This window comes from Gorilla gorilla, chromosome 2, assembly GCF_029281585.2.
Source record: "Gorilla gorilla gorilla isolate KB3781 chromosome 2, NHGRI_mGorGor1-v2.1_pri, whole genome shotgun sequence".
In the NCBI taxonomy this organism is placed as follows: Eukaryota; Metazoa; Chordata; class Mammalia; order Primates; family Hominidae; genus Gorilla; species Gorilla gorilla.
This window is the reverse complement of record NC_086017.1, coordinates 180,836,397-180,979,847: the sequence shown is the minus strand read 5'-3', so window position 1 is coordinate 180,979,847 and position 143,451 is coordinate 180,836,397. Positions and strand designations below refer to the sequence as shown.

At 40.8% G+C, this 143,451-nt stretch overlaps 5 protein-coding genes and 1 non-coding gene across 16 annotated transcripts; 3 read left to right on the top strand and 3 right to left on the bottom strand.

Moving 5' to 3' along the window:
- The first annotated feature begins 23,285 nt into the window (after positions 1-23,285).
- Positions 23,286-54,119, top strand: LRRC31 (leucine rich repeat containing 31). Of its 3 annotated transcripts, none has more exons than XM_004037988.3 (9): positions 23,286-23,586; positions 31,404-31,547; positions 32,477-32,644; positions 36,311-36,478; positions 36,684-36,851; positions 38,200-38,367; positions 41,393-41,560; positions 45,010-45,177; positions 52,977-54,119. In XM_004037988.3, exons 1-9 carry the CDS (start codon positions 23,412-23,414, stop codon positions 53,306-53,308), a joined length of 1,659 nt encoding a protein of 552 aa, XP_004038036.1. In that variant the 5' UTR covers positions 23,286-23,411; the 3' UTR covers positions 53,309-54,119. The 3 variants fall into 3 exon arrangements, with proteins under 3 accessions (XP_004038036.1, XP_063560421.1, XP_063560420.1); XM_063704351.1 differs by having other exon boundaries at positions 52,959-54,041; XM_063704350.1 differs by lacking the exon at positions 32,477-32,644.
- A 1,438-nt stretch (positions 54,120-55,557) lies between these two features.
- Positions 55,558-79,864, bottom strand: LRRIQ4 (leucine rich repeats and IQ motif containing 4). Of its 2 annotated transcripts, none has more exons than XM_004037987.4 (6): positions 79,747-79,864; positions 69,845-70,895; positions 64,358-64,531; positions 62,665-62,803; positions 60,138-60,334; positions 55,558-55,813 (listed from the first exon to the last, which is right to left on the bottom strand). In XM_004037987.4, the coding sequence occupies exons 2-6, from the start codon at positions 70,862-70,864 to the stop codon at positions 55,661-55,663; spliced, it is 1,683 nt and encodes a 560-aa protein (XP_004038035.1). In that variant the 5' UTR covers positions 70,865-70,895; positions 79,747-79,864; the 3' UTR covers positions 55,558-55,660. The 2 variants fall into 2 exon arrangements, with proteins under 2 accessions (XP_004038035.1, XP_063560419.1); XM_063704349.1 differs by lacking the exon at positions 79,747-79,864 and adding an exon at positions 79,370-79,508.
- A 227-nt stretch (positions 79,865-80,091) lies between these two features.
- LRRC34 (leucine rich repeat containing 34) lies at positions 80,092-99,318 on the top strand. Of its 5 annotated transcripts, none has more exons than XM_055383890.1 (11): positions 80,092-80,223; positions 84,038-84,155; positions 85,073-85,194; positions 85,292-85,356; positions 85,852-85,935; positions 88,601-88,729; positions 92,031-92,126; positions 95,886-96,040; positions 96,416-96,571; positions 97,175-97,301; positions 98,953-99,318. In XM_055383890.1, the coding sequence occupies exons 2-11, from the start codon at positions 84,082-84,084 to the stop codon at positions 99,154-99,156; spliced, it is 1,212 nt and encodes a 403-aa protein (XP_055239865.1). In that variant the 5' UTR covers positions 80,092-80,223; positions 84,038-84,081; the 3' UTR covers positions 99,157-99,318. The 5 variants fall into 5 exon arrangements, with proteins under 5 accessions (XP_055239865.1, XP_018878410.2, XP_018878409.2 ...); XM_019022865.4 differs by having other exon boundaries at positions 80,092-80,383; positions 85,073-85,140; XM_019022864.4 differs by having other exon boundaries at positions 80,092-80,383; positions 88,604-88,729.
- Positions 99,319-104,381: 5,063 nt separating this feature from the next.
- Positions 104,382-119,777, bottom strand: MYNN (myoneurin). 3 transcript variants are annotated; one of them, XM_004037983.4, is made up of 8 exons: positions 119,311-119,777; positions 118,209-118,505; positions 113,212-114,002; positions 112,018-112,177; positions 110,138-110,316; positions 109,224-109,307; positions 108,076-108,162; positions 104,382-106,365 (listed from the first exon to the last, which is right to left on the bottom strand). In XM_004037983.4, the coding sequence occupies exons 2-8, from the start codon at positions 118,472-118,474 to the stop codon at positions 106,103-106,105; spliced, it is 1,830 nt and encodes a 609-aa protein (XP_004038031.1). In that variant the 5' UTR covers positions 118,475-118,505; positions 119,311-119,777; the 3' UTR covers positions 104,382-106,102. The 3 variants fall into 3 exon arrangements, with proteins under 3 accessions (XP_004038031.1, XP_018880272.1, XP_063560418.1); XM_019024727.3 differs by lacking the exon at positions 109,224-109,307 and having other exon boundaries at positions 119,311-119,413; XM_063704348.1 differs by lacking the exon at positions 119,311-119,777 and having other exon boundaries at positions 118,339-118,465.
- A 692-nt stretch (positions 119,778-120,469) lies between these two features.
- On the bottom strand, positions 120,470-120,542 carry TRNAV-AAC (transfer RNA valine (anticodon AAC)). The gene has a single exon. It is a non-coding gene; the product is annotated as a tRNA-Val (tRNA).
- A 1,331-nt stretch (positions 120,543-121,873) lies between these two features.
- Positions 121,874-131,980, top strand: ACTRT3 (actin related protein T3). Of its 2 annotated transcripts, XR_010132995.1 has the most exons (3): positions 121,874-122,712; positions 123,950-125,240; positions 131,117-131,980. XR_010132995.1 is itself a non-coding variant. In XM_031009564.3 (2 exons), exons 1-2 carry the CDS (start codon positions 122,513-122,515, stop codon positions 124,866-124,868), a joined length of 1,119 nt encoding a protein of 372 aa, XP_030865424.1. In that variant the 5' UTR covers positions 121,874-122,512; the 3' UTR covers positions 124,869-126,755. The 2 variants fall into 2 exon arrangements, 1 of the variants encoding a protein (XP_030865424.1); XM_031009564.3 differs by lacking the exon at positions 131,117-131,980 and having other exon boundaries at positions 123,950-126,755.
- Positions 131,981-143,451: the final 11,471 nt, after the last annotated feature.

Sequence of the window (143,451 nt, the reverse complement as noted above, 5' to 3'; positions counted from 1 at the left end):
AGTGAAATGGCACCATGAGTGACGAGATGGTTGCTGAAATGGTGACTGCAAAGTGCAATAAAAATATTGGGCAAAGAAAGAGAGAGCTTGCCTTACCTCTGGCTTACAATGTAATTTTAAAGATACTCATAAGGATGTTATCTGGAAAGGGTAATAATAACAAAAGAAATAATGCCTTTGGCGTGGGTTCAGTCCTAGGAACTAGAGTTCAGGCTAAACTTTCGTGCTTCCTGTCCTTTCCACGCGTGTCAGAATTATATTCAGAATGGAGGTTTTAAAACTCAACTCCTGAAGGGAGATTCTACTACTTTGTGGGTTTCGGTTAAGGTTTAGGACACAATGAGAGATGAAATGCTTGAAAATATATCTGGGAAGTGTTGAGGGAAGCAGCCTGGCACTTACATTCAGCAAGCACACCACCAGTCCCATCCCCACCCCAGCACACACAGACACACACAGGAGTCACCATTTTGCACAAAAACTGTGTTTTCATTTCTTTGTAGTGTCCCCTTCTTAGGTCTCTGATCAAACATGCAAAAGAGGTTCACAAAAACAAATAATAATATGTCCTCAACTTTTAACAGAACAAAATCTCCCTCGATGTAACAGAAATAAACCCTGATCAAAGTTATGTGCTTCATGCTACACACTATGGCTAGAAACTCAGGCTCTCTTGATTGGAGAAAGAAACATGCTTCAGAGAGAAAGACAGATTCCAGCTGGTTCAACATGCTTCAGAGAGAAAGACAAGAAGTGTGATTTCCTTCAGTTTGCCTATGTAGGGAGAGCCCTGGGGAGACGGGCAACCAGGCACCAGCCACATGAGCCAAAACCAGTCTGTCAAGAAGGTAAATCAGGTCAGGCATGGTGGCTCATGCCTGTAAGCCCAGCACTTTGGGAGGCCGAGGCAGGCGGATCACCTGAGGTCAGGAGTTCCAGACCAGTCTGGGCAACATGGTGAAACTGGTCTCTAGTAAAAATACAAAAATTAGCTGGGCGTGGTGGCATGTGCCTGTAATCCCAGCTACTCAGGAGGCAGAGGCAGGAGAATCGCTTGAACCCGGGAGGCAGAGGTTGCAGTGAGCCGAGATTGCACCACTGCACTCCATCCTGGGTGACACAGTGAGACTCAGTCTCAAAAAAAGAAAAAAAAGAAAAACAAGATAAGTCAATAAAAAATACAACATGTCAATTGATTTTTGGGGTGAATTATGAATTGTTATAGGTATAACAGAAAAAGAAGTAACTTTTCTCTTCTGATCCTGGGGTTAATTGAGTAATTCTTTTATTTATTTATTTATTTATTTATTTAGGGACAGAGTCTTGCTCTGTCACCCAGGCTGGAGTGCAGTGGTGCGGTCTCAGCTTACTGCAACCTCCACCTCCCGGGTTCAAGCTATTCTCTTACCTCAGCCTCCTGAGTAGCTAGGATTACTGGCGCCCGCCACCACACTCAACTAATTTTTGTATTTTCTTTTTACTAGAGATGGGGTTTCACTTTGTTGGCCAGGCTGGTCTCAAACTCCTGATCTCAGGCAATCCGCCTGCCTCCGCCTCCCAAAGTGCTGAGATTACAGGCGTGAGCCACTGCGCCTGGCCAATTCAGTAACCCTTATCACTAGCTTTTCCTACTTTCTATTCTCCTGCTGTTGCCTTTCTAAAGATATGCTAAGAAAAACAAAAGTGAGGTCTTATCTTTTCCATATATAAATGCAAAAAAATGGTATTTCTGACTCCACGCCTGCTTCAGAAACCATGGTAACAGCCCTTCTACCAGGAAGCTGTAGCTAGAGTTTCACCCTTTCTAGCCACGAGGAAAAGACTGCCCGTCTCAAGGCCCTCAATCAGAGAAACTCCTCTGACTGGATTCCTTCTCGCCATATCGTCTGAGACACCATTCTCATTTTGTGGATGATGTTTTGTTTTATTTTTGTGAAATTGATAAGCTAACCATACTATATTGGATGTGAAGAGAGGGTGATTATGAAATGTGATATAGTGACCATTGGAACAACACAGGTTTGAACTGTGTGGGTACACTTATATGCCACCCATGAGACAGCAAGACCAATCCCTCCTCCTTAGCCTATTCTCAATGTGAAGATGAGGAGGATGAAAACCTTCATGATGATCCATTTTCCTGTAATGAATAGTAAATATATTTTCTCTTCCTTATGATTTTCTTAATAACATTTTCTCTTCTCTAGCTTACTTTATTGTGAGATGCAGTATACAGGCCGGGCACGGTGGCTCATGCCTATAATCCCAGCACTTTGGGAGGCCAAGGAGGGTGGATCACCTGAGGTCAGGTGTTCAAGACCAGCCTCTGGCCAACATGGCAAAACCCCGTCTCTACTAAAAATACACAAATTAGGTGGGCGTGGAGGCGCATGCCTGTAATCCCAGCTACTCGGGAGGCTGAGGCGGGAGAATTGCTTGAACCCGGGAGGCGGAGGTTGCAGTGAGCCGAGATCGCACCACTGCACTCCAGCGTGGGCGACAAAAGCAAGACTCCATCTCACACACACACAAAAAAGATACAGTATACAATACATATAACGTACACAATATGTGTTAATCAACTGTTTATGTTTCTGGTAAGGCTTTCAGTCAACATTAGGCTATTAGTAGTTAAGTTTTTGGGGGAGTACAAAGTTATACATGGATTTTTGACTGTGCTGGGAGTTGGCACCCCTGACCCCCATGTTGTTCAAGGTCAACTGTAATTGGAAAATGCACCTCCATTTTAGAGTGCCAAAACACATCTGCATGTGCTACTTTGAGTTTGAAAAGAGAAAATTATTTGTCCATAAATGCCCATGGCTACAGCCAAATGAATTATCTTTGTTCCTTCAGCAGAATAGAGCCATAGGAGGCAAGCACCTTGGGCTCCTTACTAACAATAGTAATAACAATAGCTAATTGGGTGCCGCCTCTGTATTAAGCCCTATGCCTTGTCCTTACACATTACCTCATGTGTCCATCACAACAGACCTATGAGGCAGGTACTGTTATTACTTTCATTTTTCTGATAGATGAGGACGCTGAGGAAAAGATACATGCAGGCTTGCAGAGCTAGTGAGAGACAGAACTGGGATTTGAACCCAAGTCTGTCTGGCTTCACAAGCTTCTCACCACTCACACACTGCCTTAGCTTGGCGTTTAGTGGATAGGAGCATCAATCCCTCCCTCCCACCCTCACTTCTACCCCCCATACCCCTGGTCTGTGCCACTGGAATTTCTAGGCTTTGCTTGGTTCTCCTACCCCTGGTCCTGTCTCCTTTCTTCCAATTGAGATCTCAGCACGCAATTGTTACTGTTGTCTGCTGACTGGAATATAGCTGCCTACCCTTAGCAAGCACAAGATGAGCTTAAGTCTCTTCAAGTTTCATGTTAACGATGCCTGATACTATTTTTTTTTTAGACGGAGTCTCACTCTGTCACCCAGGCTGGAATGCAGTGGTATGATCTGGGCTCACTGCAAGCCCCGCCTTCTGGGTTCACACCATTCTCCTGCCTCAGCCTCCTGAGTAGCTGGGACTACAGGCGCCCACCACCACGCCCGGCTAATTTTTTGTATTTTTAGTAGAGACGGGGTTTCACCGTGTTAGCCAGGATGCTCTCGATCTCCTGACCTCGTGATCTGCCCGCCTCGGCCTCCCAAAGTGCTGGGATTACAGGCATGAGCCACTGCACCCAGCTGACACTACTGTTTTTTTTAGACGGAGTCTCACTCTGTCACCCAGGCTGGAATGCTGTGGCGTGATCTCGGCTCACTGCAACCTCTGCCTCCTGGGTTCAAGCGATTCTGTTGTCTCAGCCTCCCAAGTAGCTGGGATTACAGAGGGACACCATCACGCCCGGCTAATTTCTGTATGTTTAGTAGTGATGGGGATTCACCATGTTGGCCAGGCTGGAATGCTTGACACTCTTTAGCTAAGGAATTGTCATCCTGCCACAGTCATCATTCTAGCTCTAATACTGGAAGCACTGTGATTAAGGACGCAGCCGTTGTGGCTGGAAGTCTACTTTACATATCTGAAAGGGTAAGGCTTTTTCTTTATATGCTTCTCTGGGCCAGACTCCAAACAGCAGGGATGATGGTTATGTGAAGATGTTTTTCATATAGTTGGGGCTCATGGACACCTGGTTTGCACATCAGTGAGCCCCTCAGATTCTTGGAAAAATGGGGTAGTAAATTTTGGGAAATTACAAACTCTTGGAGCAACAAGATGAAGAATTTTGGCTGGGCAAGGTCGCTCACACCTGTAATCCCAGCACTTTGGGAGGCCAAGGCAGGTGGATTGCCTGAGGTCAGGAGTTCGAGACCATCCTGGCTAACACAGTGAAACCCCATCTCTACTAAAAATACAAAAAATTAGCCAGTGTGGCGGCAGGCGCCTGTAATCCCAGCTACTCGGGAGGCTGAGGCAGGAGAATGGTGTGAACCCAGAAGGCAGAGCTTGCAGTAAGCTGAGATTGAACCACTGTACTCCAGCCTGGCCAAAATGGTGAAACCCCTTCTCTACTAAAAATACAAAAATTAGCCAGGTGTGGTGGTGCATGCCTGTAATCCCAGCTATTTGGGAGGCTGAGGTAGGAGAGTCTCTTGAACCCAGGAGGCGGAGGTTGCAGTGAGCTGAGATCGTGCCAGGCTGGGCGACAAGAGCAAGATGCCATCTCAAAAAAAAAAAAAAAAAAAAAAGAAGAAGAAGAATTTCAGACAAAAATGTGATGAAGGCTACCCCCAATTTAGGGAGACTGGGGTACCTTGAAGCAGAGACATAACATGTCTTGAAAACCAAAAGGAAAATTAATCTCAACCTGGGGGAAGAGCTCCAGGGCAAGAGGGAAGAAATACTCTATTCCCTGCCCATATTTTTCTAGATCCCATATCCCAACTTCCTCAAAAGAGCAGCCTATCTTTTGAAAGGGGCCCAAGGAATATAATAGCCAGTATAAGGCTAGGCCACTGATGTTCGCTGGCAAGGGAAAACCTCTTCTTTGGGTTTAAGGACTATTGCAGTGAAAAGAAGAGAGAGCTGAGAACACTACTATAATGACAGGAAAGTAACAGCCACAAACCAGGCCACCAAGAGCCAAAAAGCCAACATTAACCACAGCAGTGTTGAGAAAGCTTCAGGAGCAAGAGTGGGAGGGTGATCTTGGTGCCAACAGGCAGAGAAAGGGAGCTTGGGGCCTTGTAGCCCAGTGCCTTCCTGGGAAGACAGGGGTTTCAAACGAATGCAATTGTCCACGAGGATAGAGAGGCCTCGGGAAGGAAGGGCCACCCAGTGTTAGGGGTTGAGTTGTACCTCCTTTCCTCATTCATATGGGGAAGTCCTAAGACCCAACACCTCAGAATATGGCTTTATTTGGAGATGGAGTACGTGGAACATGAAAGATGGCCAGCAACCACGACATTTCCCCAACAGCCCTCAGAAGGAACCAAGCCCAACACAACCTCGATCTCACACTTCTAGCCCCAGAATGTGAGACAACAGACTTCTGTTGTTTAAGCCATTCTATTTGTGGTTATGGCAGCCCCAGAAAATGAATACACCTGGAAAAGCCCTCAGAGCTCGAGGTATTAGAATGTTTTAGTTGCAATGTCAGAGGACAAAAGCGATGGTGGCCATCATGATCACAATGAGATTATGCCCCTTAAATTGTGGGCCAGGCGCAGTGGCTCACTCCTGTAATCCTAGCATTTTGGGAGGCCGAGGCAGGCGGATCATGAAGTCAGGAGATCAAGACCATCTTGGTCAAAATGGTGAAACCCCGTCTCTACTAAAAATACAAAAAATTAGCTGGGCGTGGTGGTGCGAGCCTGTAATCCCAGCTACTCAGGAGGCTGAGGCAGGAGAATCGCTTGAACCAGGGAGGCGGAGGTTGCAGTGAGCTGAGATCACGCCATTGGACTCCAGCCTGGCAACAAAACAAGACTCCGTCTCAAAAATAAATAAATAAATAAATAAATAAATAAATAAATAAATAAATAAATTGTGTTCACTCTCCAGGCTGTGTTCTGATGAACAGCTGGGGTGTCCTCCCCACCCAACCCTATGAAATACTATATGCACAAATATTCATTCAGTGGACACTTAAAGACAACTACTATGTGCCCAGCAACTTTTAAGATTAAAAAAACAGGACAAGGGCCGGGCGCAGTGGCTCACGCATGTAATCCCAGCACTTTGGGAGGCCAAGGCAGGTGGATCACCTGAGGTCAGGAGTTCAAGACCAGCCTGGCCAATATAGTGAAATCCCGTCTCTACTAAAAATACAAAAAAAATTTAGCTAGGCGTGGTGGGCACCTGTAATCCCAGCTACTCGGGAGGCTGAGGTGGGAGAATCACTTGGACCTGGGAGGCAGAGGTTGCAGTGAGCCAAGATCGTGCCACTGCACTCCAGCCTGAGCAACAAGAGCGAAACTCTGTCTCAAAAAATAAATAAATAAATAAAATAAAAATAAAGAAGGATAAAATTTTGTTTAAAAACTCAGTCACGGCTGGGCACGGTGGCTCACGCCTGTGCACGGTGGCTCACGCCTGTAATCCCAGCACTTTGGGAGGCCGAGGTGGGTGGATCACTTGAGGTCAGGAGTTCGAGACCAGCCGGGCCAACATGGTGAAACCCTGTCTCTACTAAAAATAAAAATAATTAGCTGGGCATGGTGGCACATGCCTGTAATCTCAGCTACCCGGGAGGCTGAGGCAGGAGAATTGCTTGAACCTGGGAGGTGGAGGTTGCAGTGAGCCGAGGTCACGCCACGGCACTCTAGCCTGGGCGACAGAGTGAGACTCTGTCTCAAAAAAATGAACAAACAAAACCCCTAAAAACAACAACAACAACAAAAACTCAGTCACCTCCTTTTGTATATATATTTCACTGAAAAGATTCATTGAACCTGATCCCCAGCATTGCTGCCCTGGCCCGTCCTCCAGATGTAAGGTGGGGTCCAGAGGAGGATGTGCCTTAGCAGATGTTAGGAAACAGGGCACACAACAAGGTTTCATTTCTTTCAACAACACCTTATGGCTCCTGTATGAAATATTTAATTGAGAGCACTAAATGCTATAGGATTTCCCTTTCAGCAGTGGAAATCCTGCATAAGTCAATCATGAAGGTCATTACGGCCGCCTTTCCCTTTTTCTTGGCTTTTTCTCAGAGGCGAGATTGCAGCAGCAATTCATGGGTCCCTTCAAACTAATTTTGTTACTGGATTCCACTACAGCATTTGGAATTCTTGATTCTGAGAAACATTTTCTCTAGTGTGTGCTTTAGGAATACAAAGGAGGATGGCTGTTGGGCATAATAAGCCTTTAGAAAAATCTCTTATTATGAATAATTCCAGATGTATACTAAAGGAGACAGAATGGAACAATAACCCTGAATGTACAAATTATGTAGCTACAACAATCAGAAAATTGTGCCCACTCTTGTTTCACCTATACCTTCTAAGACTACAAAAGGTACACCTTTCACCTTCCCCACACTGGAGTATATAGAAGCCAGTGACAGCTATGGTATTCTTTCATCCATAAATATTTTAGTAAGTGTTTCTAAAAGAGAAAGACGTCAAAAAATTACGATAAAATTATGACCTAAAACTTTAACAATGTTTAATATTATCTGTTATCTGTAATCCCAGCACTTTGGGAGGCGAGGTAGGTGGATCACCTGAGGTCAGGAGTTTGAGACCCAGCCTGGCCTACGTGGTGAAACCCCATACTCTACTAAAAATACAAAAATTAGCCGGGCGTGGTGGCATACGCCTGTAATCCCAGCCACTCGGGAGGCTGAGGCATGAGAATTGCTTGAACCCGGGAGGCGGAGGTTGCAGTGAGCCGAGACTGCACCACTGCACTTCAGCCTGGGGGACAGAGTGAGACTTGGTCTCAAATAATAATAGTAATAATAATTACCTGTTATCCAGTGTTCAGATTTCCCTGACTGTCTTATAATTTTTTAAAAATTTGGTTTGTTTGAATGAGAATCCAAAAAAGGTCCACAAGTTGCATTTGGCTTACATGTCTTGAGTTTCTTTTAAGCTATAGGTTTTTTTCCTGCTTCTTTTGTCTTGAAATACATTTGCTTAATAAACAGATTATCTTTCCAGTTGAGCCTGCCACAGTCTGGTTTGGCTTAGTGTACTCCATGGTGTTCCACAGGCCTCTGTATTTCCTAAAACTTGGTTATGAGATTTAGATGCTTGGTCTGATTCAGGTTTGAGTTTTTGGCAGAACAGTCTCATAGGTGGTGTTGGATCTTCCATCAGGAGGCACGTCATCTTCAGTTATTTCTCTTCTTGTGATGTTAGTGGCTACTGAAAGTCATAGCCTGTATCTTATTTAATTTGAGATTTGCCAGATGATGATATTCTATTATTCTTTGAGTATGTACGTGTGTGGAGAGGGAGTGAGGGAAAGGGAGTGAAATTTCCCTCATTAAGTATTTGGTATCCTAGGGTACAGCTCACATAAGAAAGTCAGGTTCCATGCTTGATTCTTTTCAGAATAATTAATTGGTTTATTAACATCCTTTAAAGATGACCAATGTGTTTATTTTAAAAATATTATTATGAATGTATCAATTTTAAATTTATTTAATATATTTCAATCCATTGTATTAATGCTCAAATTATGCTGTCTTTGGCCACTTGGAGCTGTTTCAAGTTGGTTCTTGTGTCTCAGAAATAAGCTTTTTAATTGCTTCTGGGAAAAGGACATAGAAACCTTTTCCAGAACTTTTGCTCATAGAACAGTGGTATCCAAACTTTTTTGATTGGGAACTCTCATCAGAAAATATTTTATACATGAATATCCTTTATATATTTTTAAACTTTATATATTTATGCACATGAACTGTGATTAAATATGCTATGTATGTGATAAAACGCCCCCAAATAGAAATCTTAAATGAGGAAATAAACAATGTTTTAGAAATGGTAGCCACGTAGGCGGTCACTGGATACAGCTCTCTCAACCAACACAAGAGAGTGGGGGCAGAATCTCAGCAATGGAAGAGACCCCCATCCCCCAGCCCCCGCAGCTTTGCCTGGTGAGGAGCCAGGCATCATAGAAGAGACCGGTCTTTTGGCCTCTAGCACTGGGTCCTGGAGCGCTCAGCCTGGGTTCCTGCCAAGAGTTTGGCATGAGCACAGCAGAGATTCCTAAAGTGTCCTGGCCCCAGACCAGGTCCTTTCAACATCCAACAATCTGGTGAGCAGGCCCAAGTCGGGTAATGATTGTTCAGGAGACGAGGCACACAGGCTGGCCTCATAGGTGGGGAAATAGAATCATATACATCTTCTCTCTGAGAAGGAAACACCTGAAGTTAGAAAAGTGCAGCTTCTTAAAGAAGGGAGTCAGCTTTAATTTAGAAGAATTAATAAGGCAAATTTCTGAAAGTGCTTTTTCATCTATGCTAACAAACTAAGCTAAAGGATAAGCATGTTTATAACTTAGGGACTAAAGGACCTAAGTGATCTGGTTGAGACAAACTCTCAAAGACTCAAGTAAAGATTTTGCTCCATTACAAGTGGCAGATTTCCTCTGTTGTGTTTCTATGACTTTCACTTTAAAACATGAGGAAAATTGTCAAGTTGTTCTGACATCCATCTAAATTGCTAAGTTTTGTGCTTGCCAATAACTCTGAAATATGTTTAGAAAATTTTGAAACATCAGAGAGGCTGGTATGAGACGTAATGGTGGTTTTTGCAAGAAACCTGTCATTATCTCTCTAATGTATGCAAACATAAAAATCAACTCTGATGTTTCCAACAAAAAAGTCTTTCGTTCTTGAAAACAATAAAAAATCAGAAGGCATTTGGCTTTTGAACTGGTGATGACAATTCCCTGCTTCTCTTTTGTAAATGTTTAAAAAGCAAATTTGAATAAAACAAAAATTTCTCTTCTGACAATTTCTAAGTTTAAACATGCAAACTTTCATCATTTGAATTTGTAATTGTATTGCAGAAAGTTAAGAGCTGGAGGAAACTTAGACAGTGGATAATCTTTAAGAGAAAGTAGAAAATTCTAAATGGTTCATCATCTGAAATTTTACCCTCAGGTAGTCATTTATTTGAATCAAGCATCGTTGACCCTATAAGAATGCAAATAGGCCTGGGAAGCAGAGCATCTTGTTGACGACATTCTGTGTGAATTAGTAGTGTTTCCCCCCTGATTGGAAGGACCCAGGCAGGGACACTTTGCAACTTTTGGGTGACAGCCTCTTGAAATGATGGGAAATCATCTCAACTACCAATGTTATTTCTATGCTAGCATCTAAGCCCTGTTTTTGTGATGCCAAATACTTCTTACTAAGTACAAAATTTGAGCCAGGGGCTGTGGCATGTGCCAGTCAGTAGTCACAGCTCCTCAGGAGGCTGAGGTTGGAGGATCCCTTGAGCCCAGGAGTTCAAGTCCAGCCTAGAGACAGAGTGAGATACCACTCCGCCTCAACATACCAAGACTCTGCCTGTCTCTAAAAAAATAATAATAATAAATAAATAAAAATGGACACATTTTAGGATCTATATTAGAGATCTATTCCAAAAGTTTAGTTCTCAAAAAGCTGAAACCTAAAGCCCTTTTATGTTATCACAGTCATCCTCACCTAAAAGGAAGGCTGAACAGACCTTCAGTCACGTAACGCTGACCCATTACTGCTACTGCTTCAGGTATACAACACCTTGGAATTCTAAATGATTGTTCTACAAACACTCAGCATCACCAATGTATCCAAGAAAGGAGACAAAGAAATTACATTATTATGATTTCCCAACTGGATGAGGTTCTTAGAGGCCCCGGTGTTGGAAAGATCACCATGCTCCCTCTATTATGTAAACAAGTAAAAATGGTTCCAAACTATAAAACACTTGTAGGGAGTCCAGCAAAGAATTTACCTTTCCTGTGATGACTGCTTCTGTTATTTTTTTCAAATATAAAGTATCAAACATTTTAAAAAGAGGTTTTTGTGTGTGTACTTCTCCTTTGCTGATCAGAATGTGCCAGGTTTTCCCCTTGGCTGATCTAGTCCCATGTATTTTCATCACAAAAAGCAACTTGCTATGGAAAGTTGGTGAGTGCTAGGATTTCAGTCCCTTGGGAGCAAGCTTACCAGTTAATAAACACATTTTTATTGAGCATCTGCTTTATGCCCAGTACTGTGTTAAGTAAAACAGGGAACTCTTAAGACTTACAAGTATGCAGGTGGTCATTTCATTCAAAGAACTTCTAATGTGGTAGAGAAAGATGAGTTCCACGAAAAAGGATACAATGATGAAACGTCAGTTGGGCTATGGGGATCTGGATGAGTATCTGGGGATACTTTGGAAAGAAGGCCTTTTAATAAAACATATTAAAAGCCAGAGCAAAATCTCTCCTTTCCCACACTCCAGGAGTTATTTTGAATTCCTTCTGTTTCCACTCAATCATAGTTAATTTCATCCCATTAGTTTAATGCAGAAGACGTGTGACTAATAGGTATAGAAATAGAATTAGACTTTTTTCTGTCAATAATTAACCCTGAAACAAAGGAGTAAGTGCTTTAATGAAGAAAGTAAAAGAAAAGGAAGAGAAAAGCAGTTTTCTTTGGGGAGATATGTCTTAATTTGGGCTTGAAGACTTGTGGTTTATTTGGGGACAGGGAAGAATGAAACAGAAAGAGGAAAAGCTGGCCCAGGATATGTGTTAGAAGGTGGTTACTCCTAATGGGCGGTGGTGGTTCACTTACTCTGGGGGCCCCATGAGGAAATGCGTAAAAAGCTCTCACAGGTTGGGTGTGGTGGCTCACGCCTGCAATCCCAGCACTTGGGGAGGCCGAGGCAGGCAGATCACGAGGTCAAGAGATGGAGACCATCCTGGCCAACATGGTGAAACCCTGTCTCTACTAAAAATACAAAAATTAGCTGGGCGTTGTGTGCACACAGAGGAAAGGCCATGTGAAGATACAGCGAGAAGGCAGTCGCTGCAAGCTGAGGAGAGACGTCTTACCTGAAACAAACCCCACCTTGGTCAACAGATAGGCCTTCGATTTTCAGGATTGTATGAGTCCTGATCACACAAATCGCAAGTCGTTGCTTGAGGAAATCCATGCTCAAATTCACCCTTATAACACTTACTACTTAACTAACAATTAATTAACTCCACAATTGTGGAGAATGTGAGTCCAAGATCTTACGTTCTCCACAACTGTGATGAATAAATTTGTTGCTCAAGTCACCCAGTCTGCAGTATTTTGTTACGGCAGCCTGAGCCAGCTAATATACTATCTAAATGAGTTCTGAAAAATGCTCAGGCCTTATCCACATTGATTCTATTCCCCTGTCAGAGAAACATCTCCTCTTCTACAGGTGTCCAAGGAATTCCAAATCCTCCACTTTAGGGAGACTGGAATAAAGGTTTTTTTCATATCCAGATGCCGCTTCAAAGCACGATTCTGCCTTTTAAAATTATTCTCCATGGGGCAGAAACAACTGGCAGAAATGATACCCTTTCTTGACTCCATAATCTACCCTGGGACCAACTCAGTGACCTGGTAGCTCCTTCTCAGGTCTTTACTAACACTATTAAGGAGAAGGCTACAGTGGAATATTTCTCACAGGAGTTTCACAATCATTTAATTTGTTGTAATATACTAATTTATCTTTCTGGGAAAGGTATACATAGCTTCTCATGTAATTTTCATAGACAAGAGTTATAATTTTCAAATCTCATATGTTTTCCACAAAAGAGGAAAAATTGATAAGTAGTAAGTGTTATGGGGTGAATTTGAGCGTGGATTTCCTCAAGCAACAACTTGCTATTTGTGTGATCCTCAATATCTATGGGCTGTATGCCTCAATATCTTCTTATATAACATGGAATAATAATAATAATATAATGCGATGATTAAATGAGATGGTGTATGTCAGATGCTCATTATAGTGTCTGGCATATACAAAGAACTCAATGCATGTTGGATTCTGATATCATCATGATCATAATCATCATCACCACCCCAAGAACTATTAGGCAGCTGGCATTTGCTCTAATATTCCCAACCATTAGGGCTATTTTTTTTTTTTTTTGGAGACAGAATCTTGCTCTGTCACCCAGGTTGGAATGCAGTGGCGCGATCTTGGCTCACTGCAATCTCTGCTTCCCGGTTTCAAGCAACTCCCCTGCCTCAGCCTCCGGAGTAACTGGGATTACAGGCACGTGCCACCACACTGGGCTAATTTTTGTTTTGTATTTTTAGTAGAGACAGGGGTCTCCCCATGTTGGCCAGGCTGGTCTCAAACTCCTGACCTCAAGTGATCTGCCTGCCTTGCCCTCTCAAAGTGCTGGGATTACAGGTGTGAGCCACCACACTCCACCAGGGCTATATGAATGCTCATGAGAAGTTCTAGAAATAACCGCTAGCAGGGCAGGAATAATGGTTTCTCTTTGCTATGGGGTCCTCTCCCCTTTGTACTTCAAGGCCTCTCTGAGGTCCCAAGGTAATAAAGAAGGCAAAGATTTGCCAGATGATGATATTCTATTATTCTTTGAGTATGTATGTGTGTGGAGAGGGAGTGAGGGAGAGGGAGTGAAATTTCCCTCATTAAGTATTTGGTATCCTAGGGTACAGCTCACACAAGAAAGTGACCATTCATTGTTTGTTTCAAGAATACCCAAGTCAGTTTTGGAATAAGAGATTGAACTCTTTAACAGAGCCCACAGGCCCCACACAATCTGGCTTCTACATGTTTCACAAGTCTCATGAACTGTTGCCCCACTTTCTCTTGTCCAGCCACACTGGCCTCTTATTTTTCAGATTCACTGTACCCCTCCCTGACACAGAACCTCAGCCTGGAATATTCTTTAACTGGCCCCTCCTATTTGTTCTTAAATCAACCCTCCCATTGAATCTCAGACCTCAGGATGCCTGTATTATACGCTCTCTGGACAAGTTCTACTTTCTTCATAACATGAGTCACGGCCAGAATTAAATAATGACTTATATCTAAGTTAAAAATAAGTTAAAAATAGATGTCTGCCCTGCCAGACAGGAACGTCCATGAGGGCAGAGACTTTGCCTTGCGCACTAGTAGATTCCCAGTGCCTAACAATGCTTCGTACGTGGTTGGTGCTCAGTAAGTACATAGTTGGTGCTCAGTAAGTATACTTGGAGTGAATGCACTCCGTCTCCCTGCTCCAACTTTGCTGCATCTCTAACTGAACATTGGCTCCCATGATTGCTGCAGCAAGGGAAGACGGATGGAAAAATTGGGCACTGGCTGTTAAATGCTTCTGCCTGGGAGCGTCACATCTCAATTACATGAACATTTTGATGGCCAAAGCAAGTCACAAGGCCACCTAAATTCAAAAAGGTAATCCAGGGAGAGGAGGAGAATGGCAGGTACTGGTGTGTAATAGTAATGTCTATCGCAGCCTCCTACCCAAGAAACTGACCTAAACATTAAGGTTGGGATAGGACGAAGGGTTGATTGTTCTGTAACTGGTGACTTGAGTTTTACCTCCTAAAATAAGTGCATTGCATTCTTTGCTCTAAGGAATATTTTTCCCATTTCACTCTTATTGTCATATTGTCATGTTCTTTACTGGCTAATGTGCTTTCTTTTTTTTTTTTTGAGACAGAGTTTTGCTCTTGTTGCCAGGCTGGAGTGCAATGGTGTGATCTCGGCTCACCGCAACCTCCGCCTCCCAGGTTCAAGCGATTCTCCTGCCTCAGCCTCCCGAGTAGCTGGGATTATAGGCATGTGCCACCACACCCAGCTAATTTTGTATTTTTAGTAAAGATGGGGTTTCACCATATTGGTCAGGCTGGTTTCGAACTCCCGCCCACCTGGGCCTCCCAAAGTGCTGGGATTACAGGCATGCGCCACCACACCTGGCTAAATGTGCATTCTTATCTTGGCAGCCCTAAGCTCAGGGCTTTACCAGAAATGCCCCTGTGACAATGAACTTTAGGTCAATAACAGAATCTGCTTACCCGGGCAGGCTCTTTGAGTATTCATTGCCTTCACAGGACAAGCAGATTTAGTCCCTTTGTTACATGTGAACCATGGATGGTTTGCTGTTGCTCTCCCTCATTTGCCTTGAAATACAGTTGCTCTTGGAGCTTTGCAGAATGGGCCTGCCTCAGCATCAGTCACACATTTATGAACATCTGTGACCTATAATGCCGTTACCGGGTGTTAATAGGTGCAAAGAAATACAACTCATGGCTGTTGTCCTTAAGGAACTAACTGCCCAGCTGAGGAAGCAAGATGTTAATGCCTTAAATTACTTATTACTTAAATTCATGGCTATGTATTTTTAAATACAGGTCAGGCAATACAAGAATTTCAGAGGTGAGAAAGCTCCACACAGCCAGTTACATAGTCAAAATCTATGGGGATGTGGGAGGTGAGCTGGCTTGGGGGTGGTAGGACTCGGGTTTTGGAGGCTGGATGGCCCTCTTGAGCCTGGGCTTCTCCAGGGAGAGCCTGGGAGAAGATCAGGGAGGAAAAAGAGCACAACACAGATAGTGGAGCGAGAGCACCTACCATCAACAGCTGGGTGGAGGATGCCATAGAGCAGCAGGGGAGAAATGCTGAGAGCACAGCACTTCACCCAACAGTGGCCTTCCCTTTGTCTTTCTCAGGTCATGTCAGTTCTGACCTCAGGCTTTCCCCAGGTCATAATGTAACCAGGCAGCTTAAATTCAAAATGCATTTTAAAACCTTTTTTTTTTTTTTTTTTTGAGACAGAGTCTTGCTCTGTCGCCAGGGTGGAGTGCAGTGGTGCAATCTTGGCTTACTGTAACCTCTGCCTCGCGGGTTCAGGCCTCCCCGGCTTAAGCAATTCTCCTGCCTCAGCCTCTTGAGTAGCTGGAATTACAGGTGGGTACCACCATGCCCAGCTAATTGTTGTATTTTTAGTAGAGACAGGGTTTTGCCATGTTGGCCAGGCTGGTTTCGAACTCCTGACCTCAAGTGATCCACTCGCCTCGGCCTCCCAAAGTGCTGGGATTACAGGTGTGAGCCACTGCACCCAGACTGTATTTTGTTTTTAATTCCACAGGTATTTCAAAGAATCTCTGGGGAGGCTTAGAAGCTGCACTTATGGCACCAGGAAGCAGGAATCATGCAGAATCCATTCTGAAGACATGGCCTTGGCTGTGGCAATTATATTAGGCTTCGAAGGCAGTAGGGGCCAAGGTTCTAAGCAGAGGGCCCAGCCTGCCGCATCAATGGGGTCAATGGTGCAGAATGTGGTGTCTGCACTCAGCGGTAACAAGGAGAAAATAGAGATTAAAATTATTTGTCTCCTTTTGCCCAGCTTTGATTAAAAAGAAATAACTAAGACAAAACATCCATAAAGATGATGTGCTATGAAAGGCCTGAGTTGAAGCGACTTTCTGGGAGTGCTAGGTAACTGTTTGCTTGCTCTAGTTCATATTAAGAGAAAACTTTCAGCTTGCCTAAATGCTTTTAATGTATTTAAGCAACTTCAATGTAATTTATAATTTCTAGACTTGAAATAATTTGCTTGAATTTAGGATTTTTTTTTGAGGAAATTGTTAGTTCACAAAATGCCTGTTATCCTTTACTTAAGTTGTAAATGACATCACTAGTATATATTTTCTGTATTTTCATTTTTCTCCAGAAGGTCGTAAAAAGCCAGAACAGCTTTTAGTTCTTTGAGATTGTCACTGTGATTTCTCATCTCTCTTTCCCAAAAGACTTAATAAGAAAAAAAAATTAATTTAAATTGTTTCTGTCAGATTCAGAAAACTCTAAATATAATAAGTAAGAGTTTTGTTCAGGAAATGCATCCCTTTTACCTTTTGTCTGCTGTGTACCTCTGCATTTCCAAATAACATGCTTATACTGTTATTTCATTTTTAGGTATTACCTATTGTCCTCTTTGTAGGACAAATGAGGATTTATTTCTGTTACATGTTTGCAAATTTCCCCTTTCCTCGGCATTCCAGTATGGTCATTCCTGAGTTTTAACATACAGTGTTTATATTATTATGGCAATGTAAAAGTTGTTCACAGCTTAACCACAAAATATACCAAAAATGTGTAAGTTCACTCATTTAATGTGTACAATTCAATGACTTTAAATATATTCACAGTTGTGCAACCATCACCACAATCAATTTTAGGACAATTCCACATTTCTGTAGAAATGTGGAAATGAAACCCTATATCCTTTAGTTATAATATCCGTATCTCCTCACCCAATGTACAACTATTAATCTACTTTGTTTTATTCTGGCTATTTAATATAAATGGAATAATATATGTGGCCTTTTATGTTTGACTTCTTTCACTTAGCATATTTTCAAGATTTATTCATATTCAGTTGTGTATCAATACTTCATTATATTTTTGTGCCTGAATAATATTGTTACTGGATCTTTGGGGTGTCTATTTTCTTCCTGGAAACCCTGTGGCTGGTAGCACCTTTGCCTGAGTTCTTGTCCTGTGTCCAGGAAGAATGAGGTATACAGACAAGTGAAGGGTGAAGAAGATGAAGAGGAGCTTTATTTAGTGTTAGAACAGCTCAGAGGAGACCCACAGTGGGTAGCTCCCCTCTGTAGGCAGGCAGGTCATACCCTCAGTGTTCAGTGCTCAGCAGAGAGGAGGCCCTTGGAGAGAGTAGTTCCTCTCTGCAGGCAGGTCATTTGGTCATTTGGTGGTCTCTGCAGATCTCTGAAGTTCTCAGCAGAGAAGGTGGCTCCTCTCTGCAGCTGGTTGTTCCCTCATCTGCTCAACTCTGGCTGAGCCCAGGGCTTTCATGGGCCTCAGAGGGGTTATTGTTGGAGGACTGGGTAGATTCCAAACTGCAACAACAGCTGGGCGTGGTGGCTCATGCCTGTAATTCCAGTACTTTGGGAGGCCAAGGTGGGCGGATCACTTGAGGTCAGGAGAACTCCTGGCCAACGTGGTGAAACCCCATCTCTACTAAAAATACAAAAATTAGCTGGGTGTGGTGGTGAGAACCTGTAATCCCAGCTACTTGGGAGGCTGAGGCAGGAGAATTGCTTGAACCCAGGAGGTGGAGGTTGCAGTGAGCCAGGATCACACCACTGCACTCCAGCCTGGGCGACAGAGCTAGACTCCATCTCAATAAATACATAAAAACAAACAAACAAACAAAAAACCCCACTTCACCATCAACATTTTCATCTTGCCCAGAAACTGCTATCTAGAAGTTCTTCTGTTCTCTGGATTTTCTCTTGACTTATGAACCGTACATCGTCTCATCTCTTAACACTCTAAGTATAATAGTGATTTGTAAAAGTCCCTTCTTCTCCCCACGTTGTCTTTATTTTCCAAGTTTCGTTTTTCTTACTGTTTCTGCACCTCGGTGTTATGTCAGAATCTTTCCTCAAATATCTTGACATCCTTGGTGCTCCATGCATATGTAGATTATGCATTATACTGGAATGTCTGTGTATAAAAGTAGGGCCCGTCAATCAGTGGATTTCTTTGTAATGTGCTTGGGCAGGGACAGATTCATTTAGCTGGAGGTCTTTCAACAGTCAATATCTAGGTTTTTTCTCTTAGGCTGGCCAGTTTCTTCAGATAGTTGTCATCCACTCCACCTCTGTTATGTGGCGAAGTGGGTAGTTACATTTGGTTGTCAGGGTGTTCTTGGAGGAACAGAAGAGGGAATAGGGACGGGTTTCATGGCTCAGTTATAGACTTTACTTAAGCTCCTTTCAGATAAGGTATTGAAAACCTGACCAGTGTCTGAGTCTGGATCTTCTATGTTTCGACATGTCGTGAAAATAAACATTCTTCTGCCAAGATGGGGAAGGGGTAGCCTCCTGGCTGCCCGAAGTGAGAAATAGAACTTAACAATTTAACCTCTTACAAATGTTTCACGAATCATCTTGTGTGCAGCTCTACCCACACATCTCTTTCCTTCAGAGTTACCTTGTGCTGTCAATTACTGAGACTTTTGGGATTCTGACCTTTGAAAAATTTGTTCTCCCAATCCAAGCAGACACTTAACTTTAAAGTCAGTTAAACTCATCCTCTTGCTCTCTAGTTTTCGAAGTTGTGTTAACATCTATCCAGTTCTCCTTATCCTTACAGATTTATGATTTTTTAAAAATCTGTTGATTAAATAGGGTTTCAAGAGAAGTGGAGGTAAACACATATTTACCTCTGCCATCGTTTTAGTAGAACTTCCATATCATTCTTTTAATAAATTCCTTTTCTGCTTAAATTAACTAAAAATAGTAGAGTTAACTAAAGTACTACAAATATATCTACAATAATGCCTCTTTAAGACAAGAGTTCTGAATAAGGCTGAACTAAGCTCATCAGACATAGAACTCAAGATACTGCATGTCACCAGAATGCCTTAGAACTGAGTGACTGAAGTTTTTTTTTTCCGATTACCTAGGATTTTTATTTTATGCTTATTAAAAATCTATTTAGTAGTTAGGCATGGATTTTCTAAAATCATGTCACATTTGTGGATACATAAGAAGGAAAATAAAAGTAGAAATTGATTACTGTATTCTTAAAACTTTACATTTGGAGTTCAGTCCTCTGAATCACTTTCTTTTTTTTTTTTGAGATGGAGTCTCACTCTGTAGCCCAAGCTGGAGTGCAGTGGTGCGATCTTGGCTCACTGCAACCTCTGCCTCCCGGGCTCAAGCGATTCTCGTGCCTCAGTCTCACGAGTAGCTGGGACTACAGGTGCACACTGCCACACCCGGCTAATTTTTTGTATTTTAGTAGAGATGGGGTTTCATCATGTTGCCCAGGGTGGTCTTGAACTCCTGAGCTCAGGAAATCTGCCTGCCTCGGCCTCCCCAAAGTGCTGGAATTACAGGCGTGAGACACTGCACCCAGCCTGAATCACTTTTTAAAAATACACTTAAAAATGTTTTAATTGTGGTAAAAACTACAGAACACAAAATTAACCATCTTAACCATTTTTAAGTATACAATTCAGTAGTGTTAAATATATTCACGTTGTTGTACAACAGATTCACAAAGTTGTACAAAGACGAACTTTTTCATCTTGCAAAACTGGAACTTTATACCCATCAGACGACTCCCTACTTCCCCTCCCCCTAGCCCCTGGCAAACACAATTTTTACTGTTTCCATGAATTTGACTACTTCAGATACTGCATAGAAGAGGTGTCATACAGTATTTATCTTATTGTGACTGGCTTATTTCACTTGGCCTAATGTCCTCAAGATTCATTCATGTTGTAACAGGCAACAGAATTTCCTTTCTTTTTTTAATGAAGTAAGTCTGTGGAGAAAGAAAAATGCATCTCCCTTTGACAAACAACATTGAAAATATCATTCACTCTGAAACATTACATCAAAAAATGAAAGACTGGCTAGGTGCGGTGGCTCAAGCCTGTAATCTCAGCACTATGGGAGGCCGAGGCGGGTGGACCACCTGAGGTCAGGAGTTTGAGACCAGCCTAGTCAACATGGTGAAACCCCGTCTCTACTGAACATACAAAAATTAGCCACGTGTGGTGGCGGATGCCTGTAATCCCAGCTATTTGGGAGGTTGAGGCAGGAGAATCGCTTGAACCCAGGAGGCAGAGGTTGCAGTGAGCCAAGATTGCGGCACTGAACTTCAGCCTGGGCAACAGTGAGACTCCATCTCAAAAAAAAAAAAAAAAAAAAAAAAAAGAATAAAAAAAGAAAGACCTTTAAAGACATTTCTCAAAAATTTTAAATTATATTAAACCCAAACCTAAGGATTGAAAAGAAAGGAAAGGTATTCCTTACTTTTGCAAAAGTAATAAATAAAAAGAGCTTACATGCAAGAGAAATGACGTGTCAGATATGTATTATTACTCTCGAGGCTTCATGGCAAACAACCTTAACTATTAAGAATATAGTAAATATGGAAAGTATCTGCTCAATTAATATTGATGAGTTGAATTGAAATATCAGTCATTTCTTATTCCTAAGGGCTCTTAAGTGAATGCTTTTGACCCTGGTAGAAGGGACAAGCCCCCAGTTTTTAGCTGCTGTATTGTGGTTGTGCTGTGATCTGCAAATTTTCCCAAATTCCTTTTCCAGGGATTTCCTTTATAAAGTCCAGTTCAGGGATAAGGAGGAAGCGGAAGGTTTATTGAAGCTAAGATTTTAAAGATTGACTTGGTTTGGGAAGCCTGAGGGCTTATTAAAGTTTTTATATAAAGAGGAATTTCCCAGACATATTTTGAAGAAAAAATTATTATTTTTTTTAAATATGAGCATGGTAACCTAGCACTTAACTACTATATATGAAGAAATGTGCAAATGCTTCCCCCTTTTCATTCAAAAGTCTTCCTTCCTCTGGCATGGTCCTTTCTTGTTGCCTTATTAGCCTCCTGGTTGCTTTCTACTCTCCTGTTCCTTTCCTCTCCTTCACATCCTCTTCTGTTCCTTGGTTCTTGTGTTTCTTGGCTTCCTGGCTCCCCTGTTCCTTAGTGTACTGATCTTCACAGAGAACTGGCTGGGCCTCAGAAGCTGGGTGGGGTTTCACCTGGGTAAATTACCACATCCTGGAGCACCCTCCAGCACTGTTTTCTTAGGACTTGGGGAGTTGGAGTCAGTGCATTTGGGGGGAGGATAAAAAAGTGAAACCATTTACTGAGCTAGCTCCCCAGAGAACAGCCCTGTCTAAATCTCCAAATGGTGAAATTGGCTGAAAATGACCATGGAGGTGTCCTGGGTGGGGGCCAGAAGAGTAGCAAATTGAGAAAGGCCTGGGGTGATGGTGGAATCAGGGTGAGGCAGCCAGGGCTGCAGGTCATGTTTAGATTTATGAGTTAGCACCCCTTTCCTTCTTCTTTTCCACCTAACCCCCTGAGACTCTAGTCAGCTGTGCTGCTCTGCATGGGGTAATTGTTTAGTTCCACTGCTGTCTGTTGCTGGGTAAACCAGGGCTGGGCCCTGCTCTAATATGAAAGGAAGATTTTAAAAGAAAAATGGAATGTCCAATTGTGACTTCCAAAGCAGTGCTCCAAGTGCATGGAACATTCCAGCCCTCACGAGTGGAGGCAGGCTCTGCAAGGTCCATTTTTAGGATTCCCTGTGTAAAATGTTTCTTGGACCATTCTGGAACATAATGTTACAGAAAGAGCTATTTTATTAGAGAGGAAACTATGAAAACTGTAATTTCAAGAATACTTCTGCTGGGCATGATGGTTCACACCTTTAAGCCCAGCACTTTGGGAGGTCGAGGTGGGCGGATCACTTGAGGCCAGAAATTCAAGACCAGCCTGGCCAACATGGTGAAAATCCATCTCCATGTCAAAACAAAACAAAACAAACCAAACCAAACAAAACAAAACAAAACAAAAACACTTCTGTGTATCCCTTTAGTTTAAGTCCGTAGCCCTCCCATAAAATATAAGCAAATTTCAGGAGAGATAATAGATTGACCTTTATGAATCCTTTTTAGCTTCAAATCATACCAGACCTCACCCCTAACCTCCACACCCCCTGACCCACATCCCCACCTCCAATGCTAGGCTCTTCCAGCCGTTCCTGCCTGGGAGCTCTTGAGCTTACCCTTTCTTCTGCCTGGGATACTCTTCCCTCTCTTAAAAAGCTAACTCACAGTCCTTCAAAACCCAGGCAATGTCACTCACTGTTCCAAGTCTGTTCTCCAAGGCATGCTTAGTTTACTGTGGGTTCCCTGACCACCTCCCATCTCTTGGCTCTTGTCCCACTCAATCAATGGCATACAGGTCCATCTTCCCACCAGGTTAAGATCCCATCAAAGACAAGAACTGTCTCTTGTTCGTCATTGAATCTTTTGCATTTAGAACATTAACTGGCCCACAGTAGATTCTTTAAAACTATTTATGGAATGAATGAATTCTTTACTGCCAACATGTTTCAGTGGGGTGGTGGTGCAGGGTTGGGGGTAGAGAAAATATGAATATGCAAAGAGAAAAAGGAGCTTGTGTGCAAAGGAAGGAGGTGGGGGTCACCAGAAGGCAGAGGTCGCTGAACGCAAACTCCTCTGGGGACAGCTTTGCAAATGGCCAGTCCCTTTTAAAGGCATATTAAGTCTTCAGGTAACTAATTGACAGCTGTAATTTAAGATGTGTTGACACACTTGATGTGCTTGCCAAAGTCATGCTTAATGACTTATATCTCACACAATGAAATAGGGCAAAGTTAAAAACTCAAATTGCTTTGAGTTTGTATTGGCTTCTGGATCCTGGGTTACATCATTCTTATTTTCATGTTAAACATTAACAGCAATAAAAAAACAGAAAAAGAAAGGTGGTGGGGCAGGGGGTGGGGGGCACTCACGTAGGGGAGGATATTTTGATTGAACACAGGCTTGACAGAATCTTATTTTCTTCTTAGAAATCCTAGAAAACAGAAAGCAACAGGAAGATGTCTTATTGGGAACTACCCCCATCAACTTCACCATGAGTCAAACAAGGAAGAAAACTTCCTCAGAAGGAGAAACTAAGCCCCAGACTTCAATTGTCAACAAATTTCTCAGGGGCTCCAATGCTGAAAGCAGAAAAGAGGACAATGACCTTAAAACAACTGATTCCCAACCCAGCGACTGGATACAGAAGACAGCCACCTCAGAGACTGGTAAGCTGCTGGCTGCTGGTGTTTTTGCTGTTGTATTTGTTTTGTTTTTACTTCCACATTTAAAATATTTTTATTTTTAATTTTTGTGGGTACATAGTAGGTGTATATATTTATGGGGTATATGAGATGTTTCAATACAGGCATGCAATGCCTAATAATCATATTGTGGAGAATGGGGTATCCATTCCCTCAAGCATTTATCCTTTGTGTTACAAACAATCCCATTATACTTTTAGTTTTATTTATTTATTTATTTATTTATTTTGAGACAGAGTTTCACTCTTGTCACCCAGGCTGGAGTGCAATGGCGTGATCTCAGCTCATAGTAACCTCTGCCTCCCGGGTTCAAGTGATTCTCCTGCCTCAGCCTCCCGAGTAGCTGGGATTACAGATGCGCACCACCATGCCCAGCTAATTTTTGTGTTTTCAGTAGAGACGGGGTTTCACTGCATTGGCCAGGGTGGTCTCGAATTCCTGATCTCAGGTGATTTTCCTGCCTTGGCCTCCCAAACTGCTGGGATTACAGGTGTAAGCCATCACACCAGGCCTCTTTTAGTTATTTTTAAATGTGCAATAAATTATTGCACATTTAAAAATAACTAAAAGAGCACAACGGGTTGTTTGTAAACAAAGGATAAATATAGTCACCCTGTTGTGCTATCAAACAGTAGATCTTATATATTCTAACTATTTTTTCTGTACCCATTAACCATCCACACCTCCCCCACCACCAACACACACACCCTTCCCAGCCTCTATTTTCTTTATTTTTTAGAGTTTTCTTCTAAAGTGATCTTATGGGTTAAACTAAAGACTTTAAGACTTTTGAGACTAAAGACTCAACTATGAGTCTCTGTGCTAATCATTTATTATGTTACTTACATGCTTTAAATGATTCATAATTTTACTTTTAAATTGTTAAAAGCAATATAACACTACAGAAAAATGTAGGGAAAATACTGAATTTCCTTTCATTATAACACAAACGATCATTTCTTTAAGATTCTTTTCAGTCTTTTCTTTTCATATGCATGCATTTATGTTCTGTCAGTCAGCAGTCAATAAATCTTTATTGAGTGCTTGCTATGGGGTAACCCCTGCTCTAAGTGTTAGAAATACATCCATGAAAAGGACCAAATGCAGATATAACTTCAGGTGGTGATAAGTGATATGAAGAAAAATAATGCAGGCTAAGGAGACAAAGAATGATGGGATGGGGTGCTATTTAGATGGGGGTGGAGGAAAGAAGTCTTCAATTTGGAGGCATTTGAGCAGCAATCTGAATAAAATCAGCTTTGCTGAATGAATGAATAAAGCGAGCCACTTAGGTATTTGTGGAAATAGCTTTCCAGGCAAAGGGACTGTACATGCAAAGGCTTTAGATACAACTGAGCCTAGAGTGCTTGAGAGAGAGTCAGGAAGTCAGGGATGCTAAAGCAGGATGAGAGACATGAAGAGGAAGGGGTAGTGGAAGACAAGTCAGAGAGGTCACTGGGGCCAGATTGGCATCTTTTCCACAGTTGTAATAGCTTACAGATTCCTCCTGAGTTTATGTGGCGCTGTGATCCTACTTCTAGAACATATTATTATATTGCTCAATTCCCACATTGCTACATGATGCTCATATGCATAATTTTCATGGTTGCATAATATTCCATCACATTCATATGTCTTAATTACTCAATGAGTTCCTTGTTTGTCCTTCGGTGAGTATTTTTGGCTTTCTTTCTGTCCCATTCCCTGTTTCACCATATTTCAGCTATTTTTAAAGTATAAATTTCCAGAACAGGGATTGCAAATTCAAGGGTTATGAAAATAAATATTGTCAAATCTCTCTCTAAAGTTATGTGTTATGTGCAATGTCATCAATATATTATCTATTAGATTAAAAGCATTTTAGAAACATTTTAAGCATATGCAAAAATAGAATAAAGAATCCCCATGGTCACCTACCTTTAGTAATTATCAGTTGGGCATGGTGGTTCATGCCTGTAATCCCAGCACTTTGGCAAGCTGAGGCAGGAGGATCGCTTAAGGCCAGTAGTTTAACACCAGCCTGGGCAATATAGCAAGACTCTGTCTTGGTCGTGTGTGGTGGCTCATGCCTGTAATCCCAACACTTTGGGAGGCCGAGGCAGGCATATCATGAGGTCAGGAGATCAAGACCATCCTGGCTAATACGGTAAAACCCAGTCTCTATTAAAAATATAAAAAAGTAGCCGGGTGTGGTAGCAGGTGCCTGTAATCCCAGCTACTCGGGAGGCTGAGGCAGGAGAATCGCTTGAATCCGGGAGATGGAGGTTTCAGTGAGCCAAGATTGCACCACTGCGCCACTGCACTCCAGTCTGGGCGACAGAGCAAGACTCCGTCTCAAAAAAAAAAAAAAAAAAAAAAAAAAAGACTCCATCTCTAGAAAATAGTTTAAAAATTAGCTGGGCATGGTGGTGCATGCCTGTGGTCCTAGCTACTCTGGAGGCTGAGGTGGGAGGATCGCTTGAATTTTAGAGGTTGAAGCTGTGGTGAGCCATGATTGCACCACTGGACTCCAGGCTGAGTGATAGAGAAAGACCCTCAAAAACAAACAAACAAACAAAAAAAAAACCCATGGCCAATTTGCTTTCTGAGACAGAAAAAAAAAATCAACCCATGGCCGATTTTGTTTCTTTCTTTCTTTTTGAGACAGAGTTTCGCACTGTCGCCCAGGCTGGAGTGCAGCAGTGTGATCTCAGCTCACTGCAACCTCTGCCTCCCAGGTTCAAGTGATTCTGTTGTCTCAGCCTCCCAAGTAGCTGGAACTACAGGTGTGCGCCACCATGCCCAGCTAATTTTTTTGTATTTTTAGTAGAGAAGGAATTTCACCTTGTGGGCCAGGCTGATCTCGAACTCCTGACCTTAGGTGATCTGCCTGCCTTGGCCTCCCAAAGTACTGGGATTACAGGCCTGGCCAGGAGCCACTGTGCCTAGCCAATTTTATATCATTTATACCTACCCTCCCTTCCATCAGATTGTTTGCCATCAAATGCCAAAAATAATACAGTTTTAGCAGCAAGTAGATTAAATGTATTTTAAGTATGTTTTTATAAATAGGAAATTAAAGTCTGTCTTTAAAAGAAAACCATCTCTATCAGAAAATTGTTCATTTTTGTTCTAGAGTGTGATTTAGAGCATCAGGAAAGAAGTTAATGAATAAATGTAATCGTGATTAAATTAACAGTGCAAAACCAAGCCGGGGTCATCCCTGCTGTGCAACACTGACCACCCAAGCTGCTTGGTTCTTCATTTCTATTTCTCCCAAAATTCTATGGCTCCTGGAGTCATGTTAATTCTGTCCTTAAATAGCTCTCCCACCTGATTCTTCCTCTCCATTGCTGCTGCCTAGCTCTCATTGTCTCCTGCCTGGACCACAGCAATAGCTTCCTAACTGGTTTCTCTGCTTCTAGTCTGGCTCTCTTGCCAATCTGTCCTCTACACTGCCATAATGCTCTTTCTAAACCACAGATATGGTGGTGTCTCTCGCCTGCTTAAAATCCTTCACTGAGTTTCTCTCACCTATATTCCCAAGCATGGCCCTCAAGGTATTAGTGATCAGTTGGATACTGGATATCTCTTCATGACCTTTGCCTTCTCCCACCTCCCACCACAGCGCCGCCCTCATCCTCTACGTGTGGCCCTCTGATTTACTTATAATTCCCTGGACTGGCCACATTCTTCTCCCATCCCCAGCAAGTGGTTCTTTGTGGCTAGAAAGATGTTCCCTCGTGTCACCATCCTCCCCTGCACCCCACCCTGACTTATCCCTCCCTCATGTCCACCCACCTGGATGACCCCCACTCTTCCTTTAAGGTGCAATCCAGGCACCAGTTTCTCTTGGAAACTTCCCAAGACCCTCCTCCCCAACCTGGAATCACCAGACTTGAGGTACTTATTGTCACTGAAGTGTGGAACCACACACCCCTGCGTGCCTCCGCTTCTCATCTATACGGTAACGGTGGCTTTCTTGCTGTCTCTTTCATTAAACAGGCAGCTCTTTGAAAACAGGAACTTGTTATCTTGGTTCCTGGTACAGTACCACCCATGTTACCAATGTGTAATAATGTTTTATGGGTGTCGAGAGTTTTGGTTGACAAACCTTGACAGATTTCAGTCGGAAAGGAACTTAGTGAGAGCACTAAGAACCAAGAGCTTTGTTCAGAGCTAACACAGCTAGGAAAAGGCCTCAATCTCCACAGAGCGGCTCCTGTGTGGTTACTAATGCGCCCCCCATGGGTGCCTCCCACCCCACTCCAGCCTAGCTGTAGCAGCCCTGACTCACTTGTTCTACACACTGAGCTGTGACATAAGGTATCCTGTGAAGAGAAGGCTTCATATAATTTTTCTTTTTTTTTTTTTTGAGATAGAGCCTTACTCTGTCGCCCAGGCTGGACTACAGTGGCACAATCTCGGCTCACTGCAACTCCATCTCCCGGGTTCAAGAGATTCTTGTGCCTCAGTCTCCCTACTAGCTGGGACTACAAGCACCCGCCACTACACTGGGCTAATTTGGTTTCATAGGTTTTTTTTTTTTTGAGATGGAGTCTTGCTCTGTTGCCCAGGCTGGAGTGCAGTGGGACAATCTCGGCTCACTGCAACCTCTGCCTTCTGGGTTCAAGCAATTCTCCTGCCTCAGCCTCCCAAGTAGCTGGGATTACAGGTGCATGCCAGTATGCCTGGCAAATTTTTGTATTTTTAATAGAGACGGTGTTTTGCCATGTTGGCCAGCCTGGTTTTGAACTCCTGACCTCAGGTGATCCACCTGTCTCGGCCTTCCTAAGTGCTGGGATCACAGGCGTGAGCCAGCGCACCTGGCCGGTTTCACAGATTTTTTAAAAATTGAAATACATGATCTGTGAGGAGATGTCCAGGGGTCTCATAAGTTAGTACTCACATTTATATTTAAGTGTTTTGATAAAGATTTATCATGATGATTAATTTTGGTAATTGAGGAACTGTAAAACCAATATTCATTCATTCAGTTGTTTGCTCATTTAACAAATATTTACCAAATACCTCTCAGGTAAAAGGCCCTGCAGATTACCATGTGCATAGGAGGTTCCAGTAAGTTTAAACCACGATGCTCTTGAGAAATGAACCAGGCATTTCATAGATGAGTAAACCAAGGCTCAGAGAGGTTGAGTGACTTGTTCCTTGGACAGACCTGTGATTTGGACCAGGTCTTTTGACTGTACTGCTTACTTGTCAGTCACATCAAACACGACAGAGCACCCAGTGGGATGTGGACTGAGAAGAGATTTCTGCGTCTGTCAGTTTGTAGGTTATTGTTGGTGACCTTTGAGAAACAATGTATTTGGATAGAGGAGTGTAGCAACCAGAAGGTAGAGGGTTAGCTTGTAAATGTGGGGAAGGAGTTGGGCCAGCAAGTGGAAACCACTCTTTCCAAACATTTGACAGTAAAGGAAATGCTTGACAGAGCAGTGTCTTGAGGAGAAAACAGAAGAGTGGGTTTGGTGGGGCTGGAACTTGAGGATGATTGTAGGTCGAGATAAAAAGCTTAAAAACAAAAGAGAGACAGCAATAAGATGCAATGCAGAGAAATTTTTTAAAATACAAAAATAAAACACACACACACACTAGGCTTTGGAACAAACTATTCTGGGTTCAAATTCAGGCTCTGCTTCTTCCTAATTAATCGTGTCTCTAAGTTTCCAAGTCTATGAAATGGTTTGTGACTCGTTTAGACAAAATGTCCTGTACTTGCTGGCACCTAAGAGGCAGTCCCTCCCTGTCTCCCATCCACAATTCTGCTCTGCCCCACCCAAAATCAGGGTTGCCAGAGAAAATACATGCAACAGTTGAGGCATACAATAAAACAATTCCTTGTCGATTTAAAATTTAAATTTAACTGGGCATCCTGTTGTTGTTTTTCCTAAATCTGGCAACTCTACCCAAAATTAAATGCCTTGTGTCCAATGTGCCATAAAAATGGAAGGCGAGAGTGAAAGGTTAAATGGTGGATGCTGCTGCCTCCTACTGGTGAAATGTGGTAACACCAAGCATCCCAACAAGGACGCGTATCCTACGTGTGGTTTTCTTAGACCAAACAGGAAGCCACAAGACTGCTGTGGATTACAGGTGTAGTTTTTATTATCCTGCTAATCATTTGGTCTAAATTTATTACTACTGCAAACCTACTATCTTTTAATTTTCACAGGTACCAATGTATTTCTTCTTAGCTATGTTGTCTTACACCTTTTCGTCAGGGTTAATAAAATATTACTGCTCATTCCAGAACTTATTATTTCCTATTGGATTTCAATATACATAATCTATATGTTTAAAATTGTATATTTCACTTACAAAATCACTTTAAAATCACTGTCAGTACATGTATATTCATTTTTCCTTAGAAAAGTATGATGTGTTTTATGTATGTCTTAAATGCTGGCACCTGGCCAGCCATGGTGACTCACGCCTGTAATCCTAGCACTTTGGGAGACCGGGTAGGTGGATCACCTGAGGTCAGGAGTTCGAGACCAGCCTGGCCAACATGGCGAACCCCTCATCTCTACTAAAAATACAAAAATTAGCCGGGCGTGGTGGCAGGCACTTGTAGTCCCAGCTACTCGGGAGGCTGAGGCAGGAGAATTGCTTGAACCTGGGAGGTGGAGGTTGCAGTGAGCTGAGACTGTGCCACTTCACTCTAACCTGGGTGACAGAGTGAGACTCCATTCCCCCCAACAAAAAAAAAAAAGAAAGAAAAAAGAAATGCTGGCACCTACAAGTAGGCAAAGAACGAGTACATAACACGTGCTCAATAAAATGATAGCTTTTATTATTATAGTGCTATCTTTTTTTTTTCTTTTTCTTTTTTTTTTAGATGCAGTCTCTCTCTGTTGCCAGGCTGGTGTGAAGTGGCACAATCTCAGCTCACTGCAATCTCTGCCTCCTGGGTTCAAGAGATTCCCCTGCCTCAGCCTCCTGAGTAGCTGGGACTACAGGTGTGCACCACCACGCCCGGCTAATTTTTTGTATTTTAGTAGAGACAGCATTTCACCATGTTGGCCAGGATGGTGTTGATCTCCTGACCTCGTGATCCACCCGCCTCAGCCTTCCAAAGTACTAGGATTACAGGTGTGAGGCACCGTGCCCAGCCACTAGCATGTTATTACAGTGTTATTACAGAGGAAGCTAGTGAGGGTGCCACAGTAGTCCCTAATAACAAGGAGGACAAACGAGGCTTTCCAAATTCACTTTCTGGCAGGAGTTGAGAAAAAGCAAAAGCTCTCCCAGGCCTAGTTTCTCTGGATTTGTGTTTGCCAATTGAATGGTCTAGGAACTGACCGGCAAGAATTCCACTCACTCCGTGTGGCCATTTGAAGCTCCTTGATGGTGATTTCAATGCTTTCCCTTCTTCACCTGTTTGGTTTGAGGAGGCAAGTATCTCTGCTTCCTCCCTAGCAGTTGCATCCACCAAAGATATGCGTGCCCTTCAAGTAAGCAAGCATCTCAAAAGCCGGGCTGACAGGTTTACTTCTCACCCAGGAATGCAGCTCTGTCTTCATGCCGAGAAGCCCAGGTCAGGTCATGATAGAAAAGCCACCGAGTTCCTCAGGCTCTTGAAGCAGTGTCTGGGCACCTGGTGGCAGGAACAGTGGTTAGTTAAGCTTTGTCCCTAGTAAATGGCTCTGACTCTGAGTTGAGGTTTTTATCAAAGAGCAATTCAGAGTTATGCAGTCTTTTCACTTGTCTGATTATGGTCATTATGCATCTTTAACACATCCATCATTAACAGCAAATTCTTTTTTATGCTTATCACACAGCTAAGCCTCTCAGTTCAGAAATGGAATGGAGATCCAGTATGGAGAAAAATGAGCATTTCCTGCAGAAGCTGGGCAAAAAGGCTGTCAACAAGTGTCTAGATTTGAATAACTGTGGATTAACAACAGCGGACATGAAAGAAATGGGTCTGTATGCAGTAGACTTTGCATAGAGGAAGATAGGGCCTTTCCATTGAGATAAGCAGATAAAACATACTCAGCTACCCACCTAGTAACCCCAAGTCTGCTGAGTGGTCCCAGACAATTGCAGAAACAGCATCGCTTTTTTTTTTTTTTGAGACGGAGTCTCGCTCTGTCACCCAGGCTGGAGTGCAGTGACGCATCTCAGCTCACTGCAAGCTCCGCCTCCTGGGTTCACGCCATTCTTCTGCCTCAGCCTCCCGAGTAGGTTTTTTTTTTTTTTTTTTTAAAGAAAAAGGCCAGGCGCAGTGGCTCACGCCTGTAATCCCAGCACTTTGGGAGGCCGAGGCGGGTGAATCACGGGGTTAGGAGTTCAAGACCAGCCCGGCCAAGATGGTGAAACCCCGTCTCTACTAAAAATACAAAAATTAGCCAGGCATGGTGGCAGGTGCCTGTAATCCCAGCCACTCGGGAGGCTGAGGCAGAGAATTACTTGAACCTGGGAGGCGGAGGTTGCAGTGAGCCAAGATCGTGCCACTGCACTCCAGCCTGGCGACAGATCGAGACTCCGTCTGAAAAAAAAAAAAAAAAAAAAGGAAAAGAAAAACAAGTTAATTGATCCTTCCTCAAGTTTTGAAGACTTCAGCTGAGTTTAGGAAAAGAGGCTGTATGAAATCTTACAGACACACTCCTGCATTTTCAGACTGCAGTTATTTGGCAGAAATAGAAAACATCCCAAGAAATAGAAAATGTAAACATCACAATTTCTCAAATTGTACAGTTAAGGGCTCCCTGCTTTGCCAAAAGTCAGCGTGCCCACCACTGTTTATTCTCTTACAGTATAAAACTATATCCTGTGTGTAAGCATTGCATTTTATTTACTACAAATCACAAGTCACATACACATATCTGTATTTTCTTCTGTTCACTTCTAGTTGCCTTGCTGCCTTTTCTCCCAGACTTGGAAGAACTGGATATCTCCTGGAATGGTTTTGTAGGTGGAACCCTCCATTCCATCACTCAGCAAATGCATCTGGTCAGCAAGTTAAAAATCTTGAGGCTGGGTAGCTGCAGACTTACCACTGACGATGTTCAAGCACTGGGTATGATGAATGCATTTCTTAAAAGATGGATTCGGCCGCGCGCTGTGGCTCACACCTGTAATCCTAACACTTTGGGAGGCTGAGGCCGGCGGATTGCCTGAGCTCAGGAGTTCGAGAACAGCCTGGGCAACACGGTGAAACCCTGTCTCTACTAAAATACAAAAAGTTAGCCGGGTGTGGTGGTGGGTGCCTGTAATCCCAGCTACTCAGGAAGCTGAGGCAGGAGGATCGCTTGAACCTGGGAGGCGGAAGTTGCAGTGAGCCGAGATCGTGCCATTGCACACCAGCTTAGGTGACAGAGTGAGACTCCATCTCCAAACAAAAAAAAAGAAAAGAAAAGAAAAAAAAAAAAAAAGAACAAGGCTGACCAGGTCCCTGCTTTCATGGAGTTTATTTATTTATTTATTTTTATTTTTATTTTTTTGAGATGGAGGCTCACTCTGTTGCCCAGGCTGGAGTGCAGTGGTGCAGTCTCGGCTCACTGCAACCTCTGCCTCCCAGGTTCAAGCAATTCTCCTGCCTCAGCCTTCCAAGTAGCTGGGATTACAGGTGTGAACCATCACACCTGGCTAATTTTTGTATTTTTAGTAGAGATGGGGGTTTCACCATGTTGGCCAGGCTGGTCTCGAACGCCTGACCTCAGGAAATCCACTCACCTCGGCCTCCCAAAGTGTTGAGATTATAGGCGTGAGCCACCGTGTCCAGCCTCATGTAGTTTAAATGGAGGTTACTGTAAAACATGCTCACACTGGGTCTGTTACTTCATGTGTAAAATAGAGGAGTTAGAGTAGACAAGAATTAAGTTCTTTTACAATTCCAAAAGAATACTTCTCTCTTCTATTTTCCCACCCACATTTTGAAACATTAAACAAAACAAGATTTTTAAGTTAATAGTTTAACTAGAACTAGAACCTCCATTAAGTTAGTTTCATAGGATTAAATTTGTACACAGTCATTCTACTTATCCAACTGCTGTACTAAAATGCTTGCTGGTTTATTAGATGTCTTTGATACTTTTTATTCTTCTTTTGATGTAAAGTTTCTTATTTTCATGACTTATTTTAATCCTTTACAGCTATTTAAAGATTTCTGTAAAAACAACACATTTTATGCCAAATATCTCTGCTTGTCAGTCTCTCCCTGGAAATGGGGGCAGCTGACGTCCCCCGGCCCATGCCTCCTGTGGCTGAGGAGAAACATTACACATCTCAGGTTAGCCAGATCCTACTTCAAATCCTAGTGCCCACCCGCCCCCCCGGACTTTTTTTTTTGAGATGGTGTTTCATTCTTGTCACCCAGGCTGGAGTGCAGTGGTGCAATCTTGGCTCACTGAAACCTCTGCCTCCCGGGTTCAAGTGATTCTCCTGCCTTAGCCTCCCAAGTAGCTGGGATTACAGGAGCACACCACCATGCCTGGCTAATTTTTTGTATTTTTTTGTATTTTAGGCATGCACCACCGCCTGGCTAATTTTTGTAATTATTTTGTATTTTTTTTATTTTTAGTAGATCCTACTTCAAATCCTAGTGCCCATCCCCCACCCCCTTTTTTTTTTGAGATGGCGTTTCATTCTTGTCACCCAGGCTGGAGTGCAGTGGTGCAATCTTGGCTCACTGAAACCTCCGCCTCCTGGGTTCAAGTGATTCTCCTGCCTCAGCCTCCCAAGTAGCTGGGATTACAGGCATGTACCACCATGCCCGGCTAATTTTTTTGTATTTTTAGTAGAGACAGGGTTTCACCTTGCTGGCCAGGCTGGTTTTGAACTCCTGACTTCAAGTGATCTGCCCGCCTTGGCCTCCCAAAGTGCTAGGATTACAGGCGTGAGCCACCATGCCCAGCCTCTAGTGCCACTTTTAACTAGCTTTGTGAACATGAACAAATAATTTAAATTTCTGAGCCTCGGTTTTCTTATATCTGAAATAGGGATAACCTCCCTCTCAAAAAATTGTTGCAAGGATTAAACAATTTCTGTAAAGTGCCTACTGCATGCCTGGTGCATAATAGGTGCTCAATAACTGATAGTCCTTCTTACTCCATTCTGTCATCTAAAACCACCTTTCTGTGGGTTTACATGATGAGTTTAGCCCCACATTAAGCAGCTGGTTATCATGTAGCAGATTCACAATTTTAACATACCATTACTCAGGTGTGAAAAGACAACTTTCTTATTTTCTGTGATTAACCTGATCTTTTTCCTGATCCTCCATCCTTAGAAAACAAGAAAATGAAATTTCTGCCCTGGGACCTGTTCCAAACTTACCTGGTTGAGGAGGGAGTCTGCACTGTTGTTGTTCTGATGTTTGCACCCTTTTCCCTCTCCCAGAGTTATTTCTTCTCTGGAAGGACTTCTGCATCCTCTCCCATCAGGAGGGGCTTACCTATCACCCATACTCTATCTTCTTCACTCAGCCTTAATGCAGATGGGGTATAGGGAAAATAAATTGTTTTTTGATAAGAGAACATAAATCAGAAGGCATTTCAAAATTGTTACACCCATTATAATAGTTTAGTACCGAGTGGCAAATGCATGGCACTTCAGTACCATGACCACTGCAGACATAACTAATCAATCATGAGCTTATTCTCCCTGATCCTGGGGAACACCTCAGGGCTATAGAAAGTCACCCCCAATTGACTGGTAATAGCACAAAAAATGATGCCTGTTCATTGCTGGCTTAAGATGCTATAACTCCTGGGGAATATGCATTTTTAGCATGGGGTTCCTGGACTTCTAAAACCTTAATCCATGGAATGAATAAACAATGGTAGAAGTGCAAACCCAGGGACAGGTAGTAAAGAGGGTTCTAGATACAGGGGACTTGCCAGAATGCTTAATTGTCTGCACATTGAGAAAGTACATTTTCCATGTATGTGTCTACCCGCAAGGCAGTGAAAATCATTCCTAAGGACAGATCTGTCTGGTCACTTCTCCTATTCTCTCCCAGCCTCCACTCTGCAGCCCTGGGAGCTTTCCTGTGTGTAATGGTTTCAGAAATGTTAGTTTTCATCCCTGTGTCGCTGCACCCTTCTTTACTCCTTAAGGCAGCACGGCTGTTATAAGCTTCTAGTGCCTGATAGTCTATTATTAGTTTCTCTCTGTAGTGGTCAGTTCAGGTTGCATGTGATATTCCTCATATATATATATATATGTATATGTATATGTGTGTGTATATATGTATATATATACATATGTGTGTGTGTGTATATATATATATATATATAGGCATGTGATATTCTTGACATTGGAGAGAGCTTTACCTTTGTGGTGGCCAGTTATCTGCTTTGCCTCACTTCTATCCCTGGTCAAACTTCTCAGAAATGCTGATCCCAGAGAGAGGGGCTAAGGGAAAGCAGATGAACCACCACAAAAGCAGCTTCCTAAAACCACCCTACCGATAGGTGGATTTTTCTACAACAACAATTGTTTAGCTCATACGCATGGCTTCAGAATTTTGGAGGGATTAGAATGACTGTGCCTGTAAATCTAGAGAAGTATGCCCTGCTATGAAGGAATTGGGTTCTTTCCTTCTCTCTGTTCCTCGGTGCCAAACAGGACAGTACCTGGCCCAGTTTCCACACTCCATTAATCATGGTTGTGCTGATTCTGAAATGAATTCCCTGCTTTTCTGACTAGTGACCAACAGAATTTTCGGGCCATTTGTTAACAGGAGAAGCACTTGAGATGATTCCTGAACTTGAAGAGCTAAATTTGTCTTGGAACAGTAAAGTGGGAGGAAATTTGCCTCTGATCCTTCAGAAGTTCCAAAAAGGGAGCAAGATACAAATGATTGAGCTTGTGGATTGCTCCCTCACGTCAGAAGATGGGACATTTCTGGGTAAGTGGAATTTGAAGAGAAAAAAAAAAGTGAAGATGCCCACTGGATAGCTTGGGAATCTAAGTTTGCTGTGTTTTGTCTTATTCTGAATTTAAAGAAGGGTATGTAGGAGGGGAGTGGAGTTTTACGTCACTATATCCCCAGGTGACATAAAACTCCACTCCCCTCCTACCTACCCTTCTTATTTGGATTTCTTTCCTTCTAGGTCAACTGCTACCTATGCTGCAAAGTCTCGAAGTACTTGATCTTTCCATTAACAGAGACATTGTTGGCAGTCTGAACAGTATTGCTCAGGGATTAAAAAGCACCTCAAATCTGAAAGTACTGAAGTTACATTCATGTGGATTATCACAAAAGAGTGTCAAAATATTGGGTGAGTTAACAATGGCTGGATTTAAGATTACATGTATAATTATATATGATATACATATATATATTGAAAAGTTACTAGGAAATATAGCAAAATGTAAACAGTGGTTGTGCTGGGGAATAAGATTATGGGTAATTGAAATCTCCTTTAGGCTGGGCACAGTGGCTTACATCTGCAATCCCAGCACTTTGGGAGGCTGAGGCAGGCGGATCACTTGAGATCAGGAGTTTGAGACCAGCCTGGCCAACATGGTGAAACCCCACCTCTACTAAAAATACAAAAATTAGTTGGGCGTGGTGGCACGTGCGCCTGTAATCCCAGCTACTTGGGAGGCTGAGGCAGGAGAAATTGCTTGAACTCAGGAGGTGAGGTTGCAGTGAGCCGATGTGGGTGACAGAAGAGACTCCATCTCAAAAATATATACATATTTTATATTTTATTTATTTTCTAAATATTTTATAGAGAACATACACTTTCATGATTATAAAAATAAGCCTTTAATGTGACTGACTCTGAAAAGGCCAGTATATTTTAGGTTAAGATAAACACTGGGAAAAATAAAGTTTCTTTGCTGCTAGAACTACTAGGTTTTCTCTTTTGAAAGTGTCAACATTATTTTATGCTCAGTAGTAGGAAGGAATAGGTACTGATAAGAAGAACGGCTTCGATGGCGTCCACAGTTAAAACTTACTCCTCTGTATATAGTATCCATATTAATGGAGAATAGGAAATGATATTGTGTTTCCCTTCAACTTACAGAACCTGTAATATTCACTGGCAGCTTAAATAAGTCTAAAAATCTATGTAAACTCCAATGCTCAAGTGTAATAGGAGAGGATGCTCAAGTGTAGTTGCAGGATTCATGTCAAAACCCTTGGCAATGTATGCAGATCTTAGGAAGCGTGTGTGTGAAATCATGGTTGGGTTCACAGAGGGCCAGATGGTAGGAAGTCTACACTTATTCCTCCTTTTGTCTTTTGTGAACACAGTGTGTTCCCTCAGCCTCCCTTACTGCACCATGGCCACACCCCTGTTCCACACCTTCTTACCACCTTGCAATATGTCAGAATGGTAGCAGAGATGGGGTTTCACCATCTTGGCCAGGCTGGTCTTGAACTCCTCACCCTGTGATCCACCCTCTCAGCCTCCCAAAGTCCTGGGATTACAGATGGGAGTCATCATGCCCAGCCCGGTTTTTCTTTTTTTAAGAGATGGATCTCACTATGCTGCCCAAGCTGGACTCAAACTCCGGGGCTCAAGCAATCCTCCTGCCTTGGTCTCCCTAGCAGCTGGGACTATAGGTACACCACTGTGTCCAGCTACCAGAATGGGATTCTGACTTTCTTTGTAGATGCTGCTTTTAGGTATTTGGGTGAGCTGAGGAAATTAGATCTTTCCTGCAATAAGGATCTCGGTGGAGGTTTTGAAGACTCGCCGGCTCAGTTGGTCATGCTAAAGCATCTGCAAGTCCTAGATCTTCACCAGTGCTCACTAACAGCAGATGACGTGATGTCACTGAGTAAGTATATATTGCAGAGTAAAGGAAAGACTTTTGGAATCTTGGCTTATATTTGGAAACTTGGAAATTTTAATATGTACACTTAAATTTATTTCTTTTGAAGTTATTGGAAAGATCAATTCGTAAAAGTTCTGTGAGTGCCCCAGCGTAGTACTTGGCATGTATTAAACACCCAGTAAATGTTAGTGAATCTCAGTTCCACCCATACATGTCTGCAAATGATAGATTTGGCACTTAGGGAAAATTTTGAATTTATGTTGCTGTTTAGAAATAAATCTCTTAGTGTCACAAAGTTGATTACAAACAGGTTACATACCTGTAACCAAACGTCAACACAAAGGGTATCGAGGCTTTCTGAATAGCAAGTGAAGTGAAGCCACTCAGATACAAATGAAGTTACAGAAAAAGAGTCAGCAGGGTGGCGCGTGATGGCTGTACGTTACTGCTTTGGGCAACTACACTTATTTTCCTACTGCAAACATAGTTCTGTAATTACAACATGTAATATATAAATGCAATTTCCCATAACAGAGCAAGCGTAGCCTTGAGATGAAGGGTTTTATCCCATCTGTGGCCACAATAAGCCTTCAATGTACATCCAGCATCTGACCATGACTCACCATCTAGACCTCCACTACCCTGGTCCAGGCCACGGTTATCTCATGCTTAGATTATTGCAAGAGCCCAAATGGTCTCCCTGTCCTCTAACACTCTGACTTCATTCACTCCCCCTCCTCCTCACAGACTCCACCCTGGCCACTGCCTTTGCTGATTCTCAGACACGCCAGGCATGCTCTGGCCTTGGGCCCTTTGCCCATGCTCTCTCTCCCCAGGTCATGGGCAATTCCAGGCTAGAGGTGTCTCGTTTGGCATCTCCCCACTGCTCAAGCACAGGCACCTGCACGTGGTTGGCACCAAGTAAATGCATGTTGAATATGTGAATGAATGAATGAATGAGTGTACAATGAGAATAAAAGTAAGTTTCTGGTTGTTTATAGTACAATTTGGGGAGGAAGACCATAAAATATGTTTCTAGGTCTAATACATCTATCTTTTTAAACCTGCTAAATTATCTTTCGGACTCTTATCTCTCAATTTGGGAAAATGGGAAGAATTCAAGACTTTCATGAAGATTTTAAAATGACAAAATAATCCCTTTTTGAGCTTTGCGTGGAGCATTATGTTCCTACCATCCCCTTTACTTATCATAGCCTGAGCGTCATACCTAGGAAGACATTCAGAGTTATTAGCCCACCAGATTCCCTTGGTACAACTAAATAACATGAATACCACATCTCATTTTGCTCCTCAGTGCTGGAGAACCTCAATTGTTCCCACTAGTATAACGGAGGACTAAGCTTTCCTTACCTAGGTTCACAGCCACTGACATGGGTGAATGGCCCTGGAAAACTAATAATTACTTGATAACTGTAATGAATTGCATTGCTTTCCTTCTGCTTAATTCTGAAAAGATGGAAATGAAAATACATCCTGCTTTATACTTTACGCTGTTAAATAATTGAACATTCTTTTATCCGATCATTGTAAATTGCTCCAAAGAAATGGAATTATAGATCCTTTAAGCAATAACTACTGATGAATCCTCTAATGGTGTGGGGCACCGTGCCAGGGGCTACAGAAAATCCCAACTCTCAGGGAGCTTCGGTATGGCAAGGGCAGGAGTAAACCGATGCATACCCAAACTACATGGCGAAATACAAAGTGCTGAGGGGGTTGGAAGAGGGAGAAATAGTTACACCTGTTGACTTTACAAGTGCCCATCTATCTGCCTTCCCTGCCTTTCCCCTTTCTTTCCCCTGACCTCTCTCCCTCCTCCCACAAACATTTGTACCTCTGATGTTTCAGGTACTGATTCCCATTCTGGGAGTGAGATAGTTCCTATAACACAGAGCTTGCCTTTAGTGAGGGAAGACAGAAAACAAGTATATCAACAAGAAAATATCACATAATGCTGGGTGCTGTGAAAATAAAATATGGTGATGTGATAATGACCAAGGGGTTACTTTGGTGTGGGTGACCCTGGAAGGCTTCAAGGAGGTAAGCCAGCTTTGTAGAGATCCAGCATACTGCATTTTCTGCCTTGGTAATAGTTGGGGCAAAGGCCAGAAAAGTAGCCAAAAGATAGCGAACGAGGGTAATTCCTAGCTGGGCCCCTCAGGACCCAGTGCCGTTACCAATAGGTGTCTGTTCTGATGGCTTGTTTTCATTGCCTTACTGGTACTTACATTCTGAGAAAAGAATTATAATTTCAAACATTAATTGAGCAGTTAGTATGTGCCAGGCACTATACCAAGCACTTTACCTTTACCAAGTCATTTTACCTTCCCAATGACCACATGAAATAGAGAAGGCTAAGAGTTTTTTTTTTTTTTTTTTTTTTTTTTTGAGACGGAGTCTCACTCTGTCGCCCGGGCTGGAGTGCAGTGGCGCAATCTCGGCTCACTACAAGCTCCGCCTCCCGGGTTCACGCCATTCTCCTGCCTCAGCCTCCCGAGTAGCTGGGACTACAGGCGCCTACCACCACGCCCGGCTAATTTTTTTTTTTTTTTTTTTTTTAGTAGAGACGGAGTTTCACCGTGTTAGCCAGGATGGTCTCGATCTCCTGACCTCGTGATCCACCCGCCTCAGCCTCCCAAAGTGCTGGGATTACAGGCAGTGAGCCACTGTGCCCTGCCGAGAGGGCTAAGAGTATTAGAGTTGAGAAGGCTAAGGTTCAGAGACGTTAATTAACTTGTCCAAAATCACACAGTTCTTTAGTAGCAGATCCAAGATCTAGTTCTCTGTCTCCACAGCCTTTGCTCTTCTAGCCTGAAAAGGGGCTTGGAAGTAAGAAAGCCCAAGCAGCATGCTGGGAAGAGGCTGGTTTGGGGTGTATAAGGGAGGGAGGTCCGGGGTGGGGAGAGCTGTATTGACTGACAGATTAAACAGATTGTGGGAACCAAACACCCAGAAGACTCCCTGTGAGATGGTGCCTAAAACATGTCACTGTTGATATTTTTAACAGCCCAGGTCATTCCTTTACTTTCAAATCTTCAAGAATTGGATTTATCAGCCAACAAAAAGATGGGCAGTTCTTCTGAAAACTTACTCAGCAGGCTCCGATTTTTACCAGCATTGAAGTCATTAGTTATCAACAACTGTGCTTTGGAGAGTGAGACTTTTACAGCTCTTGGTAAGAGATTTCCCAGATCCCTGCAGGAACCATGCAATAATGTGCGAGGGAGACTTCTTTTTCCCTGCATTTCATTCCAAGGCTCAGCCAGTTTGCGAAGTACTAATTTGTCTTCTTTTCAGGACATACGCCTTCTTAAAAGTGACGTTCTGAAAGTCCATAAAAATGATTCTAGTATGTGCAGGGTTTTTTGTTGTTGTTGTTTGTATTTTGAGACAGATTGTCACCCAGACTGGAGTGCAGTGGCGTGACCTTGGCTCACTGCAACCTCTGCTTCCCAGGTTTAAGTGATTCTCCTGCCTCCTGAGTAGCTGGGATCACAGGTGCACGTCATCACATCTGACTAATTTTTGTATTTTTAGTAGAGACAGGGTTTCACCATGTTGTCGAGCCTGGTCTCAAACTCCTGACTTCAAGTGATCCACCCTCCTGGGCCTCCCAAAGTGCTGGGGTTATAGGTGTGAGCCACCGTGCCTGGCCATGGTATGTGCAGATTTAACATTTAAAATTTAACGTGTGTATAACCAACCTGGGATGACCACATCCATGGTAACTTGTAATTTTGTGGAGGTGTCAATATGAGTTGGGATTGCTGTGGATCTGATGGGAAAGTGAGCCATTTACTAGAGTGTGAGCCTAGGTAACTGCCAAGCAATCACTCCCAACAGGATTTATGTGCTGTCTCAGGAATCTGGGTATGCCTTAAGGTCACAGATATACCCCAGCCTACATCAGGAACCTACTGAATCTGAAAGTTCTGCCCATTTGGTGACAAGTTTAGTGTCAGCAAGTAAAGGGAGGTGGTGTTGGGGACCCCAGCACTGTGTGCACAAACTACTGTTTCCCTGGGTGATCGATTTGGAAAAGTGCTACCAAGTCTCTTTGTTTCAAAATATCTCCTCTTACTTGCTGACACTGTACTTGTCACCAAGTGGGCAGAACTTAACAACTGACATTTATTGAGCATATCCTATGTGCCAGGCCCGTTTCCAAGAACTTTACATGCATTCACCAATTTAACTCTTATAACTGTATAAGGCATGTGCCATTGTTCCATTTTATATTTTGCAGACAAGGAAACTGAAGCACAGAGATGTTAAGTACATGAGGTAACCCAAGGTCATAAGAGCCAGAGGCAGGATTTGATTTCAGGAAGTCTAATTCCAGATGTTTTGGATACAGAAAATGTACCATACTCTTCCCCACAGAATAACTGTAATCAGTTTTAGGGAGCTCACAGGCACCCCTTCAAGCGTACCTAGACTTGTCTGGTGGGTCCATGGGCCCTAGAACAGCAGGGCTGAAGGCTACATATCCTGGGACTTTTCCCCATCCAGACATGTGGACAATGGGATGAATGATGCTGAGGGAGTGCTGGGAGCAGGACATGGTGAGGACCAAGTCTATGCGAGCTGAGCAAAATACTCGAGCTGAGCAAAATACTCAGGCTGAGCCAAATACTCAGGCCGAAAAGGAGGGCAAGAATGCCCTAAATATAGAGTTCTTCAAATTTGGGGGTAAATAATATGCATTTATTTTTATTAATGTATAATAATAATTACTCATTTTTATGAATTTAATGCATTTATTTCATTAATAATAGCCCTTGTCTGGTGGACAGTACAATTCATTTTTAAGGAAGTGCCAACTGATAAAAAACACTGGTGAGAGGGTTGGAGAGAAGGACTCTGTTTTTAGCATTATCCAGGAAGCACCCAAATCCAGCAACTCCAATCACATGTATGGGGGCAAAAAAGAGTTAACGTAGCAGGCCTGATGCTGCTATCCCTGTAAAGGCCTGCTATCAACCAGTAAGGCTGGCCCTTAGCTAATATCCCAGAACTTGGAATCTGGGGGTGTTCATACCATTTCCTAACTGAGAAGGGTGGTTTACTGTGCCTAACCTGTTTGCACAGACAACATGGTTTATGCTGAACATGAGCTTTTCTTTTGTGAGGATGGAATTTTGGTGTATGCTGAGCCGAGGGTAGCTAGATGACTAACCCCCAGTAGAGAACCGTGGACTTGGGTCAGGCACAGTGGCTCACACCTGTAATCCCAGTACTTTGGGAGGGTCTTGCTCTGCTGCCCGGGCTGGAGTGCAGTGGCACTATCATGGCTCACTGTAGCCTTGACCTCCTGGGATCAAGTGATCATGCCATCTCAGCCTCCTCAGTAGCTTCTGGGTCTATAGGAACATGCCACCACACCTGGCCAATTTTTGTATTTTTGGTAGAGATGGAGTTTTACCATGTTGCCCATTCTGGGAAAATATTTTTTTTTTAAAGGAATTGCAGCCATTAGAAGGCACAGCTGTTTCTAATTCTAGCTGCACAATCAATGAATCATGATCAACTAGGTATCACACTAAATTATATCATCTGACATAAATCTACCATTCAATTTGAATTAAGTAAATGAAGCAAATATATATTTCCCTACATCACTTTTAGAAGAAAAAGTTCCATTTCTCCTTAATGTAGATCTCTGTAAGGATTTTCTTACTAGATATTATAAAAGAATATATATTTTCCCCTTGAACACATTATTTTCTAGAAGGAAGGCAGAATAGATTAAAGTGCAATTAACTTGGGAATAAGATATTCTGGTTAATTTTAACATTGGGGGCAACTGAGAATTAAGCAGAAAATCTTTTACTTTTCTTTAAAAATCTTTCCAAAATACATTAGTTACTTTCCTTGCCTGCAGTAATTGCTTGAAGTAAATACAAATAAGTTTTGGTATTTCAGACTCTGAGGGAGGCTTGCCCCCATCTGAATCTCAGCAGTGACTGTGCAGTGAAATATGTACCAACCAGGACACATTCTGGAAATCTTGACTAGCTGTCCAAGCACTTTGCCTCTTTCTCCTTCCTACATGTGAAGTGAAGGAAAGAACCCCCAGTTGGACAGTGAATTCCAATTTATCAAGTTTTGCATTGCTAAAGTTTCCAATATTTCCCCAAATAAAAACAGACAACAGGCTGGGCGCGGTGGTTCACGCCTGTAATCCCAGTACTTCGGGAGGCCAAGGCTGGCGGATCCCGAGTCAGGAGATCGAGACCATCCTGGCCAACATGGTGAAACAGCGTCTCTACTAAAATACAAAAATAATTAGCTGGGTGTGGTGGCACGCACATGTAGCCCCAGCTGCTCGAGAGGCTGAGGCAGGGGAATCACTTGAACCCGGGAGGCGGAGGTTGCAGTGAGCCAAGATCGCGCCACTGCACTCCAGCCTGGTGACAGAGCAAGGCTCTGTCTCAAAACAAAAAACAAAAAACAGACAACATAAATTGAGGCCATAAATTTAAGGCAGAAGAAAATGGTCTCTACAACTTTCTCAACCCCAGTTATATTCATGTGTTGTCCTAGACCAGTTTCCTCAAATCCAAAGCCTATGATCTGTAAGAAATCCTAAATTACTGCTGTTCATATCGTTATCACTTTTAGCTGAAGCCTCTATTCACCTCTCTGCTCTGGAAGTATTCAACCTTTCTTGGAACAAGTGTGTTGGTGGCAACTTGAAGCTGCTTCTGGAAACACTAAAGCTTTCCATGTCTCTTCAAGTGCTGAGGCTGAGCAGCTGTTCCCTGGTGACAGAGGACGTGGCTCTCCTGGGTGTGTATCTACTTGTTCCCAAGCGGTCTTGGCAAACAGAGCAGTGGGTGCGGCCCCTGCAAAGCACCAGGTGGGGAGGTGGGGGAGGTACCAGACCTGGGGTGAAGCCCTCTGTGCAGATTCCCTTCTCCCCAACATCTGCCGAGAGGTCTAATTAAAATGAGGGAAGGCAATTCTAAAACCACATGACAGTGGAAGGCGTTTCCTAAAAGGATATGGATATAGATAGGTGGGGAGGTTCCTGAAAGGCAAACAGCTCTGTTCCACACCTCCGCGGTCCGTGAGTGTTCCCACTTCAGTCATCTACATCTCACCCATCCACATGGTTCCAGCACTATTGCTTAACTTTTCCTTTAAATTGCCTCTTTAATTTAAATGCTTTTATTTAAACAGGAAACTGATTATCACTGTAACTGAAATACAGGTGTCACTTCTCACAGATACTAGACTGCTGATGGCTTTGATTAGAGGCTCCTCTCTATTAGAAAAAGATGAGAGGGTTAAAGGCATACTGTAGTAACAATCTGACCCTTTTTCCATGTCAGTCTAGAAAGATGGAAAGATAATTGAATAAGGAATAACTTTTGCACTGTGGGATTGAGGCTACCCAAATATTCCCTAAAATCATTCTATGTGTCTGGGCACGGTGGCTCACGCCTGTAATCCCAACACTTTGGGAGGCCGAGGCTGGCGGATCACTTGAGGTCAGGAGTTCAAGACCAGCCTGACCAACATGGAGAAACCCCATCTCTACTAAAAATACAAAATTAGCAGGACATGGTGGCACATGCCTGTAATCCCAGCTACTCGGGAGGCTGAGGCAGGAGAATCGCTTGAACCTGGGCGGCCGAGGTTGCAGTGAGCTGAGATCCCGCCATTGCACTCCAGCCTGGGCAGCAGGAGCAAAACTCCTTCTCAAAAAACAAAACAAAACAAAATAAAAAACTCATTCTATGTTTCCACTTTCCCATTATAAAACAATGAATCAGAGAGTACTCTCTCTGGCTCCCATCTAGCCTTGTCCCCACACTCCAATCACTATTCAGCCGGAATTCCAAAGCAATGAGTGCGCCTCCCAATGAAGGGCCAGAACAGTCACTCCAGGTAGTTGTATCTGTGTTCTCAGTGTATATATTAGTCAGTTTTGCTATGACACGGCACCTGGGCCTAAAAATCATGTGTTATGCAAGAATTATTCAGTAATAACCACAGGACTTACGGTTGGAAGCACCGCACTCAAACACTTCATCAGTGGCATATTTTAAAAAACAGAAGCTATGAAAAATAGCAATACAGTTTTACATATTAAATAGTTAAGAAATGAGCAAATATTACATTTTCCCGAGAAAGACCTGAAGTTTGTAGAAGTGGCCTGTCCACACTTCCATTGGTGGAAAGAGGGTGTGTGGAGAGATGAGGGTTGTTGCCCTCATGAGGTGTGTGCATGTCTGCATTTTCTTTCTTTTTTTTTTTTAGACAGAGTTTCACTCTGTCACCCAGGCTGGAATGAAGTAGCATGATCTTGGCTCACTGCAACCTCTGCCTGCCATGTTCAACAGATTCTCCTGCCTCAGCCTCCTGAGTAGCTGGGATTAGAGGCATGCCACCACGCCTGGCTAATTTTTGTATTTTTGGTAGAGATGGGGTTTTGCCCTGTTGGCCAGGCTGGTCTCGAACACCTGACCTCAGGTGATCCACCCACCTAGGCTTCCCAAAGTGCTGGGATTACAGGCGTGAGCCACCGTGCCCAGGCTATTTATTTCTATATGCAGCTCAATTCAGCTGGGGACAGTTTTATATGTTCACCTGGTGTTTCCTGTGGACAAATTGTGTGCATAATGCAAACAAGAAATTTGCATTATGCTCAGATTGTTTCCTGACATTTCAATCTCACTGAAATAAACTTGTGTTTTCAAAACAAGTGTTATAGCAAAAATGATTGTAATTAGAAGATGGGGACAAAACATTGTGATTTTAATTCGCATTTCCCTAATGACCAATGATGTCAAACATCTTTTTATGTGTGTATTTTCATTTCTTAGCTCCTTTGGTGAAATGTCTGTTCTAAATCTTTTGCCTGATTTTAAAAATTGGATTGTTTGTTTTCTTATCGATGAGTTTGGAGAGTTTTTTAGATTTTTCTGAATACAAGTAAGTCCTTTGTCAGAAATATAATTTGCTATTATTTTCTCTGGGTCTGTCCCACTGGCTTTTTTGATAGTGTTTTTTTGCAGATCAAAGCTTTCAGTTTCGATAAAGATTTATCAATTTGTTAATTTGATGAATAGAGTTTTTTTGTATTGCATCTTAGAGCGTTTTGCAAATCTAAGTTCTCAAAGATTTTTTCCATATTTTTGTCTTAAAGCTTTGTATTTGCCTTTTATATTTTGACCTATTACCTATTTTGAGTTAATTTTTATACAAGGTATGAGGTATGGGTAGAGGTTAATGTTTTTGCATATTACTGTCCAATTATTTGAGTGCCATTAACTGAAAAGACTATCCATTCTCCATTGATTTGCCTTTATATTTTTGTGAAAAATCAATTGGCCATATTTGTGATGGCCTACTTCTGGTCTCTCAGTTCTGTTCTATTGATCTCTGTGTCTCTTATTTTACCTATATCACGCTGTCTTGATTGCTGAAACTTTATAGTAAGTCTTGAAATGAAGTAATATAAGTATTCTTTGTTCTTTTTCAAAATTGTTTTGGTTATTCTAGTTACTTAGCATTTCCATTTAAAGCTAGCATCAGATTGTCAATATCTATTTTAAAAATCCATCTGGAAATTTTATTGGGATTACATTGAATTTATAGATCAATTCAGGGAGAAATGACATCTTAACAATATTGAGTATTCCAATCCATGAACACAGTCTATCTCTATATTTAAGTACTCTTTGATTTCTTTCACTGGTGTTTTCTAGTTTTTATATTTTGTTAAATTTATATCTGAGTGTTTAATTTTTGTTCTCTTATAAAAGATACTGTTTAATTTTAGATTCCCAATGTTACGTGGATACATAATTGATTTTTGTATATTGACATTTTACTGCAAACTTGCTAAACTCATCTGTTAGCTGTAGGATTTTTTGGTAGATTCTGTAGGATTTTCTATATAGATAATCATATCATCTATGATTAGAGACAGGTTTTTTTTTTGTTTTTTTGTTTTTTTTTTTTTTGAGATGGAGTCTCGTTCTGTCACCAGGCTGGAGTGCAGTGGCATGATCTCGGCTCACCACAACTTCCGACTCCTGGGTTCAAGCGATTCTCCTGCCTCAGCCTGCTGAGTAGCCGGGACTACAGGCATGTGCCACCACTCCCAGCTAGTTTTTGTATTTTTAATACAGATGGGGTTTCACCATGTTGGTCAGGATAGTCTCGATCTCCTGACCTTGTGATCTGCCTGCCTCAGCCTCCCAAAGTGCTGAGATTACAGGCGTGAGCCACTGTGCCCAGCCTAGAGAGAGATTTATTTCTTTATCTCTGTGTATCTTTTCTTTCTTTTTCTTGGTTATTTAGCTGGCTAGATTTCCAATAGATGTTGAATGAGATGAGAGCATTCTTGCCTTGCTTCCAGTCTTAGTCCCCTAAGCTAAGGGGGAAAGCATTCCATTTTTCACCATTAAGTATGATGTTAGCTATAGGTTTTTTTGTAGCTACCCTTTATCAGGTTAAGGAATCCTAATTTGCTAAGAGTTCTTATAACGAATTTTGTCAAATTGTATTTTTCTGCATCTATTGAGATGAGCATTTAAAAAAACTTTATAGTTCATTAATATTCATAATAATAATGAATGATAATAATTAATAATATTAACTGATTTTTTAATGTTAAATCAGCCTGGTCATGGTCATTATGTATTATCTTGTTTATATACCGTTGGATGATATTTGCTAATATTCTGTTGAGGATATTTGTGCCTATGTTCACAAGGGGATAATAGTCTACTGGTTTTCTTATAATGTCTTTGTCTGGCTTTGTTATGAGGGTATAGGTAGCCTCATACAATGAGTTGGAAAGTGTTCCTTCCTCTTTTATTTTCCAGAAAGATTGTGTAAAATTGGTATTATTTGTTGCTCAACTGTTTCACAGAATTCACCACTGAAGCCATCTAAACTTGGAATTTTCTTTGTGGGATATTTTAACTTACGAATTCAATTTAAAAAATAGAGATAGAAAAAAAATAGAGCTAGGACTATTCCAGTTGTCTATTTCTTCTTAAGCAAGTTCTGATAGTGTCTTTTAAGAAATTGGCCCATTTCATCTAGGTTGTTGAATTTATGGAAATAAAGTTGTTTCCTTGTTATCCTTTTACTGCCCATAGTGATACCACCTGTCTCATTCCTGATATTGATAATTTGTGTTTCTATCTCTTTATTCTTGGCTAGTCTGACCAAAGGTATTAGTTTTCTGTTGCTGTGTAACATGTTAATTTGTGGATTAAAACAATATCCATGTATTTGTTCACAGTTCTTTTTAAAAGCTTATATAAATGTGAGGGGCACCAGTGCAGTTTTGTTCCATGGGTATATTGTAGTGGTGAAGTCTGGGGTGCTGATGTAACCATCACCCAAATGATTAATGCATCATTAAGTAATTTCTCATCCCTCACCCGGCTCACAGTTCTGTAGGTAAGAAGTCTGACACAGCTTGTGTCGGTTCTCTGTGTAGGGTATTACAACACTAAAATCAAGGTGTCAGCCTGGCTGAGTTCTCATCTGAAGGCTCTAGGAATAAATCCACTTTCAAGCTCATTCTTGTTGACAGAGTCGAGGACCTTGCAGCTTTAGGACTGAGGGTCCCGTTTTCTTGCTAGCTCTCAGCTGGGGGCTGCTGTCAGCTACTAGAGGCCAGCCACATTCCTTGATACATGGCCCCTCATTTTCAAGACAGGAGTGGATTGTCCGTGCCTCTCACACTTTAAATCTCTCTGACTTCTGTGACTTCCTTCCTCTTCTGCCAGCAGTAGGAGGAAATTCTCTCTGCTTTTAAAGGGCTCATGTGATTAGGTTGACTCCATACGGATAATCTCCCTTTCTTAAAGTCAGGTGTGCCATATAGCCTAAGCTAATTCTGGGGGCAAAATCTACCACATTCAGTCCTGGGGATACAATGGAAATCTTAAGGTGGCTATTTAGAATTCTGACTACTGCAAGGGGTTTATTGATGTTGTGAGTCTTCTAAAAAACAAGCTTTTGATTTTTATTTATTTATTTTTCTGAATTAGACACCATTAAATATATTTATTTAATGTTTATAATTAAAATTTGCTTCTTCAATTCGGTCTTTTTTATTTTTGTCTGCATCAAATTTTATTCACCATGTTTTCAGCCATTGTATATTTTTTCTTAATTTTTACTGACAGTTTTTTTCTCAGGTCAAATTTATACTTTTACATTTTATCAGGGTATATTTTCCTTCTTTGAATTCTTACTCAAAAACAAGTATTACAGGCCCTGGCCTGTGGTGGCTCATGCCTGTAATCCCAGCACTTTGAGAGGACAAGGCAGGTGGATCACCTGAGGTCAGGAGTTCGAGACCAGCCTGGCCAACATGGTGAAACCCTGTCTCTACTAAAAGTACAAAAATTAGCTGGGCATGGTGGCAGGTGCCTGTAATCCCAGCTACTCGAGAGGCTGAGGCAGGAGGATCACTTGAACCCGGGAGATGGAGGTTGCAGTGAGCTGAGATTGCACCATTGCACTCCAGCCTGGGCAAGAGAGCAGACTCCATCTCAAAAAAACAAAAACAACAACAGCAACAAAAAACAAGTATTACTATATGTGGTTTTAGCAATTGTCACTTTTATATTTTTTCTAATAGAAACATTAAAAATTTGTTAATCACTAGCTTATATACATTTTAAAAATAATTAATGGCATTTATTTTTTCATACAGTAAACTATAAAGAGTATACCCATGGCCTACATTTCCCCTACCTAGATTTTTAAAAATGTAATAAATCTAAAATAATAAAATATAATAAAATAGGGTGCTCACGTTATAAAATCCAAACAAAAAATAAATTTATTTATTTATGTATTTTATTTTATTTTTTTCTGAGAGGGAGTCTTGCTCTGTCACCCAGGCTAGAGTGCAGTGGCACGATCTTGGTTCACTGCAACCTCCACCTCCTGGGTTCAAGCGATTCTCCTACCTCAGCCTCCCGAGTAGCTGGGATTACAGGTGCCCGCCACCATGCCCAGCTCATTTTTGTATTTTTAGTAGAGACGGGGTTTCACTATCTTGGCCAGGCTGGTCTCGAACTCCTGACCTGGTGATCCACTCACCTCAGCCTCCCAAAGTGCTGGTATTACAGGTGTGAGCCACCACACCCAGCCTAAAATGTGTTTTTAAAAAACAAAAAAGTAGAAGAAAGGGGACTAGATGAGGCAAGATTGATGTAATGAAGATAATGTTGAAGTTGAATGATGGGTACATGGTGGTCCACTTTCTCCTATTCTCTCTACTTTTTGTGTTTGAAAATTTTCATAATACAACATTTTTTAAAAGAGAAAAAGCATGCACATTGTCTTTAACAGTTAGGTCTTGAGAATATTATGATTAATGTTGCGAGACAGGAAGGGAGACACACACTGACATGAACACCTAGAGACAGAGTGCAGCTGTTGTGTGCATGGGTGGCTGAGCTCTCAAATTCACTGTGGAATCAAACTGTTGGCAAGTGAAAGTGATGGAGTTGGAGCATCCTCCTTGATCTGAGAGCCATGCGTGTGAGGAAAGACTGAAAGACCAGGGCATGTTCAGTCCTAGAGGGATAAAGTTTAAGGGAGACCTGGCTGTTGTCCAACACTGCAGGGCTGCCAGGAGGAAGAAGGAGCTGAATGTTACAGCTGACTGATGGGGGCACTGGGTGAAAGACACCAGAAGATAGACTGGGGCCCTGTAGGAGGGCTTCTTCCCGCTAGGAGCTGCTCCATAATGCTGGGGCAAACTTGAAAGAACAGTTCAGCCAGAATTGTGGTGGTCATGAGTAGAGAGGCTGTGAAAAGGATTTCTCTCTGATTATTGATTAGGAGGTTGGATAAGGAGACTTCCAAGATCCCTTGCAACGCTGAGATTCTATACAACACACCTGATCTCTGCAATCCATTCCTGGGTTTGGTTGAAAAGGGAAGCATGTCCCATTTTCTGTGGTTATCTCTCCTGCCTCCTCTTACAGAAGTCTTTATTTCATCATTAACTTATTTATTTTCTGATCAAATAGCTCAGATTGTACATTAGTCATCATTTTTAAGTGCCATTGTAGGTAGTACTGATATGTTCTATTCAAAAGGAAAACTATCACGTGTATTGGGGTCTCTAAGGTGAATTGGAAATTATCCAGGTATGTTCTGCATATGGAAAGTGCTCATTTAAATAATTGCTGGATGAAGAAGTACTGAATGAATGAAAATGAACAATTAAAGCAGCAAGACGATTATTTACAAATGGTCCTTAGTTAAAGCCAATGAGCCATCACTCTTTACATTTAATTAAAGAAAATCTGTAGGAAGAGCTGGGACTTCAGTGGAACAGAGAGCAGGAACTTGACAAAAAAAATTATTTGGTTGGGATTTGGAAAAAGAAATTAAAAAAGCTGTAGATGGGATGTACAGAGAGGAAATCTGTTACTGATTTCAGATGTCCTGAATAAAGCTGCTAATAACAAATCATTACTAATTACTAATCTTGTCATTACTATTCCTGGAGATAGTGTTATGGGAAATGGGAATAGCCATGGCAGACAGTATTCTTGCATGTTAGCATTTAGAGTGATTTTGTTTTCCAGCATCGGTCATACAGACGGGTCATCTGGCCAAACTGCAAAAGCTGGACCTGAGCTACAATGACAGCATCTGTGATGCAGGGTGGACCATGTTCTGCCAAAACGTGCGGTTCCTCAAAGAGCTAATCGAGCTGGATATTAGCCTTCGACCATCAAATTTTCGAGATTGTGGACAATGGTTTAGACACTTGTTATATGCTGTGACCAAGCTTCCTCAGATCACTGAGATAGGAATGAAAAGATGGATTCTCCCAGCTTCACAGGAGGAAGAACTAGAATGCTTTGACCAAGATAAAAAAAGAAGCATTCACTTTGACCATGGTGGGTTTCAGTAAACTGACTTCCCATGTCCTACTAAGCTACAAACCATTCTCCAAAGGAAAAGAACATGAACGAATTCCAGAGTCATGAACTGAATTTCAACTTCTGGGCCGTTTAATGGGACTTATATTACAAGAGCTTTGTAAATATATATATATATTACATATATATGTAATATACATATATACACATATATATAATATACATATATATAATACACATATATATGTAAATATATATATAATATCTAATATGAGCATGCCATTATTCTCTGTCTTATGAAACAAAAATGGCATTTTTCAATGGATTTGTTTTGGATATATAATTAGTTCATTTGCTGTTTAGAAGCCTTGCCAAAAGTATTTAGATTTTGGTACTGCAACTGCTTTTCTCTTGCCCAGAAATGTTTTGCCTCTTCTTTTCCTACAAGTTAAATGTTCTAAATATAAAGGGGCATGTATGTGTGTGTGTAATTCTAATGTGAAAGGCACTAGCTGTCTAATAGTTTCATGTATCATTACTATTACTATATGTATCTTAATGTAGTCTATGTAGGTTTTTATCAGAAAGTGTACCTTTCTATGGTTTATTATTTTATATTCTGGTGCCTTTTATCTCAGATATAAACCATGAACAGTAATGGTAGTCACTGACATATAAATCTTAGTAAAAAGTGATTAAAAATCTAAAACTCAGTATGAAAAACACATCTTGTTAGAATAAATTAAAACCTTTTATTGTTTAAAAGATTGTTAACATATTGCCTCCAGGCAATTCTTTGAAATGGAATTTGCTTCATAAAACTAATTTAATTCGTTAATGACAGTTTTGTGTTGCTCTAAACTATTTTTGAAATTTTTGATTTTCTTTTGCTAGAGCATGAAAGTCATTGCATGGCAGAGATGTTTGTCTACACATTTCTATTCTGACAAGCTCTAGTCAAATTATGTTTTGCTTTCTTCTACTACACTAATAATTGTATTGCAATCACTGCCTGAAAGACATGCAAATGTAAAATCAACACTACTCCAAATTAAAAGGTTTTCAGGATGAGGAGGTTTTGAATGATGTAAAGGGGATATTTTGGGTTACATGATATAAAAGAATACCATGAATATCATGAGCATTCCCATGCATTCCATGAGTATATATGCATATGCAAAAACCTATGCATGAATGTTCATAGCAGCTTTGTTCACAATAGCAAAAAAACTGGAAACAATGAGTGAAAGGTTAAACAAACTGTAGGACTATGGAATATTCCTCAGCAACAGAAAGGAACAAACCACTGATACATGCCCCCAGTTCGATAGACTTCAGGTGGATTAGGCTGAATAAAAAAGCCAATTCCAGTTACAAACTGTGTGTTTCCATTTATGTGACATTCCTAAAATGACACAATTATGGATCTGGAGAACAAGTTAGGCATTGGGAGAGGAGTAGGCAGTAGGTATGGCTACAGAGGAATAGCACAAGGGAAACTTGTGGCAATGGAACAATTCTATGTCTTGACTGTGATGGTGGCTGCACAAAACTATATGTGACAAAATTGCATAGGATTACACAAACACACACACACAAATGAGTGCACTGTTGATTGTACCAATGTCAATCTTCTGGTTTTGTTATTGTGCTATAGTTATAAAAGAGGTCAGCAGTGAGGGAGGCTGAGTAGTGCATGGACCTACCTAAACATTTCTTTGGAACTTCCTGTGAATCTATAATTATTTCACAGTAAAAGTTTTAAAAGTAGGCTGGCTGGGTGCAGTGGCTCACGCATGTAATCCCAGCACTTTGGGAGGCCAAGGCGGGCAGATCACTTGAGATCAGGAGTTCGAGACCAGCCTGGCCAACATGGTGAAACCCCATCTCTACCAAAAAAATATAAAAGTTAGCCAGGCGTGGTGGCATGCACCTGTAGTCCTACCTACTCGGGAAGCTGAGGCATGAGAATTGTTGGAACCTGGGAAATGGAGGTTGCAGTGACCCAAGATTGCACCACTGCCTGCCAGCCTAGGCAACAGAATGAGATCCTGTCTTAAAATAAACAAATAAATAAAAGTAGGCAAATAGTATAAAGAACCCCTGCATACTCATCACCTTATTCTACAGTTATCAATGTATGGCCAATCTTGTTTCACTTGTATTCCTACCCACTTTCCCCTCCCCCTCCCATATTATTTAGAAGCAATTCCAAGGTGTTATATCATTTTATCCATAAATATTTCAGTAAAAGTAAGAATCATTTATTTTTACACATAAGTATAATTTTATGAATAATTTTAATGTAGTAGGCATCTAATTCCTAGATATTTTGTCTTCTTAATCTATCAAGGTCCATTACCCCAATTTATCAATTTACAGGATTATTTCTTTTTTCCCTTTCCTGGTTTTCCTTTTACACCCTTCTTTCCTTTCTTATCTTTTGGAGAGGTCTTTCCTTTCTTTTGTGGTTTTAGTAGTTCACCGAATTTCCCAAATCCTCTCTGTACCATTGTTCCACGCCACCATGCCTGAATCTGAAAACAAGATAAACCCAAATTCAGCATCGGCTGGTATCACAATGAACTGGAAATTGTTAAATCTCTTTATTCTGATACGTGGTCTTGAAGATGTGGAGAATGGGATGTGATTAGAACTCTAAATTTTATTTTCTATCTTTCTCAATTGGCTAGGCATTGAGACAAATTTTTAAAAAATGCATTTATTGTTTTTATGTGCCAGTGCCTGTTCTAGACTTTTGGGCAACAGCAGAGAAATAACTGTCTCAACTTTATGGAGCTCACATTCCAGTGAGGGAAGAGACAGTACAAAATAAACGCATGAATGTTCAATTTGTCAGACGGTGATGAGTGCTATGGAGAGTGACCGCGCATGGTGAGGGGATCCGAGTGCCTACGCCCTGCCTTCCCGCTCCTTACTGGGCTGTCTGTGCTCCTGCCTAAAGCCAGCCCTCACTTGTTCCCTGGATCCTATTCCCTCCTACCTACCCAGCAACACCCCTCCTCTAGCAGCAGACTTGTCCAGTGGTTCCCCATTTCTCTCTGAATAGAAGCCAAAGTCCTTATATGGCTTACAAGGCCCTCTCTGATCTGCCTCCCCAATCCTGACCCCTCTAACCTCTTAACTCCCTTTTCCCTGGCTCACTCTGCTCCAGCCATGCGGGCCTCCTCCCTGCTCAGACACACAGGCACAGTTGTGACTCAGGGCCTGTATATTCGCTGCTTTCTTTGCCTGGAACTCTTCTCTGTATTCAGATGGCTCACCCCTCCGCTGCTTCAAGGATTTGCTCGATTGTCATTGCTACAGACTGAACTGTGTTGCCCCAAATTCATATGCTGAAGTCCTAATCCCCAGTGTGAATGAATTTGGAGAAGGGGCTTTGGGGAGATGATTAGATTTATATGAGGTCATAACAGCAGGGTCCTCATGATGAGATTAGTGGCCTTATAAGGAGAGATATCAGAGAGTTAGCACTCTCTAGTGCAATCTCTCTCTCTGTCTCTTTCTGTTGTATGAAGACACAGGGAGAAGTCAGCTTCTACAGGCCAGGAAGAGGGCCTTCACCAGACTCCAATCATGCTGATACTCTGACCTTAGACTTCCAGCCTCCAGAACTGTGAGAAAATACATTTCCGTTATTTAAGCCGCCTGTTCTATGGTATTTTGTTGTGGCAGCCTAAGCTAAGACTGTCATTTTTTCAGTGAGGCCTACTCTGACAATCTTATTTAAATCAACCACTTCTCCACCTCCACACACTACTGGCAATTTCAGTTCCCCTTAGGCTAACTTTTTTTTTTTTTTTTTTAACAGTAGCACTCTCTAACATAGTATTTCATTTTATGTTTTCTATTTCATGCTTTTATTTCCCTCCTACTAGATTTTAAGTACTGTGAGGACATACATATTTGTTTTGTTCACTGATGTATCTCAATGCTTAGAACAGTGTCTGGTGCATAGTAGAAGCTCAATAAATGTTTGTTGAATGAATGAACAAATGAAAGAGGTGGCTGGGGGTATGCTGTTTTATATAAGGTGGATCAAGGAAGGGCTTTCTGATAAGAGAATGTTTAAGCAGAGATGGAATGAAGTGAGGGCCAGAATCTTGCTCATATCTGGGGAAAGCATCTCTGGGCACAGGAAGAGCCAGTGTTAAGGCCCTGAGCCAGGAACATGCTTGGTCCTTGGAAGAACACCAGAGATCTGCTTGTGACTGAAGTCCAGTGAGAGTAGGAAAGAGGAGATGGGGAGTGAAAACAGCAGACCTGTCGGGATCCAGGGAACAGCACTGCTCTCTGGAGGCATTTTGGAAATTTATGGGGCTTTTTGTTGACTTAGGGTTAAGCAGTCTTTAATTGTGTGGCCTATACCCTGGTCTACAAAGCCTTTCCAACAGTGTGCAGGCATGGATAGGTTGAAGACAGTCCATTTCCTGAGCTCCAGCTTCCATATGTACCCCTTCCTAAAATCATCCCGAGAACATAACTGCAGATCCCCCATCCCAGTTGCCCCTTTGGTGCTCCACAGAGGAAGGGCATAGCTTGCACCCACCTGAATCTTACTATGGTGCATTGCCCTGGACTCCAAAAATCATTAGGACACACACACACACATACACACACACACACACACACACACACACACACACACACACACAAAGAAAAAGACAATTCAAAGTACAAGTGTTGATGAGAAAATGAATGACTCTAGGGACTGGTTAACCAATCCTTTTGCAAGACAGGTGGTTTCTAATTCTACCTTCAAGAAAAATAAGGGAAGCCTAGTTGACATGTCAGCTAAGACCTGCTATCGATTTGGGGGATATAAATCTGGAAGAAGCTCAGAGATGCATGAAGCATTGTTTTTTTAAAATAAAACATTACAGGCGAAAAAAGCTTCTTCTGTTCTCTTTAACTCATCTACATGAACAAGGTTTCTCAAGGCTTTCATCTGTAAAATGAGAAACAGGAGTAGAATCTATAATCAACCCTGTGTTATTCTAATAATCATCAATATTTATGCATGAATATATAAACTATGCTAAAAAAAACCCTCTCATTTTGGTACATTGTTCTAAAAAATCCTATATGTCTAATAATTATTAAAATTTGTAAGAAATTTTATGTTGTTTTAGGTGATTTTTTACTACTAATAGTTGTAATGTATATACATTTTTAAATTTTTAAAATTTAATTTATATAAATATTTTTGTTGCCTAGAAGTACAAAAGAGCAATCTATGAAAGACTTATATGTGTATACATAAAACCTTAGGATCAATTTTGAGGGGAAAGAATGGAAGTACATGTTTAAGAAGAAAAGGAATATGATATAAAAATTCTGCCTATAAAATAATAACTTGTTTGAGTATTTGTAAATTGGTGTTGACAAATCATAATGATATTCAGTTTCCACTGGATACATTTAAAATACTGATCTAACAGCTCTATTTTAAAATGTCAACATTTAAAATTCACTGGAAATTACATCCTTTGCAATGATTTAAACTTGTGGCCAACAATGTTAAATATCATTTTAAGAATGTGCAAGAGGGTGCACAGTTTTTCAAAATGCTTTTAGGAAGTATTCAATTAAGAACCACAACTTTCATTCTTTCAAGTGTAATCCATCCTGAACATATACACATTGAAATAATTTATTCATTTATTTTTTGAGACAGCTGTTGCCCAGGCTGGAGTGCAGTGGCACGATCTAGGCTCACTGTAACCCCCGCCTCCTGGGTTCAAGCGATTCTCCTGCCTCAGCCTCCAGAGTAGCTGGGATTACAGGCAAGCACCACCATGCCCAGCTAATTTTTGTATTTTTAGTAGAGACAGGGTTTCACCATGTTGGTCAGGCTGATCTCGAACTCCTGACCTCAAGTGATCCACCCGCCTCAGCCTCCCAAAGTGCTGGGATTACAGGCGAGAGCCACCGCGCCAGGCCTGAAATATATATTTGTATATAAATTACTTTTCTTTCTCCTTTAAATTGTAACTCAGGCGTTATTTTGATTAAAATTATGTCCTTTTGTACGTTTTTATTATCTCTGAATTTATTTTGGAATAGTAAAAGAGGTATTACAAAAGATTTATCATAAAAGGGAGGACATTAGGTCTGATAGGGTTGAGGGCTATTGAGAGGGGGTTTTACGGACTGAAGACTTGACTCTTACTCTGAGTGTAATGGAGGATTGCCAATTTCAGTGGAGCATCAGTGCAACTGCTGAGCAGAAGGTATGTTGTAGGGGAGCTGGCATGGAAGCAGGGACACTAGTCAGAGGGCTTATGTAGTTATCCGGCTGTGAGATGATGGGGACTTGGGCCAGTTGGAGAATAAAGAACACTGGCTGAAGTGGACACATTCCAGACCTGTCCTACATCTCCATGGGCTCAAAGGGCTAGAGCAGAATTACAAGGATCTCAGCCTTTTGATCCTTATTAATGGCAGCTCAGAACCCTGGGCTCAGCCTCTCATCTATAAATGCTTTCATTTCTAATTTTTTAAACTTATTTTACTGCTTTTGTTAATACAAGCTTTTTTCATTCCAATGAAATAGTCCACGAATTTTAGATTGTTTGAAATGTTGAAGTTTTGGTTTCCTTTGCCTATTTGTTGGCTTCTTATTGGACAAAGAAATAAGGGACGTAAAAGACAAAAATGCTAGGGCTGACATTTTAAAATCTTCTTACTTAGCCCTGGGGACATAAAAGTTACCTAGTAACTTCTCTTTTCAGAAGCAGGACAAGGGTGTAAGGAGTTGCTCCGTAGGATAATCTGTACTGTGTTTACCATTAGACTCCCTCTAAAGCAACTGTTATCAAGAATCTGGGCTGATTTTACCTTTGTTGCCATTATATTCCTGTTTCTGTTTTCCTTGAGGTATTTCCATATGGCCTCATTGCCTTCAGCACACACTTCTTTTGGGGGTTCTTCCATGGGATTGTCCATCAGTGTCAGAACCTTAAGATTCACTAGGGAATCCAAATTCTCCGGAAGATGGGTGAGCAAGTTGTCCTCCAGCCGTAATTCTTTCAAAGCTGAAAAGATTTTTTTGTAATGGTGGATCAATCTTAGAAGAAACAATATTAACTTGTCACCTAATCCTGTCCACATAGGTGAGGGATCCAATTCTGCATTTGCAAAGGGAATGAGAGGAAGGATACACAAGACCCAACAAAACTTTTTCTACCGTCTAATAAAAGTTCTAGCTCTATGTTTGCTCCTTCTCAAAATGAAGAGAACAGAATTCAGTCTCCAGATATTCCAAATGTTTTGTTTGTTTACAGCAACAGTTTTTAGCTGAAACTGACAGCCCACTGGGAAAAATCACTCTCAGCCCCTGCTGTTCCTAAGGTCAGCAGACTATTGATTTTTTTTTTTTTTTTTGAGACAGAGTCTCACTTTGTTGCCCAGGCTGGAGTACAGTGGCATGATCTGAGCTCACTACAACCTCTGCCTCCCAGGTTGAAGCGATTCAAGTGCCTCAGCCTCCCAAGTAGCTGGGATTTCAGGTGCACGCCACCACACTTGGCTATTTTTTTTTTTTTTTTTTGAGACAGAGTCTAGCTCTGTCACCGAGGCTGGAGTGCAGTGGCGCAATCTCGGTTCAGTGCAACCTCCGCCTCCCGGGTTCAAGTGATTCTCCTGCCTCATTCTCCTGAGTAGCTGGGATTACAGGCACCCACCATCAAGCCTAGCTAATTTTTGTATTTTTAGTAGAGATGGGGTTTCACTGTATTGGCTAGGCTGGTTTCGAACTCCTGACCTCATGATCTGCCTGCCTCGGCCTCCCAAAGTGCTGGAATTACAGGCGTGAGCCACTGCGCCTGGCCTACAACTTCTTTATAACAATTCAAAGTTGTTGAAGCCAGTGTCCATAAATATTAGAGACAGAAAAATAGAAAACACTGAAAAATTTTGAGAATATTTCACTCCTCCAGGGACCAAGGACAGGATAAAAATTTATGGTCAGGAGCATTACTAAGGAGTACTGCATACAACCCCTTCTCTCCATTTTTTTTTCTTTTTTTAAAAAAATTTTTTAACTTTTATTAAAACGGAGTCTCGCCCTGTTGCCAGGCTGGAGTGCAGTGGTGCAATCTCAGCTCACTGCAACCTCTGCCTCCCGGATTCAAGCAATTCTCCTGCCTCAGCCTCCCAAGCAGCTGGGATTACAGGCACGTGCCATCACACTCAGCTAATTTTGTATTTTTAGTAGAGATGGGGTTTCACCATGTTGGCCAGGCTGGTTTGAACTCCTAACCTCAGGTGATCTGCCCGCCTCGGCATCCCAAAGTGATGGGATTACAGGCGTGAGCAGCGCGCCTGGCCTTGCCCCCAATTTTTGAATGTCTTATGAGTAGGCATCAGCTTCCACTCTAATATCTCTCCATTCTTTTTTCATTAAAGAATAACTATAGTTTGGGCCAGGCACGGTGGCTCATGCCTGTAATTCCAGCACTTTGGGAGGCCAAGGTGGGCAGATCACGAGGTCAGGAGATTGAAACCATCCCGGCTAACACAGTGAAACCCCGTCTCTACTAAAAAAAAAAAAAAAAAAAAAAAAAATTAGCCGGGCGTGGTGGCGGGCGCCTGTAGTCCCAGCTACTCAGGAGGCTGAGGCAGAAGAATAGCGTGAACCCGGGAGGCAGAGTTTGCAGGGAGCCGAGATCACGCCACTGCACTCCAGCCTGAGCGACAGAGCGAGACTCTGTCTTAAAAAAAAAAAAAAAAAAAAGAATAGCCATAGTTTGAAAACATGTGCATAAGCCTAGGATTCAGAAAAAAAAAAGAAGCATTTAAAATCTGGTCCCAGTGGGTGCTCAGCAAAAGCATGTTAAGTGGATGGATGAATGTACAGACAAAGAATGGCTTAGTGTAGTGGAAAATGTTTGGCTATTTAAATAGGAATCATATATAGTTTTCCAGGTCAATTATGTAGCTCCAAGAAAGTCTCCTGCTAATTTCACCACTCTGGGCCAATAGTTTTTCTTTTATTCAAGTGACTCCGTGACCTAGATGAAATTTACTGCAGGATCCCAACTCCAAATTCTGGCATGTAGTAAGTGTACAGTAAATTATTGTTGGTAGTGTAATAAATGTATGGGTGAATGCTAATTTTCTTAGCAGTTGCTATTTACTTTTCCATTTTAATAAATGACTTAACTGCCTTTGCAAGACTCTTAGCTATACCAATCAGGACACCTGGCCTCCCCCATGTCACTAAGTGAGCCCTACAAGGAAGTAATGGGATAGACTCAGTTCTCTGAACACTGAGATCGGTCTTTAGCAAAGCAAGGAAGCCATTTGCCATAGGAAATGCTGGCCACAAACTCTGCTAGGCTGTGAATCTACTAAGTTTCCTCACCTTGTGCTTGGCAAATGGCATCTGGAAGTTGCTTAAGCAAATTGTGCCGGCAATCAAGAACTTCTAGGTTAGGCATTGACCCCAAGGATACGGGCAGGTACTCCAGATGATTGTTCTCTATATATAGCTCTTTGAGACTCTGAAATAACATGAGTGTACCATAATAATATACCTTGATTAATTAATTACAATAACCAGAATCACCTGTGCGTGCCCATGCATTTTCTTTTTTTTCACTTTCAATGGGGAAATTATGCATTGGGTTAAAGGGAAAAAGCATGTCTAAAGGACCATCATCAAGACACAAAATTATTTTTGAGTAAATCCATTAGACTTAGTTTCCATTTATGCAGGGAAAAGAGACTACAGACATCTAGTGCTTATTTTTCTCACCAGAACTTTATGGAAAAATAATTTGAATAATTTAACTACATTTATCATTAACTCCTTTTTAATAGCTAATTGTCTGTGGCAGTTGCTACAGAATGATAATTGCCTCAACTATCAACCCAATATTGCCTTAGTGAAAGTAGCCAAAATGCACAGGGAATGGATTTGAATGTATTCAAAATAACTATTTTCAACTTCACTGGGAAAAAATCTAATGTTTGTACTTCACCCTAAGATTGTGGCATGACAGGTACAAAGGAAAAGCTGATGAAAGGTGTTCTATGAACACAGGGCAAAGGAATGGAGAATTAGGAAGAGACACCCTGTGTCATAGTGAGAACTACCTGTGCTGTGCATGGCATTGCATGACTGGGGTTATGTGGTGGCCCACGCCTACTTTATCATCATTAAGAGCGCAGCAGGTCAGATGCGGTGGCTTATGCCTGTAATCCTGGCACTTTGGGAGGCCGAGGCAGGTGGATCACCTGAGGTCAGGAGTTTGAGACCAGCCTGGCCAACATGGCAAAACCCTGTCTTTACTAAAAATACAAAATTAGCCAGGTGTGGTGGTGGGCACCTATAATCCCAGCTATTTGGGAGGCTGAGGCAGGAGAATTGCTTGAACCCGGGAGGTGGAGGTTGCAGTGAGCCATTGCACTCCAGCCTGGGCAACAAGAGCGAAACTCTGTCAAAAAAAAAAAGTGCAGCAACAGGAACATGAAAAAAAAAAAACAGTTCTTTAAAACAATTCTTTAAAGGATGAATATATGAAGACACCCTAGTATGGCTACTTTGAATGAAGTTATCCTGTTGCTTTGCAAGTATTTCTCACAGCCCTGCAGATGCAGGAAGCTGGTTTAACATGATTTCCCTTTTCCAATCAGGGAGAGAGGTCACACTTCCCCTTACAGGAAATCCTGGGCACCAAAATGTAGGCTCCCAGCATGTCACTTGTATGATACTCTTTAACTTCAAAATAGTCCAGTTTTCAGGGGGCTACTTATAAAAAGTGGAAATTAAATGGAAAGAGTTATGACCCAATTTCTGTAAATGAAACACACCAAATCACACAGTGGAAAGAAGTATGGCAGGACACATCCAACAGCAATCACAATGAAATGTTGAAGAGTTGTTCACGGACAGTGGAAACCTCAAAATGTAAAAATGATTGCTTGTCTGAAGCTGGAAATCGAGTATGGATGATTCTACATCCAGCCTGTGGAGACCTCATATTTTCTCAGTTTCAGCCAATTTAAGAGGCAGTGGCAGGTACTTCTTAGACTGCTCATTTAGGGAGGCTTACCTGCAGTTTCCTAATGTGTTCTGGCACATAGGTAAGTTTGAATCCCTGGTCTTGCCCAATGTATAATTTCTCTAAAGATGCTAAAGAAAGGACTTCCTCCGGAAAGGAAAGGAACTCATTTCCTGTTAGTCCAAGTATCTTCAGTTTTGAAAGTGAGCCCAATTCTGAAGGTAACTAGAAGTATTCCAAAAAGATAAGTTTCAGGTCAAGATTATTTTTAACAGCAGAGATAAATTGGGCTTTTGGTTTTGAGGCAGACTGCTAAACAAGTGGAGTAACTTAGCCTCTCCTACTGGTGAAAAATTTGTGCACATATCTGCATTACAGTATTTATACTTGTAGATCTAAAGTCTCTGATTTCACTTTTATGCACCACTTTAAACTGGAGCAATTTTTTATGGCTGGGCGCGGTGGTTTATGCCTTTAATCCCAGCACTTTGGGAGGCCAAGGCCAGCGGATCACCTGAGGTCAGGAGTTCAAGACCAGCCTGGCCAACATGGCGAAACCTTGTCTCTACCAAAAAATACAAAAATTAGCTGGGTGTGGTAGCGGGTGCCTATAATCCCACATACTCGGGAGGCTGAGGCAGGGGAATCTCTGGAATGTGGGAGGCAGAGGTTGCAGTGAGCCGAGATTGTGCCACTGCACTCCAGCCTGGGTGACAGAGCGAGAATCTGTCTCAAAAAAAAAAAAAAAATTGGAGCAATTTTTAACCTATGTTCTTGCCATTTATGGACTGTAGTGTGGCAACTGCTTGACACTATAGAAAGAAAAATACTAAAGTTATGTGTAATATTGTAATAATAATATTCATTATAAATTCAATTATTGGAACTAATAAATTTAGTGATATGACTCTTCATCCTAAAAGGCTTTAATAATTTTGAAACCTCAGTTGAAATCTCAGTTGGAGGCAAACATATTCACACCATTTCTAATCAGTGTTCAGTGAACTCCATTATGATCCTATCGTGTCATGTTCTGCTTTTCAGTGAATACCCGGGCTTGTGTACCCTGTGTGGGAATTGGGTCGGCATTTCACAGAGTGCCACACTTTCAGGGCTGGAAGGCCTTAAGAAGGTTCTCTATTTCAACCTTCTAATACTGTGGTTGCATACTTTCTATAGCGAGCCATCCAGTTTTATCTAAACACCACCTCCTGTGAAGAAAAGCTCATTATCTTCTACGGCTACTTCTAATCATCAGATTTCCTACTTTAGTACAGCCAAAATCAGCTTCACCATTATGTCCGTCTATCGGTTTCTTTCTGGACCATGGGAACCACATGAGAAAAAAAATCTCTTTTTTTTTTTTTTTTTTTTTTGAGACGGAGTCTCGCTCTGCCGCCCAGGCTGGAGTGCAGTGGCACGATCTCGACTCACTGCAAGCTCCGCCTCCCGGGTTCACGCCATTCTCCTGCCTCAGCCTCCCGAGTAGCTGGGACTACAGGCGCCCGCCACCACGCCCGGCTAATTTTTTGTATTTTTAGTAGAGACGGGGTTTCACCGTGTCAGCCGGGATGGTCTCGATCTCCTGACCTCGTGGTCCGCCCGCCTAGGCCTCCCAAAGTGCTGAGATTACAGGCATGAGCCACCGCACCCGGCGAAAAAATCTCATTCTTAAAATATGTGACAATCACCCTATTGACTGTGTTACAGAGATGCCTTATTTTCTCGTAGAAAAAAATCCCAGCTATATAGCTCAACAGCTCCTTAACTCATATGTTCCTTTATCTGGCTTAATTCCTAACTGGGAAATCCTTCCCCACAGTTCCCTGCTTGAGCCCATGGGCATTCTTCCCATCCATTCCCTAGTCAGCCACCCTACTTTCATTCTGGCTAGAGCTCAGCTGAGCCACTCCCACCCCCACCTCTCTATGGATGGGTGGAATAGACAGGTAATTGGTGAATGGGTCACTTACAGTTGGAGAAAAAGAAAGTTCCCTGAGGACAACCTGTCTGTAAAAGTTTCACATACTTGGAATCTTCCATAATGCATTTTTCTCTTTTTTGTGTAGAGTAAGGACTCATTTTCCTAAAAATGCTGTAACAGTTTTCCAGTTTTATTTATTTACCTATTTATTTTAATTAGATGAAGTCAATCTTTGGAGAAACTGATGTTTAAGCCTTCCTCTTTGGCTATTTCAAAATTCTTCATCAAGCACTTAGATCTCTTCAATACAAAATGCCTGCATTCTGTGCAGTCCAAAACAATGAAAAAAGATTTTTCAATCTAACCATTTTATTATAACCTAGAAATTTCATTCTTATTGCTGTTCACTTAACTCATAAAAGCTTAGCTTTTCTTTTTCAAAGCACATTGAATGTTCAAAAATTTTTTTTAGGAGTATTTAAGATCCAGTAGTTAGTTTCATCATAGTCATAGTAAAGTATAATGAGAAGAAATCTAGATGTATAGAAAATCTGTAGAGCATTAGATGAGGACAATTACTGATGACAGTATGACTGACATATAACCATTTTGGGATCTGGTACATTGTTTTGGTTTTTTCCTTTTTCTTTTTTTTTTTTTTTTGAGACAGAGTTTCACTCTTCTTGCCTCGGCTGGAGTGCAATGGTACAATCTTGGCTCATTGCAACCTCTGCCTCCTGGGTTCAAGCGATTCTCCTGCCTCAACCTCCCGAGTAGCTGGGATTACAGGTGCCCACCACCATGCCCGGCTAATTTTTGTATTTTTAGTAGAGATGGGGTTTCGCCATGTTGGCCAGGCTGGTCTCAAATCCTGACCTCAGTTGATCCACTCGCCTCATCCTCCCAAAGTGTTGTGATTACAGGCGTGAGTCACCGCACGTGGCCTGCTTTTCTCCTTTAATAGAAGTATACTCTACAAAATAAAATCCATCTAGGTACACATTGAAAATCAGATATTTTTTGCATGCACACAGGCAAGTAGAAGCTACTGGTTAGGCTTTAAGAGCTAGTAACCCATGAGTTGAGTCTTTGGGGAGGGAGAGATAATGAGCTGGCTTAAAGGCCATGTTTCATTAAGGAGAGAAATGCATTGGAAGGTGGTATTAGCATAAGAGGACATTGAGAAGGGAGGACAAATGCATACACACACACAAAACCCATCAGAATAACTGAAGAGGAAAAAGCACTGGTACACAGAGATTGTCATGTTCAATACAATAATATTTAACATGTCTACATTTCAGTGCAGTTTGACTTGTGCTAAAACTTGGTATTGGATGAAGCTTATTTTTGTTAACAAGCAGTCTGTATGTGATTCGCTCCTTTGATTTCTTAAAATTTCTCTCAGAAAAGGATTAGGTATTATTCATGGCTCAGTATAATGTGTTATCCCTCCCACATGTACTTTATATTTTAAGTCTTTCACTCCAACTGCAGAATGACAGACTTTGTCCACTAAAAGGAATTTCTTACATCAGCAGTGGAATAGTTCAGGGACGGGCTCTCACGGAACCTCAAAAATCCTCCAAGGTGAGTTGCTACATCAGTGGAGATTGAGTCCTAGAATCTCGACCTAAATCTACAAGTTACCATCAAAATGTTTACTTCCTGAAAGGCAGCTTTAAAACCCCATAGCAATTTGGGGAAAAAAGTTCTAGAAATAAAAAATCAAATAAAAGATTTTTTTAGCAGCCGGGCACAGTGGCTCACGCCTGTAATCCCAGCACTTTGGGAGGCTGAGGTGGGCAGATCATGAGGTCAGGAGTTTGAGACCAGCCTGGCCAACATGGTGAAACCCCGTCTCTCTTAAAAATACAAAAATTAGCCAGGTGTGATGGCACACACCTGTAGTCCCAGCTACTTGGGAGGCTGAGGCAGGAGAATCGCTTGAACCCAGGAGGCAGAGGTTGCAGTGAGCCAAGATAGCACCACTGCACTCCAGCCTGGGTGACAGAGTGAGTGAGACTCCATCTCAAAAATAAATAGATAAATAAATAAAATTAAAATTGAAATAAATAGAATATTATAAAATAATAAAGAAACATAAACCCATGCATGCCCAACTGCCCAAATCTTTTAATAAACAAAATGAAATACTGCAATTAAGTTCAGTCCCCTTATGATCTCTTCCCCATTTGCTTTCTTGGTTTTTAAAGACACATTCCTACATTGCCCAGCGTGGTCTTGAATTTCTGGCCTCTAGTGATCCTCCCTCCTTGGCCCCCCAAACTGCTGGGATTAGAGGAGTGAGCCACTGCATCCAGCTGCTTCCCTATTTTGTTGACTTCCTTCTCTCTTCCCAGAGGCAGCCACCTTCATGAATTTAGTTTTCTTCCAGTCAATATTTTATATTTTCATTATATATAAAATATCCATAAAATATGTGTTGTGTGTATATGTGTGTATGTATATACATATATGTATATATACATATAGTTTGGTGTGATTTCAAAATTTATAAATGGTATCATAAGGTTCTGCAGTTTGATGCGGAACCTTAGGTTTTCTTTTCAATAAACATCACAATACTGAGATCTACCCATGTTGGCAATACAGTACCAGTTCACTTAAATTACTATATAACTTCGTTTTATGAATATATTGAAGTTTATTTGCCCACTCCCCTACTGACATTTAGATTGTCTCCCATAATTTCATGATTATCAACAATGCTAAATGACCATTTTTGAATATGCCACCCTGCACACACGGGACAGTTTCTGTTGGGACAAATCTGGTTTTGCAGTTTCCTATGGATGGAACTTTAGGCTTCTAAGGCTGTTATGTATTAGAAACATCTGCTGTTAACGGAAACTCTGTCAGGAGATTGTCTTTGTTAAGAATACAGACCCTGGGCTGTGCGCGGTGGCTCACGCTTGTAATCCCAGCGCTTTGGGAGGCCGAGGCGGGCGGAACACGAGGTCAGGAGTTCGAGACCAGCCTGGACAACACCGTGAAACCCCGTCTCTACTAAAAATACAAAAATTAGCTGGGCATGATGGTAGGTGCCTGTAATCCCAGCTATTCGAAAGGCTGAGGCAGGAGAACCGCTTGAACCCGGGAGGTGGACGTTGCAGTGAGCTGAGGCCACACCACTGCACTGCAGCCTGGGCGATAGAGCCAGACTCCGTCTCGGGGAAGAGAAAAAAAAAAAAGAATGTAGACCCTGGAGCCTGGCAGCTGTGGCCTGGAATCGCGGCTGCAGCACTTACAGGCTGTGTAACCTTGGACATGTTAGTTAAGCTCCCTGCCCCTCACTTCCTTCATATACCATTGAGGACACAGTCGTTGTGAGGTAGATGAGACGATCCATGTAAACACTTAGCTCAGTGACTGGCACATACACCCTCTAAATAAACATCAGCTACTATTATGATTACTGCTGCTGTTAGGGAAAAAGAGAGTAATACAAAGTATCGCCTTGTTGGATATTTAGTAATCTTGGATTTTCGCCCATAAAGTCAGTCCAAATTTGCTGTTTAGACACAGAACCAACTTAGGGCAGGAAGGACCCTGGATGAGAGCATAGTGACAGCCAGAAAAGGAATCCGTACCTGTCCTATTTTATTGTCATCCAGTCCCAAGACTTCAAGGTTCTTCAGTGCACAGATCTGCAGCGGGCAGTGGTCCAGATGGTTCTGGCTTAGGTCCAGGAAGCGCAAGTTGATCAGGCACCTGAAGGAGCCCGGCAGCCTGTGCAGGCCGGTGTTTCCCAGGTAGAGCAGGTGCAGCGAGGTCCACCTGCAAATGAGGCGTGGCACCTTCTCCAGGCGGTTCCCGCTCAGCCCGATTTCCGTCATCTTCCTGAGCTCGGCGAGGCTCTTCGGGATGGAGTGGAGGAGGTTGTGGGATAAATCGAGCACCGACAGTTGGCTACACTGGCACAGGGACGCGGGCAGAACGGGAAGGTTGTTAGAAGCCATATGGAACTTCTGCAGCCCCGTCAGGTGTCCGATCTCTTCTGGGATGGCACCGATTTTGTTCTCGTCCAGGTCAATGATCTCCAGGGTGTAGAGAACACAGAGCTCCTGGGGGAAAACTTCAAATTGGTTTCGCTTCAGGTAGATCTCCCTCAGCTTGGTCTGGTTCACTATTTCCTTGGGCAGACATTTCAGGTGGTTTCCGGTCAGTCCGAGCAGCTCGAGATGGTGGAGGTTTTTACAGATGACGACGGGAATTTCCTTCAGGTCGGTCTGGTAGAGCCGGAGCTCGCGCAGGGCGTGGAGGAAGCTGACAACGACAAGGGAGGAGGAGAAGATGGGGTTGTAGCTCAGGTCCAGGCTCTCCAGGCTGCTCAGCAGCCCCAGCGCCGGGCACAGGCTCCTCAGGTTGTTCTTATCCAGGTAGAGGACCCTGATGTTCTTTAAACGCTGAATCTCCTGGGGAATTTCTTCAATCTGGTTATTCTCCAAATGCACTTCTTCTAATTCTGTGAATGTGAAGATCTCCAAAGGAATGGCAGTCAAGCTCTGATTAGAGGCATCAATGAAAAATGTTCTGTCATTGACGTGCTGTGGGTCATTTCTCTGATGAATTTTAGGTGAATGTTCTACTGATTTTATGTCTTTTGACATTATTGTGAAGAAAAGCTCAAATATTCAAAATCTGAAATATTGTGAAAAGGATGAAAAAAATTAGAATTTACCTGCCACCAGACTTGCTATCCTTAAGAAAAATAAAATTAAAACCTAGTTGATTAAACTTAGTGCTTGAAATTATGACAGAACGTAAAATTTAGGTTTTTGCATTTCATGTTAGAAGAATTAAAGTGTAGACTCCTTCCCCTAACACGTAGACTCACATGAAAAAAAAAAAGATTAACTTCAGTTTTATTTATTTATTTATTTATTTTTGAGACGGAGTTTCGCTTTTGTTGCCCAGGCTGGAGTGCAATGGTGTGATCTCGGCTTACTACAACCTCCGCCTCCTGGGCTCAAGTGATTCGATTCTCCTGCTTCAGCCTCCCGAGTAGCTGGGATTACAGGCACCCACCACCATGCCCAGCTAAATTTTTTTGTAATTTTAGTAACGACGGGGTTTCACCATGTTGGCCAGGCTGGTCTCAAACTCCCGACCTCAGATCCACCCGCCTTGGCCTCCCAAAATGCTGGAATTACAGGCATGAGCCGCTGTGCCCAGCCTAATTTCAGTTTTAAAAAAATGCCTATTCTGAATGTTTCCAGTAGGATGTAGAAGGTTGTAAAAGATCCTTGCTCTTACCGTAACACTGAGAAAACAGTAGGGAAAAACCTCATCTTTTAAAATACAGTATTTTTCCTTAAAACCACCAGAGAGTCGAAGATACAAAGAAAGCTAAAACAAAAACAAAAACAACAACAACAAAAACACTATATTCTAGAGATGCACCAACCTTTTCTAAGTAACTAGAGACCCGTGAGCAGACCCTCTCATGCCTGATGGCATTTGCAAGTTTGAGGACTGTCAGGCAGAGAAACAACCCTTTAATAGGCACAGGCAAAGGAACTTCTGGGAGAAGAATAAACCTGCCAAACTTTTAACAGTCATGTGTGGGCTGGCATAGTGGATTAGAATCTGAAGTAGCCCCAAATGCAAAGTCAGTTCTCCCCACTAACTAGTTCTTCCCATTAGTCTTTGGCTGGTTAAACGGCCACAGGGAGAATTGCAGGCTGGACTAAAGAACAGAGACAGGTCCTGTAGTTTCATGGTCTTAAGTACCGAAGCCTGGCTGGAAGGAGCTTAACTCTAAGTGAGACATTTGGAACTGCAGTTAATTGAATGAACTAAAGCCCAACCCAGAAACAAATTAAAGTCTCTAATAAATGGAGAGACAAATCATGTCCATGGATTAGAATTCTCAGTAATGCTAAGATGTCGTGAACCCGGGGGGCGGAGCTTGCAGTAAGCCGAGATCGCGCCACTGCACTCCAGCCTGGGCGACAGAGCGAGACTCCGTCTCAAAAAAAAAAAAAAAAAAAAAAAAAGGTGTCAGTATTCCCCTAATTGGATGTATAGTTTTTACGCAATGTTAGTCAAAATTTTAGCAAACTTTTTTTTTCTTTTTTGGTAGAAGTTGACAAGCTGATTCTAAAATTTACATGAAAATGCAAAGGAGCTAAAGATAATCTTTAGTGAAAACAAAATCAGCAGACTTACACTACTAGGCTTATAAATCTTATAAAATGCAAGATGTGAATATTGTATTTCAGAAGAGTAAGTCTTTAGTACACACACACACACACACACACACACACACACACAAAGTCTATGGGGAAAGGCAGAGAACAACGTGACATGATAGTGGCAAGGTTGGCGGTAGCGTCTTTGAACTTCTTTTTAGAATGAAGGCAGTCCTGCTGGAGTATCTGGGCCTCTCATCCATCACAGAGGCCCAGTGCCTAGATGAAGGGGATACATTTCTAGCCCCATACATAATACTGCTATTCCTCAAAACACAACACTATGTGCTTCAGGTGCTTGTTGCTTTATGCCTGGACTCAAAATCAGCTCTGAGACAATGTTATTTAAAGAAAAGGAAAGATTTAACACTGATTTTGTTTAAAACTAGCTGTCTCCAGCATTTTTGTCACTTAGTCATCAGGCAGATTAAATTTATCTAATACTGTTCAGTCCTGTAAGATAAAATCTCCAGTTTCCTACTTGCAAATTTCTGAAAATTCTCCACAGTATGTAGACTGAGGCGATAATACAAATAAAAATAGGGAACACCAAGAACACTGATTATGTACTCCAGGCTTTACTTAAAGTAACCTAATTAATCTTCACAATAATCCTATGCAGGAGGCATCATTATTTGCCCTGTTTCCCAGATAAAGAAATTATATAACTAAAAGGGCTCTTCTCAGAACATGGTAGGAAGTGGGAGTAAGAGCAGAGAACTGGACACAACCTCACCTAGATTTTTAACATCACTCGTTTACAGGAAACCTGGCATTTATTAAAATCATTCTCGGGTATGAAATTTTAGACTTGATTTTATTGTGCAGCATTACAACAAAGTCAACTGGGAGAAATTTATGTGGATTAGAATTAATATGAGGGTGTCTGGGCTTCCAGACACATGAAATAACTTATTTCTCTTAACATTCATCTTTCTCCATAATAAGACCTGCTTAGAATATCTGATTGTGTGTGTATGTTATCTCACCTTAATCATATACCCCATCAATTTGACGGCCCTCTGAAAGCTATATATATATATACACCCATATTTCACGTTCATTTGTGGATTTAATAAAAGGAGATTGTAAAACCCGGATTTGCAATAGCTTTGCCAGTAATTCCGCCACAGTAAATGAGAAAGGGGAAGATTTGGTCTTTATTGGCCATTTTTTCTCTAGGGATTGCTACACAAATGTGATCAAATTTACTTATTATTACAATCCAATATTATGGTGGGGTGATTTCTAAATTAAATAATTGTTACATCTTCATTTGAAGGAGCCAAGATTTGGATAGTTTAACAATTAGCTTTCTTTGTGTAACTCTAACCCCTGAGAAAATCATTTAAGAAACTAATCAGCCCTCTCAAATTTACAGTGAGTGTTGATGCTTTTGTTTGCAAGTCTGTCTATGCACAAACTAGATAGGTAAGACTAGGTTCCTGAGGTTAATATGGTGTGTGACTCTCTCTGTTAGCATAGAAACCCATTTCTAGTTAAAAGAATTTCAAGATTTTGCTTAAAACTTCACTCAGCAGATCTTCTCCTTCTAAAAACCGGTGAATCACAAACAAACTAAAAGTAACCTTAATTGACTTCAGACTGGATATTCATGTAATGGTAATAAAGACTGGCAGAATATGCCACTCCAAAATATGCCACTTTGGTATGAGGATTACTTTAAGCTAAAGACACTTGAAAAATAGCAGATGCACTAAGTGTATTCTAATCTTCCCTTTCTCGCCTTGAAAACAGGAAATAAAACCTTCCATGTGAAACATGCCTTCCCTATACCAGAAAGAAAATTCTTCAACAGGGAGTCATAGCTGAGAGAATTCTGTACAAATACATCTTGTTAAAAAAAAATTCCTGGAGGCAGAGCAAGATGGCTGAATAGAATCCTCTAGCAATCATCCCCTCCAACAGGAACACCAAATTGAACAACTATTCACACAAGGAATCATCTTCATAAGAACGAAAGATCAGGTTTGCAATCACAGTCCCTGGTTTTAACATCATAGCAAAGAAAGAGGCACTGAAGAAGGTAGGAAAGACAGTCCTGGATAGTCAGAACCATCCCTCCTCCATCCCCCAGAGCAGCCATGTGGCACAGAGAGAGAATAAGTGTGCTTCAGGGAGGGAGAGGAAAGTGACTGTGGGGCTTTGGAATGGACTTCAGGGCTGCCTGTCACAGTGGAAAGAAACATCGGGTAGAATTCAGATGGTGCTCATGGAGGGAGCATTTAGACCAGCCCTAGCCAGAGGGGAATTGTCCATGCCAGTGGGTGGAACGTGAGTTCTGGCTAGCCCCACCACTGTGGGATAAAGTGCTCTGGGGGTTCTAAATAAACCTGAAAGGCAGTCTAGGTCACAAGGACTGCAATTCCTGGGCAAATCTTGATGCTGTGCTGGGCTCTGAGGAATTGCTCTTGAGGTGCTAAATGGATTTAAAAAAACAAGACCCAATGATCGATCTGTGGCCTACAAGAAATACATTTCACCTATAAAGACACACATACGCTGAAAATAAAGGAATGGGAAAAGATATTCTATGCAAATGGAAAACAAAAAAGAGCAGGAGTAGCTATACATATATCAGACAAAATAGATTTCAAGACAAAAGCTATAAAAAAAGACAAAAAAGTCATTATATAATGATAAAGGGGTTCATTCAGCAAGAGGATATAACGATCATAAATATACATGCACCCAACACTGGATCACCTAGTTAAGTAAAGCAAATATTACTAGAGATAAAGAAAGAAATAGACTCCAGTACAATAATGGCTGTTGATTTCAGCATTGGATACTTTCAGCATTGGAGAGATCAAGACAGAAAACCAACAAAGAAGCATTGGACTTAATCTGCACTATAGACCAAATGTACCTAGATATTTACAGAACATTTCATCCAACAGCTGCAGAATACACATTCTTTTCCTCAGCACACGGATCTTCTCAAGGATAGACATATTTTAGGTCACAAAACAAGTCTTAAAAATTTTCAAAAATATCAAAATCATATTAAGTATCTTCTCTGAGCACAATGGAATAAAACTAGAAAGCAATAACAAGAGGAAATTTGGGAATTGTACAAACACGTGGAAATTAAACAACATGCTCCTGAATGACCAGTGGGTCAATGAAAAAATTAAGAAAATTTAAAAATTTCTTGAAACAAATTAAAATGGAAACACAACATAACAAAACCTATGGCATACAGTGAAAGCAGTACTAACAGGCATGTTTATAGCAATAAGTGCCTACATCAAAAAAGCAGGAAAGCTTCAAATAAACAATGTAATGATGTATCTTAAAGAACTAGAAAAGTAAAAAACCAGACTCAAAGTTAGTAGAAGGCTGGGAGTGATAGCTCATGCCTGTAATCCCAGCACTTTGGGAGGCTGAGGCAAGTGGATCAACTGAGGTCAGGAGTTCAAGACCAGCTTGGCCAACATGGTGAAACCCTGTCTCTACTAAAAATATAAAAATTAGCCAAGCATTGTGGTGTGTGCCTGTAATCCCAGCTACTCAGGAGGCTGAGGCAAAAGAATCACTTGAACCCAGGAGGCAGAGGTTGCAGTGAGCTGAGATCATGCCACTGTACTCCATCCTGGGCAACAGAGCAAAACTCTGTCAAAAAAAAAAAAAAAGTAGAAGAAAAGAAATCATAAAAATCAGAGCAGAAATAAATGAAAGTAGAATAAAGAACAATGCAAAAAATAATAAAATGAAAAGTTGGGTTTTTTGAAAAGATGAATAAAATCAATAAACTTCTAGCCAGATTAAGAGAAAAAGAGAGAAGATCCAATAAATAAAATCAGAGATGAAAAAGGAGACATTACAACTGATACAGTAGAAATTCCAAGGATCAACTATATTAATACATTGCAAAACCTAGAAGAAATGGATAAATTCCTAGATATATACCATTTACCAAGATTGAACCATGAAGAAATCTGAAACCTCAATAGACCAATAGCAAGTAAAAAGATCAAAGTCATAATAAAAAGTCTCCTAGCAAAGAAAAGCCTGGGATCCAATGGCTTCAATGCTGATTTTTATCAAACATTTAAAGAAGAACTAATACCAATCCTACTCAAGCTGTTCTGAAAAATAGAGGATGAAAAACTACTTCCAAATTCGTTCTATGAGGCCAGTGTTACCCTGACACCAAAACCAGACAAAGACACACCACAACAAACAAACAAGCAAACCAAAAAACAGAAAACTGTAGGGCAATGTCCCTGATGGATCTTCTCAGCGAAGATCCTTAACGAAAATGCTAGCAAACTGAATTCAACAACACATTAAAAAAATCATTCATCATGACCAAGTGGCATTCATCTCAGGAATGCAAGGATGGCTCAACATACACAAATCACTCAATGTGATACATCCTATCAACAGAATGAAGGACAAAAACCATATGATCATTTTAATTGATGCTGAAAAAGCATGTGATAAAATTCAACATCACTTCATGATAAAAGCCCTCAATAAACTGGGAATAGATGGAAGATACCTCAACACGATAAAAACCATATTTGACAGGCCCATAGGTAGTATCATACTGAATAGGAAATACTGAAAACCTTTTCTCTAAGATCTGGAACAATACAAGGATGCCCACTTTAACCACTATTATTCAGTGTAGCACTGGAAGTCTTAGCTAGAGCAATTAGAGAAGAGAAAGATATAAAGAGCATCCAAACTGGAAAAGAAGAACCCAAATTATCCTTGTTTGCAGATGATATAATCTTATATTTGGAAAATCCTAAAGACTCCACCAAAAAAAATTATTAGAATGGATAAACAAATTCAATAAAGTTGTAGGATACAAAATCAACATATAAAACTCAGTAGCATTTTTATATACCAACAGCAAACAATCAGAAAAAGTAAGAAAATAATCCCATTTACAGTAGCTACAAATAAAATAAAATACCTAGGAATAAACTCAACCAAAGAAGTAAAAGATCTCTACAATGAAAACTATACAACATTGAAGTAAGAAATTAAAGAGGACACACACACAAAAAAAGGAAAGATATTTTATGTTCTTGGATTAGAATAATAATTATTGTTAAAATGTCCATTTTATCCAAAGCAATTTACAGATTATATACAATTCCTATCAAAATACCAAAGACCTTCTTCACAGAAACAGAAAAAATAATCCTAAAATTTGTATGAAACCACAAAAGATCCAGCATAGCCAAAGCTAACCTGAGCAAAAAGAACAAAACTGGAGGAATCACATTACCTAAATTAAAATTATATTGCAGAGCTAAAGTAGCCAAAATAGCACGGTACTGGCATAAAAATAGATACATAGACCAATGGAACAGAATAGAGAACCCAGATATAAATCCATACATCTACAGTGAACTCGTTTTTGACAAAGGTATCAGTAACATATATTGAGGAAAAGATAGTTTCTTCAATAATGGTTCTGGGAAAACTGGATATCCATATGCAGAAGAATGAAACTAGACCCCTATCTCTTGCCACATACAAAAATCAAATCAAAATGGATTAAAGGGCCAGGCACAGTGCCTCACGCCTGTAATCCCAGCACTTTGGGCGGCAGAGGCAGGTAGATCACTTGAGGTCAGGAGTTTGAGACCAGCCTGGCCAACATGGTGAAACCCTGTCTCTACTAAAAATACAAAATTAGCTGGGCGTAGTGGGGGGCGCCTGTAATCCCGGCTATTCTGGAGGCTGAGGTGGGAGAACCGCTTGAAGCTCGGAGGCAGAGGTTGCAGTGAGCCAATATCAGGCCACTGCACTCCAGCCTGGACCACAGAGCGAGACTGTCTCAAAAAACAAACAAACGAACAAACAAACAAACAAACAAACACCCCAAGACCCTAGTAGGCACAGACACAAACGGCTGGATGTTGAGAGGAACACACTGGCGGAGGAGCACACAGGTGGCTGGACATTGAGAGGAACAGAGGAGCAGAAGAGCACACCGACAGGCACCAGCGGACGCTGCCAGGTTACCGACAAGCAGCACGATGTGTAGACCGAGGGGAATTTGGCCAGGGCAGTCAGTGGAGAGTCTGGCTGCTGAGCGGCCGGACTCCAGGGGAACACCACCTTTCCACTCCATTCCCTTTCTGGCTCCCCATCCATCTGTTGAGAGCCACTTCCACCATTCAATAAAACCTTGCACTCATTCTCCAAGCCCACTGTGTGATCCGATTTTTCCGGTACACCAAGGCCAGAACCCCAGGATACAGAAAGCCCTCTGTCCTTGCGGTAAGACAGAGGGTCTAACTGAGCTGATTGACACAAGCCGCCTATACACAGCAAAACTGAAAGAGCACCCTGTAACACACGCCTACTGGGGCTTTGCTTCAGCAGCTGTAAGCATTCACCCCTAGACGCTGCGGTGGGTTCGGAGCCCACGTGCCCCACAGCCTGCCCGTCTGCATGCTCCCCCTAGAGGTTTGAGCAGCAGAGCACCAAAGAAGCAAGCCACACCCCCATTGTTACCGGTAGAAGGTGTCCAGGTTCTTGGCGTCTTGAACAAAGAATTGGACAAAACGCACAAAGCAAGGAAGGAATGAAGGGATTTGTTGAAAATGAAAGTATGCTCCACAGTGTGGGAGTGGGCCGAGCACAGGGGCTCAAAGACCCCGTTACAAATTTTTTGGGAGTTTAAATATCCCTTAGAGGATTCCATTGGTTACTTAGAGTATGCCCTGTGTAAATGAAGAGGATGAAGTAAGGTTACAAAGTCGTTTATGGTGTACACTCTATGGAGAGGATATTTCCTGTTATAGCCGAAGTGCGAATCGGCCTTATGTTCCCTACCTCCAGACCCTATTTTCCTGCCTCACCATCGCATGCCCTGCAAGGGGGATAAGGAAACTATTACCATTTCAGTATCAAGGAAATGAAACTTACCAGATCATCACATCTGGACAATGAGACACCAGATCCCTCACCCACCATGATTCCCTAAACGACCACCTGATTCCTGTTGACCAACTCCTCTTCCTTACCCCTCCCTAATTCCTGATTTCCTGCAAGTAGTCACATTTCTTTCTTGCTATGTAAACCTTGATTCTAGTTGGTTGGGGAGACAGATTTGAGACTGATCTCCTCGGCTGCAGCACCAGATTAAAGCCTTCCTCCCTGGCAATTCTCATTGTTTCAGTGATTGGCATTCTGTGCCAGGAGCAGCAGGATCTAGACGGAACCCCTGGCCTTTTAGTAACACATGTGGATCTGGCCCTGCCCGCCTCCCCGCTGTCTGTACTGATCTGAGTACATTCAAGTACCTGCGCATGCCCAGAACGCACCAAGCATTCTGTCCTCTGGCAGCCTCCTTCGGACCATCCAGATGTCACCTCCTTCAGGAAGCCCTCCCTGGTGGCCCCGCCCTTTGGGAGCACAAAACCCTTTATGCTCCCAAAGCCCAACGCCTTTATCATGTGCTGATGCTACTCTGCTTCTTCGCTGGCCCGGCAGGCCGGTGCACACTTTGTAGGAGCGGGCTTTGTCATAATCTTCTTTGTAGCCCCAGCCCTAGCTCAGCAGCGGAGCCCCTCAAACCTCGGGAACTCCTCCCTGCAAAGGAGCCAGGACGCCCTCCCTCAGGCTGCCTTTAACCAGGGCAGGGTGACAAAGGACCTCCACAGAGTTGGCGGTCACTGCCTTAGCAGTGAGGCCTCAGGGCCCGGGCAGGCACAGCCAGCGGGACTCGAAGCAGGCTGGCGCCGAGGCTCGTGTAGCCGCCTCACAGCTGCAGGCAGACTGTAAGCGCGCGCGCGGTCGCCATGGCAGCGCAGCCGCTGCAGCCAGTGGGTGAGAGGAGCATGGGGAGCTCCCGGGAGGCCGCCCGTGCGCCGGCCAGGTCCCCGGCTTGGGCCTCCACTCAGGCCAGTACTCCGGGCGCGGCCCTAGCGGTCCAGCGCGGTAAGAAGTAGGGAGCAAGTCTGCGCGGCCTGGCCCAGACAAAACGCGCGAGGGGCGCCGGGGTCGCACGGCCGGAGCCCTCCCAGCAGCCCGCCAGCCCAAGGCGGCGAGGCAGGAGGGGTGCCCCTGGGAACCCCAGCTGTGGCCAGAGGTTTGGGGCGCCCAGAAACGAGGGCAGGAGAGGAGTCCCCGGTCGCCCTTTGCGACCGAGGGCAGGAGAGGAGTCCACGGAGAGGAGTCCCCGTGGGTCCGCCCTTTGCGCGATAGGTTGTGCAGATGGTGTCTGTCGCCGTGCTCTCAGGGTCTCCGGGAGGGGGTGGCGGGGGGGCTCTTCTCAGCCCCCTTTTTGTGAAAGTCCCAGAGAGCAGGTCGCAGGGGGGCATGAGGGTCTTGATACTGTTTCTGACTTTGCACCTCTGTACTATCTCCGTTTTAAATATTTCTGCGCCCATGATTAGCAAGTTAAGCACCTACCCTGAACGGCCACCGCCTACCCGCCATTTCTGTTTTATATGCTTGTTTTAAAGTCTGTTTGTGGATACGGAACTGTGTTCGGAGGCTGGCTTAATAATACTGCATCCAGGAGATGGGCAGTGTTAGGCTCTGCCTTTAGCATGAGAGGAAATTTAAGCTGGGATAACAACTTGTTCAAATGTACACACTGCGGATTCTGGATAGGGCACCCACGTTCTGACTCATGCTCATCGCTTAGATTTCCCAGTGCTTGGCTAAGTATGGAAAAGCATGTTTTGGAGGGATCTACCTCCTAAGTAAGTCCTTTCTCTGGAAATTGTTAAAACGTGGCTGCCAGAGGCGTGGATGAAAAAATGAAATTTGGGTTAGGTTCTTGACATTTTCCTGCGTAGCTGGGTTATTTCCTAGTTTTTGCTTTACAATTTGAAGGCTATTTTCCTTCTAATATGAATACAATATAGGAAATAAATTCATTGGTGCCACAAAATCCTGGCATACAAAATACATAGGTGAATTTTAAATCAAAGGAAGGGTAGCAGAAACTTTAAATACTGTAAATCTCTGGCTAGCTTGTTAAATAAGAATATTTCCATAACTTTGTTTAGCTGTATTTAGCTCGTAGTCTAAGATTCCTTCATGCCTTCGCGAAAATGAATTGTAGTCTGACACATTTCTGTGCCCTCGGAGATTCTCAGGGCAATTTTTCTCTTAATACCAAGGAAGACAGTAGGGAAGAAAGAAGCCCAGTGGGAGCCCAGCTCCAACTTCTATTTGGGATCTACTTGCTTTGTTTCCTGGGGAGGACTCTAAAGCAGCATTTTCTAGATTGCATTCCAAGTGAGGTTTTTGTTTTGTTTTGTTTTTGAGATGGAGTCTCCTCTGTCGCCCAGGCTGGAGTGCGGTGGCGCGATCTCTGCTCACTGCAACCTTGTAACCTCCACCTCCCGCATTCAAGCGATTCTGTCGCCTCAGCCTCCCAAGTAGCTGGGACTACAGGCATGCGCCACCACACCAGCTAATTTTTGTATTTTTGGTAGAGATAGGGTTTCACCATATTGGCCAGGCTGGTCTTGAACTCCTGGCCTCAAGTGATCCGCCCGCCTCGGCCTCCCAAAGTGCTGGGATTACAGGCGTAAGCCACCTCACCCGGCCGGAAATGCAGCATTCTTATCCTCCCTATTCTCAAGCTGAACAGTTTGAAGAGTGTGCACGTTTTAAATACCCTGAGAAGTGTTGTGTCTGTGTATAGTTTTGTTTATTTTAGCACTTCTCAAACTTACTTGATAATAAGACCTATTCTATTTGGAACACCTTTGATCATCCTGTAGAACATGAATATTCCACAAAATACAGTTTGGGAAATATTGTGCTACAATATCATTTAAATACATGAAAATTTTCTAAAATAGGTGAAGCTTTTTTTAATACGTACATCTATCCACATGACAGAAATTATGCTATTTAAAATTTTCAGAGAATATCTAGTGACATGGGAAAACTGCTTACAATATAATGTTAATTTAAAAAACAGCATATAAAGTTATATCTAAAGATTCCAATTTTGTTTAAAAAATACTTAATATGCATATAAAAGAAAAACTATAGGAAGTAGGTATGCCTAGACCTCAATTGTGGTTGTTCTTTGGCAGTGGGATTGCAGATTAACATGTATTTTTTTTTTAACGTTAGAAATTTCCGGTCGGGCGCAGTGGCTCACCTGTAATCCCAGCACTTTGGGAGGCTGAGGCAGGCTGATCACTCGAGGTCAGGAGTTTGAGACCAGCCTGGCCAACATGGTGAAACCCCGTCTTTATATCTGGGTGTGGTGGTGTGTGCCTGTAGTCCCAGCTACTCGGGAGGCTGAGGCAGGAGAATCGCTTGAGCCCGGGAGGCAGAGGTTGCAGTGAGCCGAGATTGCGCTCCTGCTCTCCAGCCTGGGTGGCAGATCGAGAACCTATCTCAAAAAAAAAAAAAAGAAATTTCCAAATTGTCTGGAATAAGTATATTAAATTTATTTTTAAAAAGGTTATTAAAAACTATAAGAAAATTTTGTTTTGCTTTCATCTGAAATATAATGTTCCTCATGTTAAATCTTGTTCTGCAGATCCGTTTAGCAAACTCATTATTCTTCAGAGTGCAAAGGACACTCAGTAAACAACATTTCTGAGATGTAGAGACTTAGAAGAGAAGCCAGCTCCTAAAAAGCTAGGCTGGTTGAGCAATGAGATCTCTGTGCACAAATTTTTAAAAGACATCCACAAAAGGTAGAAGTATAGAAAACAAAAGACAGTGGCCTGTGCTTCTAAGAAAAGTAACAGAATAACTTCCATCCCAGAAGATGTAGGCCTTGCAGAAGATGCTTTTGAGGTGTTACTGAAAACAGCAAGGTCATTAAGGAAAGCTGCATGTATAACAGAAAGGAGATCTCAACTCCTGCTTTGTGTCTGTCTTCTTAAGAACTTAGGGAAAAGTCACCTTTAGAAAGAGGAAATGGAAGGCTGGGTAGAAGAGCTTCTGTGAGCCAGGCCTCGATTTGGTATGAAGAACTGACAGTTACATTCAAACTTGGGATGGTGTAGAGGGTATCCAAGAAGCTTGTGGGAGTAGGTGCTTTATCAGATCCCTTTTGAGTTAGGTGATTAGATAAAATTGTTTTTATGTGAAGCTATTTTAAGAAACCTTTTCCTCTCGTGGATGCTGAGATACTGAGTTGAAAAAAAAAAGAAAGAAACCTTGAGTCCCTGTAACCCAATAGGGCACAGTGGAAAGAGGTTTTGGAATCAGTTTGATTCTGCACTCTGCCTTTATTAGCTGCATGGTTTTGGACAAAATATACAATTTCTTTGGAAGTCATTTTCCTCAGCTACCAGCGCTGGCACATAATGGAGCTTAGTTCTGCCTTTATGTCACTTCCAACGTAGGGTGCTCACTTGAGCCAGTGTCTGCCAAGCCTCAGTGGGTGCTTCAATGGCCCTAGTTCTCCAAACAGCATTTTAATTATCTCTCCCATTCATTATTTTTATTTCTCTTCTCTTTTTCTAACCTTAATTCTGTTTCCTTTTCTTCCCTACCCCCACTATACACACATACAACTCATATATTTGAAAGAGGTAGTTTTTATGGTTTTTTTAAAGCTTCTAGAATAATTTATATGTGATAGAGGATGCATATATTTTTCAGAATCTCCAGAATCTGGTCTCCAGAAACATTATTCTAATCTGTGTATGGAAAAATCCCAGAAAATTAATCCTTTTATATTGCATATACTCCAAGAAGTGGATGAAGAAATTAAAAAGGGGTAACAAAGACAAATACTTGATTACATTAATAGTGTTTGCTTATATTCATGTGTGTGAAAATCCTAACATATTGAGTGATTTTATAGCCATTTGAAAATGCTTGGTAAAATGAACATACCATTTGATTCAGGTAAGTAAGTAGACGAGCAACACTGTTAGTAGGTCTTAGAGGTGGTATAGTATTCAGGAAAGAGCACTAGACCAGGAGTACCCAAGCTTGGGCTCCAGAGTGATCTTCAACTTCTGTGGGTGGGGTGAATCTTTTTTTTTTTGTTTGTGGGCAGGGTGAATCTTTTCTTTTTTTTTTTTCTGAGACGGTGCCTCCCTCTGTCGCCCAGGCTAGAGTGCAGTGGCGTGATCTCGGCTCACTGCAAACTCGGCCTCCTGGGTTCAAGCAGTTCTCCTGCCTCAGCCTCCCGAGTAGCTGGGATTACAGGTGCTCGCCACCATGCCCAGCTAATTTTTGTATTTTTTAGTAGAGACAGGGTTTCACCGTGTTGGCCAGGCTGGTCTCGAACTTCTGACCTCAGGTGATCAGCCCGCCTTGGCCTCCCAAAGTCCTGGGATTACAGGCGTGAACCACCACACCTAACCTGAGCTGGGTGAGTCTAAGCAAATCATTGAAGTTTTCAGTGTTATCTATAAAGTGGGGCTACTGTTTGTGTGAGTGTGAGTGTGTGTGAGAGAGCTAAATATATGGAATCTTTTAAAGCACTTTGCAGTCTGCAGAATGTTCAGTAGTTTTAAGTTACCTGGTATAAATATACTGTATAAGTCTACTTACTATATGCTTGCTTCCAGTAAATGTTATCTGTGATATGACTATTTATACATGAAGGAAACATACTTTTACTTCTTTACTGGGTTTCTATTTCAAAATCTTTTTTTTTTTTTTTTTTTTTTTGTATTTTAACAGGCTAGCAGCAGGAATCACATTAAACATTGCTGGTAACAATCGCTTAGTGCCAGTAGAAAGAGTTACAGGTGAAGATTTTTGGATTCTTTCCAAAATTTTAAAGAATTGTCTGTATATTAATGGTATGTTTCCATAAGAATCAATACCTCCTGCTTTCCATTGATCTGATTTTAAGTATTCTTTATAATGAATATCCGCTTCTATTCATCTGTGCTTCAGGTTTGGATGTTGGATATAACCTTCTGTGTGATGTTGGTGCATACTATGCTGCGAAACTGCTTCAGGTATTATTTTACTACAAAATGTCCTTAGTTCCATTTACAATGAAACCAATTAGTCTAATGACACACACATAAAACACTAGTTTTACCTGATGTCAAGGGTCCTGACTCTGTGCTAGAACACTCAAAATATACTGGAAACCCATTGTGGATTTGGTCTCAACGGAGCCAGTAGCTAGAGCTCCTGAGTTATCTTTTGCAAACTTGTACACCATGATTAAATATATACACCACACATCTTTCAGATTGATCAAACCTAAATATAGTTTTTTCTTTCATGTATATTGTAATTATATTTTGATTACATGAGAATGATTTTTTTTCCTTAATGTAGTTGTTTTTGCTAGGATACAGTTTTTCTTGGTTATAAAGATTTTCTTTGGAGGAAAACACTTATTCAAATAAAGTATATACTGTATGTGTATATGTATATACATGTATGTAAAATTGACCAATTTCCAATAATAATAATGTGTAATAGCTTCTTTTCTCTTATAGAAACAACTTAATCTCATTTACTTAAACCTCATGTTTAATGATATTGGGCCCGAAGGTGGAGAATTGATTGCTAAAGTGCTACATGTAAGCATTTATGTATTTCAAACTAACATTGTATTTGGAAATTCTAACTTCTGATAGCTTGGAACCAACAGTGTCCAATGTTGAAGTGAACTTATTTTAATATTGTAGGAATGTATATTTTTATTATACTTTAATTTATTCAAGTGTAGACATTGCATGAACACTTTTGAAGTTATAGTTTTACTAAGATTTAACTCACATACATAAAATATACCCTTTGAAAGTCTTCAGTGGTTTTTTAAGTATTAATATATTCACAGAGCTGTGCAAGTATCACTACTATCACTATTTTAAAAACATTCTTATCACCCCAAAAAGAAAAGCCCTAAACTCATTAGCAATCCCTCTCCATCTGTTCTACCCCTTACTCTCCAGCCCCTGGCAGTCACTAACCTACTTCATCTATGTATTTGCCTATTGTGGATATTTCATATAAACAGAATCATACAATATGTGGCCTTTTGGGACTGGCTTAATGTTTTCAAGGTTCATCTTGAAAACCCAGTCACAAAGATTTATGTTTTTTTAAGAGTTTTACAGTTTTAGCTCTTTCTTTGATCCATTTTAATTTTTGAATATGGTATGAGGTAGGAATCCAACTTTATTCTCTTGCATGTGTATATCCATGTGTCCTAACACCATTTGTTAAAAGACTATTCTTTCTCCCATTGAACTGTCTTGACAGTTTTGTCCAAAAATCAGCTAACCATCATTGCAGGAGTTTATTTCTGTACTCTCAATTCTATTCTTTTAATCTGTATGTCTATCCTTATGCCAGTACCACACTATCTTGATTACTATAGCTTTGTAGTAGGTTTTGAAATCAGGAAGTGTGTCCTTGTTCTTTTTTCAGGATTGTGTTGACTCTTCTGTGTCCCTTGCATTTCCATATGAATTTTAGGTCAGTTAATCAATTTCTGCAAGAAAAGCAGCTGGGAATTTTTTTTTTTTTTTTTTTTTTTGAGATGGAGTTTTGCTCTTGTTGCCCAGGCTGGAGTGCAGTGGCGCGATTTTGGCTCACCACAACCTCCACCTCCTAGGTTCAAGCAATTCTCCTGCCTCAGCCTCCCAGGTAGCTGGGATTATAGGCATGCACCACCATGCCCGGCTAATTTTGTATTTTTAGTAGAGACAGGGTTTCTCCACACTGGTCAGGCTAGTCTCAAACTCCCGACCTCAGATTATCTGCCCACCTCGGCCTCCCAAAGTGCTGGGATTACAGGCATGAGCCACTTCACCCGGCCAGCAGCTGGGATTTTAATAGGAATTAGAGTAAATCTGTAGATCACCTTGGGGAGTATTACCATCTGAAGTCTTCCAAACCTCGAACATAAGAGGTTTCATTTATTTAAGGCCTTTCATTTCTTTCAGCAATGCTCTGTAGTTTTCAATGTGCAAATCTTACATTTCTTTTGTTAAATTTATTCCTAACTTTTTTTTATGCTATTGTAAGTGGAACTGTTGTTCTTAATTTCATTTTTAGGTTGTTCATTGTTAGCATATGGAAATACAGCTGTTTTTGTATATTGATCTTGTGTCCTGCTATGTTGCTGAACTCGTGTTAGTTCTAACAGGTTTTTTTTGGTGGAATCCTTAGGATTTTCCCTATGCAAGATGGTGTCACATACAGAGTTTCACTTCATTTCCAATTTGTATGGTTTTTCTTTTTGTTTTTCTTGGCTAATTGCTCTGGCTAGAACCTCCAGTACAATGTTAAATAGAAGTGGTGAGAGGACATCCTTTTCTTCTTCCTGATCTCAGAGGGGTTTGAATCATGATAATTATTTACACTATTATATGTCCTAATAGTTACTCATTAGAATGATGAAATGTCTGTGATTTTGTGAAATATTTATCAAATTATATTACTTTAAAAGTGATATAGGAGGAATGGGGAGTGACTGGTTAATGGTATAGGACCGGCTTCGGGGATGATGAAAATGTTTTGGAACTAGCTACAGGTGATGACTGCGCAATATTGTGAATGTACTAAATGCTACTGAATTGTATACTTAAAAATGGTCAGTTTTATGTTATGTGAATTTCACCTCAATTTAAAAAAGTGAAGTGCTATAATTTTCTTAAGATAAATTTACAGATTTTTCCAGTGAAAGTTTATTAATATATGTTTTATTTACTGGTTATTGCTTGGGCATCTGTTTCTTGGGCATTCTTTCTACTCAACTGTTAAACTAGATTTTTATCTATTATGGTAGATTGAATGTTACCTTTAAGGGATATATCCTGTTCTGGCTGGGCGCAGTGGCTTACGCCTGTAATCCCAGCACTTTGGGAGGCCGAGGTGGGCAGATCACGAGGTAGGGAGATCAAGACCATCCTGGCTAACATGGTGAAACCCCATGTCTACTAAAAATACAGAAAAAATTAGCCAGGCGTGGTGGTGGGTGCCTGTAGTCCCAGCTACTTGGGAGGCTGAGGCAGGAGAATGCTGTGAACCCAGGAGGTGGAGTTTGCAGTGAGTCGAGATCACACCACTGCACTCCAGCCTGGGCGACAGAGCGAGACTCCGTCTCAAAAAAAAAATATATCGTGTTCTAGCTCCATGAAAATTGGAGTCTGCAAATAGTAATACAGTCTCCTAATTCATGTAATGTATAGAATTCTGTGGATTAACAATTATTAAATAAGTTTTTTTCCTTTTCAGAAGAATCGGACTCTGAAATACCTAAGAATGACTGGAAACAAAATTGAAAATAAAGGTGGAATGTTTTTTGCTGCAATGCTGCAAATTAATTCATCATTAGAGAAATTAGATCTGGGTGACTGTGATCTGGTGAGTAAACTGGTTATGAGAAAATCATCCAGATAGTGGGTCATTAGAGAACAGCTAAATCAGAGTCTTATGAATGATTAATTTTGCCTCTTATGTCTAATATCAGAGAAAAGGTGTTTTTCCCCTAGACATAATAGTGCAGATTATTAATAAAATCAGACTATAGTAAATAACATAGAAAAATACTTGATAAAAATATTCCTAAACTTCCATCTATATAACTCATCTTAAACTGTATGGAATTTTTAGAAAAAGATCATGTTCACTTTAATTAAACAAATATTATTTTATTCATATAATTTTTTTACTTTTGAAAATACATTTTAGGCTGCAGTGGCTCACGCCTATAATCCCAGCACTTTGGGAGGCTGAGGCAGGTGGATCATCCAAGGTGAGGAGTCCAAGACCAGCCTGGCCAACATGGTGAAACCCCGTCTCTACTAAAAATACAAAAATTAGTCAGGGCCTGGTGGCGGAAGCCTGTAATCCCAGTTACTCAGGAGGCTGAGGCAGGAGAATTGCTTGAACCAGGAGGTGGAGGCTGCAGTGAGTTGCACTCCAGCCCCTGGGCGACAGAGTGAGACTCTGACTCAAAACAAAAATAAAATACTTTTTAGTAGTTACTTATATTGTAGCACAAAAACTTAAAATGATGATGCTAAAAGCTGCTCTGAAGCTGGGCGACATAACATGCACCTGTAGTCCCAGCTATTCAGGAGGCTGAGGTGGGAGAATCTCTTGAGCCCAGGAGTTTGAGGTTACAGTTCACTACAACCGTGCCTGTGAACATCCACTGTACTCCAGCATGGGCAACATGGTAAGACCCTGGTTCTAAAAATTATTAAAAAAGATAAAAGTTGCTTTGAACCTTCACCTGGCCTGATAATGAAAAATGTGTTTTTTTGCATGTCTTCAAATTCCAGGCTTCACTTTCTCTGACATGCTTTCAAATCTTTAGGCCTACTCTTGGGAACCTGTTGTATAGCCTCAGGTTAATCAATGTGACATGAAAATAAGATGGGCCAGGGGGCTCTCTGGTATAATAGATTCTGAAGGATTAACTTTTTTTTTTTTTTTGGAGACAGAGTCTCACTCTTGTCACCCAGGCTGGAGTGCAATGGCGTGATCTCGGCTCACTGCAACCTCCACCTCCTGGGTTCAAACAATTCTCCTGCCTCAGCCTCCTGAGTAGCTGGGATTACAGGTGCCTGCCACCACGCCCGGCTAATTTTTTTTTGTATTTTTAGTAGAGACGGGGTTTCATGATGTTGGCTAGGCTGGTCTCAAACTCCCGACCTCAGGTGATCCACCTGCCTCGGCCTCCCAAAGTGCTGGGATTACAGGAGTGAGCCACAGCGCCTGGCCAAGATTAACTTTTTAAGGTGGTAGATGCAGCCAGTGTGGTTCTGGGAAAACATTAATTCGGTACTGATCATCTCCACATACCAGTCATTGTGCTGGATACTAAGGATACAACAGTGAATCACATGGCCTCTGCCTCTGCCCTTATGAAACTTATGTTTTAGTTGGGGAAACACCAATGAAGAAATAGAGGAAAGTGCTACAAAAATGACTGAGTACTCTGATAATGGGGAGAAGTAATTCTGCTACAGGAGGGTTGCCTAAGACTTATATTACTAAGGTAATATTTACAAGTTATGAAGGATGAGAAAAAACTCATGGAGAGTGTCCATGTCAGAACCTTCCAGGCAGAGCATCCAGCATGCACAGACATTAAGATAGTGCTTCCCTAAGTGTGGCATGGGTAGCATTCTTGGTGCAGAGTGAGGTAATTTTCATACTCATATATTTATTTTTACAGATGCTTTGTTTGTTTCAAGGGATTATGGTTTTCCATTTACAGCAGTGATACAAAGTTTTATTTTAAAATAAATATAATTGAAAAAGTGAGTTGATTTAATGGGAAAGTATTAAGTAAATGGTGTAAAGTAAGTTTGGGCGTGGTGGCTCATGCCTGTAATCCCAGCACTTTGGGAGGCCAAGGCAGGCAGATTGCCTGAGCCCAGGAGTTTGAGACCAGCCTCGGCAACATGGGAAAACACCGTCTCTACAAAAAACACAAAAATTAGCCACGCATGGTGCTGCATGCCAGCTACTAGGGAGGCTGAGGTGGGAGGATTGCTTGAGCCCAGCAGGTCAAGGCTTCAGTGAGCCGAGTGTGCCACTGCACTCCAGCCTGGGTGACAGAGTGAGACCCTATCTCAAAAAATAAATAAATAAAAACAAAAATAGTGTTAAATATTTTGCATACTGAGATATGGCAAAAATCACGAGGTTGGTACATGAATAATAAAATAGCAAGTGTCACAGGTTTTAAGAACTGAGAAGTCAGAATGGCTGAGCAGACAAAGTTAAGAGTGCCTCGAAGTAAAAGCAGAGAAGCTTATGGAGGCCAGATATGGCAAAGTTGTGTGGGTTGTGGGTCACAGGTAAGGGGAAGAAGTGGGGGTTGTATTGTAAATGAAAATCATGGAAAAAGCAAATCATGGAAATCTGGAAAAGCTCTGAGGGGTAATGATCTGATTGGTGGTTTTAGATCACAGGTTTCTCTGTGCAGAATTAAAGGGTGGCAAGAAGAAGCCATCTGACCACTTAGTAGTCCAGGTGAGAGGTGAGGAGGACTTGGGCTGGGGTGGTGGCCACAGAAATGGACAGGAACAGACTAATTTGAGACATCTTTTGGAGGCAGCAGAATCTGTAAGTCTTAGTGATCAACTGGATGGGAAGGTAAGAGGAATGGCAGAGTGAGAGGAAGCCCATGGTTTCCGGCATACCAGCTGGGTGTACATGGTGGTGTCCATCACGGATATGGGGGGACTAGGCCCTTCCAGTCAGATAGAGCAAGAGAGGCCTATGGGATCTGTGAAAAATGTGATTGGTAACCTTGTCCCACCGCACACACACTTAAAGTACTAGTATGAATATAAAAGAGTGCTTGCACAATGATGTGTGTTGGATAAGTAGTATGAGCTCTCTAGCTGGGATCCACATAAAAGCTTGAGGGGTGAGGAAAAAAAACCTAGAGGGAAACACCCAGGAAATGGACACTGAAACATTAAGAAACTCCCCGTGCCATGTTTTAGATAGATTTTAGGGCCAGGAGAGAAGAATACAGTAACAATTCATTTTTGAATTTGATCAACTTACAATTCAAAGTCCAAGGAATGCTTAAATTTTAAAAACAATTTTATCAGAATGCAGATAGCTGATCTTGAAATATTTATGTAGTGAGATTATTATATACTTTGTCTGTTTCCTTAATGAATTTACCTGTTTTTAGGGAATGCAAAGTGTGATAGCATTTGCTACAGTACTAACTCAAAACCAAGCAATTAAGGCAATAAACCTAAACCGACCTATACTGTATGGTGAACAGGTATGTATTCAAAGTGATGGTAGTTAATATAACAACATGAATAAAACTAAGGTACTACTACAAGTTTATGTCAAGGTACATGAATACACTGTATTTTTAGAGATGTACTCACTATATCTTGTAAACTACTATTTGTAAAAATGTTTAAACGAAAATTATATCAATTCTTGGTAAGACGTTTATAACTAAATATGGTTTTAGATATTGCTTATTTAAGCAGCAAACATGTCATCTTTCCTCTTGAAACTCAAGTTCTTAGTGAGTAAACCTGTGAGGGTCAAAGTAGTTAAGATGAAAGCATAAATAGTGAAGGTTTTAAAGGCCAGACTATAAGAGCCCAGTGTGAGCTGTTTGTTACATTGATGTGGCTGAACCATTACACCTTTGAAATCATGAGTAATAAAACCAAAATGTGTATGAAAAGCAGTAAGCTGCTTGCTGGAGACAGAAAGATGAGTAAAAATGTGGTTCCTACTTTCATGACTTCTTTCTCCTTCTGGGTGGCTTTCTTCTCCTATCACTTGTAAACAGCTAGAGAATAAGAACTCATGTTATTATTGGTATAAACAAAAACATGTATCTAACTATTAGGAAAAGTAAATGGTCAAAGCACTTTATAAAGTTCAGTGTTTAAAATTTAATGTTTGGCCGCGCACAGTGGCTCACGCCTGTAATCCCAGCACTTTGGGAGGCCGAGGCAGGCAGATCACCTGAGGTCAGGAGTTTGAGATCAGCCTGGCCAACATGGCAAAACCCAGTCTCTACTAAAAGTACAAAAATTAGCCAGGCATGGTGGCAGGCGCCTGTAATCCCAGCTACTTGGGAGGCTGAGGCAGGAGAATCGCTTGAACCCAGGAAGCAGAGGTTGCAGTGAGCCGAGATTGCACCACTGCACTCCAGCGTGGGCGACAGAGCGAGACTTCATCTTCATCTCAATCAGTCAATCAATCAATCAATGTCAGTGTTTGAATTCTCAACTTTATTTTTCTTTTTTGAGATGAGGTCTCACTCTGTCACCCAGGCTGGAGTGCGGTGGCATGATATCGGCTCACGGCAGCCTCCACCTCCTGGCCTCAAATGATCCTCCCACCTCAGCTTCCTGAGTGGCTGGGACTACAGGTATGCACCACCATGCCCACCTAAATTTTTTTGTATTTTTGGTAAAGACAGGGTTTTGTCATGTTGCCCAGGCTGGTCTTGAACTCCTGAACTCAAGCTATCTGCCTGCCTTGGCCTCCCAAAGTGTGCATAGGCATCAGCTACCATGCCCAGCCAAACTCTGAACTTTTTAAATGATTAAAGCACTTTAGATAATTTAAAATTATCTACTTCATTGTTCCCCCTTAGTATGAATAACTGAGAATTAATGATATTTTTAAAGTAGTATTCTCATATTCAGAAGTGTATTTTACATTCTTTGCCTACATAGATCTCTCCCTTTATCGCTGCACTTTTTGGTACCAGAACTTTTGCGGTTTTACATCACGTTGTTTCATGTACGTAAATCCAATCTGTTCAACAAGACCCTCAGAATCTTCAAATAGATTCCTATTTTAAAAATACTTAAAAGACTAGCAAAATACAGCTCAAAGTAGGCATGCAGTGAATTGCTTCACTCATGATTCATTCACACCATGAATATTTGAATGCAACCTTAAACCAGACACAATGCTAGCGAGGTGCTAGAGGTATTAAAGTCAAATAAATTACATAGCACTTGTCTTGCAGTGAGTTTTCCATCTAGGTGGAGGGAGCTTGACAAGTCTGGAGAGTGATATGCCCGGGGTGCCATGGGGACATAAGGAGGGTAATCGGAATCAAAGCAGGGGAGGTGAGTGTGGTAGGGAGGTGAGTGTGGTAGGGAGGTTCTCAGATTGAGGACATGACAGGAGATTTGAGGGCTAAATACATTTCTGGATTTTATCTCTGTGGAAATATGTTTATATATAGGAGATCACATTATAAGCATGATCCCTTTTTAAAATATGTTGAGTGGTGTCATTCCTAAATCCACCTGAGGATGCTTATTATTAAAAGCCCAGGCCCCCTTGTTGCTCTCAGCCTGGTGCTTCTGGCAGCCAGCTAGGTGCTAGTCTGTTTTGTTCTTCTCCAGGACAGCCACTACCTTCTCTATCCCCAAGGGTACTATTCTGCTCTTAAATTGCTGTTCCCAAATACAAACCTGCAAATCTATTCCATGTACGGGTTTTACTGTTTTATTACCGTGGAGGAATGGGATAACAAAAAGCTGTTAAGATGTTGGACTTCACCTTTAATGCTCATTGGCATTATCCGGGGAGCTTGAAAAATACTGATGCCAGGTGCCACTCTAGACAAATCAAGTCACAAACTCAGTGAATGGGGCTAAAACCCTTTACTATTTCTGATAATAGTTCCTCCCTTAATTAGGATACTCCTGCTTTCAAGCTTTGTAGCCTAAAACTGCAATCAAGGCCCAAACACAAAAACGTACTGAGTTTGTCCTCTGTGCCTGGCACTAGGTAGAGCAATAGTGGAACCCCCTAAGTGGTTGGTTTGCATTTTTTTACGTTCCTAGACTACATAGCATCCCTTTAGCATGGTTGGCGTGCATTTTTAAAGATCCTAGTCTACATAGCATTCCTTTGGGTGTATCTTTTCAGTGTCAAAGCAATTTCAGCAAATACAGAATTACAGAATATTGAACAATAATAAATGCTTTGTAGTCTGCTTATGGAACACTTATTTTGTGCTAGGTACCTTTTATTAGTTAACTTATTTCTGTGAGGGAAGCATAATTTCAGCTAGTTTACTAAAATGGAAACTGAGACTCAGCTAGATGAAAATATTTGCCCAAAGTCATATAGCCAGTAAAAGGTAGAGCTAGTATCTGACAGACTTGATTTTTATAAAGCTCATGTACTTTCTGCTATTGCTATGTAGTTTCATTTAAAGTTTTTTTCAAAGTACCTTTATATATAACAAGAACACATATAGTTATCTATGTTCATCATCAGCATTTCCAGTGACTAAAAAACTTATTACGTTATACAGCAATCATGCAAGAGTACTTCTTGTCACAAAATACTTTGGGCCATTCATTTGAAAATATGCTTTGATTTTATTAAAAACTCAAAATGCCTGGTATTCAAATCTTCATTGATGCTATGTATCTTTTACCTAGAAGTAGCTAGATTGTGGAACTTAAAAAAAAGTCTTCTGATGATCAGAAAATAAGAATAAAATCTCTTAGGAATTTGAGATGAATATAAAGGGAAGGATCAGCTATATCACAGGGTTAATGAGTGTATTCTTAATATAAAATAAAGATTGGGAAATGTCTTTGTATTTTGTCTGAAAACCATCAAGAGTAGAGATCAAGAGCAAAGTTCAGGAACATATGGAAGGTATAAGAAAGGTTTAGAGACTTGAAAGATGGATTACATGCTCAGTACATGATGGAACCAATTTTTTTTTCCTTTCGAAATGACTGATTATTGTTTTTTTAAAAAACCATATTAACCAGCCTCTTTTACATCACTTAGGTAGCAGGCACTTGTAAAATATAGTGACTATATTTTACCTTCTGAGAAGGTAAAAAATATCATTTGTGGCAAAGATAATTTTTTAAAGATAGACCAAACAAATGCAAATTGTGGACTAACAGTTTTAACCAATATAATCTTTTTAAAAAGCTAATTTAAATAACAGCATATGTCTGAAATAAACATGTACTACTTCAAAATTATATTTTAGAAATAAGATTTTATCCACTTTTAGGAAGAGTCTACAGTCCATGTAGGCCGCATGTTGAAAGAAAATCACTGTCTTGTTGCACTACACATGTGTAAGCATGATATAAAAAACAGTGGTATACAACAGTTATGTGATGCACTGTATCTGAACAGTAGCCTGCGCTACCTTGATGTCAGCTGGTAAGTGATAATTTACACATTAATAATTTAAAGTTAAATAATGGGAATAATCTATATAAATATTCATGGTACTTGGGATACGTTGTTAGACATTATTTCCAATGATTAGAAACTGCAACCAATTGTCAATCCTTTGTCCTAAGCTTTAATATTTAATACTGCTATCTTTTAGTAACATAAATGAGCAATTTAGTTGTGTAAACAAGAATGAAAGCAACATTTTATGGTGAATTTTCATTAACTTTCTTGGAAATCAAGTGATTAAAATAAACCTTTACTAAAACAGAAAGTACTGTTTAAGTTTTCAAGCATCTTATCACTATGAATAAAAACACTATTTCATATTTTCAAATATAACTATTTTTCCTTTGCCAGCAACAAAATAACTCATGATGGAATGGTGTATTTGGCTGATGTACTGAAAAGCAACACTACCCTGGAAGTAATAGATCTTTCCTTTAACAGAATAGAAAATGCAGGCGCAAACTATCTCAGTGAAACTCTTACTTCACACAACAGGAGTCTTAAAGCGTTAGTATGGTTTTATATTTAATCAAAATAACAGAAAAGCAAATTTTTAAATACTAACCTCAATCCCCTTAACTCTTAAGATTATAATGAAATATGAAAACTCAGCTTCTAAACTGACATAGTATTAAGTTACAGTAAACATTTACATTTCTATTTTTCAAATGTAATGTCTTTTACAATTAGACTGATTCTATTAACGATTCCTTCAAATTAATGAGAAAATTTGTATTGCTTATATTACTTATCCTGAATTCTAATAGAAAACTCAGAAGCATTCAATATGATCAAGACTTTTAAAAATAAGAATGAACTAAAGAATAAAATACTTGGATGCATTTATCCAGAAAAATATATCTGCTATCCACCCAAACATTTACTGAATAATATAAAACAGAAGACTTTCAAAATGTAGTTAGCTCTACTAAGTACCTTAAGGATCTAATTAGAAAACTAAGTTTCTTGGATTTTAGGAATTAAATGGTCAGTATTTTTTACCACTACATTACAACATACTGAAGAATAATGCTAAGACTACACAAGAAAGTGTTTGTAATAAATGTTGCTAATTTTTGTATTCTTTCCTTGTGGAATTATTGGTTTCAGGTTGTCAGTAGTCAGCAACAACATAGAGGGAGAAGGACTTGTTGCACTTTCACAATCAATGAAAACAAATCTCACTTTCTCTCATATCTACATTTGGGGAAACAAATTTGATGAGGCTACGTGTGTAGTAAGTTTTAAGTTTTTTCCTTCACTGAAGGCTTTTTCTGGGATCATCTCTGTAACATCAGATATTATTTACAGGTGCCTCAGAAATGGTTACACAGTGAGACACTGCAGTTTTGATAATTAACATAAGTCCTAAAATTAGCTACTAGAGAGTTTGGTGGTTGAAATAACCAAAGATATTAAAACTATGTATTAGTATTACACATCACTGAATGACACAGTTCTAATTCCTCTAAGGTTAAAAAAATCATAATTATTGATCAGATGTAGCAAAATTTCTGATCTGCTCCCTAATAATTATACCAAAATATGGAATGGGAGAGATAGAGTACAAGCTATCAAAATATTTGGCATGTTGCTCACATAAATACAGACAGCCTTTGATACTACTTTCAAAACAGAAATAATGGTAACAGTTTTCATTTGGAAAGAACGAGGGGGAAAAAGTAGATGTTAAAATTCTCAAAATTTGCAAAAGGACTAACAAAAATTCCACCACTAAAAAGAGTAATAAAACATACAGTGTTGTCTAAACCACCCTCCCAAAAAAACCAACCCTTACTTTTAGAAAAACATCCATAATTCTTTAGGTTCAGCTACATCAGTAGCTGAATAAGTTGAGTCTGGAACTGGAACTAATGATGAATGACAAGCTAAAGCAAAAACCAACTTGACTTTTAAATCTTTTAATGTCTAAATTTCCATCTTTCTCCATATTGCCAACCTTACTGACAAACCAGTTCAACGTATTTATATGACTCTGTTACATAGATACTAAGGATCGTGGCTCATGCCTGTAATCCCAGCACTTTGGGAGGCTAAGGCGGGGGGGATCACGAGGTCAAGAGATTGAGACCATCCTGGCCAACATGGTGAAACCCCATCTCTACTAAAAGTACAAAAATTAGCTGGGTGTGGTGGTGCACTGGGCCTGTAGTCCCAGCTATTCGGGAGGCTGAGGCAGGAGAATCTCTTGAACCCAGGAGGCAGGGGTTGCAGTGAGCCGAGATCGTGCCACTGCACTCCAGCTTGGTGACAGAGCAAGACTCTGTCTCAAAAAAAAAAAAAAAAGTATAAAAATTCTACAATGAAGAAATAATTAATAGGTCCGCATCCAATACTATGGAATTGTCTCTTTTAGCCTAAATCTGTAGATTAGATTCAGGGGGGTCATGAACTCTATATAATTGTATGTCCAAATCTGGGATTCCCTTAATTTTTCTGAGGAGTGGGTAACTAGCTATCAGCAGATTTTTGAGAATGTATACAATAGGCCTCCTACCCAGCCCCCCTACCTATTCCAATTTATGAACATCTGTGGGACTTGAAAATTTTGACCATAGGAGCTTTGGTCCACAAAATTGGTAGTATAGAAAATTAACTCTAGGAGTCACAAAATGACAAAACATGTCTAATACATTAAAAGTTAGAAATAAGTTTTGCAATATTATAATTTCATTCTGTGTAATTAAATGAATAAAAATCTATTTACAATACCTGGAAAATATTAAAATTCAGCAATGTTATTCAGAATATTTTATTTTAAACTACAAATTAGCACAGCTAATTTGAATATTTAAATTCCCTTAAGCACTGTAAATTGAATACATTTTTTCTTAATGATATAGTTTTTCTTTTCTTAAAAATCCTAGGCATATTCAGACTTAATTCAAACGGGTTGTCTAAAACCAGACAATACAGATGTGGAGCCATTTGTGGTAGATGGACATGTATATCTTGCAGAAGTCTCCAATGGCCTTAAAAAGCATTATTATTGGACATCAACTTATGGAGAATCTTATGACCACTCATCTAATGCAGGTTTTGCTCTTGTTCCAGTAGGTCAACAGCCATGAAAAAGTAGCTCTAAAATAATTTTCATACACTTGTCTTATTGTTTCACAGAGATTAATATTCTGTAGCCTATTTTCTTTTATAAATTAAAACAAGTTACTTTTTTCAAATGTGTAAAAGATAATGACTGTATTAAACTTTGTATAACTGTCTATTGTGAAAAAGTGAGTAGGGTAATTTTTTAAAAGAAATTTTACAATATAGAGACTAAAATTCTAACCCTGGAGAAAGAGGCCAAGGAACTAGACTAAATTTCTTTTTACAATGAAAATATAACCAAGTAGTGAAATAGCGTACAAGTAAAGGTCATTGTAGGTATCTAACTGAAAGTTATTAAGTAGTATTAATAAAAAGGTTTGTGGTAGAAAATTACCAGTGACTTTCAAAGGGTTTCAAAGTTCAGAAGTTGAAAAAGTATTCTACCTATCCTATTTACGTGTTACAGACAGGTGTTACTAACAATTTCATAAATACAGGCAAATATATATAAACATATACATACCCCTTTCCCAACAAGCCAGTGCTGCCAGCTTCTCCCACTCTCCTCTCATAACCACTATCCTGACTTCTAACCCCACTGAGTAGTTTTGCCTGTTTTTGACCTTTATATAAATGGAAGCATACAGTATACACTCTTTTTGTGTCTGGCTTCTTTTGTTCAACATTATATTAGTATGATTCATTTATGTTGTTTAATGTAGCAGTAGTCTGTTCACTTTTCATTGCTTTGTAGTATTCCTCACATGCTGGGTAGTAGGATGTCTACCAGATTCTGGAAAGAGTTTGACTTCCCAGGCTACTGCCTCTTCCTGTGTGCTATAGAAGAGACCCACAAGTTCCCATATTCCCCCAAAGGGAGATTCAGAAGATGGCTGAAGGAGAAGCAAGTAGGCTTACCTTGAGCTTACAGTGGGGTGCAGGTGGTAAACCTGTAACCTGACCTACACTGCTGCTGGAGGCAGAGTTGCAGGTGATAGGGCCTCAGAGAGTTTTCCACATCCAAAAGAACTGAGAAGAAGTCAGTTCAGCCAAGGACAACTGGACTCTGACCAGACTAGGAAAGACTTTGTTACTTATTTTATAAGCTGCTGCCTGCCACAACAGAGGTCAGTATAATTAACCCAGAGAATGGAAGGGCTCAACAAAGACTCTGTCTACCCTGATGCCACTGTCTTGTACGATATGTCTGGACACCATTTTAGAAAGACAAAAGGCAGAAATAAAACAGCATTTCTCCAAAAGATTAAGCATTACCTTAAAATCGCTTAAGATATAAATTCTATCCCCTTTATATCAGACTAGGTTTTAAACTGGCTAAAACTAAAAGTTAATTTTTTCCAGACTTACCACTGGGTATGGGCTCAAGAGGAAGGACATATAAGTTCCATAGGAAAACTCTCATTTTCTCTGCACATCTAAATTATAAAGAGCAAATCTGCAATCATATTGTATGTATTGTTTCATTTTTCTCTTAGCAATCATCCTTTAAGACCCAGTTCAAAGATTGCTTCACCTTACACTGTTGCAGATCATATTATACTCATCATTTTACAATGTTTCAAATTTGAAAGCAAAAAATAAAGCAGTATGTGCTTTTCAGATATTTGGGAAAATAATGATCATTTGTCTTATACGTTCTCCTTTTCAAACTTTTCTATAGTATTATCATTCATCATGTCTTCTTAATATCTACTACAACCATATCCATCTGGTTTCTGCTCCCACTATTATACTGTACCTACCTTCTAAAGGATCATCATGCTCCAATTATCCAACCTAATGTTGTCTCAGATTTACATCCTACTTCTCTGTACCATGTGACTGCTACAAAGCCACTTTTGCCTCTGGAAAATGTGTGCCACCTTGGTTTTCTTCCTTTCTGTTATCACTTTCCATCTTCTTTTCCGTCTTTGCTTATCCTTTAAATGAATTTTCCCCCAAATTCTGTCCTCATCTTTTTTTCTCCTATACCATCTCCCAGGGCTGCCTTAATCATTTCTATAAATTATTAGCTGCAAGATCTGTATCTCTAGTTTTAACTTCTTCTGGTTCAGGCCCCATTTCCAACCACTACCAGAAATTTCCTACATATCTCACCACCAGTCAAATTCGGTACATCAAAATTGCTTCCCTTCTCTAAACATGCTCCTTGACTTATCTTGATGTCAATGGTATCACTAACTTCTCAATCACCAAGGATCAAAGCTTAGGTGTCCAATTTGGGGCTGCCTGATTACTAGGAAAAGAAAGTGACTCAGCCTGTTTAAGAAAACGGGGATTTAACATAAGGATACAACAGCCACAATCAATGGCATCCAGGGGCAGAAAATGAATCATGGCTGCATCACCTCAGTAGGACTGCAAAGCCAGAAACTAAGGCCACTTTTCTGATCTCTCTAGGGCAGTCTCTTGGCTCTGCAAACCTGTTTCATTCCCTAACTTTGCTCTATAGATCAGCTTTCTCATCATTTCCTTTAGACTTTAGCTTGCTTCACTGACTTCGAGGCCAGTTCTAAAATGATCTTTTCATTTATACGTATATCATTATCTGATTGTCTCAGAATTTCATAGCTCAAATTTGTGAGAAAGAATCTTACCAGCTCAGTCTGGCCTATGAATTGTTTTTCCCTGGTGAAGCGTCTTGTTGCTGTGGTCACAAGTATGGAATCATGTGTTACCCCTGTGGCTGTCTAATCCCCACCCTCCAGCACGCAACTGTGGTTGGCACGTGAGGGCATAGGTTACAAACCTGGCTATCTAATCTCACTCCTTCAGCACAGAGTATGGGTAGAGGACTATTTCAAGATGGTATAGGTGTAGTACTGGAGATGCCTCTGACCTCTATCTCCTCTCCACTTAACGCTTTCTCTCCATTCTGCCTAGTTCCCTCTTCATCAGCTATGTGCAAATTCTTCCATCAGCCATCTCCTCGTTTGCCTATCCAGGTAAGCAATGGCTGTTTCTCTGTCCATTCTACTCCTGTTGACTGCTCAGCATTTCCTTTCTTGCCTTCCCCTACTATAACACTCAACATCTTGGCTTGTCTTATTGCAAGTTATATTTATGCTTGGCATCTCCATTTGACTGTAAACTTATGGGTAGTTTATCATCTTTGCAGCTTTATGCATTCTGATTTGAATTTTTTTCCCAGCATTTGAAACACTGGCCAGATACTGTTATCCAAATATGTGGATGTTCACATCCATGGTGTTTATTTTAGTAAATTCTTCATGAAATTAAATACTGTGTTTACATGGTAATTATCTAATTTCTTAAACAAATACAGATGGTCCCTGACTTATGATTTCTTGACTTTACAATGTGTGAAACTAATACATATTCAGTATACTCTTTGACTTATGATAAACCCGTAAGTCAAGGAGTCTCTGTACAGCAAACCTCTTTTGAATGAATGGAGGCAGGAGTTGCAGAGGACAGAAGAGTAGACTATAATTATTATCTCAAAAAATTAATGCTGTAATAACTACATATCAATATTGCCCATAAATAATGAGTAAAAATGTAGAATTTAAAGAATTTTACTTGATTGTATTTCTAGTCAAGTTCTAGGTACTTGGGGGGAGAGGGGAGGGATAGCATTAGGAGGAATACCTAATGTAAATGACGAGTTAATGGGTGCAGCACAGCAACATGGCACATTTATACATATGTAACAAACCTGCATGCTGTGCACATGTACCCTAGAACTTAAAGTATAATAATAAGAAGAAAAAAAAAGTTCTAGGTATTCAAAATTTCCAGGTAAAATATTGAAAATTATATTCAAGAGCATCATTTTAAACTGCTTCCCAAAGGTAGAACATCAAGAAATGTTTAAGATAGTAGTTCATGGTTGGGCGCAGTGGCTCACGCCTATAATCCCAGCACTTTGGGAGGCTGAGGTGGGCAGATCGCCTGAGGTCAGGAGTTCGAGACCAGCCTGGCCAACAGAATGAAACCCCATCTCTAACAAAAATTAGTCAGGTGTGGTGGCGCGCACCTGTAGTACCAGCTACTCAGGAGGCTGAGGCCGGAGAATTGCTTGAATCCAGGAGGCAGAGGTTGCAGTTAGCTGAGATCACGTCATTGCACTCCAGCCTGGGCAACAGAGTGAGACTCTACATGTTTGGTATACATTAAAATCACCTATGGGGCTTCCCCAGCATATATATGCCCTGGGAACTGTCTGATTCAATAGGTGGGGTGGGCCTGGATATTGTTATTTCTTAAGCATGTTTCTGATATGCATTAAATGTTAGAACTATTTAGAATACTTAAAAAAACTAGTACATGTACATTATTTCAACTACTCACACAATTTCTGTAGGACTGAAACACAGAAATTAGCTACTGTTGGAATGAAACTGATAGAATCATTACCTTTGAAAAAAGGTTTTCTAAAATTTGTCTATCAAAATCATCCTGTGAAATTAAACATAAGACAAATGCCATTTAAAAACAGCAAAAAAATTTTTATATAATCTACGGTTTCTTTTAAAATAGTCTAAAATCTAACATACAGTAGGCATGATTTGATACAAATACAAAACAAAATTAAATTTATTTAGAAAATAGTTTCTCAGTAAGATCTTCACCTTCTAAAGACTTCCATAAAAATATGTAATACTTAAATAATTACTAATAGACCTTTCCCAAAACACTGCATTGTAACAAATATAAAGTTGGACTTAACTAAAATGGTAGTTATGAGTGTTAGAATGATACCAGATACAACTAAATATATGCATATTATGATAAATAATAGCATAGCATTAAGAGAAGAATGCCAAAGAAGGGATAGTATCTTCAGGTTTTCTCTACACATCATTCTAGAAGAGCAGAAAATGATGACAACTCAAGCCATGTCAATTTAAATAAAATTACTTTAGCTAAGAAGCAGAAAATGTGATCAAGAAAAGCTCAGTCAATCTTAGCCACTTCAATCGTATCAAATAATACTAAAAATAATAAATTTGAAGGCTAATCTATGCAAAGGCAGAATGCTAATAATACCAGAGGAAATTTGGCAACTATTGCCCTTATAGAATTATGACGTCACTGTAGCAGTTTTTTGTTCATTAGATGCTTGGATTAATGAAGATATAAATAAATTAAACATAACCTCTCCATTTTAGCAAACTTCCTAAAGAGGCTGAGTCTTTTAATTTTCTATAATTTCTTCACATTCCAATACATTCCTATCACATTTAACCCAGAAGAGATTAGGTAACATTCTAATGCTTTATAAATTTTATTTAAACCCACTATTTTAACTTAATACACATGCATAGATTTCTTAGATAAAATAATCAAATAGTTTGTATCATACAAAGGTGGTATTTCAAACTCTATTCAAGTAAGTCAGTCCCATGTCCCACCAGTGGCAATTTATTATGAAAATAATGTGTGTGCTGTGAAATGGTGAAGATCTCTACAGACTACAAGCATTAAGTGTTTTTATTATGTCCTCTAATTGGTTCTTATGACTTGGGTCCCAAATAGAGAAAATTAATGAATTAAAGAAATCAATACCAATAAAAAACATATTAACTGTACTACAGGTGTAGTTTAAAAGCAGAACACAAAAAAGCCACAGCATGGCAGAAATAAGAAATGATGTCATCTCACGCTGAACAACAGCCTTGTGGGGGGAAAAAAAAGAAAAAGAATATCACCATGCTGTTTGATCAGCACTATAAAAATTGACTTTGTGGAACTCATAATTTCATATCCAAAGATCAGGCAGTGAAATAAATTAATATGTGGGAAAAGTGGCATGGGGATAAGTGGTGCAAATATCAGGATAATAACGAATTTTCTACATTCATTTGGAAGGAAAAGGACCATTGTGAAACTACAACCACCACCAAAAGTTGTGGTTTAATTTATAAAATTAACAAACCCCAAACTTATAGAAAACTCAGATATAAAATATTTAATTAAAGTTGGCTTTCTGGTAACTCAAAATGTTTACTTATAATTGAGGTTAATTTCTTAACTCTTTATGCAATATAATGTACCAAATTTAGAAGCCAAGTGATTTCTAGTATGCATTAAGTTTATATCTAGAAAATTCTTTCTGGAATTCAGTATTTATTTTAAAAAGTGCATAACAGGAGTAAGAGAGGCTTACCAAAATATTTCAAAACTCAAGTACATTTTCCTCATCTCCAATATTTTAGAACGGAATAAAACATAAACTGAATCAAATTTTGAAACTGTCTTTGACAAGATAAAAACACCAAATATCTACTTAAAATTCATTTTGAAAATACAATCTCAGATAACTCAAACCAAAAGTGCTGACCATTGGTTTTCTCCAGAATACTCAGTTCTAAATGAACAAAAATTTATACGCACTTTTCTAGATTTTGAGAAACATTTTTGTTTCATTAGAAAAGTTATTTCTAACAATATATTAATAGAGAAATAGCACAATTCTTATTCGGCACCTAAGTTTTCATGAGCGAAAATATGAAATTTTATTTTTATGCATAGTTTATGTATTGATCCATGGGGCTTACAAATAGCAACACACTCTTGGGCTGATACTATCGTGGATTTTGCTTAAATTATGAGGGCAGGAAAATTTTAAAATCCCACAGGTCACAACTGAATCACATTAACTGGCTGATTGAGTAAATGAAGGGCAATTCTACAATGCAAAATAAAAATGGAATTAAGGCAGCTTTAAAAGAAAATAAAACTCATCCACCCAAAATAGTGCTACATAATTCATTACTTAAAAAGCTCTCTGTGGAGTACAGACATAAAGCCAAAAATAAAAACAAACATTGCAGTTGTGATGCAGCATCAGGTGCTTTTACTTCAGTGAATGAAAAATAATGGTCACAACTCAAATGAATGGGAATTTAATATGAATATATGCACCTTACCAGAGATGTTTGCTACCAATGATATCTTAGCAATTCCATATTCCTTACAAAGTCAGTATAATTGTTGTAAAAAAATCAACTGTGGTTCTGAATACCCATTCACAGTTGACCTCAACAATGTATCTGATGTAGGAGACTGAGTATCCGTGACAGGCAGAAGCATGTGATGGTCCTCAGTCCCAAGTGGAAGAGCTAATGGTAAAGTCATATCAGAAGGCTTCACATCCATAGTTTCTGATAAAGGACTTTTTTGTATGGAATCTTGTTCACTCAAAGTATGATCCTCTGCACTGGAGTCTAGAGTTTTATCTGCACCTAGAATGGAAGGAAAAAAAAATCTACATTATCTTTAAAACAAAACTAAACCCCTGAGGTAGACTAATGTACTTACCATTCCCAGAAATTACATTCCAACCACCATACCTTTACTCAAGCGGTTTCTCTTTTGTAGATATGCCCTCCTCACTATCTGTGTAAATTCAATCTGGGCCTCAAGGTTAAGTTCAAGCACCAACTCCATTAAAAAAAATGGACTTGATTAAGAATGAAACAGGGCGAGCTGTTATATCGGCTTAATCACACATTTGTCAATTTTCATATACTGCCTTGTGGCATCTATCTCTCTTATTGCCATTTAACATTCTACTCAGGTATGCCTTGAATCCTCAACCAGACTGTAAATTCTTTGAGAGTAAATGTCGTTATACTTCTTTAACTCCCTCAAAATATTAAACAGTGATAAGAAATACTCCTTTCATTCACTGAATGTTTTTAATAAGTTGTTCATATTATTCTGTGAGTTCAGAACAGTATGTATGGCACTTTCATATATTTTCAGAGGTGAGAAATTCTGCTCTACTCAAGGGATAAATCAGCACACTGACCAAAGATATACTTTTGCCTTCAAATTTTCCAATGGCTTTAACATGCTTCCGTTACTCTAAAGTGTTGACATGATTTTGGTTTCACCGTCCTTGTCACCCAGACAAAACTGCTTTCATAAAATTGTAATTATCTGTATTCTTCCCAAACTACTCTTCACTTCAACTAGCTAAGGTTTCCTTCTTGTCCCACTGACTCTTTACAATGTTCTCTGCCTGGAATGAATCCTCTCTTCCCATCTCCATCTTTGAACTCTTCTCCATCCTTCAAGTTAAAATTAAGTTTTTTCTAGTACTTACCTCAGAAAAACATAGTATCTTCTTTAGCACTTTTGTGTCGATTATGCCCTACATTTTCCCTATTTATTTAGTTTATTTAATTATTTATTTAGGTTTCTGGTCTCGCACACCAGGTTGTAAGTGCTTTGAGTACCAGAACTATGCCTTGTTTAACTTCATATTCCCTGAAAGTACACTTTACAGAAATTTAACAAGTGGTTAAATTAATGACTTACTGCAGTTTTTAGATGTTTCTAACTTAATACTTATGATGTTTAAGTATTTACATACCGGAAGGGCCTAGTGTCATGTCTAATAATGACAGAATAAAATGGTAAGCACAGGGAAACTTTTTCAAGAATTCACTTTAACCAATAGACTCAAAACTTGTTGTTTGGCTTTCCATTTTTATATATTATAACAATGTAGGGCTACCTGTTTCCCTATTTCCTCTTAAACATTTCTGGACCAGTGTTCATGATAACACCACCCCCCCCTTTTTTTTCGTAATAACCATAGTAAACCCTGAGTTATCCAGACTCCAGTATGGGAAACAGTGACACATAGCTTGCTTATATGTTCCTTCATGCTTGGGACTGTCTGTTATTAAGTCAGGTTTTAAAAGGAGGAAATGTTTCAAGTTTTTTTTTTTTTTTTTCAAATAAGAGATTCAATATGAAAAATCCAGTGAATGTTTCTGCAAAAAAGCTACTTTCCTCACATGTATATACCTAGTTTTTGAAATAGACATCTAATTTAAACTGCTTAAATGTAAATCTCATCTCAACATTTTAAGGAATAGCACTAATATGAGCACCAAATTAAAACAAACAAACAAACAAACAAACAAAACACAAGCATTTACCAGAATGGACTTTTGTTTTGTGCTTCTTTAAATTTTTAATATCTGTGTAAGAATTTCCACATAATTCGCAGATAAATGGTCTTTCTCCTGAAAAACAAATTTAAAAGTTTAAATTTCAATATTTTAAAAGCTGCTAAGACAAAAATATCAATGTTTATGAACACAAGGCAAAAATTATTATAGTGTTTAAATTTGGTTTCAAATTGTCACTTTAATCACCTGGTTATAATATAGTGAAATGAAAGATTCTATACAACCTAGACACTCCTTTATACAAAAAATCTGTATCTCAAGAAAACTTGAGCATTTTCATGAACAGAAATGTATTTGCAAACTAAAACAAACAAAAGCCTACTCTTGTATTTCTATGAAACATTTAGTGAGTGTCAATTATATGCCAGACACTGGCTAAGAGATACAGCTGGGAGAAAATAAGTGTAATAATCATGGTTTCTGCTCTCAGGTACCTGGCAAATTAGAAAATCCTTAAAAATACTGACAGCATGCTACAATATTACACTTCTCTGGAAATAAGAACTGTTCAGTGCTTTATGGTGTAAACTAAAGCGCGTGGGAATATAAAGTCACCAAAAACTTACTAAATCTCTATTAAGTACTCACATTATTCTAGGTAGGAATTATAAGGAGGAATTTTTAAAAAGAGAATGTCAGAACAGTATTCTTTCAAAGTGGCATTTTCCTTTAAAATTTTTTACATTCAATATTTTCTTTATACAATTTACAAACTACTTTTTACAATAAGCATGTCAAAATTAAAATTTGTTCCTAAAAATTGCATACTAAACACTGTTTAGTAAGAAAATCTGATGTTATCTTGGTATTACCTATTCCTTTTCATTTCTTGGTATATCTGTGCAATTTAATCCAAATCATTTAAAAACTATTGATTATCTGGCATATTTCTTGGAAAACCAACACAATTCTTTAACAAATTTAATTCATACTCCAAACAACTAAAAAAAAAAAAAAACAAAATAAGCAAATAAGTTGATATTTATACATTAAGATATTGCTATAGGTATAGTATGACTAAATACCATATAGTCCATAATGGCTTAAAAGTCAAGGTTTACATAAAAAGAAATTAAGAGAGAACAAAAAATAATACGTTCTCCCTAAACACAGACCTGTATGGGACCGAAAGTGTTTGTTGAGCTCTCCTGAGGAAATAAAACTTTTCCCACAAATACCACATATGTATGGTTTTTCACCTAGATGGAAAATAAAAGATAGCGAAGTGGTGTACTATACCAATATAATATTTATCAATTACAAATAATCTAAAGTAAGCTTTTCTGAAATATTATTTAAATTAAAATCTCTCTATATTGTACTTCAGAGGTACTTTCAGTGATCCAAGTAAATGAATATTAGTAATTATTATATACTGTTCATAAATTTTCATATATTAAAACTTTATTCCTCAAAATGTCCCTTCTAATAGAGATGATTTGGGCAAGGAATTTGATTTTTATATGATTAAGAACATGTCAATTCATAAACCCACATTTCTATTCTTGCTATCTACTATATTAATAAAGAAGAATAAAGTATGTAGGGAAGTCTTTTAAAAAATGTACCCTAAAAAAGCAATTTGTTTCCAAACTGCTATTTTGCATCTGAATTACCTTATTTGAAAATCTCAGAATACCTGTGTAGGAAAGGTCCTAAGAAGTTTAAAAATCCATGTTCAACCCAAACCCACTCCCCAACCCTAACTATAGGAGATGACCCTTTAGGAAGCTGAAAAGGTTTTTATAAAGTCACAAAACGCATCTCAATGCAAGTTTATATAATATCAAAATTATCTCACTGATTTTAATGTATAAGTTATATAATTTATTTCACCCACCTTGTATTATTCTAGAAAATAAGTCAGCTTTTATATTTAACAAATATGTGAAAATCATAAACATAGCTTATAGAAGTATAAACAGATATCTAACTACAAAGTTTCCGATCTACTTCGCTAAAAGGCCCAAGTCCCCTTTTTCTTTTATTTATAACTTTATTTTAAGCAGTCTCTCCCTGCCAAACTTACCTGTATGTTTTCGAGAATGAGTGATAAGAGAACTAGAGACAGCAAATGCCTTCCCACAGGTATCACATACATAAGGCTTTTCTCCAGTATGCCTACGGACATGATAGGTCAGTGTGCTGGCTTGAGCAAATCTCTGTCCACACCTATCACAGACATATGGCTTCTCTCCACTATGCTTCCTGTTAGTAAATAAAGTTAAATAAGTAAAACAATTTGGAGGTCAGTCTATATAGCAAGAATTCATAAAGTTTTTTACACATTTTATTTCATGTCATCTTAACAGGCCAAGACTATGTATTTAAAATCAGTAGTTGTCTCAGTGTAAACACTGCCAAAAACAAATATTTCTTATTATCAAAACATTAGTTCTGAGATCAGTTCAAAAAGTTTTTCCATGATCTTTATATGGTTGTCAGTGGGCCCCTAATACTGCAGGCAATTATTTTCACGAGTCTAGTCACTCTTTGACTTGTGAAAACTCTCTCCTCAAACCATCAGCATCTCCTCGCTCATTGTTACTCTCAGGTGACATCCCCGCTTCCTATTTCACTGAGAAAAATTCATATGACATGAGGGTGACAGTTCATCTGAACCCATCAATTCCAATTTGTATACTTGAGATCCTACTTAATGATATCACTTCTGCAGTTTCCCCAGTCCTACATCATCCATGTTTCTCACTCCTTTGGATTATGGTATACAAATATACTGATGTCTCCCATATTAAAAAAAAAAACAAAAACAAAACAAAGACCCTTGACCTTACTTGCTCCTCCATTCTCTGCTCCCCTTTACCAAAACCTTGAGACTCCAAGTGTTCTATTTACTTCCATTTCTTCTCTACTGGCCTCTACTAATGATACTTTTGTCAAGAGCACTGCTGACTTCCCACTTTGCTAAATCCACGTCAATTCTCAGTCTTCATCTCCCTACCACAGAATTTTACAATTGACCACTCCCATCTGGAATAACTTCCTTCACTTGGGATTCCAGGGCAGCCCTCTTTCCTGGTTTTCCTCCTCTACTGGCTGCTCCTTCCTAGTTACCTCTGCTGGTTCTCACCCATCTCTCAGAACTCATAAAGTTAGAGTGCCTCAGGGCCGTCTTTTGATCTCTTCTGTCCACATTCACTCTCTTGGTGACCTTAGCCAGGGTTACAGCTTTAAATACTGTCATAAGCTGATGACCGCCAAACTGTTATCTTCAGCTCAAACCAGTCCCCTGAACTGCAGACTTAGATAACCAATTATCTATTGCACACCTCTATTCAGAAGTGTTAAGTCATCTCAAATTTAACACACACAGAACTGTACTCGTAAATTCCTGCACTTCCACTTAAACTGTTCTACCCACAAACCTTCTGTATCTCAGTTAATGGCAACTCCATCTTTATAGGGGTTCAGGCCCAAAACCTCAGAATCATCTTTGACTCTCTTCCAGACTTCACATACAATCTGTCTGCAAATTCTATTATTTCTAACTTTAAAATATATCCAGAATCTACTACTACTTATTTCTTTCACTGCTGCCACCCTGGCCTGAACCACCATGACCCTTGCTTGGGTTTTATCTATAGATTCCTGTTTACCCTGATTCCACTCTTATAATCCTATACCAGTCAGAATGATCCTCTTAAATTGCATTCTGGACCATTCTGATCTTACCTCTGGACCAGTCTGACCTTATTTCCTAGTAGTCCCCACCCCCTGCTTATTTCCTATCAACCACTGTGGCTTCCTTGTGGTTCCTTGAATGTGTTAATACTGTTTGGTGGAACCACAATTACAATTCTACTGTCCTGAATTCTAATATAATAGTCTATTCATAAGACTATGGTGATTAAAAGACTAAAAGATCAAACAACTCATTTGGTTTTTTACCTTGCATGAATCTTGAGATTGCTAGAAGTTGCAAACTGTAAGTTGCATACATCGCATTTATAGGGTTTTTCTTCACCATGATGCATGCGACTATGGAAGACTAGCTGACATTTCTGAGCAAATCCTTTATCACACAATTCACATTTGTATGGCTTCTCACCTAAAGGAACAATAAAATTTATATTTAGAAGAAAATAGTGTTTTGGTTGCATAAGTCATATAAGATTTCATCAACAGTACTAGCTTTGTTATTAAGAAAATGTTAACTGTTGGAACTGAAAACAAATATAATCTTTTCCAGACCACTGAAAACACCAGTAGAATCAGAAGAAATTAGTGTTTCTGAATTCACGAGATAAGTACATACAGCATTTAAAAAAATACGAATATAGGGCTGGGCTCGGTGGCTCACGCCTGTAATCCCAGCACTTTGGAAGGCGGAGGCAGGTGGATCACGAGTTCAGGAGATCGAGACCATCCTGGCTAACATGGTGAAACCCAGTCTCTACTAAAAATACAAAAAAATTAGCCGGACTTGGTGGCAGGCACCTGTAGTCCCAGCTACTCGGGAGGCTGAGGCAGCAGAATGGCTTGAACCCGGGAGGCAGAGCTTGCAGTGAGCTGAGATCACACCACTGTACTCCAACCTGGGCGACAGAGTGAGACGCTGTCTCAGAAAAAAAAAAAAAAAAAAAAGTACAAATGTAAACGTACCAATGGGTGCTCATACTTTACAACCAGGCAGAGGACATGCAAAATAAAGGTAACTGTAGAAGCTTAGGGAACACTGTATGTGTAATTCCAATGAACATGTTCAGAAGTCAACAGAGTCTAGAAGTATGTAATGAGAAGTGTTGGCAATATCTGAAAATTGGCCTGAATTGTAATTACATTTTCTCTTTATCAGTTTTAATGTCTTTGTCTCTGTTAAATACTTGGTAAGCTAGAATCAACATACTTATTTGGAGGGAAAATGGTATAAGGAGTTGATGCATTAGGGCTTAAACAGCCATTAAATACTTGGTTACAATTACAAATAAATTTTCAACAGTTTAACACTGTTAAATACTTTGATGAATAGAAAAATATACCAAATTCTGGTCACAAGTAGTGTGTGCTAAGTACTCTTTATAAAAATACACTATATTAGTCACAGTATAAAAATAATTATATCTCCCCACACACCCGTCTCACCTGTATGAGTTCTTACATGCGTTTTCAGCTGGTTACATTGGGTAAATGCCTTTCCACATAAGTGGCAGACGTAAGGTTTGACTCCTTTATGTATTCTCATGTGCCTTCTCAAACTGCTGGCTTCTGAAAACACTTTCCCACATGTGTTACACATTGGCTTGGCCTTGGAATACCTCTGATCCAGCTCTTCCCTGGAGTTCTCCGCCTCATAAGGACTCTTGACACTGGCTATATTAGACATAGAGTGTTCTTTCAGAGCACAGTTTGGCTGTGATTTTCCACGTTTCCGTTTCACTGTAACAGTGTGCACAATATCTTGTGCTGGAAAAGTATTTTCCACAACTGATGTCAACTCGAGTTCTGAATTATTTATTTGTGCAACTTGTTCTACTACAGGTGTGGGCAGTTTATTTGCATCTAGGAATAATTCAACAGATGCATTCTCTAAGATGTCACTGGGATATTGCACTGTTTTATTCTGCCCTGTTTTCGGGGAGTTGAAAGCCTTCTTCTTCTTTTTTGTTTGAGATGACTTTTTCGCTAATGCCCCTTGTTTAGGATTTGCCTGAATCAAATCTGTAGATACTTCTGATTTCTCTCGATTATTATAATCTCGCAGAGTAAGAAGACAAGTCTGTTGATTCAATTCAATGTTTCCAGTAATACTAGATATCTCTGTAGAAGAAGGATTAGCAATAAAAGCAAAATCTTCCATCTTTATTTTGCATTTAGTGACCACCTCTTCCACTTTGAGATAGTCAGCAGCCTGATGAATTTCTTTAACATTCCAACTGCAAGGAAACAAGGCTACATGACAATATTCTGATCAAAGAAAAACTTTTCGAAACAGAGCTGCATATATACTTCAATGTATTTTAAAGACCTAATGAAGCAGAATGCTGAAAAAGACATAACTAAGAGAAAAATATATTTATAAATTCATTCAGAATAATGTTTAGGTAAAAAATCTCCAATTTTACAGAACTTCAAGAGATGAAAGATAATGGCTATTCACAGCTGACAGTGAACCACTGCAGAAAAATTAAATGTTAAATTTTCTGGCTTTTTTTTTTAAAACCCTAGAACACAAAAATAGCTGATGGTAACTCACTACCTCCTCCATTCATCCTGAGGCTTCTTCAGATAGCAACCAACTTTTCTGGATTGGCAAGAGGGAAAGTCTAATGACACTTGTTTCCTACTATTTTCTCCTGCTCCCGTGAGGGACTTTAATTATGTTTCCCAAACTTTGCTGTGCATGTGAATCACCCAGGAATCTTGTTAAATGTAGATTCAAATTCAGTAGGTCTGTGATGGGGCCTGAGATTCTGCATTTTTTTTCTGTTTTGAGATGGGGTATTCCTCTGTTGCCCAAGCAGGAGTGCACTGGTATAATGATAACTCACTGCAGCCTTGAACTCCTGGGCTCCTGCGTCAGCTTCCCAAGTAAGTGGGACTACAAGCATGTGCTACCATGCCTGGCTATTTTTTTTGTAGAGGCAGGGTCTTGCTATGCTGCCCAGGCTGGTCTCGAACTCCTGGCCTCAGGTGATCCTCCCACCTTGGGCTCCCAAAGTGCTAGGATTACAAGCGTGAGCCACCAGCACAGCCTGCATTTCTTAATACACTTCCTGGTGATGCCAATGTTGCTTAGAGGAATCCACTTAGAGGAACAAGGTTTTAGAATGTTAAACTCTCTCTAGCAACCCTCCCACCTTTTTTGGTGATACTCAACCCAAATTAGCTGGAGTGTTTGTGATGTGAGAGTTACAAAGAAAGATTTAAGCCACCTTGTTCAATATTCTAGTCAAATGTTTACTAAGCATCTACCATGTGTGGTACTAAGATATTAATAAGTAAATAGTCTCTGCCCTTCAGAAGTTCACAATGTGGTGAAAGGTTGTTTGATTAATCTAGCACTGGCTCTGGCATTACTGGCTGACTTAATTAGGGTAAGTCAGCATCTTTGGGGGGTTCAACTTTCTTAGCTGTAAAATTAGAGTTGAGTTGGTGTTAACACTAAAAACATGACTGTTATAAGTATTTGAGGACGGAAACACACACACACACACACACACACACACACACACACCCCTTACCCTCAAATAATCTTCCTACTTGATTTTTTTCCCTAAATATGGTTTATCTTTGGGAAGATGATCTCTTTCCCTCTCTGTTGTAAGTATAAGCCAGAAAAGGGTTTTAATCATAGCTGACAATGTAAATATAGTGCTGGTGATACTATTTCAAAGGACTAAAATTTGAAATAAAATAAAAAATAACTAGTGTCATGAACCTCTAAGATCTCTAAAAGTATGCTACAGTATCTACAAATCTCTACCCATGTTCTCATCATCTTCTAATTAAACTTGCTTTGCCTCAAGTGCCACCTGTATGTTTCCCCTTATTTAATTTAGCGTCACAACAGCTTTCTAAAAATTGTCTTTTGGGCTGGGCCACTAAAAAAGATCTTTTGGTCTCTAATTGTGTTTAGTGCTCCATAAAATAAACCGCCAAACAGATAACAAGGTCAGCCTTTAAGACCAATATAAGTTAGCAGGAAGTCATACATTAATTGTTCAAGGCCGGGTGCAGTTGCTTACGCCTGTAAGGCCAAGGTGGGCGGATCACCTGAGGTCAGGAGTTCAAGACCAGCCTGGCCAACATGGTAAAACCCCGTCTCTACAAAATACAAAAATTAGCTGGGCATGATGGCGGGTGCCCGTAATCCCAGCTACTCGGGAGGCTGAGGCAGGAGAATCCCTTGAACCTGGGAGGTGGAGGTTGCAGTGAGCCGAGATCACGCCATTGCACTCCAGCCTGGGTGACAGAGTGAGACTCCATCTCAAAAAAAAAAAAAAATTTGTTCAACATTGAAATGGTAATTCATACAAACTATTCATACAAACTATTTCATAGATGGCTATAATCTCAGTCACAGTTAAGAGCACCAATCAATACTTCAATAACAGATTTGCTTTTGTTTACAAGTATTAGATAACATCCTGTGAACAGTCACTGAAGGTCATTTAATTACATATTGCCAGGTACATGCCTAAATGCTTTATAAGATTATCCTCAGGACATGCCTATGAAATCTATTATAATCCTCATTTTACACACAAGTGAAAAATCAGAAGTCCAAAGAAATAAAGTAACCTGTCCAAGAGCACAGAATGTTAGAACCAAGATTTGACCAAGGTAATCTGGCCCCTGAGCCAACTTAATATATTCTACATGTTTTCTTAATCACTAAGTTGTAAGCCTTTCTATTTTGGTATAAATCCTCTCTTACATTTCTAGCTGAACTCGAGGAATTAGCTCCCCAGTCTCCAGGAAAGATATGTACCAAAAGAGACTGAACAAAACACCTGGCTGTTCTTCACATTGGTTCTTTGCGTGAAGTCTCAAAGAAAAGTGCTCTACCGTGTATTCAAATCAAGATTTTTTTGTTTTGCATAGTTAATTGAGAGAAAGGGAAACCATTAAATTGCAGGCCAGCCAAAATTCACACTGCTCTTTTCCTTTAATCAACTTATAAAGAACTCACTTGAAGATTTCATTATACCAAAATTTAAAAATAATTCCAAAATAGCATGAAAGTTTACTTTTCTCTCCCTCCCCTCCCCCCACTGGATACTTCTTACACAAGAATGTTTCCTCGTCAAAAGGATTAATGAGCACCCTGATTCTAGATTTTTAAATAAGTATATTTCCATGATAAGTTACAATATAAAAGGGAGGGAAAGATTTTGCTTAATGTATACATGCACATCTCTACAGAGATCTGGAAAAGAATTAATATATATCAAAAGGTTAACAGGGGTTATCAGTGGGTAGCAGAATTTCAGGTGTTTCTTTTTTGTTTTTTCTATTTTTTCTCCAAGAAATGTAGAATTAAAGGGGGAGGAGAGGGTAAAGAAGAAAAATAAAGAAATTAACGTTCAGTGGGAAGTGAATAAGGATCAAGTAAAACCTTATTTAGCCTCAAGGTAGTTATTACCATCTCATTTTGACAGATGGGGAAACTGAGGCCCACAGAGATTGCATCATGCTCAAGGAGACATAGCGACTGACAGGAAAGATCTAATTCCAAAGCCTATAATCTTCCTATGTCAGAAGATTATGAACAGTCTACTCATGTTCACTTTCATAAGAGAGACAGAAATAAGACGGGGTAATTTAATCAGTTTCTCTTTGCTTTTATTCCCTCCACCTTTTCCCCTACAATCTGTAAATGTATTGATATTAATCTAATTATACGGTTCGTTATACAGGGGAGACACACAGTGCCTGCATTATCAGATTCCTCAGAACCCACTTCTTGTTAATGCAGTGACATCAGTAAGCATCTTAGAGAATCATTCTAGCATCTCTGACCTTACTTCAGTATTAGTACTGGTAGGTTAATAGAGATAACAGGAGTCAGAATGAGGGAGACAGAAGACCAGAGGAATTCAAGGACCAAAAAGCAATGGGAAACTGGAAGTAACTTAGAATTTTTTGTTTGCAGCCTGGCCAGCATGGTGAAACCCTGTCTCTACCAAAAAATACAAAAATTAGCCAGGTGTGGTAGTGCACACCTGTAGTCCCAGTTACTAGGGAGGCTGAGGTGGGAGAATCGCTTGAACCCGGGAGGCAGAGGTTGCAGTGAGCCGAGATTGCCCCACTGCACTCCAGCCTGGGTGACGGTGAGCCCGTCTCAAAAATAAAATAAAATAAATTCATTGTGTTTAATGTTCAAGTTTACATAAGTGAAATCACAGGCTTTGTTTCAGTAAATAAACGTGTCAGAAATCTGTTTATTATCTGTGCTTATGAAATATTGCCTGCTCATCGTAAATCAGTGATACTGATTTCTTTATAAAAACAAACATTGTGTGCATAAATAGGTGAAGAATTTGAGTTCAGAGAATGAATGGAAAAAATACAAATCTACTTTTGCTGTGAAGACTACTGACTAGCTTTTATAACTGAAAATAAAATGTGTACTTTACCTGTCAAGATTTAAAGTTCCTGTGTATATAAACTCCAACAGTTTCTGAAATCCATCAGCCTTCACCTGACTCTGATCAAGAAAGACATTGTTCTCAGAAGTGCTTCTGTAGATCGCACCAAAATACTCACTAAAGGAGGCCAGCACATTCCTATGAGCTTTAAACTGGAATTCCCCAATCACTATGGTGCAGTCACAAAGAAAACCTGCTTCCCGCTGTTTGTTCAGTCTCTCTAAAAGGTGCTCACAGTGGTGCGAATACTGCATTTTGATATCAGAATGGAATTTTACCCTTGATCTAAAAGACAAAAAGAAACAGTAAATCAGTAACCGTAAGTTCTCATCAACGTTCAGTGAGGGAAGGGACAGAGGACATAACTTTAACAATTTTAGCCCCCTTGAAAATCCTTATCAAACATACATGGTTAAGAATGAAGGGATGAGTGCCTTTCTATCTTTGGTTACCTTGATCAACTAACACAATCCTTTGGACACATCAATAAGTGACGGTGAATGGCAACACTTCTACCACCTGCAAAAAGCACCGCAAAACCTGACGCTTTCACATCTGTTGAACCCTCAGATTTTCAAGCTCAGTAGACATACTTATGTTACAAAAAAAATTTTTAAACCACTAAGACATGATCTCTTGGGACAGATAGGGGCAGAACAGTACGAGTTTTTAAAAACTGCTCTCAAGTCACCAAAACCTGTTAGTTTCCCCAGTGCAGTTTCTCCAAAACGCGAGGTGGCTGCCCAGAAAGCCGGGAATGCGCCCGGCCATAGCTTGCTGTCAAAGGTTCTATCACTCGCGCTAAGGAGGCCACACCTTCTCCCTTCCCACTCTCTCTACGCGAGGCGGCATCTGAGAGTGACAACCAAAGCCAGTCCCTCCTCGGCTTCTGCCGCCCTGCCCTCTGCCCAGCTCCCACTCCCGCGAATTCCCACAGCAGAGGTTGTGGCCCAGGCCACCCCGGGGCTGCCTAGCCCAAGCCTTCCACTTGCCCCCCGACCCGTGCTGGAACTCCAAGGAGCCTGCCCTCCGATGGCCCAGGTTCTGGAGAGACCGGGAATGGCGGGCTTGGGGTGAAGTAGGAACTCACCGATAGCAACCCAAGGGGGAACACAGTTTCTTCACTCTGTCTCCGCCATCTTGGGAGGACGTCACCGCGCCACGCTCCGCCCCTCCCTTCCTTCCACGGTGGCGTCACGTCCGGCTCTGTCTTCCCGTGGCAGTGCGGGAGGTTCTGGGGCCGTGGGGGTCCGGCGCCGGCCAGGGCGGTACAGGATGTTCCACAGAGACCCACTCCCCAGCATGCCAGGGGTCCCCCGAAGCAGCAGGCGTCATGGATACGAGAGCTGAGGGCTCGCTAGCTCGCAGCGCTCCGCCTGTCTTCCTCATCGCGAGCATTCTGGTGCCGGCAGTCAGCGTCTGGCGCTCTGCCGGGGCTCTGCGCCGAGGCCCGGCAGCACGGTACCGCGGGCCTCTCTCCTGAAGCCAGCTGCGCACTGCGTGCGGGGGCTTGTAGTTGCTTGTCTTCTCCCATCATCCTCCCCTTCCTCGGGGCCCCACCGGTGGAAACTGCTGCATGTGTACTCGGATCTCTGCCATGGGGGATTTTTTAGCTGAGACTCGGCACCCCTTTCCCGCTTACGTACCTGAAAACTCTTGGCACCCCCTGGTTTTTTTGTGCCCCAGCCAACTGTAGCTCAGCTTCCAAGATGCCCTTACCTGGTGACAGAAGTCTGGGATGCACGAAAGCGGAGCAGCTGGGCACAGTGGGCATGCGCAACATTAGAGGAAGGTGGGCTTTATACCGGAAAAGGTTTTCCTGCGTCTGGACCAGAAGATTTTTAATACGATTATTTACAGCCACTTCAGACGAAAAACCAAGTGATATAATACAAAAATGCTCAGGAGGCGACAGGACTAACCACTTTTACACTTTGATCTTTCCTTCTAGGCTGTACATTATTTTTTCAGTGTTAGCTGGTGAGTCAAATTCATTTTTTAAAACCCGGGACACGTTCCACGTGGCAAGGCTTCCATAAAAACATTTGGTGAACGAATAAAGTAACAAAAACTTACAGTTCAAATTCTCAAATTGCTATCAAGATCATGTCTTTTGAAAGACCGGCATACATTAAGGCTTCCCTCAAAAAAAAAAAAAAAACACCAAAAGAAAACAAAGTGTGATCTCACACTTTATTCCAAGCGAAGGGAAAAAAAAGGAGAAAAAAAAAAAAAAACACTGTCGAGTGTGTTTCCGCCCGGTTTCGAACCGGGGACCTTTCGCGTGTTAGGCGAACGTGATAACCACTACACTACGGAAACCCCGCTGCAAGCAGTGTTTTGTAAAGTCCTTGATATGTATGTGTCAATTCGCAATTCTCAAGTGATTATTACCAAATTGAGAGGAATGAATATAATGTATTTAAAGAAAAAAACAGAAAAGGAAAAACAGCCTATGCCCAATTGAACAGTGCTGAAACCATTTCAAAAGCTTGAATCTGCATGCACTTTCTTCCAAAGTGCCCGGATACCGCAGTAGAAATCAGGCACTCCCGAGTTGCCCTTCCTTTGGGTGGCCTTTTTTTTTTGTCTCCCTGGAAAGGCGTTTTATTACACATCCTTTCCGCAGGTTGAGCTGCTCAGAGTCCGGGGCGAAGCAGGGGGCTTTCGTTATACAGCCGCGAAAAAGCCATCCTTTCAGCTTCTGGTGGAAGGACGTGTAAAATTACTTTTGAATTTCCTCTTTTTGCTTCCGAAGACCAAGCAGAAGTTCTAAATTGACTGCTTGTTTTAAAATTCTCTACAGGGTATGCAGAATCAGACACCAAGATGCGTTTATTGACGTGCAATGTACTTTCAGATTTTTCCAAACTTGAATTTCATATGACCTGATAAACTTCACTTTTCCTGCAAAAAGACAGGCACGTCCTTCAGCCTAAAAATCAAGAGTAGCGAATGAGGCTTGCAGATTACACCAGAAGGATAGAAATAGAAATATATATATTTATATTTATTATATATAAATATAAATTTTTATATATTTATATTTATTATATATATAAATTTTTATATATTTATTATATATATAAATTTTTATATATTTATTATATATAAATTTTTATATATTTATTGTATATATATAAATTTTTATATATTTATATTTATACATATAATAAATATAAAGATATATTTCGATTTATATCCTTGCTTAAATATATGAATATATTTACATTTATATATAAATGTAAATATATATTATATATTATATAAATATATATGTTATATTATATAAATATATATATTTATATAATATAACATATATATTTATATATATTTATACAATTATATATATTTATACAATTGTATATATATTTATATATTTATCAATTGTATATATATTTATATATACAATTGTATATATATTTATATATACAATTGTATATATATTTATATATACAATTGTATATATATTTATATATACAATTGTATATATATTTATATATACAATTGTATATATATTTATATATACAATTGTATATATATTTATATATATTTATACAATTGTATAAATATGTTTATATAAATTATATAAATTTATATATTTTTAATATTTTATATTTAAATTTATATTTATTTACATATTTAAGCGAGAAACTACTATTTTGTTTTAATTGCGCACATTTTGCTTGGAAATCACAGGAAGAAACACAACAAAGCATTGCCCAAGGTACAGAAACAATAATAAACGTACTTAAAACTCATTTAAATTCCAGCATTTTTCTACTTATTTGAGAAGTTTAACATTTCAGAAGCAGACACTGCCTCCCTTCCTGCAACAACTTTCTCCTCTTAAGTCTCATTTTTCCCCAGTTTCAAGGGCGAATTCTAGAACTCCCCGGAACCGCCACCAGTTAACCAGAATTCAGTGGCTTTGGAAAATAAAACTGCTTTTATAGCTCTTCTGGGTATTTGAGAAAGGCACTTGTGAAGGGTTAGAGTTGAATCTTTTGATGCGAAAGTCGGGTTTTCCTGATACTGGGATTCCGGGATTCCAGGTGTTGGGGTGGCCCAATTCCTGCGAGAAGCAATAGCGGGCGGTGACATGAGGAGCACGGTGCGTCCGGCGAGTCCTTCCGCCTGGGGCCCTCCCGACCCCCCGCCTGCGCCCCCAGGACTCTGGCCTCACCCGGCCGTGCCGGGGCCTCTGTGACGCGGCGTTCCAGGCACTCGGCCCCGGCCGAGCCCGTAGCTAGAGCGGCTCAGAGACAGGAGACGGCGGCAGCAGCGGCGGCATGAACCACTGCCAGCTACCGGTGGTGATCGACAACGGCTCGGGAATGATCAAGGCGGGCGTGGCTGGGTGCCGGGAGCCCCAGTTTATCTACCCGAACATTATCGGCCGCGCCAAGGGCCAGAGCCGCGCGGCCCAGGGCGGGCTAGAACTCTGCGTGGGCGACGAAGCTCAGGACTGGAGGAGCTCGCTGTTCATCAGGTACCTCCTTCTCCCAGCAGGCTGCTGGGGCTGGGGAGGGTGGGGTGGGGTGGGGTGGGGTGGGGTGGGGGTGGGGTAGGGTGGGGTGGGGTGGGGGTGGGGTAGGGTGGGGTGGGGGTGGGGTAGGGTGGGGTGGGGGTGGGGTAGGGTGGGGTGGGGGGTGGGGCTGGGGTGGGGTGGGGCTGGGGTGGGGTAGGGTGGGGCTGGGGTGGGGCTGGGGAGGTTGGCGGGGCGGGGCTGGGGAGGTTGGAGGGGTGGGACTGGGGTGGCTGGGGGCGGCGGGGCTGGGGGTGTTGTGGGGGGTGGGGCTGGGGAGGTTGGCGGGTGGGGCTGGGGTGGCTGGGGGTGGGGCTGGGGTGGCTGGGGGCGGGGGGACTGGGGGTGTTGTCGGGGGGCAGGGAAGGACCCCAAAGGAGGTGCGCAATGGGGACAGAAAGGATAAGAAAGCCGGGAGCTGGAAAGCCCCATCCAGCTGGAATTACTACAAACGCGCGGGTCACAAATCTCCAAGGGTACGACACATCTAAAAACTGAACATTTTGCTCTCTGTGGCTATACAAATGTATTAAAACGTATAAAGTTATCTAACGAATTCATTTAAGAATATTAACTCATGGTCCCTTTTGTCACTTGGGTTATTCTCTTCAATTGACATTTAAACTATACTATAATGTGGACATTTCCCAATTTTTTAAAAGTCACAAGGTTCCAAAGGACAGAGAAAATGGAAAGCAACAAAAATTGCAGAGGTAGGCCGGGCGCGGTGGCTCACGCCTGTAATCCTAGCACTTTGGGAGGCCGAGCAGGGCGGATCACGAGGTCAGGAGTTCGAGACCATCGTGGCTAACACGGTGAAACCCCGTCTCTACTAAAAATACAAAAAAATTAGCCGGGCGTGGTGGCGGGCGCCTGTAGTCCCAGCTACTCAGGAGACTGAGGCAGGAGAATGGCGTGAACCCGGGAGGCGGAGCTTGCAGTGAGCTGAGATCGCGCCACTGCACTCCAGCCTGGGTGACAGAGCGAGACTCTGTCTCAAAAAAAAAAAAAAAAGAAAAAAAAATTGCAGAGGTAAGTAGCTGTGCTATTTTTGGCTGACACTTACCTTCTGTGAGAGGCTGTGGCAGTTATTGCCCATAAAGGGATATTGGTAATAAACGCGGGGAATTAACTGAGGGTCGAAGACAATAGAAACTAGAAAAATAAAAAGCTGTCATTGATCTTATTGCTCTCCCTACAGTTACCCAGTGGAACGTGGTCTCGTTACTTCATGGGAGGACATGGAGATCATGTGGAAGCATATCTATGACTATAACCTAAAGCTGAAGCCGTGTGATGGCCCAGTCTTGATTACTGAGCCAGCGCTGAACCCACTGGCCAACCGGCAACAGATCACGGAAATGTTTTTTGAGCATCTGGGTGTTCCTGCCTTCTATATGTCCATCCAGGCTGTGCTGGCTCTCTTTGCTGCTGGCTTCACTACTGGCCTTGTGCTGAATTCAGGTGCTGGGGTTACCCAGAGTGTGCCCATCTTTGAGGGTTACTGTCTGCCTCATGGTGTGCAGCAACTGGATCTGGCAGGCCTTGACCTCACCAACTACCTCATGGTGCTAATGAAGAACCATGGTATCATGTTGCTCAGTGCTTCAGACAGAAAGATTGTTGAAGACATCAAGGAGACCTTTTGTTATGTGGCAATGAACTACGAAGAGGAAATGGCCAAGAAACCCGATTGTCTAGAGAAAGTTTACCAACTACCTGATGGGAAGGTCATCCAGCTCCATGACCAGCTCTTTTCTTGTCCAGAGGCCCTCTTCTCTCCGTGTCATGTGAACGTTGAGGCCCCTGGCATTGATAAGATATGCTTCAGCAGCATAATGAAATGTGATACAGGCCTGAGGAATTCCTTCTTTTCCAATATTATCCTTGCCGGGGGATCAACCTCTTTCCCTGGTTTAGACAAGCGGTTAGTTAAGGATATAGCAAAGGTGGCTCCTGCCAACACCGCTGTGCAAGTTATAGCTCCTCCAGAAAGGAAAATATCAGTGTGGATGGGAGGTTCTATTCTTGCATCCTTGTCTGCCTTCCAGGACATGTGGATCACTGCTGCAGAATTTAAAGAAGTTGGACCCAACATAGTACACCAAAGATGCTTCTGAAATACAGATAAAATGGTTGGAAGAAAATGTTTTGAGTATATGTGACAGAAAACTTTGGATATTATATGTTTCTGGGAGAAGAGAAAATACTTCACCTATTGGGATGCCAATATTTCTGTTGTATTTCTATAATGAGTTCGGGGGATAATAATGGTGAAGCTCAAGAACAGATGTCTATTGAGTAGAACCAAGTTAAAATAATGTTTCCCATAGTGTTTCTTCTATAACTTGACGTTGGTGAGCTTATATTTCCCTTGGAAGAGAGCATTTGTGGTACAATATGCTATGTGCCAAATGAGTGATAAGATTTAAGCTTATTGAAGTTTAGGGAAAGAAGGTTGCTGTGGTGAGGAATGAGACTCCATAGCAGAGGTATGCCATCATGGAAGGGGTGGCATTGGGATGGAGGGCAGATATCCAGGCAAGCATACTAAAATGAACAAGTTGCTAAAGATGAGAATGAACAAAGCATATTCAGGGCATGTTTAATAGACTGATTTTGTTTTTAAAATTTTTGTTTATGTATGTATTTATTCATTTATTTAGTTTTAGAGGCAGAGTCTTGCCCTGTGTCCCAGGCTGGAGTGCAGTAGTGCAATCATAGCTCACTGCAGCCTCCAACTCCTGGGCTCTGCCCTCAGCCTCCCAAGTAACTGAATCCACAGGTATGCACCACCACGCCTAGTTTAGACTGATTTTGTTCAAGTCAAGAGCTCATATAGAGCAGAACAAGCACTATGACTAGCAAGGTTAAGTGAAGGCCAGGGACTGAAAGGCTTAAAGTGCTAAATATCCAATATGCAAAGGAGAGAAATTAAAGATTTAAAAGCAGGAGCCATAAGGAAGCTATGTAATGATGAATGTGATAGTTTGGAGAATAAATTGAATGAGGAAGGCCCTGGAGATTTGGTGATCAGTTAGAAAGTTACTAGTCCACATATAAAGTGCCAAGTCTTGTACTCAAGATTATAAGCAATAGGAATTTAAAAAAAGAAATTATGAAAACTGACAAGATTTAGTGCCTACTTAGATATGAAGGGGAAAGAAGGGTTTGAGATAATGTGGGATGCTAAGAGAATGGTGGTAGTGTTGACATATAACTCAAAGCATTTAGCATCTACTGTATGTAAGGTACTGTGCTAAGTGCAATAGTGCTAAAAACAGGAGTCAGATTCTGTCCGTAAAAAACTTTACAACCTGGCAGATGCTATGAAAGAAAAAGGGGATGGGAGAGAGAGAAGGAGGGAGAGAGATGGAGAGAGATTTTACTTTTCTTTCAGATCGAGGACCGACAGCGACAACTCCACGGAGTTTATCTAACTGAATACGAGTAAAACTTTTAAGATCATCCTGTCATTTATATGTAAAACTGCACTATACTGGCCATTATAAAAATTCGCGGCCGGGTGCGGTGGCTCACACCTGTAATCCCAGCACTTTGGGAGGCCGAAGCGGGTGGATCACTTGAGCCCTGGCGTTCGAGACCAGCCTGGGCAACATGGTGAAACCCCCGTCTCTACTAAAAACACAAAAACTAGCCGGGCGTGGTGGCAGGCGCCTGTAATCCCAGCTACTCATAGGAGGCTGAGACACGAGAATCTCTTGAACCCGGGAGGCAGAGGTTGCAGTGAGCCGAGATCACGCCACTACACTCCATCCAGCCTGGGCGAAAGAGCAAGACTCCGTCTCAAAAAAAAAAAAAAAAAAAAAAAAAAATCGTTACAATTTATGGTGGATTACTCCCCTCTTTTTACCTCATCAAGACACAGCACTACTTTAAAGCAAAGTCAATGATTGAAACGCCTTTCTTTCCTAATAAAAGGGAGATTCAGTCCTTAAGATTAATAATGTAGTAGTTACACTTGATTAAAGCCATCCTCTGCTCAAGGAGAGGCTGGAGAAGGCATTCTAAGGAGAAGGGGGCAGGGTAGGAACTCGGACGCATCCCACTGAGCCGAGATAAGATTCTGCTGTAGTCAGTGCTGCCTGGGAATCTATTTTCACAAAGTTCTCCAAAAAATGTGATGATCAAAACTAGGAATTAGTGTTCTGTGTCTTAGGCCCTAAAATCTTCCTGTGAATTCCATTTTTAAGGTAGTCGAGGTGAACGGCGTCTGGTCTGCAGAGGATAGAAAAAAGGCCCTCTGATACCTCAAGTTAGTTTCACCTTTAAAGAAGGTCGGAAGTAAAGACGCAAAGCCTTTCCCGGACGTGCGGAAGGGCAACGTCCTTCCTCACGGCCGGAAATGGAACTTTAATTTCCCGTTCCCCCCAACCAGCCCGCCCGAGGGAGTGACTCTCACGAGAGCCGCGAGAGTCAGCTTGGCCAATCCGTGCGGTCGGCGGCCGCTCCCTTTATAAGCCGACTCGCCCGGCGGCGCACCGGGTTGCGGAGGGTGGGCCTGGGAGGGGTGGTGGCCATTTTTTGTCTAACCCTAACTGAGAAGGGCGTAGGCGCCGTGCTTTTGCTCCCCGCGCGCTGTTTTTCTCGCTGACTTTCAGCGGGCGGAAAAGCCTCGGCCTGCCGCCTTCCACCGTTCATTCTGGAGCAAACAAAAAATGTCAGCTGCTGGCCCGTTCGCCCCTCCCGGGGACCTGCGGCGGGTCGCCTGCCCAGCCCCCGAACCCCGCCTGGAGGCCGCGGTCGGCCCGGGGCTTCTCCGGAGGCACCCACTGCCGCCGCGAAGAGTTGGGCTCTGTCAGCCGCGGGTTTCTCGGGGGCGAGGGCGAGGTTCAGGCCTTTCAGGCCGCAGGAAGAGGAACGGAGCGAGTCCCCGCGCGCGGCGCGCTTCCCTGAGCTGTGGGACGTGCACCCAGGACTCGGCTCACACATGCAGTTCGCTTTCCTATTGGTGGGGGGAACGCCGATCGTGCGCATCAGTCACCCCTCGCCGGCAATGGGGGCTTGTGAACCCCCAAACCTGACTGACTGGGCCAGTGTGCTGCAAATTGGCAGGAGACGTGAAGGCACCTCCAAAGTCGGCCAAAATGAATGGGCAGTGAGCCGGGGTTGCCTGGAGCCGTTCCTGCGTGGGTTCTCCCGTCTTCCGCTTTTTGTTGCCTTTTATGGTTGTATTACAACTTAGTTCCTGCTCGGCAGATTTTGTTGAGGTTTTTGCTTCTCCCAAGGTAGATCTCGACCAGTCCTCTGAATGGGGTGTGGGAGAACAGTCATTTTTTTTTTTTTTGCGAGATCATTTAACATTTAATGAATATTTAATTAGAAGATCTAAAAGAACATTGAAAATTGTGTTCCTTTAATGGTCATCGGTTTATGCCGGAGGTTACGAGTTTCTTTCTTGAAAAATTAGACCTTGGCGATGACCTTGAGCAGTAGGATATAACCCCCACAAGCTTAGCGTTCCAATAACGGAACACTAGGCATAATGAAAGACGGAAAAGAAATTTATTCCACACCCCCCCCCCAACCCTCCCAGCCGGCAGTCTCCCACAAGAGTTGGCTCTGATTTCCTTTAAGAAAATAAGCTAATGGCCCACTAGGTTGAAAGAAACAAACAGGCCATTCTGCCCACTTATCACGACAAGGTAATTCCGTCCCAAATCCATACCTTCAATTCCTTAGGATCATCTGGGGGTAGGTAGTTGCCAAGAGAGAGAGCAGCCAGGGGTGTGTATATAAAGGCCCACCTTTAGGGTGATAGCCTGAGTCCTGATGATTGAAAGTCAGAAGTCAAGACCATGTCAGTAAATTTATGAACGTGTATATTTGTAGCTTTTTAACCTATTACCTAAGTAGGTCCCCTGGAATTGTCTAGCAGATACATTTCTTAGCACTATTAGAATTAAGAAATGTAAAAAAACCTCTAGAGTCCACTGTTGCTGGTAATGTTCTCTAAATGAGGAAAAATACTTTTCCTATCAGCATGGTTTTGTGGAAAAGTAAGGAATGATTTTGCCAAGAACTTGTCTAGAGTCTTGAGAAAGTAGCTCAGCTTCAGTAAGCCTCACTTTACTCAAGGTGATCTAAGATCGCTTTTTCTTCTCTTTCTTTTGAGACGGAGTCCCACTCTGTCACCCAGAGCTGGAGTGCAGTGTCCCCATCTTAGCTCACTGCAACCTCCGCCTCCTCGGTTTCTAGCGATTTTCTCTCAGCCTCCCGAGTAGCTGGGTTTACAGGCACACACCACTATACCCCGCTGATTTTTTTGTATTTTTAGTAAAGTTGGGCAGGCTGGTCTCGAACTCCTGACCTCAGGTGATCCGCCCGCTTCTGCCTCCCAAAGTGCTGGGATTACAGGCGTGAGCCACCGTGCAGGGACTAAGATCCCTTTTTCAAGGGCGGGGACTCTTTGAACTACAGACAAATGCATGTCTTTTGTTCTTACTCCATCTAGTGGTACTTTTGCTTCTCCACATCTACAGCATTTGTGGTGGTGCAGGGCCGTGAAGCAAGAATGGCCACAGACTGGGAATGTTTTTCTTTCATTTTTAAAAAGAAAATAGTGATTTAATACATTCAATTTAAAAATAAGTCCATAGTTGTTTTCTAGCTCATATTTGAAGTCGTCCCTCTGACATGTCTATTACAAACAGTCCAAAGGACAATTCTTAGTATTATAAACATTCAATATATTGTTTCTTTTTGGTAAAATGATTAAGTTATATAATTCTGGAGTAAAGACGGCCAGTCATCCTGGATTATCCAGTGAGATAATTTATGTGAAAACTTTCTGTACATAATAATTATGGCAAAAGTGACTTCTTACTGCCACCGATTTGAGTGACTCTAGCAGATGAAGAAACTGCTGCGGAGAGGGGTTTTAGTTACTTGCCTAAGTTATTTACTTGCCTAAGTTAATTTTTTTGCGGAGTTGTGACCAGAAGCTAGGCTTCCCAAGTTCTAGTCCAGTGTTCTGTTCACTGTATTGCACCCTAAGTCTTTGTTGGTGGTTAACCTGGGGCAGATGGTTAGCATTAACTCCATCGTCACTTTCTGGTTTAAAATAAAATAACCTCCTTAATGGTTGTAACCTTGGTTTCCACCCCACATCCACTCCCGCCCTAACACTCTTCGATGTGATTTTGTGCTGTGTGTGTTTCACTTTTTTACAAGTACAGTTGATTCTAGTTATTTGCAGTAGTTACATTCTGTGAAGCCTCTGTGAACACTGGATTAGTGAATACTGAACCATTGCTCCCAGAGGAATTATGGGATTAGGTTTCTGGGAACATTCGGTCACAACATTTTTGTCAAAGAATCGGTACATAATCTTGTTTCTGTTAAAGACATCCTAAAGTATGTTGTTGATTCGTTAGCACTGAACTCACATTCAACAACACTATCACTTAAGCCTGAGTGAAGGCTAACACAAGTATTTTTTTTCTGTAAGACACATCACAGCTTTCCTGTGCTTAGGAACGCTAGACAGCACTTAAGCACTATGATTGGGGGTCATTTTAAACAGCACAGTCACCAACTAAAAGCATACAAATGTGAAAAACTTGCCATTAAATAGACCAGAAATAGGACACTTGTTTATAGTGTCCTTTTTGGACTAAAAAGGCAAAAGAGAACGTATGTGTTGAGGAAATCAAACTTTTCAGGGCTCTGCACATGCCCATGAATGACTATGAAAGCACTGCAGGTATTGCTTTTGAGATTATAAACAATTTCGGTGACTAGGTGAATCCACAAATACAGAATCTATGAATATTGAGGGTTGACTGTACTTCAAGGTCTATGTGACAGCTGTATCTGAGAGAGACTACAGATGTCCACATGGTTCCTGAGGTACTTAGGGCTTGTTTCATGCCTTTTGTATTATTTAAACCAGTGATTCTCAAAGGGGTATAGTGAGAGAAAGGGTATATGAAGTTTGCAAATGACGATACTTGTTCTCTTTATTTTGTTACTTAGGTTGTATTTCACATGAAGGATGTGAGAATTTTATGCTTATGAAGGAAGCATTAGCTTTAAAAATACTGAGAAACATGCTTTTTCTTTTGTCCTTCAGAATGAGGGGCTTCCTTTGTAAGGTCTGGAGTTGGTTATGGGTTTTGACTCTGAGGATGACATTGAGTTTTAATTCAGCTTGTCCTGGTTCTGCACTCAAAAATTCCATGTTAGCCTGGCTCGAGACTTAAGAGACAAATAGATGGCACAGGCACAAGCGTGTGTACACATGCACCCACCCTCATACAAAGTGTAAGGGAGGAGTGGTTTTAAACTAAGGTGAGAATGAAGTGACAAAAGGTAACTGTCATTCCTTCATGTTCATTCTTTTAAGGTAATAATATGTGATGGAAGTAAAAACAGCGAAAATACCGAAGAATTAGCCCAGGATATGCAAATTTAAATGTCTGCAGTGGACAGAAAGGAAACAAAGAAGTGAATCACACTGAGAATAAGAAAATGGAGACTATAGAGATGGTAGGGAGAATGAGCTTCCCTTTTTAAGGAGGCAGCAATCTTACAGAAATTGAGCCTAAAATTGTCAGTATTGCAAGAGAAGACAAAAATTCAGATTTTTATGTCAACACCACTGATTATAGAATGTTGGTAGCTAAATTGAAATAAAATTTAAATATTATATAAGTGCATAGTAAAGAATTTGGATGGCTTTTGTTCCTGAACCCTGGGAAGTAGCCTCTAAACCCTTGGAATTCACCAAGAATGGTGAGAGTGTCTTTTCTTGGTAGGCCTCTTGGACTAGACCCAATAGTTTACACTAACGAGATGACTCATGACTGGGGGTTGGTCAGCCATGTGATTAGAGTGTTGGGGCTTTGGGCCCCATGATACTAGCCCAACCTCTTGAGAGACTTGGAGCCACATGTCTGAGCCATATGACTAGTGATTCATCCAATCATGCCTGTAATGAAGCCCCAGTAAAAACTCTGGACACACTGAAGCTTGGATGAACGTCCGTGGTTGGCAGTACTCAGTGTGCTAGGAGGAAAATGTGTCCCTGAGGACATGAGGAGAGGGACAATGGAATCTTCTTTTTGGGACCCTCCCAGACCTCAATCTATGTGTCTCTCCCTTTGGCTGGTTTTGATTTGAATCCTTTTGCTATAATAAAACCATAATAATAACTGTAATAAACATCCTTTTGCTATGATAAAACTGTAATAAAACCGAAATAACACTTTCCTGAGTTCTCTAAGTCATTCTACTGAATTATGAAACTCGAAGGGGTAGTGGGAACCCCTAAATTTGTAGGCAGCTTGTCAGATGTAAGGATGGCCTGGGGACCTCCTAGCTTAGGTTGTTGATAGCTGAAGTCATTGCAATGTGCCAATCAAAAAACCTTTTGAGATAAAATCTGGTCTATTATAGGCTATTAATTTGCGACCTTTGGCCTAGGCAAATTTAAGCAATCCTGAGTGCTTTCTCTAGAAGGGTGAGGGTTTGGACCATCCTACCAGTTTAAGGCCTACCCAAAATAAATGTATTTGAGAGGAATTTACACTGGTGGTATCTGTTATAGGTTTCTGGGAATATCACTAAAGAGAAGTTTCAAAATTAAATTTTAATAATATTCTGAAAATAGTAGTGCTAATCCTTCACGTATAGGGGTTAGGGTATTTCTTCCAGTGGTTCTGCCTGAGGGGTGGTCCTGTTTTTCAGTGTCCATTCTGTCAGTCTTTATGGGATGTGAAGAGGGTTCCACCATCAGTCGGTGGAAATGAGGCAACTTTTCCCATATTTTTCCTTTACTCTGGTTTATATCTCCCCTCCTAAGTAGGTAACAAGTATATATGGTCTTCATTTGTGTTGCCTCAAATTCTCATTTCTTCCTTGATATAAAAAGGAAACAGGAAGACATTGAAATAAGGATATTATTGTGGTCCTGTACTTTTACCCTGTTCTAACCTAGCTGAGGGAATCTAGCATAAGTCACCCAACTTTACATTCCACATGTGTCAACCGGATGTACTAAGACTTCCCTCGAAGGGTGGTTGTGGGGAGAATATATGAGTAATGTATATGACAGCAACTGGTATTATTAATGAGAGGAGAAGTCTGTCTTACTCTTTACTTTGCAAGTAATGATTTTACAGCGCTCTGATGGGTATGTTGTAGTTACTCTGGCAGGAAGTGGTTTTGACTTGGGTATATAGTTAAGAGATACATGGAGAAGGGTGGAAGTGCTAATGGTTTGTGAATGTTTAAAATAATACTAATTATGAACTTGATGCACACCTGCAGCTAGAATCTTTCTCTAGATGATGTTTGACTATCATTTTTTTTTTTTTTTTGTCTTGGGGCTCTAGGTTTTCACTTTGGTGATATTTATGTGTGTACTATGACTGTCTATATAAGTGTTAAAAGGCATAATTATAGTTATTAAAAACAATTTAAGGAAAACAGAAAAATGCAATAATGAAGAAATACAAATACTGACTTTTTTGTATGATCAATGAGGATATTATAACTAAAATGAAAAACATTATACATATCAGTTGCAAAAACACTTACATTCCCCACAATCTTTTTAAAAAATGTGAGTAGTTTGCTAAAGTGAACTGGGTGACTTATTTTCAACCTTGGAAGAAAAACTCAATTAAAGCTACATTTGAACTGTAATGGCACCAAGGAGTTCAACTTGACCTCATATGCCAGATTATAATCATCTTTCAAGTGTACAAACAAGGAAGCATAGTTATCAAAGAATGAGAAATACGTTTGTTCAAAGACCATTTACTGCTTTAACAAGAGGTGAAAGCTTGCCAGAAATATATAAACACCTACCCCAGTGCTATTCATAGGCTTAACATGTTCAAAGACTTGGGGGCGGAGGGGGGGCAATTTAAAAATATCTTTGAAGTTGTGGGTATTCATCATCATATCTAATAATGCTTACTTTCTAGAGCCCCTTTCCAAGGAGGGCAAAGCAATTTATCTGACTTATTTTCATGACATCCTTGTGAGATAAGGCAACCACCATTATCTCCCTTTTGCAAATGGAGAAACTGAAACGTTGGGAGGTAAAATCACTTGAAGAAGGTCAGTAGCAGGCCCAAGAATGTAAATACACACATTTAAGCTTTTAACTGCTATTTTACTTTACAGAAAACTAAACAAACAAAAAACAATTTTAAAAAAATCACGTACTTTTTCATTCTCTTTTTAAGTTAAAGAATAATTACTCATCTATCAACTTTTCCTTGGTAAGGAAAACTGTTTAAATGGCTTTTCACAATAACTGGAATCTTATTATATTGGAATGAATGAACCATTTGCAAAGTTGTGATGTTCATTTAACAAACACTAAATACCTAGTCTGCAACATGTTGTATTGTTCAGGGTGTTGAGACTTCAAAGGTGAAACATATATTCCTCATCCTTAAAGGTCTTCCTGGAGAGAAAGATTCTATAAGCAAATTATATGGTGCAGTCTCATGTTATTTAAATTTATTAAATTCTTCATTTTATCCCCCAAATCTATTTTTTCTTCCCTTTCCCCTTCCTGTAAATGCTACTGCTACACCCAGGAGCTAAAACCAGTCTTCTGGGCACCACTGCTGATGTCTCATTTTCCCCGCACCCTGCCGTGTCCTCTGGTCTATTTTTTTTTTTTGAGATTGGGTCTTGCTCTGTTGCCCAGGCTGGAGTGCAGTGGTGTGACATAGCTCACTGCAGCCCTGAGGCTGAGGTGCGAGGGTCACTTGAGCCCAGGAGTTAGCACAGAGGCAAATGCTAAGTAATCTAATTAATAATGCTTTCTAATTTTTTCAATTACAAAATTAATGTGACAATATCATAAAAAAAGGTGAGAAATAGAGGGACTACAGATGTGCACTGCCAGCCTAATTTTTAAAATAATTTTTTTGAGAGTCAGGAGCTTGCTATATTGCCCAGGCTGGTCTTGAACTCTTGGCCTCAAGTGGTCCTCCCACTTTGGCTTCATTTCTACTACCTTAATCTAGTTCACTATCTTTTTTTTTTTTTTTTTTTTTTGGAGAGAGAGTCTTGCTCTGTTGCCCAGGCTGGAGTGCAATGGTGTGATCTTGGCTTACTGCAACCTCCACCTCCCGGGTTCAAGTGATTCTCCTGCCTCAGCCTCCCAAGGAACTGGGATTACAGGCACATGCCACAACACCCAGCAATTTTTGTATTTTTAGTAGAGACGGGGTTTCACCACGTTGGCCAGGCTGGTCTTGAATTCCTGACCTCAGGTGATCCACCTGCCTTGGCCTCCCAAAGTGCTGGGATTACAGGTGTTAGCCACTGCCCCAGCCCAGTTCACCATCTTCTACAAAGACCTGACAGGTCTTTCTACTTCTTATCTTGCCTCACACCCATTACCAATTCATTCTTCACAACGAAACTAGAGTGATCTTATTAAAAGGCTAACTGAGCCATGTTTTTTCTCTTCACAACACTTTAGTGACTTCATGTTGCACTTGGAATAAAATCCAAAATTCTTATCAAGGCTTTGTATAATCTGGCCCCCTGCTTACCCCTCTGTGTCCCCACCCAAATCTCAACTTGAATTGTATTGCCCAGAATTCCTATGTGTTGTGGGAGAGACCCAGGTGGAGGTAATTGAATCGTGTGGGCCAGTCTTTCCCATGCTATTCTCGTGATAGTGAATAAGTCTCACGAGATCTGATGGGTTTATCAGGGGTTTCCACTTTTGCTTCTTCTCTCATTTTCTCTTGCTGCCGCCATGTAAGAAGTGACTTTTGCCTCCCACCATGATTCTGAGGCATCCACAGCCAGGTGGAACTGTAAGTCCAATAAAATCCCTTTTTCTTCCCAGTCTCGGGTATGTCTTTACCAGCAGTGTGAAAACAAACTAATACACCCTCTTCTTTTCTTGCACTGTGCTTCAGCCACACCAGCCTCCTTTGTACCAAGCTCTCATCCTGGGTTCTCTGCTTAAATTGCACTTGTAGTTCCTGGCCCCTTCTCTCCTCCTCAAGTCTTAACTTAGATACCACCTCCTCAGAATCCTCTCTGACCCCCTTTTGAAGCAGGTTATCCCTCCTCTTATGATCTTCTGTTGATTACCTTTATAACATGTTTTCCTAATTTGTAATAAATTATTTGCTTATCTGTGTTCTTCACTGGGTTATAAGGATAGGGGCAGAACCCAAGTCATTGAGTTCATTGACAGATCCCAGGTGCCTAGTACATAACAGGTGCTCAATAATTGTTTGTTGAATGCATGATGGAGTGCTGTTGGGGCAGAGAACAGATCAGCTAATTGTAACTATGATTTCACCAGCACAGAGGCAAATGCTAAGTAGATATCTGTAATTAATAGTGCTTTCTAATGTTTTTCAGTTACAAAATTAAAATTTAGGTCATTATTTGGTACATTTCTTTCCAGTCTCTCTTTGTACCTGATGCATATATTTTATACCTGTCTCTTTTTATACCTGATATATATTAGACAATTATATGTCAAATTCTGCTTTTTTATTTAGTAATAAATTATAAATATTATTCCATGTTATTACAGAGCCTTCAGAACCATTATTTAATATTGTTGCCTAATGTTCCATTTAATGGATGTATCATAATCTATGTAACACTTCACCTACGGATGAATATTTAACTTGTTTTCAATTTTTTTACTGCTATCGTGAATAATTATGCACAAAATTTTTTATGTTTTTAGATTGTTCCTTTACTTAATTACTAAGGGTGCATCACTAACCCAAAGGGTAGTATTTGGTTTGAAGGAGAATTGTCCAGACTTGTATAGAACCTCTGGGTAATCTACCTATGTTACTTTCTCTTCTGGAATTTCCCAAAATAGAATTTATCTTGATCACTATGTATATCTGGTTGTCAAAAGGACTAGATCTGGCCACAGCTGCAAACCTTGAGTAGCTATGCAGATTGAATCATTCAATCTTTTCCAGAGTCCTTCTACTACTAAAATAAAGGACACATTATATCTTCTCTGTCTTATCTTTCCTCATCTTCTTTCCTGCCTTGCTTTCCCTGCCAAAAGTTTTGATAAAGCAGGAGGTAAAGATGGCAGGGAGAGAGATAATGGCTAAAAACACAGAATCTGTTTCTCAGAGTTGTGTGTGTGTGTGTGTGTGTGTGTGTGTGTGTAGTATTAAGTCACGGGGGTCAAGGGTATCAATGCAGAGGCTGGATACATACATAGTGGTGCCTCTCCTGCATCACACCCTCCTCCTGCATTCAGTTGCAGCCATGCATCATAGGTAGGATGGATTGACTCTTGCCTGTATCCAAGGATGGTTCTAATCCCCTCTCTCTTGCCATCATGATTGGTTCTGGGATGGCTTCATCAGAACAAAGTGCTGAACTTCAGTTTAATGGCTGAGTGAAGTAAGAGTTTTCTCCCCTTTAATGGGAATGAAAATGTTAGTAACTAGCGTTGCTCCTATCAGTCACTTGCAACTAAGAGGGAGGCCAGTTTGAGGACAGAGTCAACTCACAAAGAAGGGCAAAGCCCAGGGAAACACAGAGAAAGAGAGGTGGAGCTCTGCCTTTGGACTTTCCAAAACGCGTGAGCTTGCCCTGCCTTTCGACTTTTCAAATACATGAGCTGATGAATCACCTTGATTGTTTTAGCCACTTAGCGTCAGGGGTTTTGTTGCTTCACTCAAAAGTACCTTAACTGATGCAGGAAAATTGGCATGACTGCTATATGATTGCTATCTTACCAAATAATTGTATTGTGGCACTGTCCTAGAAGAGAGGTTAGGGTGGCTTCTGTCCTAGAAGGAAGTGTTCTCTACAACACAGGAGGCATGCCTCAGAGACTTCTGGGACCAGCTTTTCTCCCAATTTGTACCCCTCTTCCCTGGATACAGTGACAGATGGCATTGTAAAGACAGGACATGCAGCTTTCAGAGGCTATATTTGCAAGTAAATTTTCTCCTATTTGAGATCCTTTGCAACTACCAAATACCATGGACATGGTTTGTGATTATTTGTAATATTAAATAGGAAAGGCACAGGGGCTGTCATTCTGGGGCAGAACAAATCTTGTTTACAGCCCTGTGCTATTCGGGGATGTAGGCCCCAAAACTAGGAAGCTGGGGGCCAGGCGCAGTGACTCACGCCTATAATCCTAGCACTTTGGGAGGCCGAGGTGGGTAGATTACTTGAGGTCAGGAGTTCGAGACCAGCCTGGCCAACATGGTGAAACCCTGTTTCTACTAAAAATACAAAAAAATTAGCCAGGTATGGTGGCACATGCATGTAGTCCCAGCTGCTTGGGAGGCTGAGGCAGGAGAATCGCTTGAACCCAGGAGGTGGAGGTTGCAGTGAGGCAAGATTGCGCCACTGCACTCTGGCCTGGGCAACAGAGAGAGACTTTGTCTCAAAAAAAAAAAAAAAAAAAAAAAAGGAAGTTGGGACACAGAGCGTGCTTGGAATATTTATTCTCAGAGGTGAAAGACTTTTTCTTTTTTGTGTATGTGTCCAATGTGTAGCTTTTCAATAATGAGATATACAATAATAAAAACTCACAGTTCTCTCACCTTTCTCCATCTCCCACTCCCACTTTTCCTTTTCTCAGTAGAAGCTCTCACCTTATTTGGTTGCTTGTTTATTACAGACAGATTCATGTGATTGATGTATAACTGATAGGAGAATATCTATCTAGTTAAATATTTGTCTTAAAGTTAATCTTTAAAAAGTGACTGTTAAAAAGATAATTAAGTAAATGTTATTTGATAGCTGTCGAAAGTGTCATTCCTGTTATGGAATAAATCTTTCTTTGGTATTCATTGCAACAACCTGACTATAGCAAAAATAGCGCTGCTGTTGATAATCCTTCTGAGTGTTTGACTTCCACATTCCAAGGTCTCCTCTCTCTATCAGACAGAATGGTGTTCCTTAACCAGAAAGATTGGGCTGGGCTCAGTGGCTCATGCCTGTAATCCCAGCACTTTGGGAGACTGAGGCAGGTGGATCACCTGAGGTCAGGAGTTCAAGACCAGCCTGACCAACGTGGTGAAACCCCGTCTCTACTAAAAATACAAAAAAAAAAAAAAAAAAAAAAACAAGAAAACACACACAAAAAAAATTGGCTGGGCATGGTGGCACATGCTCGTAATCTCAGCTACTCAGGAGGCTGAGGCAGGAGAATCACTTGAATCCAGGAGGTGGAGGTTGCAGTGAGCCGAGATTGCGCCATTGCACTCCAGCCTGGGCAACTCCATCTGAAAAAAAAAAAAAAAGAGAAAAGAAAGAAAGAAAGATTGTTTTACCTGTTCATTAGTGTAATTTTCTCTGGTGCAAGATACGGAATTAAAACAGGGTTATACAGATAGCAAGTATCAAAGGAGAAGAATAGAGGAAACGGTTTGAATTCACCAGTTCTCTCGACTTTTCTCCACTCATTCTTACCTTTTTCCTGGTGTCAACTCTGACCTTTTTTGGTTGTTCAACCTTCATCTCAGAGATTCTGTTGCTGATTTTTTAAATAGAGGACAAAGATCCAGCTATAGTATTCTCAATTTTGTAGTATTTATGCCACTATTTTCCAAAAGTGTTCTGCATGGTATTTGTTTATTTTTTCATCTGCTTATTCACATATCCATTCATCCAATAAAGAATTACTGTTTTATTAAAAGAATATGCAATAGTTACCAATATTAAAGGTTTTAAAATTCAGAAATATAATGCCACAGTTAACAAAGTATTAAGTATTTAAATGAGGACTTAATACATTAGAATGCCATCACTAGTAAAATATAAGTATTTAGGTATTAAAACTGAATATTAGAATTTTTGAACTATATAAACTCAGCATTAAAGCTTTGAAAGAGTTATTATTAAGCAACAGATATTGCAGAACAGACTTCAGACATAGCTCTCTAATAAGTTCTTGCTAAGCTGTAACAAAATGTTGCTTCTTTTGCTATCTATATACAGCTGCTTGCTTTAAATTAGTAGATTCTGAAACAGCTTTCCTTGCATGTCTAAAATAAAAGTATTGTGTGTAAAAAAAAAAAAGAATTACTGAGCTCCTGCTACGTGCCAACATTATGCCAGGTGCTGGGAATGCCAGGCACCAGGGCAACTAAACTTCAATATCCCCTGTTTGGCAGTAAACTAGAAGACAGACAGTGCGAAGTAAACTAGTAAATATATAATTCCAGAGTGTGAAGGAAATGAACAGGGTTTTACGCCATAGCACAATGGGCAGGGGAGGAGGACTTAAATAGTATTTTCAAAAATTCCAGTTTGGACAATACATTATATAGTCATCCTGTCTATTGGTAAGAGCAGTTTTGGTGGACTGGGGAGGCAGAAAGCCAGAATGCAGTAGATTGAGAATTGAGGTGTAGGAATTAATGGAGAGATGGTAGATACAGATAGTTCTTTAGTTTATGAAGGAGAGGAGAGAAATAGGAGAGTTAGCTGACAGGGTAATGAGTTGAGTAATGCTTTGAATAACCATGTTTATGTGCTGATAGGAAGGGGTCTGAAGAACAAAAAAGGTTGATGACTGGAACTGGAGAAAGGTTTCTAGGAAGGCAGTACAGCGAAGAGGGATTTTCCATAGAAAAGAAAAGAGCAAAAGGGAAGGAAATGGGCCATCAGATACAGGTCAGTTTAAAGATTTCATGGTAGAGAGTTAAGGGGGTTCATATCTTATGGCTTCTTTTTTCTCTGAAGTTAGAGCCTGCGTCATGTGCAAGGGTTTCTTTATTCTTCTAATACTCAAACTACCTTTATTGATTGTTTTAAGGTGATTGTCTTATTTTATTAGTACAAAACACTGTGTTATAGCTACTATTACTGAATTTTATATAGGATAAATTGAGGGTAAGCAAGATCTGTGACACACTCCCTTAAGCAATGTTACCTCTGTCCTTGCAACCTTCCTGATCCATTTTATTTATCAAACTTCTCTCTTTTTCACTCTTTAGTTGTAGAGTGGGAAGGGATAAGACACAGCCATTCTTCCACTGCACTGAAATTAGAGTTTTGGCTTGAGTATCTGACCTGATTCCTCCTTTGGAAGCCCTCCCATAGTTTTAGTTATAATGCTGTGTTTTCTAATTTAAAAACCAACTCTTGGTCGGGCATGTTGGCTCACGCCTGTAATCCCAGCACTTTGGGAGGCCGAGGCAGGTGTATCATCTGAGGTCAGGAGTTCGAGACCAGCCTGGCCAACATGGTGAAATCCCATCTCTACTAAAAATACAAAAATTAGCTGGGCTTGGTGGCAGGTGCCTGTAATCCCAGCTAGTAGGGAGGCTGAGGCAGGAGAATCACTTGAAACCGGGAGGTGGAGGTTATGGTGAGCTGAGATCACACCATTGTACTCCAGCCTGGGTGACAGAGCGAGACTCCATCTCAAACAAAAACAAAAACAAACAAACAAACAAACAAAACAAAAAAAAACTCTTGTTTCAACAAATATGAGTGCAGTAATGGGGAGACTGTGACTTGATATGCGAAATTTGCACTGGCCCAGAGAAATCTGATTTATTGTCCCCACAAGTAGAAAGTGCACTGAATTGAAAGATAGAATATCTGGGCTTAAATCTCAGTTATGCCATGTAGTTTCTCAGTGACCTTGGGCAATTCACTTAAACTTCAGCCTTTATTTCCTCGTCTCTAAAATGAGGCTATTAATATCTGCTCTCTCTAACTCACAAATATTTGTAAAGATTAGATTAGGCAAACCATGTGAAAGTGTACTGCTATGCAAATTTAAGGTGTACCACTTACTTCCTCAAAAGAAATATTTAGAGGAAGAAATATTCATCTCTTCATGTTCTGAGAATGGGAATAAAGGAAATTCATCTAAAACCATGAAAGTGATCTGATCCTGATGTTAGAGTGAAATCTTGGACAAAATATGAAATACAAAGAATGATCTAGGCTGGGTGTGGTGGCTCATGCCTGTGATTTCAGCACTTTTGGAGGCCAAGGCAGGTGGATCACCTGAGGTCAGGAGTTCGAGACCAACCTGACCAACATGGCAAAACCCTGTCTCTACTAAAAATACAAAAATTAGCCAGGCGTGGTGGCACATGCCTGTAATCCCAGCTACTCGGGAGGCTGAGGCATGAGAATTGCTTGAACCCGGAAGGCAGGTTGCAATGGAGATTGCACCACTGCACTTCAGCCTAGGCAACAGAGCAAGACTCTGTCTCAAAAACAACAACACCACCACCACCACCACCATCAACAAAAAAAGAAAAACAACAACAACAACAACAACAAAAAGACCTAAAGAAGAATTTCAGTCAGTTAGAATTCAACTAACCAAAACACTTAACTAACGAGGATTAATTTTTAAATTTTCTGATTCTAAATCCCCAAAAGAAATGTTTTAGATTTATCCTGAGAATATACTGTGTCCATCATCAGGGGTAAGTATGAGGATGGCAGGCAGAGGGAGATGGAATGGATGGTGTCCTTGACTTGCTCTGCTGCTATTGTTCTGCTGCTATTTTGACTTGCTCTGGAATTCCCTGTCCTTAGACTTTATTATGTCATATTGTAATTTTTTTTTTTTTGGGGGGGTGGCAGAGTCTCATTCTGTTGCCCAGGCTGGAGTGCAGTGCTGTGATCTTGGCTCACTGCAACCTCCGCCTCCTGGGTTCAGGCGATTCTCCTGTCTCGGCCCCCCGAGTAGCTGGGACTACAGGCATGCACCACCACACCTGGCTAATTTTTTGTATTTTTAGTAGAGATGAGGTTTTGCCATGTTGTCCAGGCTGGTCTCAAAGTCCCGAGCTCAGGCAATCTGCCCGCCTCAGTCTCCCAGAGTGCTAGGATTACAGACATGAGCCACTGTGCCCAGCCTATAAATTTCTTTTTGTTTGTTTGAGACAGGATCTTACTCTTGCCCGGGCTGGAGTGAAGTGGCGAAATTACGATTCACTTGCGGCATCAAACTCCTGGGGTCATAAGATCTTCTCGCCTCTGCCTCCCTGGTAGCTGGGACTACAGGTGCATGCCACCACGTGGGGCTATTTTTATTTTTTAATAGTAGAGACGGGTTCTCGCTATGTTGCTTAGGCTGGTCTTGAACTCCTGGGCTTAAACAATCCTTCAGCCTCAGCCTCCCAAAGTGCTGGGATTACAGGTATGAGCCACCTCACTCGCCACATTACATATTTCTTTATCGTGTGAGGCTCTTTCAGTTGTGTTTAACTGTTACTGCAGTCAAAAGCATCCTAACCAATACATTAGCCTCTACTAATCTTATGTAAGGTAATCTCAATCTTTTATTCTCATCAAAGATAGGCTACTGTAGCAGGTCTTTGAGCTCTTCCTGGCTAGAACTGATACTCAAAGGCCCAGGGCTTCACAGGAGCAGCAGACAGCAAAAAATAGATAAGCAAAAAGTCTGTTTTCTAAAATCAGATTCATGCACCGCACTTGCTCCATAATTCTGCTGACCTCCCAATAGCTGACTCTGGTTGCCTGAACTTAGGCATATTTCTGCCATTTGTTGCTTCTGTTGGCTTTCTTGAACTTGGCCACATATTGTCTAAATTGCTGCTTCTATTTGACCTTTCCTGTTTGTCTAGACTCCTACCTGGAGCTGGCTTGTTGTAAATGGTCTTATCCCATTGTCAACCCCACCTCAATGTGATACACCTTTATTTTTTAACTTCGCCTTAAACCACCTACAGAGGATGAGTCATAATG

Excerpts from the sequence above, each read along its gene's own strand:
- LRRC31 (XM_004037988.3), top strand. The coding sequence starts at position 23,412 with ATGAGTCAAACAAGGAAGAAAACTTCCTCAGAAGGAGAAACTAAGCCC. Across the intron at positions 23,587-31,403 it reads GACAGCCACCTCAGAGACTG|CTAAGCCTCTCAGTTCAGAA; the intron begins GTAAGCTGCTGG and ends CTTATCACACAG. Across the intron at positions 45,178-52,976 it reads AGAGGACGTGGCTCTCCTGG|CATCGGTCATACAGACGGGT; the intron begins GTGTGTATCTAC and ends TTTGTTTTCCAG.
- LRRIQ4 (XM_004037987.4), bottom strand. The coding sequence starts at position 70,864 with ATGTCAAAAGACATAAAATCAGTAGAACATTCACCTAAAATTCATCAG. Across the intron at positions 62,804-64,357 it reads AACACATTAGGAAACTGCAG|AGTCTCAAAGAGCTATATAT; the intron begins GTAAGCCTCCCT and ends ATGTTATTTCAG. Across the intron at positions 60,335-62,664 it reads TGCCATTTGCCAAGCACAAG|CTTTGAAAGAATTACGGCTG; the intron begins GTGAGGAAACTT and ends AAATCTTTTCAG.
- LRRC34 (XM_004037985.5), top strand. The coding sequence starts at position 80,245 with ATGGCAGCGCAGCCGCTGCAGCCAGTGGGTGAGAGGAGCATGGGGAGC. Across the intron at positions 92,127-95,885 it reads CTATACTGTATGGTGAACAG|GAAGAGTCTACAGTCCATGT; the intron begins GTATGTATTCAA and ends ATCCACTTTTAG. Across the intron at positions 97,302-98,952 it reads TTGATGAGGCTACGTGTGTA|GCATATTCAGACTTAATTCA; the intron begins GTAAGTTTTAAG and ends TAAAAATCCTAG.
- MYNN (XM_004037983.4), bottom strand. The coding sequence starts at position 118,474 with ATGCAGTATTCGCACCACTGTGAGCACCTTTTAGAGAGACTGAACAAA. Across the intron at positions 110,317-112,017 it reads AATCTCAAGATTCATGCAAG|GAAGCATAGTGGAGAGAAGC; the intron begins GTAAAAAACCAA and ends ATTTACTAACAG. Across the intron at positions 106,366-108,075 it reads CAAAACAAAAGTCCATTCTG|GTGCAGATAAAACTCTAGAC; the intron begins GTAAATGCTTGT and ends CTTCCATTCTAG.
- ACTRT3 (XM_031009564.3), top strand. The coding sequence starts at position 122,513 with ATGAACCACTGCCAGCTACCGGTGGTGATCGACAACGGCTCGGGAATG. Across the intron at positions 122,713-123,949 it reads AGGAGCTCGCTGTTCATCAG|TTACCCAGTGGAACGTGGTC; the intron begins GTACCTCCTTCT and ends CTCTCCCTACAG.